Source organism: Siphateles boraxobius, unplaced genomic scaffold (genome assembly GCF_051911475.1).
Source record: "Siphateles boraxobius isolate OS27281-9 unplaced genomic scaffold, OSU_SipBor_1 204, whole genome shotgun sequence".
Classification (NCBI taxonomy): domain Eukaryota; kingdom Metazoa; phylum Chordata; class Actinopteri; order Cypriniformes; family Leuciscidae; genus Siphateles; species Siphateles boraxobius.
Window position 1 is genome coordinate 3,822,795 of NW_027508816.1, and position 121,075 is coordinate 3,943,869.

General features: G+C 43.0%; 1 protein-coding gene across 1 annotated transcript; it reads left to right on the plus strand.

Moving 5' to 3' along the window:
* Positions 1-5,935: 5,935 nt before the first annotated feature.
* Positions 5,936-116,637, plus strand: pcsk2 (proprotein convertase subtilisin/kexin type 2). Its single transcript, XM_077237639.1, has 12 exons — positions 5,936-6,453; positions 8,690-8,794; positions 18,321-18,434; positions 18,815-18,923; positions 20,672-20,709; positions 32,137-32,213; positions 54,005-54,093; positions 59,464-59,639; positions 72,045-72,260; positions 100,917-101,017; positions 107,719-107,946; positions 115,155-116,637. Exons 1-12 carry the CDS (start codon positions 6,280-6,282, stop codon positions 115,642-115,644), a joined length of 1,917 nt encoding a protein of 638 aa, XP_077093754.1. The 5' UTR covers positions 5,936-6,279; the 3' UTR covers positions 115,645-116,637.
* The last annotated feature ends 4,438 nt before the right edge of the window (positions 116,638-121,075 follow it).

Consider the following 121,075-nt stretch of genomic DNA (forward strand, 5'->3'; position numbering starts at 1 on the left):
TCCTTCAGCTGTGCACTTCAGATGCGACTGTTCAACATGATGTTTTTAAAACGCTTGAAATATGATTGGAATCACTTTCAAAAAAGTAAAATACAGTAAAGTGTAACGTGCAGCACAAGTCTGTTATATAAGCTACATAACATTATAATGAGAACATAGTAATTGTGTTTTTTTGAGACATGACTTTTAATAATGAGAATTTTGTTTTTGTAATCGGGCATACATTTTTTTTTTTTGGGGGGGGATTTAGATTTATCGGCCAATATAACGGTTATCGGCTTTCAAATATAAATAATTATCAGTTATCGTATCGGCCAAAATGTTCATATCGGTGCATGCCTAGTTAAAACTGATATGTGTGAATAAGGAAGAGTGTATTTTTACGTTTTTACACCACTTTTAGTCACTTAAAAAAAAAACATTCCATAGTGTTTCAATTAACATGAGTTAATGAAAACCTCTAAATAAGCATTGGAAATGAAATCAATAGCAGGAGGTAAAACTCTCACCATTCCTAAAGCTTGAGAATGTCTTGTTTTCTTTTGTTTTCCTGATTAGCAACAGTTTCATGGATCCCGAGAGAGTCCCTTCAGAAAGAGGTTTGTGAGTCACTCCTTCAAAATCAGTAATTGGTGAGAAAATTGCCCAATTTTGTCACTAATTGCCAAGCATTGTTTTTACATTTTAAGGTAAAATGCAAAATCATGACCATTTTTATACGTTGCTTTCTGTAACAACTCGGAAATGATATATCATACGCACGACAAGATGAAAGTTCAAAGCAGTCTTTAATCATAATCCACAAGTACAACCGACACATAGACAAATGAAGTGATTAAGGATAACATCGCTGACAGTGATGATGATTCAAGTTAGAAACATGACAACAAACTAATGGCGGGAAATAGTGCATAACACAAAACAGGGGGATTTTGTGACACTTTCATAGTTTTTAGTCAAGTCAAGTCACCTTTATTTATACAGCGCTTTTTACAATACTGATCGTTTCAAAGCAGCTTTACAGAGAAAACAGGAAAATAATGCAACAAAGTTTAGTTAATTTATATATATAGCCGCTCTGGAGAAAACAGTGATGTCATCATCCAGCTCAGTTCAGTTCTCATATAATGGTTTTTGGATTTTATTTCACATTGCTAAATATATAAAACAGATCTGAATAGGTACTTTTTAACCTGTATTTTTTGCTGTCCAATTAACTAAAATATAAAGAAGAAATAAAAAATAATGTCTTTTTTCCCCCCTTTGAAGACAGTAAAATGACATCAACTAGCCTAGCTAAACATAGACCTGATTGAATTTCTAACATGCTAGACAGTTGTCGTTCCAGCACGAGGACACACACTGATGTTCACACACACCGAGAGTCTATTCAGAGACTCAGACTGAAAAGGTCACTTCAATAGAAACCCCGATAACCAATGACTGTACAACATCACATCTCGGTTCAGTCACAGAACACAGACGACGAGACGCTTTCAACAACACGTATGATGAGAACGTTCTCCCTGGGTGTGTGTAGCGTACACACACTCTACAGTATGAACAACATCTGTTTGTACACACACGTCCCTCCCTGACCTCGTGTTTGGGCTTTTATTGGTGTCAGTAATGGCGTCCTGTGAAAGAAGCCGTCAGCGCTGAATGAGTCGCAGTGAAGATGATGGACGTTTAGTTCCTCGTCTCCTTCATCTCGTGCTCTCTGTGGAAACTCAGATGAGAGATTCAGTCTGAATGAAGAAGTCTTCCTCATTTGCATAGAAAAAAGAAGCCAAACCAGCATGGGCTACTGGCATAAAATCTTTACTGTCATCTCGGAAAATCAAAACCCTTGTAACACGTTCCTGATCATATTATTCACAACTCAACTTAGGATCAGGAGGATCACACTTTCAGAGCATAGCAATGGGCTCTAATTATAGGGACACTGTTTCTTAAAATGAGAAAATAGTTTTAGCTGATGCAATAAGTCACTGGTGGGTGTGGCCACACCTCAAACCAGTCAAAGAATGGACATTGAAATGTAAACAAATATTACTGTGGCAGTCCCTGTGTTGTTTGTTATTACATTTGAATCAAATGCAAAGAATGAAATGTTTACAAATGTGTTTAAATATTGCTGGCCCACTTTGGCTGAATGTATTAGATAAAGTGGACCAGTGGGATTCAGGAAAAGTGGGTGAACTTTAACCTTCAGTAATTATACTCCAATTCAAATAACTAAGTTGACATTCACTGGTTATTTTAGTTGACATCAATGTTCCCTCTAAGCTGCGCGCGTACGCGGCCGCGCACTTCTGAAGCTGAGGCCGCGCACTTCTGATGCTGAGGCCGCGCACTTCTGATGCTGAGGAGGCCGCGCACTTCTGATGCTGAGGCCGCGCACTTCTGATGCTGAGGAGGCCGCGCACTTCTGATGCTGAGGCCGCGCACTTCTGATGCTGAGGCCGCGCACTTCTGATGCTGAGGAGGCCGCGCACTTCTGATGCTGAGGCCGCGCACTTCTGATGCTGAGGAGGCCGCGCACTTCTGATGCTGAGGCCGCGCACTTCTGATGCCGAGGCCGCGCACTTCTGATGCTGAGGAGGCCGCGCACTTCTGATGCTGAGGCCGCGCACTTCTGATGCCGAGGCCGCGCACTTCTGAAGCCGCGGCCGCGCACTTCTGATGCTGAGGCCGCGCACTTCTGATGCTGAGGCCGCGCCCTTCTGATGCTGAGGCCGCGCACTTCTGAAGCTGAGGCCGCGCACTTCTGATGCTGAGGCCGCGCACTTCTGATGCTGAGGCCGCGCACTTCTGATGCTGAGGCCGCGCACTTCTGATGCTGAGGCCGCGCACTTCTGAAGCCGCGGCCGCGCACTTCTGAAGCCGAGGCCGCGCACTTCTGAAGCTGAGGCCGCGCACTTCTGATGCTGAGGCCGCGCACTTCTGATGCTGAGGCCGCGCACTTCTGATGCTGAGGCCGCGCACTTCTGATGCTGAGGCCGCGCACTTCTGATGCCGAGGCCGCGCACTTCTGAAGCCGAGGCCGCGCACTTCTGAAGCCGCGGCCGCGCACTTCTGAAGCTGAGGCCGCACACTTCTGAAGCTGAGGCCGCGCACTTCTGATGCTGAGGAGGCCGCGCACTTCTGATGTTGAGGCCGCGCACTTCTGATGCTGAGGCCGCGCACTTCTGATGCTGAGGCCGCGCACTTCTGATGCTGAGGCCGCGCACTTCTGAAGTTGAGGCCGCGCACTTCTGAAGCCGCGGCCGCGCACTTCTGAAGCCGAGGCCGCGCACTTCTGAAGCTGAGGCCGCGCACTTCTGATGCTGAGGCCGCGCACTTCTGAAGCTGAGGCCGCGCACTTCTGATGCTGAGGCCGCGCACTTCTGATGCTGAGGCCGCGCACTTCTGATGCTGAGGCCGCGCACTTCTGATGCTGAGGCTGCGCACTTCTGATGCTGAGGCCGCGCACTTCTGAAGCCGCGGCCGCGCAGAAAAGATTAAAATGCCACGCAGAGGACTGACGCGAAATGTGTGTGGAAATCCATTTGATTGTAGTTTAAGTGAGAAATAATTTCAGTGCTCTGGTCAACCGCTATAATGTTTTAAAGAAGAGTGGTTTGATTAAAGTGGTAGAAATACCTGTTGATGGACACAGAACGGTAACAATTACACACCAGCCCGCGTGCAAATTCAAAATAGGCTATCATTAGTTTAAATCTATGTTTTTTTGTGTGTGTGTGTGTGTCAGTGTGTGTGTGTGTGTGTGTGTGTGTGTGTGTGTGTGTGGGGGGGGGGGGGTTCAGGCATGGTTAGATTACTATAAAAGAGTTCACATATTCACTTTTCTTGAAAATATTTAGCTATTCGATCTATTTAAATGCTTCAGTTTGTTTTCATATAATAATAATAGAATATGTAAACAAATTGAAGCATTTAAACTGATATATTATATCACTTCAAATACTTCAATTCGTTTTTTAATATTATATTAGGCCTATATTTTATTATATTATAAGCCTAAATAAAGAATCTCACGGGCTCATTGCCATTAAAAACTTTGAAACCCCCTGCTAAAGAAAATATTGGAAATTCATAAGAAATAAACAATCATTTAACTTTGATGGTTTAATGCTTCCTGTACACAATTAATTGACTGTACAAAAACACTTTATGTTTTTACCAAACCATCTCAGTGTTAAAGCTTACTTTTCTTTCATACTATATTCTATTATTGTAAAGAATTGAACTGTCCTGCAGAAGATTTTGTAAATTATTTTTCATAGGATTTCTTGGTAAAGACTGTACAGTTAAAAGCACTGTGAAAAATATCAGGTAACCTAAAATGTGCTTCATTTAGTGACTTCTTAATTAACTACTTGTTTTTCAAAAATATGATTTAATACCAATAAGTTACATCAAGGGTCAAATAAAATAGAAATGCCACATTCAAGTTAAAAGTTACAACTGAATGTTGAAACCATTGTGTTTCTACGTATGCTGTACAGGTACAAAGAATATTTTTGCTCAGGTGGCGAAATATGTCCGCCCAATAGAAAAAAGATTTGCTCAGCAAGAAAAAAAATCAGAGGGAACATTGGTTGACATGTATAATTGACTTTTTTAGAAACAGAAATGCGTGTCCATCAGAAAATTTAAGTCAGCAATGGAAGAAAGGAAGACTATAAAGGAAGAGTATAAAAAGAGAAAAAGTGGACACAATTAACATTCATTTAAAGTGATTGAAAAAAAATAGATAGAAAAATTATTTACAGTTTGCATTCTAAATGTTCATATGTATGCCCACGTTACCTGAAAAGATATTTGCCTGGAGAGCATGATCTCAAAATGTTTATTGGTTTATAACTGAATTCAATTGAAAATATTATAGACCTTAAAGGTTTCGTTCACGAAAAAAAAGAAGAAACAAATTAATAAAACCCTAGATTCAATCTGTTCGTCGTATAAAGCGATCGTGTCTCTTCAGAAAATTTGGACTAAACTACTCAATTCACATGGATTAGTTTTACGATCACTTTATGAACTTATTGAAGTTTAAGCTGTAGTTGTGTAGCTGTCAATGGAGGGACAGAAAGCTCTCAGATTTCATTAAAACTATCTTCATTTATGTTTCAAAGATGTACCAATACATCTTTACTGGTCATACTGGTTTGGAACAACATGGTAAGTAAATTAATTCTTTGAAAAAAATGTCTTCATGCCTTAAAATATCTTGAATGAAACTGGACACCCTTGCCTCATTTAGTATTCGCGATTCTATGAATATGCAAATGAGCCCCGACTCCACTCACTCACTCACTCACTCAGAGATCCACTCGTTGACGATCACACGTTGATCTGATTGGTTACAAGGTAGTTTGTGACGTCAGAAACACCAGCGATTTCAAAGCGAGACTGTCTTTGGTTCACTGCAGTTTTAAGGAGAAAATACTCAGCAATGCTGTCTTTTATTTTTAATATTAAAAGCTGGATTTTCACCACAGGGGGACTTTAAATCAAACAGGCTGCAATATAAAATGTACCTTTATAGTTCAAATAAACAGCTAATTTGCTTTAACAAAAAAACTATATAGCACGCATTGCATGTATCGTGCAATATGATAAAATGTGTTTTTACGTGCACACGCAGTTTTCGCCTGCATATGATACGCACTTTATTGCGTGTATACACGTACCCCACACTACTAATCTGTGTAAACTCATGGTTTACAGTGCATATGCACGCAAAAAACTAATTTTCAGGTATAAATTGCACAACAAACACAATGCGTGCTATAGAGACGCATCTAACGAGAACGGGTTGATTTTGAAGTCTCGTTTATCAACTGAGGAACGCGTCTTAATTATTTTGTTATTCTCCATGAATATCCGAGCCTGGTAAACTAACCCGAGTCAGATGGAGGAATTCTCCAGGGTGCTGAAAGTACAGCATCACTTCATCCACACTAGTGAGGGAGTGAGAGAGAAATCAGCCACACCCGCTTCTGCTTATTGGGCATCTTTCCGAGGAACGTCACATGCAAAACAGCCACACGTTTATGCCGATGAATTATAGATTAAAGGGAGGCTGAACATGCAGATTGGGTCCCACACACACACACACACACACATACACATGTGACACACACACACACACACACACACACTCATGCACCGATGACTGAGGAGAGAGATGCGTCCTGACGAGCTTTGCTGAAGCGATCTCCGTTTGACAGCGTTCACTCACACACAGCACGGAGAACAGAAACACACACGATGCGTTTATTCTTCAGAGATGTGGTTCTCTTACTGCTCAATGCACTGGTGCTGATATCTGCAGCAGGAGAGGAGCTCGTCTTCACCAATCATGTCCTGGTCCAGTTGCACGAGGGCTCGGATGAAGATGCTCACACTCTTGCCCTGGAGAACGGCTTCGGGAGCGCGAGGAAGGTATGCGCACCAGAACGCCTTCAAAACTGTCATGTCGATGCATGGTTACTGAAATAACGCTCAAATGCAGGTTTTTAATAATCATGCAATAATATAGAAGCATGCACCACTCGTGCAAATGTGAGTACACGGTGTTCTTGTTTAGGCTACATATCAGAAATAAATCAACTGGAATTAAGTGCTACATTCATTCTGCAAAATATAGACTCAGAAGTTGAGAGCTACATCAATTTACAAAGTCATAGTTTATTGTTTTTTAATGGTCATATGGTCGGATTTCATTTTCCTGATATTCCTACTGGAAGTGCCAAGGGATAAAAGAAGAATACTTAAAATAAATATGTGGAAATAATATAACTTGAAAATAGGAATTTCAATTTATCTTGGAGGGCATAATTTGATCTTGTTATGATTTTTGACTAGTGGAGATATACAATTAAGCAGGTGATTATGAAAACATTACACAACTGAATCACATAATTTCTTATTTGCTGTGCATGCGAAATATTCACATAAAAACAAAATATGAATCCCTCAAATTGAATGAAATAGCACGGCTTGTCATTTTGATTATGCTAATGTTATTCTTTTTGCTTGTGTAATGTTAACAGGAGCCGTAAGAAAATGACTGAGATTTACTCTAGTGTAAATAGTAAACAAATCTTTCATCTGACATCCAGATGTTTATTTATTCCATCTCCATAAAGAGCAATTTATCACAGAACAGAGACTTGATGAGCTTGACAAATCAGCCTTGTCAAATGTCAAAACATCACTGGTGTGGAACAGAGTTTCACGTGTGGCCATGCACTGGAATAACATCTTTCAACTTATTATTGAGAGAGAGAGAGAGAGAGAGAGAGAGAGAGAGAGAGAGAGAGAGAAAGAGAGAGAGAGAGAGAGAGAGATTTATTCTTCTAATTCATGCACTCTTTGTCTGAAGCAATTTACGGTCCCTCTGAATGATGCATTCGCTGCTTTCTTTGCTCCTTGATAAACAGTGTTTGGATGGAAACTCTATTTGTGTGACTGGAGCATCTGGAGATTTTATTTTACTTCAGTTCCTTGGTCAGAATTTCACAATCACAACTTGCCTTGAACTTAAGAACAAGATTCAAATGAACAATGATATTGTGGGAAGGTGAACAATTAAGAATACATACAATATAAATTATAATGTAATATACAACAAGATAGCTGAATTAAAATAAAAAAATACAATACAGTTGCCAAAATATAGATTGGATGTAACGGATTCAGAGCCATAGGATGAAGCTGGATCTGATTTGTAGCAGATTGACATTTTAACATTTTCTGCAATCAAACTGTTCTTAATATTGCAAGTTAAGAACACGAACATGCTTTTGTAACACAACTAGGATTTACCGTGAATATTAGTTGGTGTCACTCAGACCAGGTTTTGTACAACAATGGAAGCCAATAAAGTTCTTGCCTAATGTTCAAAAAGTGTCAGTTTATAATATACAGATATAATATAATACAGTTTATAATAATACAGATCATATCAACATTTCTGTGGGGAGCATTAGTGGCATAAACATCTTACTTTCATTTTTTGTTATCTACACTGCAAAAAATGCTTTTCTTACTTATTATTTTTTTCTTGTTTTCAGTACAAATATCTACAAATTCTTAAATCAAGAAGCATGTACTAGATAAGTAAATGACATAATAAAATATAGCTTGTTTTCTGAAAGAAAACAACATCTAAATTAATTAGTTTTTGTTTAAAACAAGCACAATAATCTGCCAATGAGGTCAGAAAAATAATCTCAATTCAAATGGAAAACAAGCAAAACTTCACTCACTTAATTTAGATTTTTTCCACCCAGAAAACAAGATATCATTTCTTATGTCATTTTACTTATCTAGTATATGCATCTTGATTTAAGAAATTTTAGATATTTGGACTTGAAACAAGTCAAAAATAAGAAAGAAAAGCATTTTTTGCAGTTTAATATTTGCATTCACAAACAATCTCAGCATCTTTTTTGTTTAACAGTGTTTAACACATTTCCATGCTGATGAGTGTACGAGTGTCAGTTTATTAGTTCACATTAGCGGTGATGAAATATTAATGTATAACCATGCAGACATTAAGTATTTTGGCCTTTGAAAACATGACATTAAATCCGTCGTACTCAGTGCATCTGCTGGGTTATTCCACACTTCTGAAGAGGTCGAACTCTTCTAACTGACGTCTGTTTCATTTCAGCTTGTCTTTGGTGAAGGGTTATTTCACTTCTACCCACGGGAAAACCCTAAAACTCGTAGGAAACGCAGCGTTCACCGCCTCCACCGCCTGGCGAACGATCATCGGGTAAGACCAGCATCTCAGTGTGTGTGTGTGTGTGTAAGTGTGTGTTCCCATAGAAACTAACCCAGTCATCACTAATCTGATGCCAGATCCATTGCACGTATGAGTTAAAGACTAACATGTCAATCAAGCTTTTGGCTTGATGTTTGAATGCTATGTTATTAGCTATCATGACATTATGCAGTTTGAATTAGGTTATACTTTTTTTTATTTATGAAAATGCTTTGTTCTGATTCTGGATGCTGATTGGGCAATGCAGTGCTAAAATGCACAATATAGTCACAGCCCTGATGCGAAATCATTTAAATGATGCTTAATGGGAAATTTGTGTCAAGGTCATTTTGTTCTGTGTGCCATGACAATATCAGTATATATGTATCAAATGTAGCGCAACCTCTCAATGTACAGCATAAGAAATACATAATGCATGTTTTAATATCAGCATAAGATGAATTGCACTTTAAAAAGTAACAAAGAGCAAAGTTGATTGATTTGGGACATAAAGGCCCAACAACTGGCAGCTCAGACTATGGAGGACCAGCTCTACCATATTTAAAAATAAATAAATAAATGCTCAATAAATAAATAAGCATGCAATTAATTGCCCCAAAAAATACAATAAACAAATAAATGTAGGTAGAAATTAAATTATACAGTGAGACATAAATGTATATATCTCTTTTAATTAGCTTCTTTATTTATTCATCTTTGTAATAATTACCTTATTTATTTATTGTTCGTTATAATCTTCAACTTTATTTATTAATTACTTATTTTTTTAAAGTATTTATTTATGTGCATGTTATAATATTTTTGTCTGTTTTATTTTTCCTTTGTATTTTTTTACCCTATTTATTTCTTCTATGCTATTTATTTCTGCCTGTCGTTTTTACATTTCTGTATGCATTTCTGCCTCATTATGCAAATGAGGAGGGGGTGTGTCTTAGGGGGTCAACTTCTGCCCATTGGTTGGTTAGCATTTTACTGCATCGGTCGAATCTACATGCCACCGGCCACAGTCACAACAACGATGGCTACCTACGATGAAGTTGTCAGTGAGCTGAGGCATTTAGCAACTGTTTTTGAAAACAATGCTAACGTTATAAGTATTGACTTTATTATTTTTCGTTTGGACGCTCTGACAGAACGTGTGTTTCAGTTAGCGGCACACATGGACACAGATGTCGACAATGTAGTTTTTCAGAATCTACAAGGAAGAATAAAACAGACAAAAATATTATAACATGCACATAAATAAATAAGGTAATTATTACAAAGGTCAATAAATAAAGAAGCTAATTAAGAGATATATACATTTATGTCTCACTGTATAATTTAATTTCTACCTACATTTATTTGTTTATTGTATTTTTTGGGGCAATTAATTGCATGCTTATTTATTTATTGAGCATTTATTTATTTCTGTATTTATTCTTAAATATGGTAGAGCTGGTCCTCCATAAGACAGCAGGAGACATGTGTGTTATGTTTTTATGCTATAGTGTGAACATCCAATAAACACCAGTTTCAATCAGAAGATTTCAATCTGTAAGATTTAAGCCTATAATGATCCTCCATAATCCTGTGAGGCGGGACAGCACCAAATGGCACTCGCATTTCTGCACTTTTAATAACTAAACAGCTATTAATGTTCAATTGTGGGTTGAGGAGTTGAATTATTTATTAGTCTGTTCATCAGGGCTGAACCTCTCAAAAGCATTGCTCCGGCTCAAGTGTGTTAACTCCTCCGCCAAACCCTCAGCATCAACATATTGAGCTGCAGTCATCGTTAGCAAAGATCTTCAAAGCATGAAGATACATTATATTAAGTCATTGCTGGTGAAAGCTTCTCTAGACATCAGGCAAACAAACCGATTTCAACTTGATTCATGTAAACTTAGTCATTTTTCCTGCTCAATCTGACATATTGCATGCCTTCAACTCTTCATCATTCAATCACTTCCCGATTAATGAAACCAAGCATTTTTTTCTCATTGATTATCATGTTCCGAAATACATCACATTATGGAAGTTAAATTTATTAAAGGGGTGGTATAATACCCTTTTCACAAGATGTAAAATAAGTCTCTGATGTCACCAGAGTCTGTACGTGAAGTTTCAGCTCAAAATACCTCACAGATATTTTTATAGCATGTTAAAATTGTCACTTTTTGAGGGTGAGCAAAAACGCACCATGTCCCTTTAAATGCAAATGAGCTGCTGATCCCGGCACAGAGGGCGGAGCTTCAAGAGCTTGTGTGTGTGTGTGTGTGTGTGTGTGTGTGTGTGTGTGTGGGTAGCTCCAATTACCTCACACAGACATGCACTGAACATTTAAAAAACGTTTAGCTGTTTATGTTTAAACCGGAGTCTGACAAAGATGGAGAGACTCTAGAAGTGACAACATGTAGAAGCAACAGGACATTTCTGAATGATTAGTTGATGAATGTATGCAGCTGATGTGGAGTTAACTATCTTCTAGTCATTGATTAGGATATTCTGTCTTGATAATCTATAAATCACATTCCCAGGGGCGGAGTTTATGTAAATTTTAGGGTTTGTGATGTCACTAACCCGTGACGAAGCTCATTGTAGTTCCTACCAGCCGTTTGTTGTAGTCCTTAAAAAGTGATTTCTGTAAAAGAAAATCTCCCTTTGCTTTGAACTTTGTGCGTTGTAACTTTGCAGATGTTGTTTATGCTCAAACAGCAACATTACACACTAACTAAAGTTAGAAAAGTGTAAATCATAATCAACCACCTCTTTAAGAACAGTGGTTGCGTCCAAAATCTCACGACTAGGTACTTATTTTCAATAATAAATGACTTCACGACCGCTAAAATGTGTGTAGTATGAATGTAATCCGGGCTTACTAAATTCGCCATGATGTCAGTATCATGTGACCTTCGAGCGTCACTGTCATTCATAAATCCTCTCCTGTGGCCTCATGGGATAGTAAAGTATCCGTCATATGCACACTTCAAATCTCATCGGGAAAAAGTGGAGCTTTTCCCTACTCTTTTAATGGTTACTGTGAATTCAGACATCTTTTGTCACATACTGTTTTTTTGCCTACTATATAATAGGGAAGTATGTGATTTCAGACGCAGCCAGTGTTTTATGTTTAATTCAGTTCACTTTCAACTAGAAAGAAAAAGCTCACCGATCACTAATGCCTCTATTTTTCTATGTCTGTTTCCATCTATTACATCACATGGATAATATCACTGAAAACTTCCCCATTTACAGTTTTGATTTAATTACAGTCTGTTGCATTGACCAGGGTAATCAATTCAGAAATGACAGTCCCATCATATTTCATCCATTCATCATCTTGACAAATGACACACGTCTCATTAACAGACTGATGTGCTTTACTCAGCCGGTCTTTACTGATGGACACAAGCTAAAAATGGGCATCTGGTCATGGACAGCAGGGGAAAAATAAATGCAAATGCTAATAATAAAAATATAACCGACTATAAAATCATGCTTTTACAAAAAGGAAAAAGCTTTTGCAAAGGAGAAGAATAAAATACGCTTGCAACATCTTTTGTTGTTAGCATCAAAGGTTTTGTGTCCAATCATACTCTACTGTATTTTGGTGAAAATGATCTGTCGCTTGATTGAATTTAGTACAAATACATGTAAAAAACAATAACTTGCAATTTTTATCTTAATTAGCTATTACATGCAATGCATAAAAAAATTTGTTGTTGGTAAATCAATGTATTTAGGTGTATTCACTGATTTAAACACTATTGTGAAAATATGACCCAGCCTACATTAAATACAGGTTTATTGCAATGGGAATAATCATTGTGTTGGTTTGAGTGTGTTCCGGGATGCGAAATGCATGACACATTTGAAATTCAAGAGACATTTAGAAACCCAAATGTACAACTTTGTTGCATTGATTTCGTGTATTGTTGGGCCTATGCAGTTTGTTCTGAAATAATTAAATATCAATGTTTGATTTTAAGGACATGACCTAACATTGTTCAAAACTAATGTCCAGGAAGTAAATGCAAACCCTGGAGCAGAAGCATCCCAGTTTGAGATGGATTTACCTGTTCAGGCACGAGTCTTGGAGTGACCCTGACCGGATCTCAGAGCGGATGCTGGAGAATGATGGAGAGGTTTCTCCATCGACATCATTTCCAGCTCAAGTGTTGTGTGTATTCTCAGAGCGCTGTGTATTGATCTGGCCTGTTTTTGTGCTCTGCTCATTCACACACTCCTCTCATCTTGGGTTTGCTCTCCATTTGGACAGTCTCTCTCTGTTGTGTAACAGCGTTCTTCATCACGATGCGGCAACACAACTGTCCTTGTCGGATCGTTTTACTTCCGTAATCGGACATATTTACAAAGCAAGTTACATTTAAATAAAGTATTGCATAGATGAGCTACACTCTTAAAAATAAAGCTTCTTTATTGGCATTTATGGTTCTATGAAGAGCCTTTAACACAGGGGTCTCCAACCTTTTTTCATTTGAGAGATACTTTTTAAAAAAGATAGTGGCCTAGAGCTACTCATGTAATACAATGCTTAAATCTCTTAAATAATGTCTCATAACTCTCATATTAACAACTTTCTAAACTGTTTTAGACCTAAAAGATGTTACCCTTAAATGTCAGAGAAAAGAACAGAATCAGATTAAAAAAAATTATAGAAAAGTGTACTTTGCATATTATACTATAAACACACAATTATAGTTGATTTTATAGTGCATCTTAACTAGAGATGAAATGGCATGAAAATTTCATTTCATGATTATAGTGAACAAAATGATCACGGTTTTCACAGAATCCTGTTCAAAAAGTACTAATACTACTCAATAAAATCAATTCAACAAGTTTATGTCGAAAACCAGCAAATAACAAATATAATTAGCATTAATATGCACTTTTTGTTTACATAAACATTAAAATAACAACATTAAAAATGATGGCCAGATTACGGAAAATGTAAAGTTTCGATTTTCTAGGCTGATATGGCTAGGAACTATTCTCTCACTCCTGCGTAATAATCAAGAAACTTTACTCTGCGCTCCGTCATATCATTACGCCTGCACTCATGGTACGGCAGTAAAGTTTCTTGATTATTACGCAGGAATGAGAGAATAGTTCCTAGTCATATCAGCCTAGAAAATCGAAACTTTACATTTTCTGTCGGTCTTAGTGCACGATGTAACTACAGAAGAGTCAAGTTTTAAATAGGAAAAATATCGAAACACCTTGGTCATTTTTTTTTGAGAAATGCTAATGGTCTTGTCCACTTCAATGATGTATGCTAAGCTATGCTAAAAGTGGTACCGCCAGAACCGGAGATCGGCTGAATGGATTCAAAAACGGTAAAACTCAACAGTTTAACTCTAGGGGAGTTGTAAAATGAGCCTGTTTCCCAAAAAAGTGGAGTATCCCTTTAAAGGAGTGTCTTGCGACATGTTATCTACTAACATGTAGCCTACAAGTTCAAATAAAGTTTTGACAAAAAAAGATTTATAAAAAGAAACGTCGCATATTTCAGCCTTTAAATCATTTTTATAAAAAAGAATGAGTCAAAAAAGATAAATTACTGATGTTTACAATGCACATTAGCTTCTCTTTTATTATTAATAGTAAAATTCGGGTCAGATTTCCCCGTGGCGTCTGTCGTTGCTATGCAACCATGCACTGCGCTCTCCACAATGACAAAGTTTTAAGAGTTGGAGACCCTTGCTTTAACATCTATGGAACTTTTCAGTGCACAAAAAGTAGAAAAAAGTTCTTGGTTTTTGGGTTCACTTTCTGGAACACGAAATGGTTCTTCTATGGCATTGCTGCAAAAACCCTCTTTTGGAAGCTTTATTTTTTTTAAATTTAAAACAAGGAACAAGGGGTCATCAAAGGTGTTGTCCAGACAATGCAATTTCCATACACTCTTTGAATTACAATAACACAGTTATCCATTCACCATCCATTTATCCCAATACATTTTTCCAAATTAAGTCTAACAGTGAATGTAAGTCTCTCCATATACATTTCCTTTACAATTTACATCCACTGGTCTCTTGCTGGCTTTCCGACAACTTACTAAGTGTATTTTTAATAAGTATTTTGCACTGTTTAGAACTATTTTAGGTATTTTTCCTAAGTACAATGTCAAAGCTTTATTTTTAAGAGTGTGCTGAACTGTGTACAATAAAAGCAGGAACTTGTGCAAACAAAATCGGGTCAATTTTGTTGCACATTTTCTTCAATCTCATCTAAAAGATGTGGCTTCTGTGGCTCTCCGTATCACTCTGGGTTTTGGGTTTTAATTCAACAATTTGAATAGAGCAATTATTACACACTTCACCTTTAAAGACACGTTTAAATAAGCATGTGTTCTGAACTTTAGGGACAAAATTAAGAAGGATATTTACGCAAAGACCCACTTACATTTGCTACCTCAGAAACACTTGTATTTTCTTTAGGGAACTCAACTCTGCATTGCTTGTTTTCTCTCCTGGATAAATCATTTCAACTAGTATTTTGTCTAATTTGAAAGTCACTTCGAATAAAGCAGTCTTCTAAATTAATATATGCATTAAAATATGATTGCGTATGAAGATCTGTCTGTAAAGGGAAAGGACAGTGTTCATGCGATGCACGTATGAAGCGTACGGTGCCATTTTGAGAAGCAGCAACATCTGAGTCACGAGTGTGTCAGATGTGAGGAGATAAGACAAGCTGTTCTGAGCGCAGTCCCACCGGAAACACACAGCAGAGACGCACCACAGAAACACACAGCAGAGACGCACCACAGAAACACACAGCAGAGACGCACCACAGAAACACACAGCAGAGACGCACCACAGAAACACACAGCAGAGACGCACCACAGAAACACACAGGGTTAAGAACATATGCCTCAATGTCCCTTAATCAGGAAACATCAGGAGTTTAAGGGTCACTGGTGGTAAAACAATGCAGCTGATTGCGAAATTGGTAAATGAAAGGTAATGCGTCCTTCAAAACCCATATACTGTAGTGAATTTTTACAATAGACCGAACCGACCCATAAACCCCTGAAGCCAATTTATTCCTTGTACCCGTCACTTTCCCACCTTTCAGCTCAGATTCGTTCGACTCAATTATCATGTCCTTGAATGTAGTTCCTGGTAGAGAGAATTTCTCCTCATCTTTTGCAGAAAGAAGCACATTTATAGAATACGGTGTTGTACTTTGACTAAAATCACTGTATCAGTAATTTCTTTTTAATAAAAGTAATATCATGATATACATTTCTCCTGGAAATTTGAGGAAAAAGTTTTATACTGTGGTTCTGCCAATCTGTGGACAAATCAGAGAAAAGGTTAATTTTTTTTATTATATTAACATTTTATCTGGAACTCGATGGGTGCATATTTAATTAATAAGATTATTGATAAACTGAGCTAAGAGACTAATTATTACCGTTGACTTCTGACAGCTGTCACAGTCGGCTGACGCAGAGATGAAATAAAGCTGGATCTTATTGCAGGAGCCTCTTTATTTTTCAAACTCTCAGAAAACTCAGATATCAAAACCATGAACATGACAACTAACTTAAAGTAATGAAGACCAAACAAAAGCTCACAGAAAACAGGCTCAATATAAAGAGCACAAACCAATGTTGAAACGAGTGACAGGTGCAATGCATTAAACAATCAATGGAGCTCAAACTCTGACAAAATGTGACAACAGGACATCAGTTTAATTCTTTATAAAAATGAACAAGTTACTTGATAAGGCCACTAAATTAAAATTCTACATTTCTACTTTAACTTGTCATATCGATCAGACTAAGTCTGTATTGTTTTTTGTAGTCTGCATTATTACTTTTAATCATCTCTATTAAGCTATTACAGAGATTAAGCACAATCTCAAGTCATATTTATCTATAATGCATTTTAAATAAGTTTATATTGTTCATAATTGTCATACTTGGTTCAGTATCTGTGAAGGTCTTTCCAACTGGGAAAATTCACAATTAAATTAAATGCTGGACTCTTTTGCCCAATATGTCCTGTGCATCTTAGCATGGCCCTTATATGCAGCAAAGCACCAAATACGGGTCATATGTTGTCTGATTTCATTTATTTGAATGACTCTGAATGGGAAGTGTGTGTGTTGATTTACTGCCACAGTGGATGAATGGGGTCAAAGAGCTGTGACCTCTCATGGGTCTCCAGCAATAGAGTGATGCTGGAATATATTTGCACGACTGAGAGATATTCATACCCTTGCAGACAGCTTTGTGTTTTTGAATTAGTGATGCACGATATATCGGCCACCATATCGGTATCGGACGATATATATATGATGATTCATAATGTTATCGTTATCGGCCTTATAAGAAAATTTGGCCGAAATATTAAAGCCGATAAATAATGGATTATTTCCTTCAGCTGAAACACTTCAGATGCGCACTGTTGGAATTGCTTGAAATATGATTGGAATCACTTCAAAAAAAGGAAAATACAGTTCAGTGCAACATGTGCAGTGCAAATCTGTCATATCAGCTACATAAAAATATAATGAGAACATTCAAATTGTGTGTTTGGGACATGTCTTTTACTGGTGATATTTTTGTTTTTGTAATCAGGCTCTCAAAATGTAGCCTATATACAGATTTTGATTTAGATTTATCGGGCAATATATCGGTTATCGGCTTTTAAGTATAAAGAGTTATCAGTTATCGGCCAACATTTTCATGTCGTTGCATCCCTATTTTAAATGTTAGCGTTTTATTCTTGGTATAAAAATTGTATGGATGTAAAGGTGCAAAGTTACAATTTTCCCGAACTATACGTTTCATAATAGACTCTTATACTGTATAAGGCTGGGAATGTCAGCTGCTCATGAAAATAATGAATATGTCATCAGCTTGCAGTGTTTTAAGCATTAAAATGTTCTCGAATCTGTGTGATCTGACTTTGATCTGTGTAGTCTTTACTTCACATGCAGATTTGAGAGTGTAATGGGGGGTTTCTATGGCTGACGTCATGCTCTGGTAGAGATGGTCTTGGGGGGGGGGGGGGGGGTTCTGCTGTGTGGAGGTCAAGGCTCTCGCTGTGAAGTTTCTTTAGTGTGATGCTTTAAAGGAAAGCGATCCAGCCATGAGTAATCCTGCACTTTGAAACTCTACGAGCTGTGAATATTGCGCTCTGCTGTTTGTGTCTCCTGATCAGACTTCATGGATGATCTCAAGCAGATGTTGTGTTTCGGATGTTTGTGTCCGCAAAAGGCTTTTTAGCGCGATTAGAGACTTTAAATACAAATTAAACACAAACATTAATGAATTTGCTTAACGTTTCCCTGTAGTCACTAATTTTATCCCTTAAAACTTATCTTTGATCACGTAAATGACATTTTTAAATATCTTTTCCTGTGAATTTTTTTTAAATAGCTTGAATGTAACTCTACAGTATTTGTTGGATGTAACAAGGTATTCAAGCATAGAAGTGTGAGTCTGAAGCTTGAAATCCAATGAAATCCAAAGTAAGTTGCCTTTGTTTTTCAGGTGAAGAATGTGTTTCCTCAGGAGGGTTTTGGCCGTCAAAAGAGGGGCTACAGAGAAATCAGTAACTCTGACGTCAACATGACTGACCCGCTATTCAGCAAGCAGTGGTATCTTGTAAGTAATTATTGTTCATAATGTCTTCATTTTATTTGACCTTCAGCATTGGAACTGATTGTATTGCATTAGTGGGGAAACTCTTCATTTAAACGCTTTTCCTCATTAACCGTCACCGTAAACATTAGTGCATCATCAAAACACGTTGATATCTTCTTTATTTCTCCAGGGCTTATCGTGACAGGCATCCCTGTCTATTTCGCCAGGAGAACGTTCTTTAATTTAGTTTTTCAGTTATAAACACTCCACAGCAGGGTCTCAGGGAAGTGTAATATCTGTGTGACATTTATTTTCCCTTCTACGCCTCCTCTCTCATGACATCTAATTTTCAGTGCCTCGGATGCTCAGCTTGTGTGACGCTTTCGCTATTGTTTGATTAGATAAACACAGGCCAGGCGGACGGGACCCCGGGGCTGGACCTGAACGTGGCAGTAGCCTGGAACATGGGCTTCACCGGGAAAGGAGTGACCATCGCCATCATGGATGACGGTGAGCGAAGCCTGTCCACCAAACACTGGTGTCCTGCTAATGAACGGCCAGAACGCTTTAAAACTTTTCTGTTTTCAGTTGAAACGGTGTCGTGTAAGCGGCCCCTAAGTTAATAACTAATCAAGTCAATCTATCAAAACTAACTTTAGCTGGACAATAACTTTATTCTAGAGCTGCTGTAAAGCCTAAACAATCTCTGTTACTTTAATGTCCTATTATCACTGTAAAGCTGATTTGAAACAATCTATATTGTTAAAAGCGCTATATAAATGAAGGTGACTTGACTGGATTTGACATAGAACAGTTATATATGAATTAAAGTGCCACTATTATGCTTTATTGGATATTTCCTTTCATGTAGTGTGTAATATAGCTGTTTATAAGTGTAAAATGTCTGATAAGTTAAGATCAAATTGCAGATAAATGGAGTTATTGACTCCTAAAATAAATAAGTAGTTCTGAACTGAAACGAGTCGTCAGTAATTCAGTCTGCAGACGTAGGTTTGTGACTAATTTGCATAATGCCAGCCTCTGGTGTTGATTGGCTGATCAGTGTCTCTTAGCTCCGCCCTCAAACACTAGTTTATCTGAGATGGAAGAGTTTGGTTTGTGTTGTTCGTGTCGAGAAGACGCTGTTTTCTGCTGACAAAACAAATCCACTTTGATGAGATTGATACGGTAAAACCCACGCCATCGTATCTGTTCGTATCACTGTGATCAAGAGAACATATGATAATGAGCGTTTGCTTTCTGACCAATCACAGCAGACTGAGTCATCTGACCAATTACAGCAGAGCAGCTCTCAGAGAGGCGGGGCTTAGAGAGACTGAATCTTTGATCGAAGTGTTTCAGACACTGACTACGTTTACATGCAGCCAATATTCGGGTTATGGTCGGGTTAAGGTCACTATTCGGGTTTCTAAAACATTAGGAATAACCCCTTTACATGCGTGAGCAGAGAGAGTTACTCCTGTATACATGGAATTGCAATATCCCGATGTAAACCGCGACTCACGGTTAGCGTCTGGACGTACGGACAACCTTAAGACGCAATATGCGTCATTTCCGATTATTCTTCCTTTATCCAAAGACAGCAACAGCAGCAGCAGCACGCGGATAATGAATAGTTCGGGGCAGATAGCGATCGCCTTTGTTTGCACTTTGGTGCTGGTACTGACCTCGCTCCAAAAGTATGCTGTGCTGCGTCTCGCCATGTTTACTTCCGGTATACTGCACGCGGGTTTTTGTATGCGCCGAGAAGTTCCTCTACTCAAAAGACCAAGATTCCTTGCGAATAGAACATGCGCAGAACACAAATCACTACAGGGATATGCCGATACGCGTTTACATGACCAAAAATTCGGGTTAGAAAAGGGGTACCCCAGGGATCATATCCCGGTTTTTAAAATCCGGGATATGAGCATATTCGGGTTTTTGGCGGTGTTTACATGGCCGTGCGCGACCGGGTTATTGCTGATATTCCGGTTTTGAACGGGTTATTGGCTGCATGTAAACGTATTTACTGAGAGAAAAGAGCTGACGCTGCAGTGGAGATTATGAGTTAAATAAAGTGTTTTTTACCTTAGATGGATGTCAACCTGTTATAGGAGACTGAAACAACATTATGAACCTTTAAAATAGCACAATAGAGGCACTTTAAAGGCTTGATAATGTTTAGTATTGTTAGCGAATTTCATCATGTAAAGATTGAATCGGCAATAAAATACTATTTTGACATCACCTTGCAGGTATTGATTATCTACATCCAGATCTTGCCTCAAATTATGTAAGTACTTTTTTTTATTTAATCCTCATATTTAATATTTATATACTATTTGAAGTAAATTGTAAATATTGTAAAGACGTTGCAATAAGGTCCCATTTGTAATGCATAAACTATATACAGTATGGATTGATTTGAATTAAAATTAGTTAATAAAAATACAACTGTACATTGTTAGTTCATGTCAGCTTGACATGTCCATGACATAATAATAAAAGATACAATTTAGGATTTCAATGTAGTAGTTAATGTTGAAATTAACATTAGCTAAGATTAAAAAATGCTTTTGAAATATTTTTCATTGTTAGTTCATGTTAACTAATGCAGTTAACGACTTTTAACTAATGGAACCTTGTTGTAATGTGTGACCGTTGTGACCGTTTTAATCTGTGAAGTATTTATTTAGCTGATAAACCATTTTAATTGAATGCCCAGCAAACATTATTTTATTATTGGATATACAGTTACAATGATGTTTAATAACTCACATTGTGATCTGCAGCTTTGGTCATGCCACACACACTGAGCTCATCTCACACGTCTAGAACTCAGTTTACTGGTTAATGTGGAGCGCTAAACAAGCAAACTCCTCTGTGGCATAATATTGCGTTGTTTTCTGTTTCTCAACCTAATTAATGTTTAATGTTCATGCGGCTTATGAAGCTTTACAGCATGTAGACAGTTGACTAAATCCAACGTATGGCAATGATCCCTGTTGTAAAGGTTTGCAAAGAAAGGCTTTCTTTTCTTTAAACAGATGACACATTTGCATCCTGTGCACATTTAAATATGCATCTGGTCGAGTCCTCTTCCCCGCTGAGACGGGATTTGCTGCACCTTGGCAATTAAGAAATGCTGCCACACATCATACATCAGTGCCTTACTTGCATACATACAGTCGATCTCTATCCATCTTTACTTCACTCTGTGTCTCTCAGAAAAGAGGGACTTTTTTCTGTCTTCCAGCCCTTCACGACTTTCGATGAAAAAGGCTGGGGGAAGTCATGCTAAAATCCTCTTACAGTGTTTCCTGCACTTATAGTGAAGGCAGTGTGAAGGCAAAGGCAATGATGTTTTAGTTATGATGTTTAGAGTTTGGAGCTTGTCAGTATGAATTGAATGTGATGAAAGGATGATTTGGTGCCATGAAACAAAACAATGTCTATAAATAGTTAATGCATTTTCCATTTGTGTTGTCTTTACTAGCTGCACGCATATTAACCCTGTAAAAGCCTATTATATCATAATTGATAAGCAAATTTTGAAGGGCTCTAAATGATCAAAACATTACTGAAAAACCTTTGCACTGAATCTATTACAGCCTTTCTGTCATCTGATTGATAGTTTACTTCAGATCTTTTTAGCAAATAAAAATCTTTTTGTATAATTGTGCAAACGTTCACCTTCAGCTCGCGATTCACATGTCTTTTTGCTTGAAATCTATACTGACAGTAAACCTGAGAATAAATTTAATGTTCTTAGTAATATTTCAAGATGAACAATTACTGGACTGCCGCAACATAAATGTACTTGATTATCCATAAATCATTTGTTTGAAAAACCAAATGTATCAAATATGATCATCAGGCATTTGAGGAAGGTTTATTTTTTCATCTCTCAATCATCATTGTATTGCATTACATTACTACTGAGCTTTGATCATAAAACAGCATTTAAATGTCATCTTACTAAGACATTATTAACAGATATAGAGTGACAACTGATATTTATATGCATTTTATGTAAGTAGTGTTATACTGTTAGATAGATTTCATTAATTCACATAGCAAGCATCAGATTTTCATCTTTTATACATATTTTGGACAAAGCTGGGCACCATTTTAGGTGTGCAGTGCATTCTGCGTCGAGGACGTCAAATGGTTGCACTCTGTGATCTACTGGCGCTGCCTATTGCTATTTTTAACGCAACACAACTCGGAAAATAAAATACTTATACTATGCCACATTGTGCGGCTTGTTGGTTGGTACATTGGTGGTAAAGGGTAACAAGAGAAGCGATGGAAGTCTTCATTGCTTTCAAGCTTATTTGTGGAGGAACCTGACGATTGTCTGCGTTGCTGCATCAATCACAACTGGAGAATTCTTTCTGCAGTGAACCTGACAAATCGCCAGGTTCCTCCACGAATAAGCTTGAACTTTCTCCTTTAGTGGCTGCAGCGTAATGACAAGCGGCAGCATTTTTACATCCTGCCAGGATGGCATCTAGTGTTTCTTGTCTCTGCCATTTCCCAGCGTGGATTTTACTCGATATACGGGGGCGTTAAGACTCCTTGTGGGGAAAAATCGATGGTACGGCATTTGGTTTATTTCTACACGTAAATCCAACGCCACCTGTAAGCTCTTTCAGAAGCTTTAATCGGTCTACTAAAAGCATCAAAGGCATCAGGGCTAAAGTGGAGAGAACAAAGACAAGGGTCTTTAGGAATTTTTATTCATCCACAGGCATCTTTCCATTATTTTCTCCTCTTCTTATCAATAGGAAAGCAGTAAAGACTTACATTGCTTCTCTTGTTGCCCTTCAACTGAAAATTACAAGTCAAGTCATCTTTATTTATAGAGCACTTTTTACAATACTGATTGTTTCAAAGCAGCTTTACAGTAATAACAGGAAAATAATGCAACAAAGTTTGTTTTGAACATCAAGATCTAGAAGAAAACATGTCTGCTCCCGAATTCAAGTGTCCAGGAATGTACACTGCCCTCAGGTAGAGCAGATATCCGATGCATCTTGAGGAGCAGAAAATAAGAGTCTCTTATTGGGAGGGGAGCATGTTCTATGGCCCCTTTGTCCAAGAGAGACTGTAGCTCCTGCGTTAGCAATGGAATATGCTCTGGATGAGGATGAGATTTAAACTGAATTCTGTAGTCTTATTCTATAGTCCACAGAACCTTGGGAGAGAAGTTCGGCAGAAGAGGTCTTTGTGAGTTGAGACGAGACAAAAACCCGTAGTTCCACCAAATACACCGGAGGTGGCAGGGTTGAGACAGAGCTGGGGCTTATAGGTCGGTACCACTCTCTCTCCCTCGAAGGGGTTCGCCAGTAACGACTTGGCATCAGGATTTCTTTTTCTTTGCTGCCTGGGAAGCAAAAACTACCTGAGATCTCCTTAAAGATGGCAGGCTGCTGGACCCGGTGAGGGACGAACTGCTGGAATGCATCAGATTGCTTTGTTGCCTCTTGAAACCTATTAACAGCGTTGTTGACCGTGTTGTCAAATTGGCCAGATGGCGAGATAGGGTCATCCAGCAGAAAAGCTTTCTCTTTTTCCTTGATCCCTTAAAGGTTTGGCCACAGGTGCCTCTCCGTAGCTACCATGGCTGCCGTTGAATGGGCGATAGCGTGAGCCATATGTTTGGTATCCCGAAGAGACTGATCTATGGCTTGGCAGATCTCTTTAACCTTGTTAGGTCCAAGGCCCTTGCTGATATCCAGTTCCTTTAGCAGGTCAGCCTGGTAGGACTGTAATACAGCCATGGTGTGCAGGGAACCAAAAGCCTGACCTGACACTTCATAGGCCTTTCCAATCAGTGCTGATGTTTTACGGCATGGCCTAGAAGGCAAGGTTGGCTTTTTCAAAGATGATGCCAAAGCAGGAGAGAGTTAAACGCAAGTGTTTCCTAAACCAGTGGCACTGATTTATACCCCACAATAGCCTAATAGTCTGATGTCACGAGTTGTGAACACGGACAGAGTAAGGGGGTTTCCACAACCTTGTGATCTCATTGTGGAGGCCGGGAAAGAACGTGAGGTTCGACCACTCATAAGGAAACACTCATCCATTTTAATATGAGGAGCTTCTCTCTTCTGATCGGGCCACTTGATGCTTAACTCAAATCACAACCATGATCAGCTGTTTATATGTTTTAAAATACGAAGGCTTCCCGACAGCTAAATGCAATTTGAAACCTCCCTCTATATCTAACTCCCTGAAGCTGGACTCAGTGGAAGGGAAGTACTAGTCCAGACCGGAAAAATACGCAAAGCGAGCTTCCAAATCCAGAACAGAAAATGTTCCCTTAGTGTTAACGCAATGAAATGGAACCTGTCACAGCAACATTGGCTCAGCCAATAAGATTAGGAAAGGGCTATCTGTTTGACTGATCGGTTTAAAACATTATTTTTTGCAATTTGTGACTAATGTGACTTATGTGACTTAAAAAGTTTTGTAGTAGTACAGATTTTTGTGTAGTATATACTAGGGGTGTAACGATACCCTCATGTTACGATTCAATACATATCGCGAAACTGAACTCACAATACGATATTATTGCGATACTCCAATATATATGATAAAAGGTTAACAAAGATCAGCTGTTGATTAAAATGCTAAATTTGATATGACATTGTAGGTGTAAATTAATAGGTTTGAACTTGGTGCTGAAAATATCTGGGATACATATGGTAACCATCATTCCCTGAAGGAGGGAATGGATATGTACGTTGTGACCGACGAATAGGAATCTCGCTAGAGAGGCCAATCTACTTCGAGTTAAACTACACAAGCCAATGCACGTTGGCATGCAAACATTAGGATCAGCTGCTCAGCCTCGCAGCACGGGTATATAACGAGCAGCAGGTGCGATTGCACTTCACTTTTTTGCTGAGGAGCCAAGCCTGATAAGCTGGCCTGATAATCTGCTTTTGTACAGCCGAGAACTGCTGGGCGAAGTTCTCGACCACGTCGCCGAAGAGGCCGGTCTGGGACACGGGGGTTGTTAAGGAACCAGAGCTTGTCGGTCTCCCTCATGTCAGCCACACACAGCCAGAGATGGCGTTCCTGGACCACCAAGGTGGACATCGCACGACCCACTGACCGTGTGGTGACCTTCGTCGCACGAAGCGCGAGGTCCGTTGCAGTACGAAGTTCTTGGAGAAGTTGTGGATCATGACCACCCTCGTGCAGGTCCTTCAGTGCCTTGCAATGGCCCGCTCCACTGGCGGGATACGCGTGTATCCCTTAGCTACCCCGTGGGTGGTGAGGAAGGAGGAAACACCGAGGCGGTTTCTGGCTGTAAAAGGTTTGGTCCACGTCCCCGTGAGCTCCTCGTGCTCTTCCGGGAAGAAAGGCACTGGGGTGGGTTGCTGAGAACAAGCGCACCACCCCGAGATACCAATCATCCAGCCTCGAGGGCTTGTAACACGGTGGAGGGTTCCACTCGAGCCCGATCCTCTTGGCGGCCCGGGAAAGCATGCCATCATCTCTGGGTCTGACTCGGGCACCGCTTGCACACCCGAAGGAGGCAGCGACTCCGAGCCGTCGTCCACAGAGACTTCTGACCCACCCTTTGATGCAGCGATCGACATCTGGTCGTCGCGGGGAGTACCAAAGGAAACGACTGGTACACACCTTGAGGATGGTCCAGCACGTTCGGTTTGTAACTCTACTGGATGCGGAGCGTGAGAGGGATGAGGGTTCCTTGGGGGTTGGTTTCCTGAAGGAAGCACGCTCACCGTGATCCTCAGGTCTCCCGTGTCGCTGCCCGAAGCAACCCTCTGGGGAGGATTGGAACGAGGCAGAGGCACGGGGACTCCGCCCATTTGCAGGAACAAGAGTCTCGACCGTAGCTCTGAGATAGTCATCTTCCCACTGCCTCAGCGTGTTCGAAGCCCAGACACACGAGGCAGCGATCGTGACCATCCCATGACCCCAGGTAATGACCACATCCAGAAACACACAGATAGAACGTCATCTTGAAAAAGACGCAATCTATCTGTGCAAGCTCTTTTAGGGACTGCTCTCAGGCATGCAGGGGAACGGTCACCGCAAACACAGAGTAGGAATGTGCACCTGTCTGTGTGCTTTCTCTCTCTCGCTGGCAGGTTTTAAGGCGCTCTGAATGCCGCACCTTACCAGCTGTTATAACAGCATTTTTGTTTGTTCAAAAGACAGAGAAGAGAGAGAGAGAAAGACTGCTCGCGCTGCTGTGCTTTAACACCCGCACCAGGAAGGAGAGGTCCAGAAAGGCTGGTTGAATTCACACTCTGTTGTAGAAAGCATCGAAGTGCTTGGCTCCGAAGCAAAAAACTGAAGTGCAATCGCACCTGCTGCTCGTTATATACGGACGTGCGAGGCTGAGCAGCTGAAGCAAACGATTGCTCGCCAATGTGCATTGGCTTGTTTAGTTTCACTCGAAGTAGATTGGCCTCTCTAGCGAGATTCCTTTTCGTCTGTCCCGATGTGACAGACTGATAGGGAACCCAAAGCACAGGACAATAGAGACACCAGAATAAAAATATTATAAATATAAGCTGAACATACAGAATTATTGTAGACAAATATGCTTTCACTCTGTCACTGACATTTGAAATAATGTAGGCCACTTTTTACTGGTAACATCAGACATTTGGCATTATCAGGACCCATAAATAATCCCCATTGCAATATTATACATTATATTCAACATTATACATAGCAGTTTAATGTAGTATTGACAATAAAACTCTGAAAACTTGGAATTTATTCTCACACAGTAATTTACATTTTGGGTGAACTATACACAATACACATTGTCACTATACCACAATACATTTTGTTGCATTTTTATATTGCAATATATAAGTTGACACGATATATTGTTACACACTTAGTATATACAGTATTTACTGCGGAAGTTCTTCTTCTAAACCACTAAAAGAACTATCAATGAAATCTTAATGGAATCGAAATGGGAGTGGGAACCAGAATATTTCACAAATGCTTCTCTGCCAGTGAAATAGAGCCGTTAATGTTTTGAGCCCTGCTGAGCTCTGTGAGCCGCAGGAGCTGTAGATGTGCACCGCAGATGAGTTTTAACCCAAAAATAACCTGGGTTTGACTGCGGAGGAGGAGGATGTCTCCAACCGGGCCCAGCTGAAGCATAATTCACCATGTCCTCCCCTGCTACTGTTTTATTTAGCATCAATTCCTCCCAGACCTCCCCGTTACTCACCATTAGCAGTAGAACTATTCTCGCTGAAAGAGAATGTAAACGTTTGTTTGTGTTTGTGTGTGTGTGTGTGCCTGAAGGATTCGAGGTTAAAAATAGAATCACAATAATTTTTCTAATAAGGACTAATGTGGGATGAGGAGTGAATTAGCATAATCGTTTGAAGGATTTTTTCCAACAGGGGACTGGATTTAATTCATCGCTTGCTAACTGCGATCTCCAGGCGGTAGCCAAATGGAGACTTGCCAACGAACAGAGCGAATCAAGCTCAGCTGCTGCTGAATTCAGTGTGTTTATGTGTATCTTTCACAAGCTTTCCTCTATGGTATTCGGTTTCCATGGTGATTAAAATTATGTCATACACAAACAGGGGTTTTAGAACATTTTTTTCAACTTTGACCTCAAAGATATAGCATGATTGGAAATATTTAGTGAACATTAATCTAATTTTGTGCAATGCTAAAAATAATTTTCCCTTTGAATTAAGTTTATTTTTCCAACCCCATTGGCAGATATTTTGAAAACAAAACATAATATCTTAAGTCATTTTGCTTCTCAAGTAAATTAATCTTGATTTATGGATGTTTAGATATTTGTACTGGAAAGCAAGTAAGAAAAAAACCCCCCTGCTTTTTTTTGTGGTGTAAAAGCAATAAGCCACTTGAGGCTGGGTGATAGACCCTCAATTTTCCTTAATTCTCTTAATTGTAGTAAAATCATATACCCCTGGTTTCACAGACATAGTCTGAGACTAAACTGCATGTTTGAGCTGTTTTAACTAAAAGCAACTTATCTTAAAATATGTCAGTGCCATTGTTTTGTCTCGAGATTCACACCAGTAATGTTTTTTTCGAAGGCAAGTTTATAAAAGCTAGTTAAATGTCCTAATTGAACTAAGGCCTAATCCTGGCTTAATCTAAACCGGGGCTATAGTCTTTCATGGTTTATAGCTTTTATAAAGTGATGCAAGACTCAAGTGATGCAGTAATGATCGACTGAGTGGTCATTATCCCGTATTTATTTTTCAATCAGATAATTGATGAAGCTGCATGTGTGTGTGTGTGTGTGTGTGTATCAGTGGCGGCTGCTGGTCTCTCAAAGAGGGGAAGCTCATTTTCGGCCTACATCATAGAATTGTCCATTTATTTAAAAGTAAATTCTGCCCTGCGTTCCTTTTCAAGAAAATGCTCTGTGACCCTGTCGTACCAACTAGGCGTCTTTTCCAGTGACTATTTATATTTTCATATTTAGCTAATGTTTCTGTGAACTCCCTGTAATTCCCCTTGTTGGATGATTCACTACTCTCATCATGTCCCCTAAATGACAGCACCTGCCGGCCAAGCAAGGATGTCACATCAATAAGGCAGTTTAGGAAGGCCCTGTTTTTTTTTTTACTGTTTCATTATGTTTAGACACTTGAATGCCAGCACCTTTATTGATTGCATGCTCAACCCTGATCCTGCCTATGTAACTTAATCTTGCACATGCACTCACATTGTCATGGCTCTTTTCATGTCTTTTATATGCCCTGTCAAAGTTAGACAGATCTTCAAACCCCACCTTTGACCAAACAACACATCCGTGAGATGGTTTCATTAAGAGGCATGGCCAGCCGTACATTTTATTTGTCACAGCACGTCCAGTCAGCCAGCTAATTTTGTCATACCAGGAGAGCTGAAAGGACCTGTTATTTTTCCCTATTTTTTGCACTAAATCAATCTTAGGTGTTGATCTGCCCTTCTGTTTAATTTTAAGCTTTTCCTCGTAAGGAAGACTTTCAAATGACTTCGCCAAAATCAGGTCGACAATATTAGCACTGTCTGACATCGTGTGAAGTTTAACCCACGCTAGCCTTGCCTACTATATGAATGAATGAATGACGATCAAAAAAAAAATATGAAACTCGCTAAAACTCAAACAAGGGATATGGTGTGTAACTGTGAAATATATAAATGAAAATTGGCAATTTCGCACGCAAATATCAAGAAATAGGTTTCAGCAGTTTGTCTTTTGACTACACTTGAGAAATCCGCGATGGGACTGAGCGCGAATAGCTTCAGCGACTTCTTATAGTACAAAATAGCTGTCAGTCAAAAGGAGATGCAGTCTTTCGACAGATCCTCCAATCATCACGCAGACGCCTGGACTCCAGGCCAGTCCACTTCTCTATTCACCCCAGAGACGCTGAGCGTCTGTGGGCGGGACATAATCGCAGCATTTATCCAATGACCGTCTAGTTTCGAAGCACTGAAAAAAACTGTTCTAAGCAGCCCCATTGAAGTCAATGGACGCTCAGCTTTATGGGGAAATGCCATAGGGAAATGCACTGTGATGCTACGAGACTGTATGAGAAGGAAATCGAGTCAGCCGACCTGCTATACGTTGCTGATTCTGAACGAACTCGTCTTCGAGATTAACTTGTTGTAATGCAATAGCACAATAACACAATAGTACATATTTGACCATTATTTTTTTGACATTATACAGGGGAAGCTGAGCTTCCCTTGCAGTCTTAAAGAAATCGCCTCTGGTGTGTATGTATATATATATATATATAAGGGATGCACGATATATCCGCCACCATATCGGTATCGGCCGATATATTATTTAATGTTATCTTAATCGGCCCGATAACAAAATTTGGTCGATATATTAAAACCATAAATAATGGATTATTTCCTTCAGACACTTCAGATCCGCACTGTTCAACATGATGGTTTTTAATTGCTTGAAATATGATTGAAACCACTTCAAAAAAGGAAAACACAGTAAAGTGCAACATGTGCAGTAATAAGTCTTTCATATCGGCTACAAAACATTATAATGAGAACATTAAAACTATGTGCTTGGGACATGGCTTTTAATGTTGAGTCTTTTGTTTTTGTAATCAGGCTCTCAAAAATTCTTAAAATACATTTGGATTTAGATTTATCGGCCAATATATCGGTTATCGTCTTTAAAATATAAAGAATTATCGGTTATCGGTATCAGGCAATTTTTTTTTAAATTGCCATTTGAATGGTGCTTCCCTAATATATTGTATATTTTTTATAGAAATACATTGCAATTCAGAATATCACTTTTACTGATGATGTTTTGAAGCACTGATGCAATTTCATGTTTTCGTCTTGCTCTCCATTAATGAAGTCTCTGGGGTAGAGAAGAATATTTCCTCTCCTCTGAGAGAGCTGAAGTGAAGGTTGACATGAACGGCAGAATCTCCATGATTGCACTGATGGATGGATCACATGTTTTATACATCAGGACTGTTTTACACTATTTATAATATCGATCAAAAGTTTAGAATAATTAAGATTTCTTGTTTTTGAAAACGGCTCTTATGATCACCAAGGCTCTATTAACACATTCATATAGTAAAATATTCGGTTACACTTTATTTCGATGGTCCACTTTAGACATTCTACAAACTATAAGTAACTTTTCAACTACATTTATTCCTGTGATCAAAGCTGAATTTTCAGCATCATTACTCCAGTCTTCAGTGTCACATGATCCTTCAGAAATCAGTATAATATGATGATTTAATGCTCAGAAAGATTTATGATTATTATCACTGTTGAAAACAATTGTGTATTTTCAGATTTGTCTGGAAACTGTCATATACCGTACTTTCAAAAAGTTTGGAGTAAAAAAAAGCACAAATAGGCCAATTTTATTCAGCAATTATGTATTAAATTTATCCAAAGTGACTTTATTGTCAACATTTCAAATAAATCCCTTCTATTCTTCAAAGAATACTACATTTTTAGTAAGTAGCAAAAACTGTTTTCAGCATTGTTATAATAAGAACCATTATGAATAATTTAGCACCAATATTAATACTGTATGATTTCTGAAGGATCATGTGACACTGAAGACTGGAGTAATGATGCTGAAAATTCAGCTTTGAAAAACAGATGATTTACATTGTAATAATATTTCACAATATTACTGTTTGTACTGTATTTTGATCAAATACTTACGTAAGCGGAGAGACTTCTTTCAAAAATGTAAAAATCTTTTTTTTAAAAAGCAAGTAGCATTACACATTATGCGTTCATTGAATTTCCTGTATATATATATACTATTATATGACCATGCGACAAAAGGACTCATATTAGATTTTGTTCATACCACACACACACACGGCCCTTTCTTCCTCATGTCTCTGCAAGTTTCTGTCAGCCCAGAAAGAAGTTCCTCACATGATGTAGGTGTCTGTGTCGTGTTTCCCGCAGTGTTTGAACACATTACCTCTGAGATTGGGTGGAGAGTTAATTAAGGAATAGCTAGAGGAACGTTTAATGAGGAGCAGCTCGACACACAGAGGGATGAGCACAAGAGGAATTCCAGAGATGCTTTCTAAATAATGAATGACAAATTACTGAAAGGAAGCTCATTGTTAGTTTTGACATAATTGGTACTAATTCATAAGTCTGTAAAGCTTGATGACGGATACTCTATTTCTTGTTGATGTTTCAGAATGCAGAAGCCAGCTTTGACTTCAGTAGCAACGACCCGTTCCCTTACCCTCGCTACACGGACGACTGGTTTAACAGGTAATGAGCTTCGCTTCTAGCAGCTGGTTTCCAGTATGACAGTATGGGCCTGTCCCAATACCTCCCCTTACCCTAGATTTCTGCCCTAACCCTTGTTTTTGCGCGTTCTCGTATAGGGGTAGGGTGTCCCAATACTCCAAAGAGCAAGGGGGAGTGCTATTCTCCCCTTAAAATCAACCCTCAAAACATAGTGCGGTCCGATGCAGGCTTACAACGAAGTGGAAGATGAAATTACCCAGGATACCTTGCGGACTTGCAAGCCAAATGTTTTTAAACAAGATGGCGGACACCGTTGGAAAGGAAGAATTGAAGTATATTTTCACAAATAAGCATGTTAAAATTTCTAAATATGTTGGAATATGTTAGTTTGATGCACATCCAATGGACTGTTAAGTTTTGAACACTAATGTTAGAAAATATTTCACAAAGCTATCTATCCGACGATGTTCATGATATCTGCCGAGTGCTTCGAGAGAGTCTGCCCATCAAATATACATCTGATCTGGTTCATCTAATTTTATTTTCGATTTTGGCTTCCAAGGATTATAAAAAGAAGATGTGAGGTAAAACTATTAAAAACTAGCCACGTTCGTCTAACGTTAGTGCTTCATCTTTTTCTTCACAGCGAGAAATGACAGCGCGCTGTGAAGAAAAAGATGAAGCTCTCCCTAACGTTAAACCCAAACTGCACTGAGCACATTCAGTGATTGTTGTAAAATTGCTGATTCTAAATTGCGGGAGGTGTTTGACTGTAAAAAGTGCTATTATAAGCACAATGATCTGCGCAAGAGACGTTGACCCTGTTCCCATGGCGGCGAGCGCTCGGAAACGGACTGCAACTAGACAAGCGAACTATATTTTGGGTTTCATGTGCGCGTCTAAACGATTAAATACAGACAAAAATATGGCGAATGCGTCTTCTATGTTCCACATGTCTCTGTTGATTCATCAGACGTAGATAAACGAACACAGGCCACACAACAGCTGGAACCGGCATTTTCTGAATGAAAATAGTAGTAGACACGTTAACGCTGCACGTGACGTAGTGAGGTTTGCCGCGCTAATTTGCATATAGTGGTGTCCCATTTCATAGGGAAAGATCTTCAACTCCACTTCCCTTGTTGAGGGGACTTTAATTTCGAGGGCACTCAAAACCAAGTTGAAGTTTTAAGGGGGGAGAAATGGGACAGGGCCTATGTGTGACCATATTCTGATGTGTACATCCGTAGTTGTTTGAGTGTATATCAGCGGACAGCACAGATCCCGGACAGACACAGATCCGGCCCATATCTTGTGCGCGTTGAATCCACATGTACCGGATGTGGCCCGGATCTGGGCCGACACTGTGTTGCTCTCTGGGATTTGATATTTTCATGTGAAAGTAGAGAAAAAAACATGTAGAAATGTGAAAATACTGAGTGGACACAATGCAAAAGCTTATGGACGCAATGTCGTGTTAATTAATATCTATTTGTTATGTCTATATTTTAATGTCTCTATTAATATTTTTCAGCTTCAATTGGTGCTCATCCAGTCAGTCCAATCTGTTTGATAACATTATCTTTAAAGTTTTTTGTCTTTTTTTTTTTTACTCGTGTCACAAATGAAGCCTTTTTGCACTGATGCAAGATTTTTTTTATTTTTTTATTTCTATATTCATATTTCTACATCATTTATTACAGTACTGTTCAAAGGATAGGTCAACATTTTCAGCATCATTACTCTAGTCTTCAGTGTCACATGATCCGGTGATTTGTTGCTCAAGAAACATTTATGATTATTGTCAGTGTTGAAAACAATTTTATATTTCTGTGGAGACATTGATCATTTTTAGGGTTCTTTGATGAATAGAAAGTTCAAAAGATCAGCATTTATTTAAAATATAAATCTTTAGTAACATTATAAATGCCTTTACTGTCAATTTTGCTTTAGAGAAAATAAGTGTACACTACATACCATATAAGATATAAAACTGCTCATAGAAGAGTTGCTGATGCCGCAGTGCATTGACCTGCAACTGTGTTTCTTAGCAGTGTTTGGATGAAGGACTCCTTGCCTCTCTGTATTGATTTTCCTTACACGTAACCCCATTAAGTCATCTCTCACTGGCTCTCAGCCCAGCTGCATTAACACACGCAGTGAGCCTTTCCTACCAGAGCAATGATAGCATGAGCAGAACCAGCCAGAGGTGAAGTTTACGAGGAAAACTGCCTCTTTTAGTGTCATGTTTCATTGCTACCTCCAGTGGGACTGATCAATGACTCAGCACTCAATAGATTTTACATTACAATAAACATTCATTAATGCTATGCAAGGGATGCAAGTAGTTTTAATACTCGAATCAATGTATTTTTCTCCATTCTCTCTGAATAAATAATTGGATCCTCTTCTCTGCTGTGCATTATGAAACAGAACAAATAAGAGATGTTTATGTGAGGAAAGGTGTTGTGTGGACAAGAAAAGAAACAAAAATCTCACCATTCAATACGGTCCAGTGTATCATAATCGTGTGCATTTCGTAACGCAACGACACAAGTGAGCTTGCAGCTAAAAGCATTTGCATTCACAAACGTTAAGAAAGCACTTAAACTTCCAAGCATGTATATTTTAAAAAAAACAATTTATGACACTACATTACATTAGCAGTAAAAATGCGTGTCTACTATTCACTGATGATTTTTTCTTTGTTCATTTGTTTCTTAATTGATTCAATTTCTCAAATGATTGAGGCTCATATTTATTGTGTACAAAAGCATGTAATTTCTGCAGCACTAGCGAAAGACATGAAACTAGAACTGTTATGAAACAGGTTTCTGGAACTATGGAAGCTTGTTTCCACCAGGGAATAAAACAATGAATTGCGACTTTTTAATCTCACAATTCATACTTTAGAATGAGCAGTTGCTGAAATGTGAGATAAAAATGCATAATTGCAATTAATAAAGTCCAAATTAGGAGACATAAACTAGCAATTCTGACTTTTTTTTCTTGCGAGTTTATAATTAACAATTCCTGCTTTTTTCCCTCAGAATTGTGAGATAAAAACTTGCAGTTCTGAGGAAAAAAATGCTTGAGAGTGTTTTGGCAGCGCTGCGTTTTTTCAGTTGAGACGATTCGTTGCTAGGATACAGAATATCCGCAGCACAGTTTACCTGTAACTGATTTCGCAGATAATTTGTTTCATACTACAAATTTATTTTTCTTCCATTTTGTTCGGTTAGCTCTGCTGGTTTATGTTGCTGTACAAAAAGAATGTTGTGACAGTTGATCGGTGTTGTATTAGTCCCGCCCCTCCTCCACTGTGATTGCACGGTTGGGTAAAAAGTGACAGTGATGAGCGCAGCGTTTTACCCAAAGTTGAACATTCTTCAACTCTTGGCGACCAGTAAAAAACGCAGAGCGCTCAGCGCATCGTTACGCTCATGGCGTTTAGAAAACGCGACCTGCCATTGAAAACAATTGGAAAAATACACCAGCCGCGTAAAAAAAATGCTTTGGTGGACACATGACCTAAGGATGATTTAGAGTTATGACATGACATTGAACGGATTTGAATTCACCCGAGCACAAGCTCTTCTGCTCTTGTAGGGACACATGTGCTTTTTTCAACACACTTATTAAACCTTATTATAAAAGGTGACGGCCCAAAGCAATATAATCTCATAAGATCCTGAATTCTTAGCTAGGAACCTGTTAAAAACTGAAATATATCAAATACAAGAGTACATTAGATGTTTTCTTAGCTTGGATGTGGAGCTGTTTATTGTGCAGATTTGTGCATCAGACAGCGAATGCTTTCATGAGCGTAGAGAGATATTTCTCCTGCGTATGTACAGTATGTGGACAGAAGGTGCCCTACGGGAGGGAGGGCAGAGACGATTGGCAAACCTTCAGTCGTGTGTTGCTCCGCTCAAAGACCCCCATCACTATCACACCATCAAACTATATTACTGTACCAGACATGAAGTTAAAAAATGTTAGTGAAAATTTGCAGCATGATTCTGGCTACTAGTTGAGGTGCTTTTATGGAAGGTTCTTACATTGACAACTGTCAATTCAATCACAGTATATACCATGTTTTGTGTTGAAGCCCCCCTGAAATCAAAATGTTTTTTAGCTTTTAGTAATATGTTAGCCTTGTTCCAAGATGTGTTCCAAGACAAAGACAAAATTGGCATTTAGGAGATATAAGCATTTAAAAAGTACAGTCTCTCACTTCCGCTAAAATGGATCAGGGATTTTTATGACATCATCGTGGACTTCAGCTTCTCATCACATCTTCTGTCCAATCAAATGCTCTCTAGAATCTGAGGCTCCGCCCACTGTGCTATAAACACCACCTGGCCAAAGCGAGCGTTGACAGACACGTCACAGAGCAATAAGTGTTGGAGTGTGTGTTCGGTTGCTCAAACGCTCAAGTTTTATTCTGTTTTCCAACTGTACGTTGGTTAAGAATGAAATGCCTAGAATTTATTTACACCTCTACTGTTGAATCCAACGTATCATCAGCGCTCGGATTCACTTCCATGTGCTGTCAGTCTGTGAGGGAAACTAAATGCTATTGGCTATTTGAAAAGGGGGAGGAGCCATTCAATATGTCCCGCCTTAGCTTCCTGTTTCAGTGGAAATTACGTCAACGCATCAAACAAAACTGCACGTTCCAAGGCACTTCAGTGGGACTTAAATATATATGTGGCTTTCTGGTTGAGAATCCATAATAATATAATCATTGATTATAAAACATAATTCATTTTCTGTGTTGAAACCCAAAACATTGCCAAAATTATAATCAGACTTTAGATGCAAGACTTGATAAACACCCCTGTAAAAACTATGCCAGATAAATGTCAGGTGACCGTCACCAGCCTTATACGAGGCTTTCTTAGAACCGATCAGTCTTTCAGGCAGTCCACAGACTAGTCGATTTTGAAACTATTTAGTTGTGCATTCCATAGTTAACAGAAAATGACATAACCTGCATTGAGGACAAATCTGAATACAGTATTTTGTAGAAAGATATTAGTTAAACCTTGGCATAATTGATGTTTTTTTACAGTGCGCATCAAGGACAGACACAATCTAATAGAAAGGCGAGAAGGTCCTCTTGTGTTTTTCCAGCGTGTGAAGCATGCTGGGGCGTGTGGTGAGAGCAGAGAATATCCTCTGAGCTGCAGACTCACAGCATAATCAGACGCTCATATATAAATAGAAGCACTGACTGTCTGAGTGGAGGAGAGGAGGGAACCATTGCTTCATGCCGGGGCTCTTCCTGAGGATTCTCCGGTCTAGAGACCATTTTAGAAGCTTGTCTTGTACATTTACGGGTTGTTTTTGAAGTAGAGCAGGGTTCAACATCAATGACTTCATTTACTTAAGGGGACCAATTATGCAAAATTGAACATAAATGTGTGTCACAGTGTGTGTACACAACCACCCTATAATGATAAAAATCCACAAACTCCTCATTTTTAATCCTCATTAATCCAATCAGTGTCTCAGAATAAGTCGTTTGCAGATTCTAGCAGTGACATCACATATACGTAGGCCCCGCCCAAGACTACTGACAGACTCCGCCCTATTAGCATAGACTCCACCCCTAGTGAGCAGTACACAGTCCATGTTTATCTCATCACCAGAGCATTTAACAGCAGCATCCAAGAAAGCTATTCTTATTAAAGCTACTAAAGTTATTCAGTTAAGAGCAGTGAGTGATTTTACGTTTTTTTTTCTTTTCTTGTGTGATTTATATTTACAGCATTTATAGCAGTAGGTACTGTATATCATGCTGCTTTCACTTTAATACACAGATCTAATATACAGATGTGATTTCTTTCCCTGCTGTTTAGATTCACAGACATAACCTTGTGTGTATTTGACAGTTTAAGTGTAATAAGATGTAAAAGAGAAAGATACTTGGTTACTAACGTAACCTCGGTTCTCTCTAGAAGAGGGAACGAGTATTGTGTAAGCTAGCTTACGCTACGGGTAAAGTCATCTTTGCTCGAGATATTGAAGCCAAAAATTATCCTTAATTTTGTATTTATTGTCAACACAGTGCAGCAGCTAGCAGACCTAGAGCAGGCCATATTGTAAATCTGTAGATCTGACGCCGCCCTGACGGTTTATGTAGGACACCACCGACATGTTTTCCGAGCGGACCAGTACATGGTGGTCCTGTATGAACGGGAGGAAGCGTTTGAGCGCGTTCTCGACCGCTATCATTTCCAGACAGTTTATGTGGAAGTGTTTCTCTAGGTCCGACCACAGGCCAAAGGCTGGTCTGCCCTCGAAGATGGCGCCCCAACCCAGGTTGGAGGCGTCCTTCGAGATGACCAATCGGTGTGAAACAGCCCCCATCGTCACTCCCCGCTGGTACCAGTCGGCCGCTAACCAGGGCTGCAGAGCCAAAACGCAGCTCTGAGTCACTCTGATTTGCCTGTAGCCTGAAACCCAAGCCCGGCGAGGCACTTGGGAGTTCAGCCAGCGTTGTAGCGGGCGCATGCGCAGCAGGCCCAGCTGAAGCACAGCCGCAGCTGATGCCATACAGCCTAGCATCCTCTGGAATGTCTTCAGAGGTATAATGCTGCCTTTCTGGAAAGAAGCGGCTAGCTGTCGAACACGGCGCGCGCGCTGTGTCGATAAGCGAGCCGTCATAGCCACTGAGTCCAGTTCTATTCCTAGGAAGGAAACTGACTGACTGGGCAGTAATGAGCTCTTGGTCCAGTTGACAGTGAGACCCAAGCTTTCCAGATGGCTGAGAAGCGCAGCTCTGTGAGATATCAGTTCCATCTCTGACTGGGCTAAAATCAGCCAATCGTCGAAATAGTTCAGAATTCGCAACCCTTTCACTCTTAAGGGGGCGAGAGCCGTATCCATGCATTTCGTAAATGTATGGGGTGCTAAGGATAGGCCGAACGGGAGGACGGTGTATTGATATGCCCGACCGTCGAAGGCAAATCTCAAGAATGGCCTGTGACGCGGGGCTATCGGAATCTGAAAGTATGCATCTTTCAGATCGAGAGAAACAAACCAGTCTCCTGGGCGAATGTGCGCGAGGATTTGTCTGGTCGTAATCATTTTGAACGGCCGACTCATGAGAGCTTTGTTCAAATGTCTCAGATCTAAGATAGGTCTTAGAGCTCCGTCCTTCTTGGGTACGAGAAAATAACGGCTGTAGAAGCCTGACTCGCTCTGAGAAGGAGGTACTGGTTCTATGGCCCCTTTGCACAGCAGTTTGGCTATTTCTGCGCCGATTAGATGTGCTACATCCGCTTTCACTTTCGTCTCGGTCCGAGCTCGAAAGCGAGGGGGACGGCGAGCGAACTGAAGGGAATAGCCCTGACTTATCGTGCTTAGCACCCAATCTGTCACACCTAGAATAGCCTTCCATGCTTCTACATGTATAGCTAGGGGCAGAATGGACTCCGGGTTCCGTTGGCCGCGCAGCGCGGGCTCGGGAAACTGTACCGGAGGCGTGAGCGGGGTGCGCGCGCTCTCTGATCTCAGTAACGGCGGCTCGCCCGACAGCTGTAACTGCCTGAACCACTTGATATGACCCGATAACTGGGAATGGGGAACATTTCGTGGCGATATTTATTGCGAGCGGAGCCTGGGTCGAAGTGTTTGTTCGTAAGCGTGAGTGCTCGTGGGCGGTCACATGACTTAAATTCATAACATGGCCGCTGTGAGACTGTTGCCGTGTAACAGAGCGTGCAGCGAGTAGGTGAGAGCACAGATTTTTGGGCACATTGTCTACATCTAGCACTCGAGCGGCGTTTGCCAGCTTTATGAGAGTGGGCTCTGTGAGCATGTGAGATACATGGGGCATAGTGTTTACATATAGGGGTCAGCACTGACTTGTGGGCACGTTTTCTACAAATAAAACACACTCGGTGTGAGCCGGATAACCAGACATTATACTCTTTTAATGCATTATTAAGCAGCGCCGGGCGTTTATTAGTAAGCGTGAGCGCTCGTAAGCAGGCACATAACTTACATTCATATCCACGGGCAGAATAGCCTCCGGGTTCCGATAGCTACACTTCGTGGGCTCGGAAAACTGAACCGGAAGTATGGGCGTGGCGCGCGGGTCCTCCGTGCTTGAATACGGCGGCTCGCTGACAGCCATGGCTGGCTGTTTCACATGTGACGTCCCGTCTGCTTGAGCAGGGAACGTTTGAGATAACTTTGTGATGCGCGAGCAACGCCGTTTATTAGTAAGTGTGAGCGCTCGTAAGCAGGCACGTAACTTACATTCATAGCCATGCGCGTGCCCTCAGATCTCGAATACGGTGGCTCGCTGACAGCAATGGCTGGCTGTATCACTTGTGCGGTCCCGATTGCTTTGAATGGGGAACGTTTTGTGATAATATTGTGCGCGAGCGGAGCCTGGGTCGAAGCTTTTGTCAATAAGCGTGAGCACTCGTAAGCGGTCACGGTACTTACATTCATAGCCATGCGCGCGCGACCTCTGATCTCAGTAACGGCGGCTCGCTGACAGCTGTAACTGCCTGTATCATTTGAGATGACCCGAGTACTGGGAATGGGAAACATTTCTTGGCGATATTTATCGCGAGCGGAGCCTGGGGCGAAGTGTTTGTCAGTAAGCTTGAGCGCTCGTGGGCGGGAGTTACATTCATAACATGGCCGCTGTGAGGCTGTTGCCGTGTAGGTGTGAGCACAGATTTGTGGGCACATTCTCTACATCTAACATTCGAGCGGCATTTGCCAGCTTTATGAGAGTGGGCCCTGTGAGTGTGAGAGACACGGGGGTAACGTGCTTGCGTGTAGGGGTGAACAATGAGATGTGGGCACATTACTACATTTATAGAGCACCACGGCATGAGCCGGATAACCAGACGTTATACGCATGAGATTTTGCAGGCGAGCAGGTAGCATTACCGGCTCGTTGGCTGCCGAATACATCGCTTCAGTAGCCTTTTCTTAGGGGACTGACAGGGCGAGATGTTTCAATGGTGGTCCGGCCGCGGCGGGCCTCAACCATCTTTTGAGAGATTCGTCTGGGTTGCCGTAGCAACGGCGGTGTGTGCAGACGAGCGGGTTGTTTTACCCGCTCGTTGGCTGCCCAATACGCTGCTGCAGTAGCTTTTGTAGCCTTCCTGGATCGAGGAGGAGGCGGAGTGATGAGAACGTCCCGGGTTACGTATGTAACCCTAGTTCCCCGAAGGGACGGACGCTGCGTGAAATCGCAGTGGGAACGCCCTCAGCGTGACGCGTCTGAAGCATCAATGAAATCAGTCAATGGAGAGAATGAGCGTACGGCGAGTGACGTCATCGACCAGGAAGCTATAAATATCCCCTGAGTACACAACCCTCCAGCTTAAAAGTTACTGAAGCAGCGACCCAAGGGGATGCCGAGAGTATGGCAGGACACGCAGCGTCCGTCCCTTCGGGGAACTAGGGTTACATACGTAACCCGGGACGTTCCCCTTCAGGGACTACCGCTGCGTGAAATCGCAGTGGGAACGCAATACCCACATCCCCATACGACCAAATCCCCGTTGTGTGTCATTAGGAGACACAAACCGACGAGAGAACCTGAGCCCCGGGAGTGGAGCTAAGATCGAGGGAATAAAATCTAACGAAAGTGTGCGGTGAGGACCAGCCTGCCGCATCACAAACGTCCTGAAGAGAAGCTCCTGAAAGAAGAGCTGTAGAAGCAGCCATACTCCGGGTGGAATGAGCCCTTACAGCCAAAGTGAAGGCTGATGGGCCGAACCATAAGCAAGTGGGATGGCCTCGACCACCCACTTGCTCATCCTTTTTCTAGATGCAGGACACCCTTTCTTAGGTGACCCAAACAGACGAACATTTGTTCCGATCTCCTCCACAGGGCAGCTCTGTGGACGTAAGCATCAAAACCCAAACTGGGCACAGCAAATTAATTTTCTCCTGGTCTGACGTCAGAAAAGGCGGAGGACAGAAAACCTGCAGAACTATAGGTCTAACTGAAACAGTTGGAACCTTAGGAACATAACCTGGTCTCGGAAAGAGAAAGGCCTTAACCAACCAGGAGCAAATTCCAGGCACGAGGGAGCCACCGAAAGTGCTTGAATATCTCCAATTCTTTTTAGAGATGAGATAGCGAGAAGAAGGATAGTCTTTAGAGTAAGAAACTTTTCCGAAACTTCCTCGATGGGCTCGAAAGGAGCAAGGGAGAGACCTTCTAAGATGACGGCCAGATCCCAAGCTGGTACCCTTGTGCGAACTGCAGGCCTCAGCCTCAAGGTGACACGAAGGAAGCGAGACATAAGCGGGTGTTTCCCGAGGGAACCTCCACTTGAAGGGGTGTGGTAAGCAGCTAAGGCCACCACATACACCTTCAGTGTGGAGTGGGATAACCCTGTGGAGAGACGGTCCTGCAGGAAATCCAGGACTGTACCAACCGGGCAGTTAACTGGGTCCTGCTGGCGCTCTCCACACCAAGAGGTGAAAAGTTTCCACCTCGCGGCATATAACTTCCTCGTGGAGGGAGCTCTGGATCGGAGGATGGTCTCAACGACCTCAGCCGAGAGACCAGAATCTATGAGCTGGGCCCCCTCAGAGGCCAAGCCCACAGCCTCCATAGCTCTAGACGGGGGTGAAGGATCGACCCACTCGCCTGAGAGAGCAGATCTCTCCTGATCGGTATCTCTAGGGGAGAGCCGTTGAGGAGAGACACTAGGTCCGCAAACCATACCCGGGCCGACCAGAACGGGGCTATTAGCAGGAGACTGAGCCCGTCCCGGCGAACCCTCTCCAGAACTCCTGGGAGCAGAGCGATCGGGGGAAAAGCGTACAAGCGTGACCTCGGCCACGGATGTACCATCGCATCCAACCCCAGCGGGGCTGGATGGCTGAGAGAGAACCACAGCGGGCAGTGTGATGTTTCTCGAGAAGCAAATAGGTCTACCTCGGCAAGACCGAAATGTTTCCATAGGAGTTCCACCACCTCGGGGTGAAGACTCCATTCCCCGGGCCTCGGCCCCTGTCTTAACAGGATGTCTGCCCCCTGATTTAAATACCCCGGGAGATAAAAGCTCTCAGAGAAAGAATTTTCCCCTGGGACCATAGAAGGATCTGACGTGCCAGTTTGTAAAGCGGGCGAGAACGCAAACCCCCCTGATGGTTGATATAAGAAACCACCGATGTGTTGTCTGTCTGGACAAGAACATGGTGGCCCCTTAGGTCTGGGAGGAAGTGTTTCAGAGCCTGAAACACCGCCAACATCTCTAGGCAGTTTAAGTGCCACAGACGATGATGGTCCTCCCACAGACCCTGAGCCCACCCGTGAGAGAGGCATCTGTCATTAGCATAACGCGACGACAAGGAGCTCCTAACACAGGGCCTTGGGACAGAAACCAAGGATCTTTCCACATGATCAGGGCGTGATGACACCGTCGCAAACTCACGATCATGCGAAGCGGATTTCCCCTCGGGGAGAATCCCTTGGTCCTGAGCCACCACTGTAACAGTCTCATGTGCAAGAGGCCAAGAGGTATCACGTTGGACGCAGCTGCCATGAGACCTAGCAGTCTCTGGAACTGTTTTACAGTGGATGACTGGCCTAGCTTGACCTGATCTACTGCAGCGAGAATCAAAGCAATAGGAGCAGGTGACAATCGTGCCTGCATCGTCGTTGAATCCCACACTACACCTAGAAAAGTGGTTCTCTGTAATGGAGAAAGAACACTCTTTTTGGCGTTGAGCCTCAGCCCCAGTCACTTGATATGAGCAAGAACGACATCTCGGTGCCGAACCGCCTGTTGTTCCGATTGAGCTAGAATCAAGCAATCGTCTATATAGTACCGAAAGCGGATGCCCTGTAACCTCAGCGGGGCTATAGCAGCATCCGTACACTTCGTGAATGTTCGGGGTGACAGTGCTAGGCCGAACGGAAGAACCCGATATTGGTACGCTTCGCCCCCGAAAGCGAACCTCAGGAACTTCCTGTGTTGAGGGAGGATAGATACATGGAAGTAAACGTCCTTTAGATCTATCATGACAAACCAGTCCTCGGATCTGATTTGAACATCCCCAGTGACAGACACAGCGCCCTGTAACGTACTGGCAGGGAACAGCTGGTCTGGGCACTCCACAACCCTCCTCGGAGGGGGCGAGCGTCCCTCGGTAAATCGCTCGCCGAGTCTCTCTACGCCCTGTGAAGGCAGGGTTAGTAGAGCAGACCACTGAGGGCATCGGAAAAGACAGGGCACCGTGTTCTTGTGCAGTGAACTCAGGTCTTTCACGATAGGGACCACCCTCAGAACCCTGACGTTCAGCACGTCAGGATTTTTTTTTTTTTTTTTCGATGAAGTAGTATCCTAACTCCCTGCTGGGTGGGGGACCCATTCCGCCAGGAACTCTACTAAGGGAACCAGCCTCTCGAGGCTGGCCTCCGGATGAACATCCCGAGTGACAGACACAGCGCCCTGTAACATACTGGCAGGAAACAGCTGGTCTGAGCACTCCACAACCCTCCTTGGAGGGGGCGAGCGTCCCTCGGGAAATCGCTCGCCGAGTCTCTCTACGCCCTGTATAGGCAGGGTTAGTAGAACAGACCCCTGAGGGCATCGAGAAAGACAGGGCACCGTGTTTTTGTGCGGTGAACTCAAGTTTTTCCCGATGGGGACCACCCTCAGAGTCCTGACGTTCAGCCCGTTAGGACTTTTTCGACGCGGCCTTTCTGGCGACAATGACTGTCCTCAGATCAGTCCTGCCCCGAGAAGGCCGCGCCGGAGAGCACCCCGCCTCGTCCCTCCAGTTTCTCTGCAGGGGGGCACGAGACGTGACACTCCGCTTCTGCTGTGCTCTTTTTGAAGACGAACTCGACGAAAGACTTTGCTCTGGTTGAACATTCTGCGTGACAGACACAGTGCCCTGTAACGGTGCACCGGCAGGGAACGACTGGTCTGAACACACTAGAACCCTCCTTAGAGGCGGCGAGCGTCCCTCGGGAAAGCACTCGCCAGACCCTTCTACGCCCTGTTTCGGCAGGGTTAGTAGGACGGGCCCCTGAGGGCGCCGGGAGAGACAGGGCACCCTTAAGGGAGGTGAACGCAAGTCTCTCTCGGCGGGGACCCCCCTCAGATTTCCTTTGAGCAGGTCGGCCTGAAAAGCCTGCATAAAAGTCATCGTATGCAAACATGCAGCCGCCTGCAGAGCCACTGAGTAAGCCTTCCCCACCAGCACAGAGGTATATATATTTATTTATTTTTTTTTTGGTGGAAGAGCCGGTGCTTTAAGTGAAGACGATGAAGCAGGAGAAAGATAGCTCGCAAGCGTCTCCTCCGCCTACAGTATCGTCACATAACCAGCAGATTTAGCACCAACAATGTTACCATAAGCATTGGACTGATTTGTGTAAATTCTGCTTGAAACCGGTCTAACCCAGGTCTTTGAAACCTCAGCATGAAGATCTGGGAAGAACGGTAAGCACCGGCTAGAAGGTTGAGGTCGTGCAGACAGAAATCTATCATCTAGATTGCTTTTAATTCTAGAAACCTGTCTATCAGCTGGCCACTCGATACTGTTATTTTTTTTATTTTTTTTTTTAGCTTTTCAACAGCCCGAGATAATACATCCATCAAACCTTCTTCATTTGCAGTATAATGTGATAAACTAGTTTTCTCTGATAATAAACTTTCGACATCCAGCTCCTCAGAACTGGAAAATCTCAATTCAACATCATCATGTGCCTCCACCCGGGCAGAAGTAACCGCCGCAGCGCGTGCTTCCAGAGCCGGGTGAGAGGCACTAGATCTCGTCGGAGATAGCTGAGATAGGGCGGAGCCCGTCTCAACGTCACCAGCGAGATCCATCTGCGAGCCCCAAGACAAGCGCCGCCGCTCTGCCTCAACAGAAGCGGGACCCGAGCCTCGGGGAGCTCGCAGCAAATCACTCTCCTCGAAGAGCGATCGCCGCGAGCGCAGAGTTCTCAAGGGAAAACGCTCGCAATGCTGACAATCGACTCCCTCGAGAGCCGACTGGGCATTGCTGCACTCCCAAACAAGCCACACTTAGCTCGTGTGAATCCCCACCCGTGATGTGCCGAGTACAGGGGGGAACACACTTCTTATACTGCTCGCTCATATTGGTTTTTTTATATAAAATATATATAGTGAAAACTCCTGACAAAACAGACAAACACAATCGACAGATTCAGACACACACAGAGCTGCTGAAGTAACTAAAAGCTGGAGTGTTGTGTACTCAGGGGATATTTATAGCTTCCTGGTCGATGACGTCACTCGCCGTACGCTCATTCTCTCCATTGACTGATTTCATTCATGCTTCAGACGCGTCACGCTGAGGGCGTTCCCACTGCGATTTCACGCAGCGTCCGTCCCTGAAGGGGAACTCGACCACCCCTCGCTGTCAGGGTGGAACAGCTGTCACCTAGATCCGTTCCTTCAGCTTCGTCCCCTGAGGCAGCGGCAGTGCGGGCCGAAGCCGGCAGCTGCATGTCCGGGAGGGGCGGAGAAGGAGAGAGAGAAGCTGGCGGAATGTAACGTAATCCGGCGAGCTCCGGGGTGACATTATTCGCAGCGAAGGCTTCGAGTCGAGCACGCAGGGTCGACTGCGGAAGCGCTTCCCATGTTCCGTGCCCAGGCATAGAGCGGCGAGCACATGGCAGTCTCCGGCGCTGGGCGGGGCTCTGTACGAGCCACAGGAAATGCGAGGCATTTTTAGAAAAACGCCTCGTGCTCTTTTAGAAAGAACACAGAAAGCAATAGCATTAAAGGATATTCGTCGCCGGATGGCGTAGCAGGCACGGAAGGCTGAAGGCAGCGAAGACAGCCGGCTTCCTCAGGCTCTTTCCTCTGCTTGCTGGTCGCTTGTTTCAACGGCGGCGGCTTCTCTCAGTGTCCAGCGATGCGAAATCAGTGCCCACAAAGATGATGAAATCAGTGAGCCAACCTACGAGCCTGGCTTTTATAAGCTAAGCCACCCCCATTTTGACGGGCTATGACGCGTGAGGGCGCTTCGGGCGTGACGTCACGCGCGAGGCTCAGTGGTAGGTTGCAGCAGTTGCCGCAGGGCAGCCAATGAGCACGCAATATGGCCTGCTCTAGGTCTGCTAGCTGCTGCACTGCGTTTACAATAAATACAAAATTAAGGATAATATTTGGCTTCAATATCTCGAGCAAAGATGACTTTACCCGTAGCGTAAGCTAGCTTACGCAATACGAGAGAACCTCTCGTAAGAGAACTTAGTTTAATATTCACTGGACACACTGTCTGACATCCAGCTTTCTGTGCGCGTGCTTCGGATGTGTGCGCTCAGAAAACTATATATCAGAAGTTTAGACTGATATGGCTTTAAAATGCATTCAGATAATAACTTTCATGATGATGAAGAACGTCTCGGTTACGTATGTAACCCTAGTTCCCTGATAGGGAACGAGACGCTGCGTCAAACGCTGCGGGAACGCCCCTGCGTTGTGCGTCATGAAGCACGTATGGAATCAGCCCAATGGAGAGATGAAACGTCATAGGCGGGTGACGTCATCGACCAGGAAACTATAAAGCACCCCAAAAACACAAGCGCATTAGCTTCTGATAGGCTTGAAGGAAGCGCTAACGGGAGTGCCGGGAGTATGGCGGAGCGACGCAGCGTCTCGTTCCCTATCAGGGAACTAGGGTTACATACGTAACCGAGACGTTCCCTTTCAAGGGAACTTCGAGCTGCGTCAAACGCTGCGGGAACGCGAATACCCACGTCGCCATAGGACCAAATGACCGTCATGTGAGACTAGCGCACAGAGGACGAGAGCACCTGTGCCCCAGGGGTAGAGCTTAAGTCTAGGTCATAGAACTTAATAAAAGTATGCGGTGAAGACCATCCAGCCGCATCACAAACATCACTCAGGGAAACCCCCGACAAAAGAGCTTTAGAAGCAGCCATACTCCTGGTAGAGTGAGCTCGGACAACCAAAGGTGAAGGCTGGCCAGCCGACTCATAAGCAAGTGAGATAGCCTCAACCACCCACTTGCTCATTCTCTGTTTAGACGCCGGACACCCTTTCCTGGGTGGCCCGAAACATACAAAAAGTTGTTCTGATTTCCTCCACAGGGCAGCTCTGTGGACATAAGCGTCTAATGCCCTAACAGGGCAGAGTGAATTAAGTTTCTCCTGGTCCGATGACATAAATGGAGGAGGACAGAAAGCCTGCAGAACCGTAGGTCTAACAATATTAGTAGGAACCTTAGGAACGTAACCTGGTCTAGGATGCAGAAAAGCTTTAACCATGCCAGGTGCAAATTCCAGGCACGAGGGTGAAACCGACAGAGCCTGCAAATCTCCGATTCTTTTTAGTGAAGAGATAGCAAGCAAAAAGATAGTCTTAAAAGTGAGAAACTTCTCGGGAACTTCTTCGATAGGTTCAAAAGGAGCTAGGGAAAGACCTTCTAATACAATGGCCAGATCCCAAGTCGGCACCCTCGTACGAACTGCTGGCCTCAGCCTCAAAGTGCCACGGAGGAAACGAGTTATAAGCGGGTGTCTCCCAAGAGAAACTCCACTGAAAGGGACGTGGTAAGCAGCTAGTGCCGCCACATACACCTTTAGTGTGGAGGGGGATAACCCTGTGGAGAAGCGCTCCTGCAGGAATTCCAGCACTGCACCCACTGGGCAGTTAACTGGGTCCTGCAGGTGTTCTCCACACCAAGAAGTGAAAAGTTTCCACTTCAAGGCATAAAGCTTCCTCGTGGATGGAGCTCTGGAGTTAAGAATGGTCTCAACAACCTCGGTTGAGAGACCGGAGTCTATGAGCTGGGCCCCCTCAGAGGCCAAGCCCACAGTTTCCACAATTCTGGGCGGGGGTGAAGTATCGTGCCCCCCGCCTGGGAGAGTAGATCCCTCCTGACCGGGAGCTCCAAAGGAGAACCGTCCAGGAGAGAAATCAGGTCCGCAAACCATACTCGGGCCGGCCAGAACGGGGCTACTAGTAGTAGACTGACCCCGTCCCGGCGGACCCTCTCCAGAACTCCTGGTAACAGAGCAATCGGGGGAAAGGCGTACAGACGTGACCTCGGCCACGGCTGCACCATAGCATCCAACCCCAGGGGGGCTGGAAGAGTGATGGAGAACCACCGATGACAATGAGTGGTCTCCTTGGAAGCGAATAGGTCCACCTCGGCGCGACCGAAACTCAACCAAAGGAGCTCCACCACCTCGGGGTGGAGTCTCCATTCCCCTGGCCTCGGCCCCTGCCTCGACAGGGAGTCTGCTACCACATTCAAATACCCAGGGAGATACATTGCTCTCAGAGATAGTAGCTTCCCTTGGGACCACAGGAGGATCTGACGGGCCAACTTGTAAAGCCGGCGAGACCGCAGGCCCCCCTGATGATTTATATAAGAGACCACCGACGTGTTGTCTGATTGAACTAACACATGATGGCCTCTCAGGTCTGTTAGGAAGTGTTTCAGAGCCTGAAACACAGCCAACATCTCTAGACAATTTATGTGCCACGAAAGATGATGATCCTGCCACAGACCTTGGGCTGGGCGACCACTCATGACCGCCCCCCACCCTGTGAGGGAAGCATCCGTCGTTAGCGTTATGCGACGACAAAGAGCCCCCAGCACAGGACCTTTGGATAGGAACCAAGTTTCTCTCCACATGACCAGAGCACGAAGGCAGCGCCGCGTGACTTTGAACGTGCGGAGCGGATTTCCCCTCGGGGAGAATCCCTTGGTCCTGAGCCACCACTGTAGCGGTCTCATGTACAACAGGCCGCAAGGTATAACGTTGGACGCTGCTGCCATCAGACCCAACAGTCTCTGAAACTGCTTGACAGTGAGTAGCTGGCCTAGCTTCACTTGTTTCACAGCTGAGAGAATCGAAGCGATGCGGGTCGGAGAGAGTCGCGCCCGCATCGATACCGAATCCCAAACGACACCCAGAAAAGTGGTCTTCTGGGAAGGAGATAATACACTTTTCTTTGCGTTCAGCCTCAACCCCAACTTTCTGATATGAGCGAGGACGACATCTCGATGCCGAACCGCCATCTGCTCGGTCTGAGCTAAAATCAACCAATCGTCGATGTAATTGAGAATACGAATGCCCTGAAGCCTCAGAGGCACTAGTGCTGCATCCATGCATTTCGTGAAAGTGCGGGGAGATAAAGCTAGGCCAAACGGAAGAACCCTGTACTGGTACGCCTCGCCCCCGAAGGCGAACCTCAGGAACTTCCTGTGTTGTGGAAGGATGGACACATGGAAGTATGCGTCCTTCAGATCTATCGTGACAAACCAGTCCTCGGACCTGATTTGAGACACGATCTGCTTGATAGTGAGCATCTTGAATTTTAGCTTCCCTACCGAGCGATTCAATATGCGCAGGTCTAAAATTGGACGCAACCCCCCATCCTTCTTTGGAACGATGAAATATCGGCTGTAATAACCTGACTCCAAACTGGGAGGAGGAACCCGTTCTATAGCCTCTTTTTGAAGGAGCGTTTTCACCTCTTGTTCCAATACCAGAGCCTGCTCGGGGCCCACCACTGTGTGCAGAACCCCTCTGAATTTTGGTGGACGACACCTGAACTGGATAGCATAACCCTTTTCTACTGTCTGCAGGACCCAATGAGATATTTTTGGAAGGCTTTTCCACTCTGCCAGAAATTCTACTAAGGGTACCAGCCTCTCGAGACTGGCCTCTGGTGTAACTTGAGCAGCAGACGCAGCGCCCTGTAACGGCGCACCGGCAGGGAACAACTGGTCTGACCGCTCTGAGACCCTCCTCAGAGGGAGCGAGCGTCCCTCGGGAAAGCGCTCGCTGGGATCGTCTGTGCCCCGGCATAAAGGCGGGGTTGGCAGAACGAGCCCCTGAGGGCACCGAGGAGGAATGGGCACCGTAAAAAGAGGTGAACACCTTTCCGCCTCGGTGGGGACCACCCTCAGCATCCTGAACGGCTTGGCGTCAGGACTTCTTCTTAGCCGAAGCCTTCTTAGCCAATATAACTGTCCTCAGATCAGTTCTACTGGGAGAAGGCTTCGGCTGAGAGTGTCGCGGCTGAGCCCACTGTCCAGCAGGGGGAGCACGAGACGCGACACTCTGCCTCTGCTGCGCTCTATGTGATGAGCTCGAAGACGGCCGGGGCTGCTCCCGCCCAGCAGCCCCAGGGACATGAACTTTAAGGGGAAGAAACTTTTTAAAAGCTGCAGTTTGTTTCTTTTCTTCTTGGAATTTATCGATAACTGAATTCACAGCATCACCAAACAACCCCATGGGAGAAAGAGGAGCATCTAAAAGAAAAGCTTTTTCTCTCTCTTTAATATTAGTCTGATTTAACCACAAATGTCTTTCTGCGGCCACCAGAGCTGCCATAGAACGACCCATTAATTTGGCCGATTCTCTGGTGGCACGCAGGGATAAATCAGCAGCCTGACGCAGTTCGCGAACTACGTCAGTACTGACCTCCTCACTCTCACTCATGTCCCTTAGCAGATCAGCCTGGTATGCCTGCAAGATTGACATAGTATGCAGACATGACGCAGCCTGACCTGCTGCCGAATATGCTTTACCCACCAAAGCCGAAGTGTTTCTTAAAGGCTTGGTGGGTAATGCCGGTGCCTTAAAAGATGATGCTGCTTCGGGGGAGAGATGGCTCGCAAGCGTCTCTTCCACACGAGGCAACGCACCATAACCATGAGCCTTGGCTCCCATAATATTAGCGTATGTTGAAGTCTGGGGACTAAACACTCTATATGACACCGGTTTTCTCCATGATTTCGACACCTCGGTGTGGAGATCATGGAAAAACGGCAGGCACCGGCGTGGAGGCTGCACACGTGACGGCAAAAATCTCTCATCCAACTTTGATTTAGAAACAGACTCCTGTCTAGTCACTGGCCATTCAATATTAAGTTTTTCAACAGCTCTTGTTAACACCTCCATAAGCTCATCACTCTCAGGAGTGTGGGGTGGCGAATCCTCCACATCTCCCTCAACACTAACAACATCAAGTTCCTCAGAACTGGATAGCATTGGTGCCTCAGCCCGAGCGGAAGAAACCGCAGCGCGTGCTTCCGAACCCGGGACTGAGGCACTGGATCTCACAGGTGAAGGGAGAGATAAGGCAGAGCCCGTCTCAAACCCCGCTGTGAGATCCATCTGCGATCCCCACGATAAGCGCCGCCGCTCTGCCTCGGCAGAAGCGGGACCCGAACCGCGGGGAGCGCGCACCGAACCGCTCTCCTCAAAGAGCGACCGGCGGGAGCGGAGCGTCCTTAACGGCAAACGCTCGCAATGCTCACAGTCTGCTCCCTCGAGAGCAAACTGGGCATGCTGAACTCCCAAACAAACAACACAAAGATCATGTGTATCCCCGCTCGTTAAATAACGCGAGCAGGGAGGAACACACTTTCTAAACTGCTGTTCGTCCGCCATAATCTCTCAATATATATATATATAGGGATAAATTGTTTGTGTGGTGCAGGGTATGTAAGACAGACAATATCACACAGGGACAGATTCACATGTAGCGCGACTGAAAGCACAGAAGCTAATGCGCTTGTGTTTTTGGGGTGCTTTATAGTTTCCTGGTCGATGACGTCACCCGCCTATGACGTTTCATCTCTCCATTGGGCTGATTCCATACGTGCTTCATGACGCACAACGCAGGGGCGTTCCCGCAGCGTTTGACGCAGCTCGAAGTTCCCTTGAAAGGGAACTGCAATGTCACATGAGTGTGAGTGCGATAGAGAAGGCTACGCCCTCTTCTGGAAAGGGGGCGGGGCAGCAGCTCATTTACATTTAAAGATACATGCACGAAAACAGCATGTTTTTCCTTTCTATGCAAAAATTGGCTTTAACAACATGGTATAATAAATGATCTGTGGGCTATTTGAGCTGAAACGTCACAGACACATTCTGACGACACCTGAGACTTATGTTACATGTAGTTAAAAGGGGCATAATAGGTTCCCTTTAATATTCTTCATTTATATAGAATATTGGAATATAGTCATATTCTTATCATCCAAGTTTAAAGGGTCCTACTCAACGAGCGAGATTTGAACTATCCGGCATGGAAGGCAGGTGTGCTAACACGGAGGCTGAATACCGCAGTCTCTTGCGTGGGAGTGAGGCCAAGGGAGTGAGGTTTATATTCACAGCTCTTACTAGCTTGCCTCCGTCACACTCTCATCCCCCTAAACTTCACTCCAATCCGAGTCATGGCAATATTCAATTATATCTATATGACCATACTAAAGTAATTGTACATGCTACATGATACAGAAGGTTTCTGATAGACAGATTCTGATAATGCTGAATACACAGCAGTATATGTTGCGATGGAGCATAGCCTAGTCAGGTTTATATTAAGTTTCATTGTGTTTTGGTTTCTAGTTCTTGTTAGTTAGTCTCTGTGGTTTCTGATTAAGCTGCATCTGTTCCTTGTTCTGTTAATTATCCCTGAGTTTATTTAAGCCCTCAGTTCTTTGTGTATTGTTCAGTGTTCAGTGCTTATGTGCTTGTGTTTACTTTTACAATCTCCTGCGTGTTCTGAGTATTATTGCTAATAAATTGTTTTTGTTTAATTCTCCATCGCTGTGCGCTGACTACAGCCACAGATCCTGCCAATAATGTCTTTAATTTACCTTAATATACAGTTTATTTGGGTGATGAACAGAATTAAATTATGATTATTTGTCGGAAATCTTGACTCGAGAGATTTTTTAGCAAATAACTTAATAATTGTTGTATTCATTGTTATATTACATAAATCATTGTAAAACATCTCTAGACTCTAGACAGCTCTGAATGTTGTGTTTTTCAGTCATGGAACCAGGTGTGCTGGTGAGGTGTCTGCAGTTTCAAACAACAACATCTGTGGGGTGGGCGTGGCCTACAACTCCAAGGTAGCAGGTACGTTTCTGATAGGCTTTTTACAGTGATGACCTCATAATACATTCAAAGTTCTGGTTACTTTAGTCAGTTCCACTTTAGACATTCGACTAACTAGAAGTAACTTTGCAGCTTCATGTCAACTAACTCTTATTAATATGCAACTACATGTCAGCTAACTCTCATTAGAGTATTAGAAGACTGTTAGGTTGGGTTTAGTAGAATAGTCTGACGTACTTGCAAAGTTTCTTATAGTCAGTAAAATGTCTGTTGGGGAGCATCAAAATAAAGTGTTAGCAGATATTAATCAGACAGACTAATAATACTTTAATGACTGCTAGTTGACGTAGTTGCGAAATTACTTATGGTTGGTAGAATGACTAAAGGGGGCAATCGAAATAAAGTGTTATCGTTCCTAACAACGTCTCATTTGAGATGTCAAGCAAATTGCCTTGGAAGTAGTTGAGAGTAGTTGAGTGTAGGGAAGAACCAGAGCTGTCAAGTCAGACAATAGGCTTTTGGTGTGCACTATCTGCGTTGAATATTGTATCCGTGCTCTATGTGATACATTGTCACAAAAGTCCACTGAGGCGAGTTGCAGCTGAACCCATGTGCAGTTTATTTTAGAGCTTAGATCGGGCCCAAAAAATCAAGCCCGACCCGAGCCCGTGCACGTTGCGTCCGAGCCCGGCCCGGCCCGACACATTAACTGTAATTATGAGCCCGATTTAAACCCGATCATTTTTAATACGTGGGCCGTTTTAACCAGAGGCGACGCCAGATCATTTTTTAACGCAGGTGCTGAATGGGTGCTAGACCATTGACAGGGGGGAGCTGAGCCATTTTATATATATATATATATATATATATATATATATATATATATATATATATATATTGTATAAATACTATTAATAAATGTGCAAAAATTGGCCACTTAATTTTTAATATTCAATTATTTTAATTATCACAATGAAAGTTTTAATTTTATTAAATTGAACAAGCACAACACTCAGCATTCAATCAAATTTTCTTAAAGAGTCATTATTATTAATAATGTTATTTCGACATATGTGTGCGTGCAACAAGCAAGATGTGAATTTGTAAATTCGGTGACAAGCGTGCAGAATTGATTTAATTTATGATGAGATGGCTTTAGTTCACGTGCTGTGGTGACCGCGGCTCGCCGGCGCCTCCATATCATGATTATTGTCTGCTATATTTGCTGCTTATTTATTAAATCCAGGCAATTGGTTGATGAAAAATGTATTAAAATTAAGATACAATTTATACAAAATGAAATTCACTTTAAAGAAAGGCTTTCTACAAAACAAAACATAATGAAGTGTTCAAAATCATGCCTGAACCATGTCTCCTGATATTGCGCATCCTCCTATCTACTCTGTTCACTTTCGTAATCAACATAGATGGAAAAAAATAACATTATAAGATTTTAATAAATATGAAACTAAATGCGCTTATTTAATGGCTACAACATGTACAGACTCTCTAGCAGCGCGCCGCACTTGCACTCAACAAAGCCAAAACATGTCACTGCCCACGAGTTTAAAATATTTCCATACCTCCGACTTTCCTTCATACTTGCTCAAAGTTAATTCTCCTGTTTTAATTTTTTTCTTTACTTCTGCACTTAAGCTACACAATAGGCCTAACGTTACAGCACAGCGTGCGAGTGGAGGAGACGCTGCGCGTGACACGTGACGTGCTTGATCATGGGCCCGACCCGACCCGACCCGAGCATTGTGGCGGGAAATATCGGCCCGGCCAGGCCCGCGGGTCGGGCTCGGGCTCGGGCTCGGGCTCGGGCTCGGGCTCGGGCTCGGGCTCGGGCTCGGGCTCGGGCAGAGAATCTAAGCTCTAGTTTATTTACAATAATCCAAAGTGAACAAAACAAAGACTGGTCAAAAACATAAACATGAAAACAACTCACCAATAGAGGTTACACAGACAATACTAGACAAGAGCTCTTTATACACACAAGACTAATGACCAAACAAGAAACACCAATGAAACAATCAAAACGTGACACATAAGAAAAGGGAAGCACAAGACATGATGAAATGAGGGCAAGGAAATCACATGACACAGGAACCATGACTGTGAGAGACTATGTTGAAGGTCTGCTCTGCTCATCCAGCACGAGCTGCAGAATCACAGTTCACTGATCACATGACGAGAGTAAAGCGACTGACAAGACCATGGCGGGGAATACGTTGCGCAACAGAGCCCAAGCGTCTGATAAATGTCTTATCTTGAAGAATGAGCACTCAGCACCGCTGCTCCCTCTATACATAGGTTACGTGCGATTGCGAAATCGAAAGTGAAAGTAAAACGCGAGCTCCCTGATGCCCGTCTCCCAATATCAAGCCTATCGTAGGCTAGGCTGTGTAGTTGTAACTACCTCTTAACTCTGGTCTCTGTTTGCACTTTAAATATTGAGAGAGTACTTTGATTATGGTTGCACTTATAGTTTACACTTAATAACACTAATAAAAAACTTGTTCAGTTTGTGGAAAGGAGTTCAATAAGGACGTCACACGCAGCCTCAATAAGAAATTCTGGAAGCTCATAATTCATCTACAGTAAGATCTGAAGAGACACAAATCATACAGGAGAGAAGTCGGTCAGTGACTTTGTGGCAAAACCTTTTACAGTGCTTGTATATTGTTGTCTTTTCAATGCACATGATAATTCATACCCATAAAGTAGAATGGAAATTACATTAATTACAAGATGATTGTTGAAACAAAATGGACCTGCAGAATATTTTTCCAGTCATAAATTTAGTCATTTTTGTCGTCTCGTCTTGCTTTCGTGAACCCAATCTCGTCTCGTGAGCTAAGTGTCTCGTCAAACCCCTACTAATGTACCAAGAACATTCATTCCATAGCACATGGTGTATACAAATACACAAATTCAATATGTAATTCAATTCAATTCACATTTATTTGTATAGAGCTTTTCATAATTAGTAAAAAAAAGTTTCAAAACAGCTTTACAGAAAATGTATGTTTCAAATTACAATCAAGAAGCCTATTAAATTCAGAAACAATATTCATATTAATGGGTTTGGATACTATCAAATTTCATCACAATGTTTTAATTAAAATCATTTCCGTGCATTTTTTCCTTATCAGGTTTGTTCTGTGTAGTCGATAAATATAATGAATGACTTTGAATGACTATGATGAATATTGCCTTTGTTTCGGGAAATCATCTTTATCATATTGATCATTTCTACCCTTCCCCTCTTTCACAATATCCAGCATCCAGCACAAACATCAGCATCAATAAAAACACAATTTAAAATAAAAACATAATTTACAATAAAAACATAATTTACGCACTGCAGCACATTGATTTTTTTTCTTCCAAAAGGCCACAAAAGTAAAGGAGAGTAACTAATTGCCAGTGAATATCTTGTGTAGCTTTTGTCCCTTAGAAAAGGACACACACATTGAGTGGCTCTAGTCTCACCACTTCAGCTCGCACATGTTTGATGTCTTATGATTCACAGCAGTGGTATTTTTAGAGTGTATTCATACAGAGCTTCAGGCTTAAACCTGTGCAGATATATATGAAAAGACAGATATTGTTGCAAAAATACTGTAAAGCTGCTGCTGTAAATCTATCTATTGTATAAAGTGCTGTATGAATAAACGTGACGTGACTGTAGATCTGAATCTCAGAGCTGGAGCAAACATCTCCACAACACTATGATCAGATGCTTTCTGAACTGCTGTTTTCTTATTGTTATTGTGTGTTTATTCTGTTATTGAGAGGAAAGAGCAGCACGTTTACATATTCATCTCAACATCGCTCTCAGAAGCGTGAATGTTTCGGGATGTTCGCAAACAGCTTTCAAACTTCTTATTAACTCTATGTAAAGAATGAAAATAACTTTGTTGTGAGTATAGCATTGCATGCTATTTCACCAGCTAGACCAGCAGGGACGTTTATTTTATTCTTTTCTGCAAGTTTGTCAGAAGAGAGAGAGAGAGAGAGAGAGAGAGAGAGAGAGAGAGAGAAGCAAAGTTAAGGTTAAAACTTGTGAGTGCTTGATGCAGTACCAAAGCTATTATCTTCTGCTTCTTCTTCCATATGTCACCAGTGAATCTCACTCCCTCTCACTCCTCCCGTTATCACTGCAGATCATGATGAATAGAGCGGCATCAAAGAGTATAGAAGAACAAGAGGCGAAACTCAATAGAACGTTCCATTGCAACACCAGCGCCAGCAGCAGCGTTACGCTTCCGCCATTTTGGGGTGAAAGCGCCTCGGCAGTCCACTAGTGTTGATGTGTCGTTCGCGAACGAGCCGCTCTAAAAGCCGATTCTTTGAAAAAAGCCAATATTTAAATATAACAGCAATAGAATAGCTTTACAGTCAACTGTTTTTTGTTTGTTTGTTTTTTTGCAGTATACTATCTTATATTAATAACCGTTAAAGCAAGACTATGTAAACAAAAAAACACAGCCACTGTCTATCATGTTCTATAAGATCATCATGTTTGTAGCATGATCCAGGGGATTACCCATACAGAAATGTAATGTCAATATAAGTAAATTACATATATAGCCTAATGTCAGTGCCCATGTATGTCTGCTGCCTATATGAGAATATATGCAAAATTCATATAAAAAACATAGACATATATGAAACAATATATCAAAAATGGCCGTTTTCATGTAAGTGCCATATATTTTCCCGTATATGAACATAAATGTTAAATATATGTAGCCTAAGACGCATATGTATGCATATATGTACTTTTTTCAATGCATCAGTATCACATGCATGTATTACATATTATTAAATATGTGGGAAACAAATATGTATGTCACATATTTATACTTAATGTTGTCCATATATGCGAGAAATACTATAGCCTACTCTGTAATATATGCAGATATATGGTATCATATATACAGTAGATAAACTCAACTATTTTCTTCACATGTTTGGACACATAAATGTTCATATGTGTTGCAGGCATAGGCTATATTGTCTGCTCAGATAAGTCAAATATATGTATATATATATATATATGTCATGCTATTTAAAATATAACATATATTACATTACATTTTTGTATGGGTAAAAAGTACAAAATATATTTCAGGCCTAGTGGAGTTGGTAAGTAATAAATGTGTAAAGTTGCATTAAATGGAAATACTCAATAAACCAAGAAAAAACTACCTCAAATGTGTATTTAATGATTGGATTAACTGTTATCTGTGCTGTTGTCCAGTGACTCCAGTTGGAATTTTCACCCCAAAATGGCGGCCGCGCTACCGAAGTGCCACCTAGTGGCTGTTTCCAAAAAAGCATCAGAGTTTCCCATGTTCTCAGTCTTGCCATTTTTTGCAGGCATTCGTATGCTGGACCAGCCCTTCATGACGGACATCATTGAGGCGTCTTCCATCAGCCACATGCCACAGGTCATTGACATCTACAGTGCCAGCTGGGGTCCCACCGATGATGGCAAAACCGTGGACGGCCCTCGCGAGCTCACCCTGCAGGCCATGGCAGACGGAGTCAATAAGGTACCGGAGCAAACGCAGGCCTGTTTAAAAGCAAGAGTTTTCAGTAACACTTTATTTTACAGTGTCCTTGTTACATATGTTACATGTACTTACCAACAGTAAATTATGCATAATTACATGCAACTAACCCTCAACCAAACCCTAATCCTACCCTAACCCTATAGTAAGTACATGTTGGTAATTAATATTACTCAGTAATTAAATTTATAATTACATTGTAACAATGACACCTTAAAATAAAGCGTAACCGAGATTTCTTGCAGCATAACAAGCAGAATTCCCTCATGAATCTCCTGTGGAGAGAAAGGAGTGAAGAAAAACTAGACAGGCACAGAATTGTAACATCTGGTCCAATCAGATAAAAACCTGGAGTTCAGAGTCCTCCTGGTCGCTCTGCCAGTTTAGATCAGCTGCAACACCAATTATTGCACAGTTCTGAAAATTCAGTGCATTTAGAGATTCTGCTTCAATATAAAACCAGATTAACTATTCCAGAGGTAGGCAAGTTCAGTCCTATACCCCTTTTCCACCAGGGCAGTGCTGGTGCTGGTTCGAAACCAGAGCCTAGTTTCAAATCGGTTCTTTGCTTTTCCACACAAATAAACCTGGCTCTGGGCCAAGAAAACCGGTTACGTCAGGTGCTGGGTTATACGTAACGTTCGAAAACAAAAACTTTGGGACGCCATTTTTAAAACACCGGTCAGCTGTTTACGTTAGCTTTGGGCATGGACGGAAAACAAAAACAACCGTGGTCTGTGGAGGAAATGAACTGGACGTGGACGCTTTATTAGTATTTCTACATGGGTTTAATTAGTGATCGGGCTACAATTAGACCACGTCGGCTATGTAATTGCTGACAATCGGGACAATTTCATAGTGGTTGGTGTAAACCGGGACATTTTAGCGTCCTGACACGACAGTTTTTTCTCTGGACTCTGGACACGCAACTCAAAATCGGGTGTGTCCCGGTCAAACTGGGACGTCTGGTCACCCTATGTTAAACACACTACATTAATTTCATAACTTGATATGTAGTTTCCATTGCTGTTATGGTTGTCATGACGTGTTGCTAGGACAACGGAGGTAGCCCTACTCTGGCTCTGCACTCTGTGGAAAATCGAGCTGGTTCTTAGATAATTGGCGAATAGAACCAGCACCGAACTGGCATAAGCACCAGCCCAGAACCAGCACCTGGTTAGCATTGGTGGATAAGAGATACTAGTCCTGCAGAGTTTGGCTCCAACACTAAAAAAAAAACGAACCTGTCTTTAGTCTTATTAATCCTGAAGACATTGATTAGCTTGTTCAGGTGTGTTTGATTAGGGTTGGAACTAAATTCTGCAGGACAGCGGCTCTCTAGGACCGAACTTTCCTACCCCCGAACTAATCGAACTAAAAATGTGCATTTCCAGAAGGAAATCACTATTTAATATGCAAATATTATGGAAATGTTATCAAAGTGAGAAACAAATGGCAAATTATTACACAGTTCTGAAAATATCAGTGTATTTACAGATTCAGCTTCAATATAAAACCAGATTAACCAATAGAACTAGAATTTGGATTTCCAGATGGAAATATTCCTATATCCCCAATATACTTGAAATCAATTAAACGAAAATTCAATATGCAAATGTTATCAAAGTAAAAATGGCAGCTGTGATTACCACAACTTAACTGCAAAAAAATACGGTAGCAACATTTTAAGTTTGACAGATTTATCTTGAATTTACAATAAAGTATGTGGCTTTTCCCCAAGCTGAGGGAAATACTGATATATAGAAGATGCACACAGTGTTATACACCAAAACACAAAACACCATCACGGTAACACACACAACACTAAAATAATACAATAAACATTCATCTAACAACATAAGATGTAACATAACTGATGATAAAAAACTGAGAAGAAACTGAGATATTTCAATGAAGACCCATCTAACGTGAAATTACTTTCCGAGAGTTTTTGGAATGCCAATTTACGTTTTTTCACTGTAAATTATACAGTGACTTGTACGATTATATGGTGACTTGTTGTTTGTCACTTCCAAAAACGTTACATTTACTTAGCATTAACCAATTAGATTTTTCAGTCTTTACCATTAAAATTACAATCCCCTCCAGCTGTTCACTAACATACAAGGCCCTATCAGGCGCGACGCAAGTGTGTTTTGCTAGTTTCAGCCCGACGCAGTTTTCATTTTCATCTCCAACACCACATTGTTTAAATAGCAAATGCATTTGAGCGCCCATGGGCTGCTGGTCTGAAAACCAGGTGTGTGTTCAGGAGCATTGTTGGAGCGTTGCTATTTTGAGGAACTGAAATATACTGAGCCATTGACCAACTGAAACCTTGGTCTAGATTCAATGGTGCAGTATTTTTTTGTTGTTATTTAAAGAGCATGTTAGTAATGTGCGCTTATAGGCAGGTCCACAACGCGCTTACACTCTGCTTATTAGTTTTAGACTTGCAAATTCTGCTGTGTAAATAGCGAATCCGCCATGGCGCGAGCGGCTTTGAAAGGGAATGGGAGATGAGACTCTGATTGGTTTATTGCACGTTATGCCCAAAACACACCCATTACTCATTAAGATAATAGAGACAAAACACACCCATTACTCATTAAGAGAATAGAGACAACCCTTTTAGATCATGCACCGGGAGCGCCGACCATTTTCCGCATTGTCAAACTAGCAAAAGTGGATTTGGACCAGCCTAAGTGCATTTGCGCCGTGCTCTTTAGAACATGAGCTTAGATGCTTAAAATAGGGCCCACAGTATGTCAGTTGTCAACCTTGCAGAGTCTCATTGCTTCACACTATACATGTCATTTAGTTGTGTGTCCTGTGTCCGTGACTAGAGCCTTCACAAATTGCCTCGGCTAATGGGTATAAATGTAGCTGAGCGTTCCTCTGCTGAGCAAGATTTATGAGGCTGACCCATCTGTCAAGACGAGCCATCGCACAGAGTAATCTCCCTGTGTTTTCAACAGCCCTTTGCAATTGAAATCAGATTGGACAAGAATAGCAGTGATGGGTGAAGACTCGGCCTGTCCCTCAGGCGTCCTCAATGCAGTTAGAGAGGATAGAGGTTGAGCCTGGGAGTAATATTAAATGCTGTTTAATCATTTTAAGGGTCAGATAGCAAACACTTCATTTATTTATATGTAGGATGGCACAGAGAGTGCTAATGAAATGCCAGAGACAGTTCAGCATTGTGATTTTGATGCTGGTGTCGTAGCTTAAAGAAATGCTCTGGTTTAATATCAGTAACAGCATGTTTAGCATAATGTTGATCACCACAAAATCCTTTTGGATTGTCGGTCAAAAATTGTGGTTACGATACAGCAAGTACAATGGGGTATTTCAATAAACAAGGAATATTTGAATATGTTTTCAAGAAAATTCTCTTTCAGTCTTTCTTCCTCAAAACTCTGTTTAATTCAATGTTTTACTTGCCATTTCTACGTAATTAATTGTGAAATTTACTAGCAATGTCAGAGCGAAAACTGTTTCTACAATATTCTTGCAGTGCTATATCCAGTCTTTCATCCTCTGTGTCACGACACGTTTATGCTCAAAATACAGAGAAAACTGAGAATCCATGTCTGCATGGATGATGGACAGTCTTCTTGTTCTTCTTTTAAACTTTCTGGAATGAAAGTCCAAATGATTTCCATAACCAATATTACACATAGAATGCAACTAAATTTAAAGGATTAGTTCCCACAAAAATGTATATTTTTTTGGCATTGAAGGAAGGACCCAGAGTCACATCTAGAGCATCAGAACATCATAGGGACTTTGAACAATATAACAATAGTCCATTTTGAAGTCAATGACATTACACTGAATCTGCACAGACCCTCTTTGACCAAATGTTCCTTCATTTGTCCGGAAGGAATTTTCTTCCTCCCACACTAAACAGAGCCTGTTACAAAACCAGCAGTGCTTAAACCACAATCGCTTGTTTTAGCTAATCGTTCCAGGGTTCAGCTGATGAGTCTTCATTCATAAAGAGTGTGAGAGGAAGAAAAACAAGAAAGAAACAAAGAGATGGAGAAATTCTGTTCACTAAAAAGAGTACCAGAGTATTAATAGTATCAGTCAAGGGATGTGTAAAAAGGCTGGATCGTGGTCCAGACCAGTGGGGCCAGTGCACTTATACCCCTTTTCCACCAAAAAAGAACGGGTTCGGAACTGGTGCTGGTTCAAAGTTGGTTCGGAGTTGGTTCAACTTGCGAACCTCCTCAGAACCTGTTTGTTTTTCCACTTCTAGAGCGCTGTCTTGTCTTTTTTTTCTCTCCGTTTATTTGTTCTATTTTGTGACTGTTTTCTTCTTTGCTTACATAATGTTTTCAATAAAAAAAATTAAAAAAAAGCTAGAAACGCTTGCGCCAACTTCAAGCATAACAATTACAATGGCGGACTACATCGTGTTTCTGCAAATGTTTCTCCTGGCTTTGCGGTCAGAAAAGATGTTTAGGACACATCTAAACCCGCCCCCAGCCCCCGACGTAAGCATGACGTGGTAAAAGAACGGTTCTCTGGTTCTAGTCCAGCAAAGAGTTGGTGCCGCTTTGGAACCAGTTTTCCTGGCCGAGAACCGGTTCTTTGGCTGTCGAAAAACAAAGAACTGGTTCGCGCGCAGGCACCGGCTCCGAACCGGCTCTCAAAACGCTTTGGTGGAAAAGGGGTATGAGACGTCTGACACCCTGTGATAGACGCATTGTTCTCGAATAGGTGCCTTTGAATGTTGGCAGAATGTACAACCTATACATACAGTTGACTGCAGTTTACAGCTGAAATAAACACTAGTGGCAGTAAAACACCAACAACCTTTATTCCTTTTCACACGAATTATGATATCTGGAGCAGATTGTTATCTCATAAATATTTATTTTTGCATGCTTACTTGCACAATACGATGTTATGACTAGGGCTGCCCCCTAATTTTTGACTAATCGGTAGTTGACTAGAAGAGGGTGAAGTCACTATCATTAACAGCGAGTCCTTGTGGGAATTACAGTATGTCTGGCAGGAAATCCAAACGTTCACCAAACGTTCACCTTTCCATCGACCTCAAATATGGCTTACCCTTTGAAACATGCAAGTATCAACTTTACATGGCTGCTCACTCTCATGTTAACCAAAATAAATGTTAAAGTATAGCACACTCTCTGCATGACATGGAGGCGCCGGCGTGATCACTTGCCGTTTTTTCCTGACAACAGCAGAGTCAACTTAAAATACTCCATCATTTTTGGCCTGAGTAATACCTCATTACTCTAGAGTAATACCTCATTCGAAACTGAAAGGGTCTACTTTTATTTGTGTAAAACCACACTAACAAGAAAACTTTGTGCCTTTGTGAAATAAAGAAAACAAAGAGGATTTTCTGCCGTCTCAGTCTCTGTGAACTTGAGCATGTCAACCCCCCCCCCCCCCCCCACCCTCCAGAAAAACTCAGTGAATACTTGCCTGACAGAGACATGAGAAATATATCTATAGAAACCTTGTAATGTCAAGCGATTATTAACTAATTCAAGTGGAAAACGTCCCGGGTTACGTATGTAACCCTAGTTCCCCGAAGGGACGGACGCTGCGTGAAATCGCAGTGGGAACGCCCTCAGCGTGACGCGTCTGAAGCATGAATGAAATCAGTCAATGGAGAGAATGAGCGTACGGCGAGTGACGTCATCGACCAGGAAGCTATAAACATCCCCTGAGTACACAATACGCCAGCTTAAAAGTTACTGAAGCAGCGACCCAAGGGGATGCCGAGAGTATGGCAGGACACGCAGCGTCCGTCCCTTCGGGGAACTAGGGTTACATACGTAACCCGGGACGTTCCCCTTCAGGGACTACCGCTGCGTGAAATCGCAGTGGGAACGCAATACCCACATCCCCATACGACCAAATCCCCGTCGTGTGTCATTAGGAGACACAAACCGACGAGAGAACCTGAGCCCCGGGAGTGGAGCTAAGATCGAGGGAATAAAATTTAACGAAAGTGTGTGGTGAGGACCAGCCTGCCGCATCACAAACGTCCTGAAGAGAAGCTCCTGAAAGAAGAGCTGTAGAAGCAGCCATACTCCGGGTGGAATGAGCCCTTACAGCCAAAGGTGAAGGCTGATGGGCCGAACCATAAGCAAGTGGGATGGCCTCGACCACCCACTTGCTCATCCTTTTTCTAGATGCAGGACACCCTTTCTTAGGTGACCCAAACAGACGAACATTTGTTCCGATCTCCTCCACAGGGCAGCTCTGTGGACGTAAGCATCAAAACCCAAACTGGGCACAGCAAATTAATTTTCTCCTGGTCTGACGTCAGAAAAGGCGGAGAACAGAAAACCTGCAGAACTATAGGTCTAACTGAAACAGTTGGAACCTTATGAACATAACCTGGTCTCGGAAAGAGAAAGGCCTTAACCAACCAGGAGCAAATTCCAGGCACGAGGGAGCCACCGAAAGTGCTTGAATATCTCCAATTCTTTTTAGAGATGAGATAGCGAGAAGAAGGATAGTCTTTAGAGTAAGAAACTTTTCCGAAACTTCCTTGATGGGCTCGAAAGGAGCAAGGGAGAGACCTTCTAAGATGACGGCCAGATCCCAAGCTGGTACCCTTGTGCGAACTGCAGGCCTCAGCCTCAAGGTGACACGAAGGAAGCGAGACATAAGCGGGTGTTTCCCGAGGGAACCTCCACTTGAAGGGGTGTGGTAAGCAGCTAAGGCCGCCACATACACCTTCAGTGTGGAGTGGGATAACCCTGTGGAGAGACGGTCCTGCAGGAAATCCAGGACTGTACCAACCGGGCAGTTAACTGGGTCCTGCTGGCGCTCTCCACACCAAGAGGTGAAAAGTTTCCACCTCGCGGCATATAACTTCCTCGTGGAGGGAGCTCTGGATCGGAGGATGGTCTCAACGACCTCAGCCGAGAGACCAGAATCTATGAGCTGGGCCCCCTCAGAGGCCAAGCCCACAGCCTCCATAGCTCTAGACGGGGGTGAAGGATCGACCCACTCGCCTGAGAGAGCAGATCTCTCCTGATCGGTATCTCTAGGGGAGAGCCGTCGAGGAGAGACACTAGGTCCGCAAACCATACCCGGGCCGACCAGAACGGGGCTATTAGCAGGAGACTGAGCCCGTCCCGGCGAACCCTCTCCAGAACTCCTGGGAGCAGAGCGATCGGGGGAAAAGCGTACAAGCGTGACCTCGGCCAGGGATGTACCATCGCATCCAACCCCAGCGGGGCTGGATGGCTGAGAGAGAACCACAGCGGGCAGTGTGATGTTTCTCGAGAAGCAAATAGGTCTACCTCGGCAAGACCGAAATGTTTCCATAGGAGTTCCACCACCTCGGGGTGAAGACTCCATTCCCCGGGCCTCGGCCCCTGTCTTAACAGGATGTCTGCCCCCTGATTTAAATACCCCGGGAGATAAAAGCTCTCAGAGAAAGAATTTTCCCCTGGGACCATAGAAGGATCTGACGTGCCAGTTTGTAAAGCGGGCGAGAACGCAAACCCCCCTGATGGTTGATATAAGAAACCACCGATGTGTTGTCTGTCTGGACAAGAACATGGTGGCCCCTTAGGTCTGGGAGGAAGTGTTTCAGAGCCTGAAACACCGCCAACATCTCTAGGCAGTTTAAGTGCCACAGACGATGATGGTCCTCCCACAGACCCTGAGCCCACCCGTGAGAGAGGCATCTGTCATTAGCATAACGCGACGACAAGGAGCTCCTAACACAGGGCCTTGGGACAGAAACCAAGGATCTTTCCACATGATCAGGGCGTGATGACACCGTCGCAAACTCACGATCATGCGAAGCGGATTTCCCCTCGGGGAGAATCCCTTGGTCCTGAGCCACCACTGTAACAGTCTCATGTGCAAGAGGCCAAGAAGTATCACGTTGGACGCAGCTGCCATGAGACCTAGCAGTCTCTGGAACTGTTTTACAGTGGATGACTGGCCTAGCTTGACCTGATCTACTGCAGCGAGAATCAAAGCAATACGAGCAGGTGACAATCGTGCCTGCATCGTCGTTGAATCCCACACTACACCTAGAAAAGTGGTTCTCTGTAATGGAGAAAGAACACTCTTTTTGGCGTTGAGCCTCAGCCCCAGTCACTTGATATGAGCAAGAACGACATCTCGGTGCCGAACCGCCTGTTGTTCCGATTGAGCTAGAATCAAGCAATCGTCTATATAGTACAGAAAGCGGATGCCCTGTAACCTCAGCGGGGCTATAGCAGCATCCGTACACTTCGTGAATGTTCGGGGTGACAGTGCTAGGCCGAACGGAAGAACCCGATATTGGTACGCTTCGCCCCCGAAAGCGAACCTCAGGAACTTCCTGTGTTGAGGGAGGATAGATACATGGAAGTAAACGTCCTTTAGATCTATCATGACAAACCAGTGGTCTGGGCACTCCACAACCCTCCTCGGAGGGGGCGAGCGTCCCTCGGGAAATCGCTCGCCGAGTCTCTCTACGCCCTGTGAAGGCAGGGTTTATAGAGCAGACCACTGAGGGCATCGGAAAAGACAGGGCACCGTGTTCTTGTGCAGTGAACTCAGGTCTTTCACGATAGGGACCCCCCTCAGGACCCTGACGTTCAGCACGTCAGGATTTTTTTTTTCGATGAAGTAGTATCCTAACTCCCTGCTGGGTGGGGGACCCATTCCGCCAGGAACTCTACTAAGGGAACCAGCCTCTCGAGGCTGGCCTCCGGATGAACATCCCGAGTGACAGACACAGCGCCCTGTAACATACTGGCAGGAAACAGCTGGTCTGAGCACTCCACAACCCTCCTTGGAGGGGGCGAGCGTCCCTCGGGAAATCGCTCGCCGAGTCTCTCTACGCCCTGTATAGGCAGGGTTAGTAGAACAGACCCCTGAGGGCATCGAGAAAGACAGGGCACCGTGTTTTTGTGCGGTGAACTCAAGTTTTTCCCGATGGGGACCACCCTCAGAGTCCTGACGTTCAGCCCGTCAGGACTTTTTCGACGCGGCCTTTCTGGCGACAATGACTGTCCTCAGATCAGTCCTGCCCCGAGAAGGCCGCGCCGGAGAGCACCCCGCCTCATCCCTCCAGTTTCTCTGCAGGGGGGCACGAGACGTGACACTCCGCTTCTGCTGTGCTCTTTTTGAAGACGAACTCGACGAAAGACTTTGCTCTGGTTGAACATTCTGCGTGACAGACACAGTGCCCTGTAACGGCGCACCGGCAGGGAACGACTGGTCTGAACACACTAGAACCCTCCTTAGAGGCGGCGAGCGTCCCTCGGGAAAGCACTCGCCAGACCCTTCTACGCCCTGTTTCGGCAGGGTTAGTAGGACGGGCCCCTGAGGGCGCCGGGAGAGACAGGGCACCCTTAAGGGAGGTGAACGCAAGTCTCTCTCGGCGGGGACCCCCCTCAGATTTCCTTTGAGCAGGTCGGCCTGAAAAGCCAGCATAAAAGTCATCGTATGCAAACATGCAGCCGCCTGCCGAGCCACCGAGTAAGCCTTCCCCACCAGCACAGAGGTATATATATATATTTATTTATTTATTTTTTTTGGTGGAAGAGCCGGTGCTTTAAGTGAAGACGATGAAGCAGGAGAGAGATAGCTCGCAAGCGTCTCCTCCGCCTACAGTATCGTCACATAACCAGCAGATTTAGCACCAACAATGTTACCATAAGCATTGGACTGATTTGTGTAAATTCTGCTTGAAACCGGTCTAACCCAGGTCTTTGAAACCTCAGCATGAAGATCTGGGAAGAACGGTAAGCACCGGCTAGAAGGTTGAGGTCGTGCAGACAGAAATCTATCATCTAGATTGCTTTTAATTCTAGAAACCTGTCTATCAGCTGGCCACTCGATACTGTTATTTTTTTTTTTTTTTTTTTTTTGCTTTTCAACAGCCCGAGATAATACATCCATCAAACCTTCTTCATTTGCAGTATAATGTGATAAACTAGTTTTCTCTGATAATAAACTTTCGACATCCAGCTCCTCAGAACTGGAAAATCTCAATTCAACATCATCATGTGCCTCCACCCGGGCAGAAGTAACCGCCGCAGCGCGTGCTTCCAGAGCCGGGTGAGAGGCACTAGATCTCGTCGGAGATAGCTGAGATAGGGCGGAGCCCGTCTCAACGTCGCCAGCGAGATCCATCTGCGAGCCCCAAGACAAGCGCCGCCGCTCTGCCTCAACAGAAGCGGGACCCGAGCCTCGGGGAGCTCGCAGCAAATCACTCTCCTCGAAGAGCGATCGCCGCGAGCGCAGAGTTCTCAAGGGAAAACGCTCGCAATGCTGACAATCGACTCCCTCGAGAGCCGACTGGGCATTGCTGCACTCCCAAACAAGCCAAACTTAGCTCGTGTGAATCCCCACCCGTGATGTACCGAGTACAGGGGGGAACACACTTCTTATACTGCTCGCTCATATTGGTTTTTTAATATAAAATATATATAGTGAAAACTCCTGACAAAACAGACAAACACAATCGACAGATTCAGACACACACAGAGCTGCTGAAGTAACTAAAAGCTGGCGTATTGTGTACTCAGGGGATGTTTATAGCTTCCTGGTCGATGACGTCACTCGCCGTACGCTCATTCTCTCCATTGACTGATTTCATTCATGCTTCAGACGCGTCACGCTGAGGGCGTTCCCACTGCGATTTCACGCAGCGGTAGTCCCTGAAGGGGAACAAATATTCTCAGATTATGTAATCTTTATGAAACGTGCATATAGGTAGTCCACTACTGCGGAGATGACGAGTCAGCATCGTCGACTTGATCTCTTCAGCCGAAAACCTTACCAATAAATTATAAAAATGTTTAGAGAGTCTCCTTGCTGTTTTTTCATAATCATTACTTTGCAGGTGCACTGTGGCAAGTTTTATCCGTGTGTATGGGCACTGATTAGGATGTGTATTAAATATAAGGTTCATTATTAAGATTTATACGACTACTATTTGACTAGAAAATCTTTAGTCAAGGGCAGCCCTAACTCAAAATACTTTTACCATAGTCTTTGATTTGTAAACTAATACTTTCTGATGTTTGCATCACATCACCAGCCCTAGGTTTGGCTATTCTGTCACAGTAATCTTGCCCAGTAGTTCACCTGGTACAGAACAGCACGAGTGGGGACGAGTCCCGTGAAACACGAGTCAGAGCAAAACAGCTTAAAGACTTGTAGAATCAAGCTAAAATGTTATGGTTGCTTCAGAAAATGCTTTTTTAAATCTCATGTTTGCTTTTGTTAACACTATCGGTTGAGTTTAGGGCAGGGTTTAATGTAGGTGCTATTTTATTTCCAAACTGCAGCAATATGTACAATAACCAACATAGTAAAACATGTTAGATTCATTTAGATGTTCATCTGTTTTGGGGAAACTGAACTCACTTCTAGCGCCACCCACTGAACATTTCGCTTTCAAAGAGTCACAAAACTTGCTAGAAGCAACTAAACATAATTTTGCAAAAATGTCATTACAGGGAGGTTTTTGAAGAAATCTGATGTGTTATTGGTCTTATGCAGTTCCTCAGCTGTAACAACGGCTTCTGAACACCACACAACTACACACCACGTTTCTAATACATTGCAAGGGTGAAAACAAATTAGACTTCATCAACGTCTAATAAGTATATTAAATCTCTAAATTGTTTTCACCCTTGCAATGTATTAAATGTGCTGTGTAATTGTGTCTTTATTGTATTACACTGTTGAGACTTTATTTCTCATATTAGTAGATACTGCAAACCACATCAATTCATCTTTATTTATCAAATTTAATGTTGGGCTTATCAGAAGCTAAATAATCATTTTCAAAAGTCTCAATTATCATAAAATAAAGTCATAATTCAGAGATTTTCTGTAGTGATTGCAGAATGTAAAGACACAATCTTATTTTCTTATTTGTTTACTCCAAAGAGGCTGGTGCCCAGAGGTCTCGAAGGACCATAATCGGTCATCAGTCTGTTAGCATGGTAAAATAACCACCTACTGTTCAAATAACAATAATCAAGCAACCTTTTAAGATCACAATTGCACTGTACAAATTTCCTCCTGTCAGATGCCTGCCACTATAAAACTCAAACCCTAAGGAAAAGAACGCTCTTGCGTTAAGCTAAAAGCATCAAAATTATATGTTCAGACAAGAAGTGTAAACACAATGCCTCTGCTTGAATCATCAACACTCAGAGGAGAGCTTGTAGTCTTTAAAAGGTCCTGAAACGCCTCTCTAATGTCTCTGTTGAATTACTTTTGGTTATATGAGTATAATTTGTATGATAAATGTAAATCTCAAAGGCCCTTAAAGAAAGATATCAAAGAGCGTTGACTGCTCCTCATTGAGCTGTAGCAGGTGTGAGTACGGATCTTAATTGTGTCGCTTTGTGTGTCCAACAGGGCCGAGGTGGGAAAGGCAGCATCTATGTGTGGGCCTCCGGAGACGGTGGTAGCTATGACGACTGTAACTGTGATGGATACGCCTCCAGCATGTGGACCATCTCCATTAACTCGGCCATCAACGATGGACGCACTGCACTCTATGATGAAAGCTGCTCCTCCACCCTAGCCTCCACCTTCAGCAATGGCCGTAAACGAAACCCTGAAGCTGGCGTGGTGAGTTTGTGTGTGTGTGTGTGTGTTTGTGTGTGTGTGTGTGTGTCTCTGTTAGTCTGTTAGTGGGTGATAGAGTGTGTGTGTGTATCTGTGTGTGTGTGTGTGTGTGTGTGGTCCTGGTAAACCCTACATTATGATGACAAAATGTCCCCACAAAGATGGCAATTTTCAAAATCCTTGACCTCGTGGGGACATTTTTTAGTGAGAAAAATAGCTTATAAATCATACAAAGTGTTTTTTGAAAATGTAAAAATGCAAAAAGATGCAAATGTTAGTTTTCTATGATGGGTAGGTGGAAAGTAGTATGGTAGGGGAGAGAATATACAGTTTGAACAGCATCAAATTCATTATGTCAATGGAAAGTCCCCATAAAACATGGAAACCGTCTCAGGTTAATACTGTAACCATAATTGCATCGATGACGCTTTGGGAATGCCTCTGTTGTGGCAAAAATTCATCTTAAACAAACATCACTGCGTAAGAGACACTCAGAGTCAAATTATATAAAATAGAAGTATTTATTCTTGCAAGAATAGGAGCAGTCTAATACACAGTTGTTACCCTGTGCAGAAGAGTGACACACAACAGGAAGACATGAGACAGCCTTTATACTGTTTTCAAGGTTCCTCCTCACCCGCTGTACCTTTCACCCACTCAGATAAGGTCCTTACTGCTGTTCAGTTTCTACTTAAAGACACAAACTAAACTGGCCAAAACTGACCATCCCTAAGGTCAGAGGTCCTGTCCCATATGTTCCTGAAAAGTCACGCACAAGCACGTACACACATATACTTTTATACATTGAATAGGTTCTTTCTCTTATGATACCTGTTTGGGATCAATGACTATTAAAATTTCCACAACAATTCCCCCCTTTTTATCATTCAGATTACCCAATCACAATAATAAAAATAATAGAACAAATTTTAAGTCGTTTCATCACACTTATGCTCTTCATCTCTGGTTTTCACATAACTGACCACTCTCTTAAACATTTGTGAAATAACATTTGGAAAAGTAAAAAGCTTAGGCTGTTTTTGTGGGGATAGTCCCTTAAGTATTAGCAAGCAAGTAAAGACTTTATCTGCGGCCGGGCTGAATGAATAAGCACTGTTATTGCACTCCCGACCTAGGTCGGACCCTCAGTCACCTCAGTATAAACAAGAAATAGTGTATAGTTTAAGTAGGAAACACATCAATTTAACACCCTGGTTATCATTGCACATCTTGAAACCCACATGGCATTTCAACAGGCTAAGAAATACGAAGAAATAAAAGTAGAATAAAATCCCTCATTTCGACCCCTCTCCTTGTACGTCATCACATAGCGGATAACCACAGCTTTTAACCTTCTGTTCATATCAAAAACATTCATAGAAAGAAAAAAAAAAGAAAAGGAAACCATACAATTTAACACATGTCACAGTAGCTCCCACTACTTGCATCATCATATTTTGTTCATCCAATTGAACAGACTCCCAGCTTTAACCAGTCTCTGTACTGAGCTGGAAACACATTATAATGCATGGTAAACATAACAATATTGATAATCCTATCGCTGAAATTGGTAGTACAGTACCCCCAACCCCCCAAAGATTAACCAATCTTATCCATTTACCATCAGTCCACGCCCATTTCCATATATCACCTCCATTTTCCTAACCATATTTTCTTAACTTTTAACTCGATTCAGCCAATGGTTTTACTTAGTAAGCTCTATTTAACACCATATTTAATAAAATCTATCCAGAAAAGGTTTTATATTTTTTTATCCATTCTTTTAACCAATGTAGTTGTTCAAAATTAACTCTAATATTTCAAATACGGACCATCTTTTAGCTTATTACCATACATATTCTCCCATGATCGGCCTTTCTTACCCTTAATGGAAAGCCTAATCAAGTTTCTTCAATAATAATCCCTATAATTTACCTGAAATATTTTCTAATGAATCCTTAACCAATCAAATCATTTGATCTAAGCCCTATTTTGATTCAATCAAATAAAATCATCAAAATCATCACAAAAACACATTATTTTGCTAAACTCAAACCATTAGTTGGTGCATCTTCCTCCAGGTGTGTTGGTCATCTCGTTTGCCCCATGGACATTCCGTCTTCACCAGGGTGACTCTTTGCGAGTCGTTGCCGTAGTCTTCCCTCGCCAGTGAGGGAGGCTGTTACTAGCACGAGCCTTTGACCCCTCACGTTGTCCTCATATTTGATTGTTGAGGCCTGTCGGTGTAGTCTAAGGTGAGAGGCTTCGACCCCGGTGTCCCACTCTCCAACCATTTTCTGATCATTACCAGATTTGCCCCTTAGATCACGATGCACCCCTACTGGAGTGAACCATCTCTTGCCTGCTTTCACCTGTGAATGGAGACCTTAAGTATTTTGTTAGTGACCGCTTGTCTTGCCGCTCGTCCCCTTTGGTGTGACCTGTGTAATCAACAACCCGAAACATTATCTCCGGATAATTTCTTGCTCACTTAATACCACTCGGGGTCCTTTTACCATGAAAAACACTCAATCCACTTTGCTCATGTCCACAACACAATATTTATACATTTGGAACAGAATTAGTTCTGTTTTCTGCAATCCTTCCTGACATTCTGCAAAAGGAAAATCTTAAGTTATGCGCTGCGCAGGTGTGGCCTTGTTTCTTTCTTCAACACTAATAACCCAGGCCAGGATAGTTAGTCAAATTCATCCATAACCATTATTTTATTAGGCACATTCTGCCCTGCATCAAAGTCTGCATGCTCTGTAAAGAAAAACAAATGTCGAGGTTATTTTCAGATAGTAAAGTACACGTAGTTTCCTTTGTCTGCTGTGCTGCCACGGCCTTCGCTGCTGCATCTGCCCTGGCGTCTCCTGTTGAAACAGTCCTGCAATTTTGTTATCAGCGTGTGCGGCACACTTACAGACAGCAATTTTGTTAGGGAGAAGAATGGCTTCTTGCCAGGCTTTTACCCTATTAAGCCCCTTGTCCTCCCAACATATACCGTCCCTTATTAAACCAAATTTTGTCAATTGTTATCCAAATTGTTACCATCCCCCCTTTTGATGCATGAATCATCTCGTGCATCAATCTAACATAATGGTGTTTGGATAAAGTTTGCCATCAACACTAACCCAAACGTTGTCCCAAAGCCAAAATTCCTCCAGACATCTTTCTCTGCCTCTGAAACAAAAATATTACTTAAAGCCACAAACACATCTTCTTATCAGAGTATTTGAAAGGCAACGGCCCTCAGTTTCACAGCGTATTCTGCTTTTCAGGCCTGTTGTTTGGTCTCTCAAGTCAGTCATCTACAAACATTTCCAAAGTCATCAATTTTCCCTATCAGGTCAGGTCGTGCTGTGCAGACTTCGTCAATGTCAGTCAAACAACATTTTCCCCCTTTGTTCACAATATTCATAAATGTGAAGGACTCTCTGGATAATTTGATATTGACTTAGCCAATATGTCACTTTGTTATTGCCTGCAAATCTATAACATTTTAGTTTATCTCAACCCATGATGGACATCTCTCTACAACTTCACAAATCCAATTTACATAAATGCTTTTAATCCATAGATTGATTCATAATTACCAGTAGCAGACAGAGCTGGATAACTAATCCATTTAAAGCTCGTCCCATTTTCTGCATCATCTTGTCATCAGATTGACTCAAAACTATTAGCTTCCTTAAAACTTGTCATTAGCCTTAACCCATCTGTAATGATAAAACCCTCATTCCAGAGGTTAATGACACAATATACACACTATTCAGACACAGTATTCGTACCCCAAACTTACACATACAAGACATAGAGTGCAGTCACCATCACACACACTCATATTAGACACATATTTTAACTGTTCATCTTCAATGTTCGCTTTTCATTATATCATCTCTAAAAAGATTTAAATTTTAAGTAAGATTTTAAACTTCACATTTTACTGTAGCTTTTACCTAATTTTACATGGTCTCTTAACCAGTTTCAAAGCATGTCTGTTAATTATTCATTTCATCTTAGCAAAGTCAGCTGGGTTGTTTTGGTTCATTATCACTATTTTGTTCTTTAGCTTGCTCTAGCAGGCCGATAACAGAAAGACAGACACAGTTACCATCCCTTCCTCCACTCAAGCAGTCTCTCTCACTATAAACAAATAATCTTTTTCAACAGCCTCCTAAGACTGTAATTTAGACAAATTCTAATATTAAATTTATTACATTAACCTTTTACCATTCACCTTTGTTATCCAGACTCTTCTCAAATCTACAAAAGCCTGTCTTCATCTTTAGCCACCACCATGCCTAATGACCTTCAAGAGTTAAAACTATGTCATAGACCTATTAGTTCAAAATCAACACTATGATTTTTCCTTGCCCATAAGGCAAACCAGTACATAAAAAGTTTTGCTACTGTCTCCACAACAACTAATGGGAATCACTTCATGGCCTCAGCTGGCTCTTGAAAGCCCACTCCTGTTAGCCCTTTATCTATAATCTCCATCAGGGTGTTTTCCCCTGGCATATTTGCAGACGCTTGTCACAATAAAAAAACAAGCCATACAACTAATGCGGTTTCTTCCGGTGAGTGGTATATATAGAGGAGCTTTGCTTTATTGAGGAGACATGCCGTGACTCGTCACCGCGTCATCTCCCCTTAACGGCATAAGTACGCTGCTGGCCTCACAGCTCCTGCTCAACCCTCAAACCTGTCTCACATAACACACCTCCATTCAGGAGATGCCCAATGACTTTACGTGATCCACTCTGGCTTAGGTTGCCCCCTGTCTGGCCAAAGAAAGTCTTACCCGTCATCGAGATGGTCACTCGTGCCCACTGGTGACCGCTCTTTCCAATCACACAATCAGTTCTCTTCAACAGACCTCAGCTGTTTTCTGGAGCTTAGGTAAGGCACGTTCAAGAGTCACCAGGGCCATTCGGATTGCCTAATAGTGTTCACACAGGGAGACAGGTCAATAACAACAGTATTTAATCACTTAAATCCATTAACTATCTTAAAAGCAGAAACCTAGCTGCTTAGATTATACTCAGTGAATTTAGATCACAACCGTACATTCAGCGTACTTCATCTGTAGCCGGAGCCATCGGTCCTGAATGGTGGAGACTAAATGAGACAAAGTTGTTACTGGTCCTAAAATACGCTAATCAAAATGTCACCTCTATCGTTTAAGGTCTGCATTATTTTAAAGACTTCTTTAAAGTCATTCAGTTTTACTTAAATCCATTTACAAATACAAATTGCCCTCTGAACGGCAATGATTTCTTTTAACCTCTCCATGTCTATGATTTTCAAATTAAACACTGTGCTTTACTTATGACACAGGCTCAGATAACAGCTTTTAGCTGACATTGAATCAGAGAGAGACTCTGAGGCATTCAGGACTGGTACACTGCATTTTCATAAAACTTTTAACATCAGACTTTATCTACCATATTTTAACTCTAGCCCAGCTTAAGGCATCTTTGCCAGAAATTACATGTGTTTTCAAATAAACATAGTTTTACAGTTGTCTTTTGCCCACGTCAGGGAATTTAGACATTACAAATTTCCATTCAGATTGAGTCTCTGTCGCCCTGGCACTTTCAGCCACAGCACACACCAGATTCAGATAAGCGAACTGTTTTAGCCAAATCACAAGCATATCTTTTGAAAGCAAAACATCAGCTTCTAGCTCTTTCATGGTCAACTTTTCAAGCTGTTTGTTTAATCAGATGCCTTTCAACACATTTTACATTTAGCAACTGTTAATTCGGTAGCCTACTACTTCTGCTTATTTGTTCTTACATAAAAATAATTATTCTAGTTCTCAATAACGTTTCACATTTCTCAATCTCCAATTAGGATTTACTTTTTGACGAGGCAAGCACTCTCTGCTTGTGATACTTTTGCTGTTATTGTAAATCATCTGTGAGATTAGTCTCTCTATATACTCTAAAATCCTTTTTTAAATGTTTAATTACAACACAATCATCCTGTTAGTTACTTTGATATATTTTGCTACTCACATTTGTTGGAGTCATTAATTTTACATCAACCTGTATTCATCAATTCACTTTTAAAAATTACTATTATAGATCTTTTCTTTAAAAGGATTCACTTTAATACTTCAATCTCTTGACCTTGTTTTTATCTCTTGTTCCTTCTCAGACGAAAATGTTAATATCATCATATTAAACACTGATCTACTTTCAAGCCCACATTAACACCAGAAATTTATATCACTTAATTACCCTTTGTTTATTACACCTTCTCGGTGGGCATTTACAGTTACATGTTAGATGGTCCTGCTGACCACAATTAAAACACTCTCTGTCATCTAGTGGGTTCATGTGTCAGCCTCAACTACAGCATCAGACACCTGTCCTTTACTATAGTTTGATCACTGTGAGCTTGCAAACGGCTCCAACTTACTGCACACCCTTGAAGCAGTGTGTGTCCCATTCAGGAATGTAAACAGAGCCACTGATTAAGCAGTTCTCTGTATTCTTTTACAGTCCACCAGTGGCGGATTTAATCACAATAGCCAAATCATAATCTTCATCATTATCATTGGCCGCACATTAATTTTAATAAGCTGCATCGAAATGCTCAAAATATTCTAAGTTGTTTTCACAAAGTTTTCATTTAACTTTAGTCATACTTGTCCAGGGAAATTATCCCCGACCCATAATTTCATTTATAAAACAGACAATATCTTTTGCTTCAATTACTTAATATCAACAAATATCCAACATTATACATTATTGATTTTCAGAATTTTTGGTCAAAGTTGTCTTTACATTTTACTAATTTGGTATTATCATCAACAACCCTAATTACAGAACAAGTACTTTTATCTAACATCCTGAAACCGAGGTGAATAAGCAAACCCTGTTTCTGTACCCCCAGCATAGCTGGACCCTAGGTTCAAAACACAATGGTTATCAAACTAAAACTAAACCTAATTTCAATCATTATTTTACCATTAAAATATAGAATTTTTCCCCATTTTGCTTAATGAAGCATTCCTTATCTTTATATCACATTAATCCCCGTTAATCATACTCAATGCCTTATTTTTATTCTGAAACTCATTTTTCATACAGTTAATTTGACTTCCATAAATTCTGTCAGACATTTTATTTTCATCACATATAGTTTTCTACTATATTCCTTCTCAATCTTTCCCTACATGTCCAGTTCCTTCTGCATCCTCTGTTCTACATTATAATTCTTTCTTTTCTCTACATGCCAGTTCCTTCATTATCTAACCAGTACATGATTGTTTGCTAAAAATCCCCACACACATATCTCACACACCAACCTTTTTGTTTTTCACTTCCCTCTTCCATCAAGTCTCTCACTTACAGTTCCCTCTATTTCACACAGGCAGCCTTATTGCTGCTTGCTACTTCAATCCTTATCATGTAAATTTAAGTTCTCAGACATCTAATGTCATGCATCCATTTACTGGATGAAGAAGTAAAAACTTTATTACTCCTGGCAGTTCGACTTTTTTATCTGCCTATTCACACATGTTGAATGCAGCCATAACATCCTTTTTGTTTCTCACTGCCCTGTTCAACTGATTCTCGCACTACTTTCAGTCTAGTTGTGCTCAGTGTTCCCTCCCTGGGGAAATCATGGTATTTTCTCAGTTTTTTCAATATCTAAAACATACATTTTCCCCCATAATTTTCTCATTTGATAGAAAAACCGGTGTATCAAATTTTGCATGCTTACCTTGAGACTTCCCCATATTGGCTGCTTCTCTGTTCTCTGTGGATTTCTCTTCAACGCGCGTTTTCCTGATCTGTTAGGCGTCCCCAACAGACCCGATTTTTTCTTTTAACCCAAATCGGTCGGGTTGCACTATTAGTGCCCTCCTAATTAAGGTTTACCAAAAACTGTTCTGGTTCCCCCTAATTAGCCTCAGTACCTAAAAACAATTTGCTCCGTCGTGGAACAAATAATTTTCAGGGTACCTATCTGTTTGAAATCTCTTGATCTGTTACAGTTCTCACTTAATCCCAGATTATTTATCTGCTTGAAATTTCTTGTTCTGTTACAGACCTCAATTAATCTCAGATCATTTTCCCTCGTATCTGTTTGAAATTTCTTGATCTATATAGATCTCAATTAATCTCAGATTACGTACCACAGAAACAGCCTTCAGCCAATATGGTTCAATTTCACTCTTCTCCCCAATTAAACTGAATTTAATTAACTTACCCAAAAGAAAATAAATTTAACTGTCTCTTACCAGAGATGCTTCTGTTGCCACCGGGTTCTTTCAATTGATTCCAGTGGAGTTTCTCCTGGCCCTGATAGCGGTCGGCCCCTCTCTCTGAAATTTACGAGGTAGAGCTGGAACTGCTCAGTCCAGGTGGCCAAACACCGTCCGCTCTCAGGTCCAGAAGGCACTTCCAAGGAATCCCACTATTCTGACACCAATCTGTTGTGGCAAAAATTCATCTTAAACAAACATCACTGCGTAAGAGACACTCAGAGTCAAATTATATAAAATAGAAGTATTTATTCTTGCAAGAATAGGAGCAGTCTAATACACAGTTGTTACCCTGTGCAGAAGAGTGACACACAACAGGAAGACATGAGACAGCCTTTATACTGTTTTCAAGGTTCCTCCTCACCCGCTGTACCTTTCACCCACTCAGATAAGGTCCTTACTGCTGTTCAGTTTCTACTTAAAGACACAAACTAAACTGGCCAAAACTGACCATCCCTAAGGTCAGAGGTCCTGTCCCATATGTTCCTGAAAAGTCACGCACAAGCACGTACACACATATACTTTTATACATTGAATAGGTTCTTTCTCTTATGATACCTGTTTGGGATCAATGACTATTAAAATTTCCACAACACCTCTGCGTGATTGTGTCTGAAGCACGTGTGTTAACTAGTCCAATGGTGAGACAGAACGTCACGGGCTGTTGACGTCGCGACCAGGAAAGTATAAAATCACATGCAGAAAGACCAGCGTTAGCTTCAATAAGCCGAAGCAAGACGATCACAGGGATCAAGGAAGTATGGCAGGGCTACGCAGCGTCTCGTTCCCTTCTCTGGGAAACAGTTGTAACATGAGACGATCCCTTTCAAAGAAACTTGCGCTGCGTCAATGATTCTTTGGGAACAATAATGCCCAAAAGCCGTACTTACAATTGCCTGTCCATGTGAAACTTAAGTCAAAACTTAAACTTAAGTCATAAGCACCTAAGACCCTGGAGCAGCATCCAGGTTCAGGCTGTAGAACATTTTGAATGTGAGTGGAGACGACCAGCCCGCTGCATCACAAACTTCTTAAAGGAATAAACCCAAACTTCTAGTAGAGTGAGCTCTGACAGCCAAATGTGACGACTGACCACAGACTTCATAGGCAAGATAGACCCCGACTATCCACTTGCTGATTGTCTGCTTTTTTAGGAAATCCAAAACAGACAAACAGCAGATCTGTTATCCTCCAGAGGCCAGCTCTGTGGACAAATGTATTCAGTATTGTAACTGGTCCAACAATGTTCAGGTTTTCCTGGTCCTGATCTCTGAAAGGAGGGGGGCAGAAGGGTAGAGGAATGCCTTGACCATCCTCTGTGCGAACTCCAGGCATGTGGAGGATACCGATACGGCCTGAAGATCTCCTACTCTTTTAAGAGAAGATATGGCTAGAAGGAATACTATTCAAGGTCAGAAATGTTTCTGGAACCATATCAAGGGGCTCAAAGGGAGCTGTCGATAAGCCTTATAAAACAATAGCCAGGTCCCAAGTTATTAGAGGGTCCCTCCCCATGTATACAACACCCAAAGGGACATGGTAAGCTGCCATGGCTGCCACGTAAACCCTTAATGTAGAAGATATTTTAACCGGGCAGTTAACTGGATCCCACTGACTCTCCACTTCAGGGCGTAAAGTTTCCTCGTGGACGGAGCTCTGGAGTGAAGTATAGTATCTACAACCTTGGTGGACAGACTCTTTAAGCCATACTCTTTATACATTCACTTGGGGGCTGAAAAGATGGGACTAGTACGGCTTATTCCACAATCTCAATAAATGGGAAAAAAGGGAAGGCACCGCCAGTCAAGGTTCAGTTTAGACACAGCGCGGGTAACCACCTCCACCAGCTCCTCATTATTACACCTTTAGAAAGTATAATGCATTAAAACGCATGACAAACAACCAATTTCAGATGGAATCTGCAATTATTGAAGTACATTTTAACTTTGGTAACAATTATTTATGAAAAGATATAATGCATTAAAATACATTATGAATACCATAGTGTCAGGATTCCACCAGCTTCATCCACTCCTCCCACTCATTCACTCACTCCGCCCACTTGTTCATTATCGCCTGAGTTCTAATCACCGTCACCTGCGTCCATCATCACATCTCCCTTTATATTCAGCTCCCCTGCACTCACTCTTTGTCTGGTCTCGTCTACACATGACCCACAGACTCTCCCTCGATACCTACATGCTATTTACCTGCTGTCCATTTGGACTTTATGAAAACCTTGCCTTCCCTACTCGTCTTCAGTCTTCAGCCATCCGTCTGCATCCGTCCCTGGTATCCTTCACCTGCACCTGCAAAAGAGACTCTAGTTAATCTTCAGTTAAGTTACTATTCAAGTAACATCTGTCTTCATACTCACCATATCTCTGAATGCTTCTGCAAAAACCTGGTAGATAAACTACTTCACTTACCACCAGTCTGACTCCGGTATCATTCGTGACACATAGCGCATTATACATAAATATGTCAAATAAAGTGTTTCCATTGTTTATCATTTTATAATGTTTTATGATAATGTATGCTTTTTATTATAAAGGCAGAATAGTTCCAACATATCTTTATGATTTTTATTAAAATTACATTAATTTCAACATTAATACCATTAATTATTTCTTTTTTATTCTTTCGTTGCCATTTCATCATAATCTCTATTTATGTACATAATCTATTTTTTCCCTTATTTTTTATCACAAAAACGAATGAAAAATGTGTTGCTGTGAAGGCAATGAAGTGTGGGATATATCCGTCCTCGTTGTGTGATGTTGAGTCTGTTCCTGTCTGGACATTTTTACAACAAGATTGAATTTGGTTCTCAAGAGTGTGCTGTTCATAGGTCCTTTAAAGTATATTTTTGAAATGCAATCCCTTTGCCCAGCGTGATAATACAGAGTGTGACAGTGATAAAATGATGGGAAGTTAATTGTTACATGCGTTTTGTGTCTGAACAATGACTCGAAAATGGAATTGGATTGCATGCATTCAGCTAGGAACCTAATCAGCATATCTGCAGACTCAAAGAAAGGATCTGAGATGAAGACTGTGGTTAGTCTGTCAGAGGGGATCCTGTCAGTGGAAAGGAGGGAATTGGCTGGTGCCAGTCTGAATTGAGTCAGGGTGATCAGGGTTGCAGTGGTTTGGTGTTGTGAGCCACCAGTTTATCACTTCACTCTTTTTCAACACAGAGCGGCAGAAATGAAACCAAAATAAATGGCAAATTCTAAGAAGGGCAGTATTAACACTGAATAACTTAAATTTTGATCTGTTCCTTACATAAGTGATTATGTAAGTGTGATTTTAAAAGAAATTTAGCACACAGTTTGTATGAATTATTTTTATGTTACTGCCATCTTTTATTAGCCTGGCTCCGCCCTCCTACGTACTTCCACTCATTTTTCATTTTCATTCAGTACTAGTCTTTGGTTCCCTTTCAGTCGATAACGTCAGACGTAGTCGACGTCGACTGAATTGGGATCTCGCTAGAGAGCCTGTCTTCTTCGAGTACTATTGAACGAGCCAATGTAATTGGCGTGCGTGATTCGCATCACACACTCCGCCCCCGCGGCGCGGGTATAAATACGGAAGTGGATGCACGCACCAGTTGCCTTTCGCTTCGGAGCCGATCGTTTGATGTCTCTGAGAGTGCTGTTGTCTACAACGAGCGAGTGTGTCGGTGTTCTTTAGGAAGACTCTCCCAGTGCTGGTGTTCTACAGCGCGAGTGCAGCCGTGATCGCGAGCTTTGAGCTCTCAACTGCTGTTTTAACAGCAACAAATTTCTAAATGTTTGTGTGTGTTGATGGCTGGTTAGAGTGCGGAAAAGTGAGTGCTTCACTGTTTCAGTTCTCTGTTCAGTGTTGCCGCGGTCATTCCCCTGTGTGCTCCGGCACTGGTGACGGTCCTATTTTCTGAAAGAGCAACATGGGTGCGTTTGCGTCTTTTTCAAGATGTCATTCCGCCCGTGCGTTTCTGGGTGCGGTCGTTCCCTGTCTCTCTCTGATGGTCACAACTGTTGTGTCACGTGTTTGGGCTTACAGCACGCTGAGACAGCTTTTGTGGACAGCTCATGTTTTCACTGTGGGAACATGACTGTCGCAGTGTTGAGGGCGAGACTCGCCTTCGTTCGCGGAGAGCAAGTCCCCATTACCATGCCCCACCCTCGGTTGCTGTGTGGGATGGGTGACCGGAGGATAGTGTTGGATGTCCCGCCCGGTAACCATTCCCTGTGGGCTCCTCACTCCTCCCTTCCACTGCAACCACTGGAGCCTCCTGTGTTGTCTGCTGGTCCATCTGTAATGGGTGGGCCAGCGGTTTCACTCGGGGCTCCCCTGGAGGACAGGACGCCGATTGCAGCATCGGAGGGTGAGCTGACTTCTAGAGATGGTGACTCGGCTGCATTGTCTCCCTCCGGGAGTTCAATGTTGCCCGAGCCGGATCCAGAATTATCAGCTATGCTGAAACGGGCCGCCGAGGCTGCCGGGCTCGAGTGGAACCTCCACCGTGTCCCGTTCAGTCTCGGTTGGAATCTGGAGTTTGGTATCTTGGGGCGGGCCGCGCTGGTTCTCAGCTCGCCGCCCCAGTGCCTTTCTTTCCCGAAATGCATGGAGAGCTTATCAGGCGGTGAACAGCATCTTTCTCTGCCAGAAACTGCCTGAATAGCTTTTCCCCCTCATTACCTTTGATGGAGGAACGGTGAAGGGTTGCGAGGTGTCCCTCCATTGGAGCGGTCTGTCGACACAGGTGCACCTGTGTCCGGAGGCCGCTGCCTTTTGGGGGGATCCTCGTCTCCCCCCTAAGGCCTGTGAGTTTTCGTCCGTTCGGACGGGCAGAGCTTACAAAACCTGTGGGCAAGCTGCTTCCTCTTGCGTGCCATGGCGTTGCTGCAGGCTAGGGCAGCAGTTGTAAACTCGTTCTTCGTGCTACTAGGTGGTGGGTCGTGACCATCTTGGCCCAAGATTGGTCTGCAGCTCCGACCTGAAAGACATGTGCTTCAGATCTCTACCTTCCGCACCGCAGGCCATCCTGTGTTTTGCGTGTAAGGGTGGAGTATCAGTACAGTATCCTTCCCTTCGAGTGCTCCAGAGCCCGTTGGGTCCTCAGGTCAACTGGAAGATAGTAATCTCGCCCACGGGCTGAGTATCTCTTTTTCAGTTTTGAAAAACTGAAGACAGTTATAGCCAGGGCAAGTGGAGACTCCATCCCCTGGGTCCAGCTGGGTCATGGCCATTCCGGGGCCGCTCAGTTGCCCCCCCGGTTTCATCTTTCCGCCAGTGTTTGTGTAAACCGAGCGGACTACCCTTGGACAAACACTGGGTCTAAAATTGAAAAAAAGCGTTTAAAATTGATGACTATATTGTATGACGGAATACCATAACAAGTGCTTTTGAGCACTTCGACTTGGCGCAATAATATCTTCACTCGTGAAAAGTCCTCTTACCGGCTCCTGCTTCCTCTCCCTCTGACATTTCCGTCAATACAACGAGAGGAAGCGGGAGCCGGTAAGAGGACTTTTCACGAGTGAAGATATTATTGCGCCAAGTCGAAGTGCTCAAAAGCACTTGTTATGGTATTCCACCATACAATATAGTCATCAATTTTAAACGCTTAGAAAAGCGCAACGGTTTATTTTGTGTCACCAGCCCAGGTCAAGTTACACTACTCGAGTAACTGTGTTTACATAGGGAAAACGTGGAAGTGTTTGGTCGCTTCTCTGCTTGGCAAATATTTAATGCATGGGCTAAGCTAAGTGCTAACATAGTTTTGCGGCAATACAGAGCGATATAGTGCACGCACTGAGACGAGAGAGGTATGTATCAACTCGTCTTAGTTAAGGGAATAACATAGTTTAATAAGAAAAACTGGTGGAGTATCCCTTTAACCCCAGTGAGCCTTCTAAAAAGTGACTGCGACTCATGGTCGCCTTGCGCCTGCTCAAGTCAGTGAAATCATCTCACTTCATGTTGAGCAGAATTGCTCCTGAAACTCAGTGAAGTTCATCGCACTCAGGTGTTGAGCAGCAATGCTCCTGTAGCTCAGTGAGTTCATCACACTCAGGTGATGAGCAGAAATGCTCCTGTAGCTCAGTGAATTCGTCACACGCAGTGCTGAGCAGAAATGCTCCTGGTGCTCAGTGAAGTTCTTCGCACTCAAGTGTTGAGCAGAAATGCTCCTGAAGCTCAGTGAGTTTATCACACTCAGGTGTTGAGCAGCAATGCTCCTGAAGCTCAGTGAACTTGTCACACTCAAGTGCTGAGCAGAAATGCTCCTGGTGCTCAGTGAAGTTCTTCGCACTCAGTGTTGAGCAGAAATGCTCCTGAAGCTCAGTGAGTTTATCACACTCAGGTGTTGAGCAGGAATGCTCCTGAAGCTCAGTGAACTTGTCACACTCAAGTGCTGAGCAGAAAATGCTCCTGAAGCCCAGTGATCTTCACATGTTGTATTGACCGCTCCTGTCTTTTTGCGCCCGTCGCTTGCACCTAGGTGCTAAGTCAGGAGAGGAACAGGTCTTCATAGTTGCCCCTTATTGGCCCAACTAGACCTGCTTCCCATCGACAGCCTTTCGACTTCCCCTGAAAACTCTTTCAGGGACGGGGCACGATGGCACCCGTGTTCTTCCCCCGGAGATTCCGGGCGGTCTTACATCTGAACGCGGAGGTTCAGGTGGCTATCACAGGGACATGTGATAGTTACCATCACTTCTGCGAGCACCCCCTAGAAATGGGTAGCGTGCTTACGCCTTTAGAAGTGGAACCTAGTCGTTGAGTGCGTCTTCTCTCCAGAGGAGATCCTGAAAGCTTTCGATCACTTCAGTGCTCTCTTTCCTGCAAAATGGGTTGGAGTATGCGGTTTTCCTTCACCCTCAAAATGATGTTGCCTCGGTGTTTAAACGACGCTCATCGTGTTGCAGAAGTGTGCAGAAGCATGTTCTGATCGTCAGGTTCCTGAGGAGTAAGGTCTTGTAAATCCTTGCGTCCCTCTTTATCCTCTTGGGCCTTGTCCCTGGTGCGACTGCACTGCAGAGACCGCCCCTGAGCCACTGCAGGCAGTGAGTTAAAAATTCTGTTATATCAGTTCGTCTGCTCGCGTGGTCTCTACTAGAGGGTAGGGACTTGCTTGCTTTCGGTCAACGTATTGTGCCTGGAGTCTGGGCCGGCTAACTCTCACAAGCTGAGACCCCGGCTCGGATTGTGCCCAAGGTTCCTACCTCTCCCGTAATAGGAGCAGGTGGTGAGCCTGCAAGCGCTGCCCTGGAGGAGGCAGATCCAGCCCTGGCTTCTCTGTCCGTTCGCTTGGACGTGTACAGAACACAAGCCATAGACCTCAGACCAGCTCTACAAATATCTGTTGGAATTCAGCAGAGAGGGAAGGCTGTTTCCATGCAAAGTTGCACTTAGTGCTTGCCTTCATTTCGGTAAAAATCCGAGATGCAACATGTCCACTTAGGTGTTGAGCTCCTCTGTGATGAGTGTAAAGTGCTCCGCCTGGGCGTTGACGATATGCTTTGCTAAACAGATTCTAGAGTTGGGGGCTGGACGACACCTAGTTGAACCGCTGCTTCTCGTGGGCTCCCTTCTCATGAAGCCAGTTTCACCGTGAGCCCGGTTCAAGTGTCGGCTTGCTGCGCCATTCCCCTCCTATGGACTGGATACGTGCGCCTTTCTACTCCAGTTGAGTTCCCTTAAAATTGAACCCTGTTGAGTTCCTCCACACCCCTCCGACGTCGGACGTGCGGAACGTCTGGTGTTAGGCCTACCACTCGTAAGCAGTGTGGAACCTGTGTTAGGCTGGGTCCATATGTTGCGGTCCCTACAGCGACCCCATATGTGTATTCTTCCACGATACGGCTCCCTGCGGCGAGCCCGTGTCTTCCCTCGGCAGAGTCTCTCTGCCGTCACTGTCCAGTGTGTCTCCCCCGTCTTCGGCTGGAGCCACCCCAGTGACATTCCATATGTTAGACTGCCCGGTTTCCGCCCAGTTCATATGTGTATTCTCCAAGTTACCTCCCTCTGGGTTGGATGTGGCTTCCGCAGCGTCCCTTCCTTCCAATGTACAGGGAACGCTTTCCCAGTGGTCCTGTAGGAACAGCAGTGACTTCCCTGGCCTAAGCCCTGTCCTTCCCCACCTAAAATTTGCGGGGGCATCAGGAGGCTTTGGTTTAGGCACTGGAAGGTGGCAGCGTTAGTGGCGTGTTCAAAGGGTGATCCCAATTCAGTCGACGTCGACTACGTCTGACGTTATCGACTGAAAGGGAACGTCCTGGTTGCGTATGCAACCCACCGTTCCCTGAAGGAGGGAACGGAGGACGTAGTCCCCTTGCCACTACCGCTGGACCACTGCTGACCCCGGGTTACTCTCGGCTCCTCAGCGAAAAAGTAACTGGTGCGTGCATCCACTTCCGTATTTATACCCGCGCCGCGGGGGCGGAGTGTGTGATGCGAATCACGCACGCCAATTACATTGGCTCATTCAATAGTACTCGAAGAAGACAGGCTCTCTCACGAGATCCCAATTCAATTGACGTCGACTACGTCCTCCGTTCCCTCCTTCAGGGAACGGTGGGTTGCATACACAACCAGGACGTTCCCTTTCAAGGGAACTCGAGCTGCGTCGAGACACGGTGGGAATGCCTTGCATCGATTGCGTCGTGAAGCAAGTGTATAATCAGTCCAATGGAGAGAAGAGACGTCATAGGCGGGTGACGTCATAGACCAGGGAACTATACAGCACACCTGAAAACAGACCGCGACAGCTTCTGCGCCTTCAGCAAGCGATCTGTGTATTCTGTCCTTGTCATATTTATTGTTGTCTGTCAAGTTGCAATATATATATATTTATTATGGCAAAAGAGAGCAAGCAGCTTTGTGTTGTTCCCTGCCCACGTTATATCACTGGTGGGGACACACACATCAGCTTTTCGTTGCTGTTTGGGAGTTGAGCATGCCACAGTCAGTTCTCAAGGGAGCTGACTGTGAGCATTGCGAGAAGCTGTCCGTGAGGACGCTCCTCTCCCGCCGGGCGTTCTTTGAGGAGGACAGCTCGGTTCGCGCTCCCCGCGCGGGACCGGCCGTTGCCGAGGCACGTCGGCGACTCGCATTTTGGGGTTGGCAAACGGATCTGACAGCAGGTTGTGGGACGGGCCCCGCCCTATCTCAGCTTTCACCTGCCAGATCCAATGTGCTGCGATTTCCAGTTCAGAGGAATTGGTATCGTTAGTGTTTTGTTAGGAAAAAGAGAACAAAACAAATAAAAATATACAAAAAGGCAGATGTTTGAGTTTTCAATAAATAAATAAATAAGTCAGCTCATAACTCTGTTGAATAAAGAGGAGCTTTTAAAAGGAGGTTTTATCTAGTGCTGTTGCTAGTTAAATATTTACTGGACAGCTGAACAGTATGAGAGTGAAAATAAAAAGAGTTTATTAGATGAAATATATCTAAAAAAACATGAAAACTCTGTATCTCAGCCTCCTCGTCGGGGACTGTCGTTTTTTCCCTATATCCACACTTAGGTATCGAGATCGTGAAATAAACCGGTTTCTATGTTATGTGTTTAATGCCCAAACGTCTAGTTAGTTGGGCCAATAAGGGGCAACTCTGAAGACCTGTTCCTCTCCTGACTTGGCACGTAGGTGCAAGCGACGGGCGCAAAAAGACAGGAGCATTGCTCAACACAACATGTGAAGATCACTGGGCTTCAGGAGCATTTTCTGCTCAGCACTTGAGTGTGATAAGTTCCCTGAGCTTCAGGAGCATTCCTGCTCAACACCTGAGTGTGATAAACTCACTGAGCTTCAGGAGCATTTCTGCTCAACACTTGAGTGCAAAGAACTTCACTGAGCACCAGGAGCATTTCTGCTCTGCACTGCGTGTGAAGAACTCACTGAGCTACAGGAGCATTGCTGCTCAACACCTGAGTGCGATGAACTTCACTGAGTTTCAGGAGCATTTCTGACTTGGCAGGCGCAAGGCGACCATGAGTCGCAGTCGCTTTTAGAAGGCTCACTGGGGTTAAACGCATTTCTGCGGGCCCCTGGGGCAGCTGAGACCCAGTGTTTGTCCAAGGTTAGTCCGTTCGGTTTACACAAACACTGGCAGGAAGACGAAACCGGAGGGGCAACTGAGCGGCCCCGGAATGGTCATGACCCAGCTGGACCCAGGGGATGGAATCTCCAGTTGCCCTGGCTATAACTGTCGTGAGGCTCGACGGCGGCACGATTGAGTAAAGCGGGAAGAGTGGAACAAAGCGTCCTCAGAAGCTTCTGACTCCAAGGAGGAGGTGACGGGTGAGTTGTGACATGCAAGGGAAGCTTGCGCAACGGTCGCAATGTCTAACAACTCGAGGCACGAACGCCCGTGTAGTGAAGGGTCGCCCAGGCCCCGTTAAAACACGCCCTTTGTACATGGCCCCTCTGTTGAAGAGGGTTTGGCAGCAGACCGGGATGAACTATAGTCACACAGGGTGAGCTGCTCTGCAACGGTCACCTCGGGACTCGATCGTGAAGCTAGCGCTGAAGCGGTCACATATGGAGGAAGCCAAAGGCTGCAACTACCATATACCCCAGGAGCCTCTGAAAGTTCTTTCAGTGGGACCCTTTCTCACTTCAACACCAGCTGAACACATTCTCATTGGAGAGACGTGTTAGACCGAGTCCATCTCCAAAACTGAAAAAGAGATACTCAGCCCTTGGGCGAGATTACTCTCTTCCAGTTGACCTGAAGACCCAACGGGCTCTGGAGCACTCGAGGGGAAGGACACTGTACTGATACTCCACCCTTACACGCAACACACAGGATGGCCTGCGGTGCGGAAGGTAGAGATCTGAAGCACATGTCTTTCAGGTCGGAGCTGCGGACCAATCTTGGGCCAAGATGGTCACGACCCACCACCTAGTAGCACGAAGAACGAGTTTACAACTGGCCTTCGTACCGGCTGGAGGAGCGGCTATATCAAATCCTTCGCCAGCAGGATAAGATAAGCACTCACAAGTCAGGAGCACTGCTCCACACTCAGTGTGATGAATATCACTGAATTTTCAGGAGCACGTCTGCTCAACACCTAATGTGATGATAATCACTGACTTGAGCGGGGTAGCCGAGCCTGAGGTGGGGCAGCAAAGTAGAGATAGTGGTGTTAGTGTGCAGTGCAACACTTACCTGTCTCCACTAGCGGCAGGGGGACGTGAGAAGGCGGATGACCGGATCCTCGAACGCTCCAAGCTGCCTTCTGGCGACCAAGGGAAGCTGGGGGATGTAAGGCTATTACAGGGTCACACCCGCCAGACTGGTCCACTTGGGACTCAGTAATAGAAAATTTGCTCTTTTTCTGAATATGTGGGTACCGCTGACCCCGTTTTTATAGGGGCCAGCGGTGGAACAGACACACACATAACAAAAAACTCCAGCCGGCCCTCCAACCAGCCAGAGGGAGTGGATCAGCGACCACTCCACGAGCAACTCCTCCATCCCTGAGAGCCCGTCCAGGTTCAGCGTTTTCTTTTGCGCTGATGCTTACCACCTGGCTTGGCAGCGCCTGGAGCAGGCTGGGCGCCCCTTCCGCGGCCGGCTCCACGCCGGAACCTGGGTGAAGGCTGCTGCGGTGGTCCGGCGGGAGCTGAGGCGGCTGCGGGCGGACGCCCTCGGCGACGAACAGGCGGAGGATCTGACCTCGGCGGGCGGGTGAAGGTAGCAGCGTCCCTCCGTCTGTTTCTGAGCTGTAGAGAACTGTTGGGCAAAGTTCTCCACAGCGTCGCCGAATAACCCAACCTGGGAAATGGGAGAATCCAGGAACTAGAGATAGAGATATTCTTAATGTTACTCAGAAAACAGGTCACAGGTTTAATTCGTTTGAAGTACTTGTGCTAAATGTTACGCTCTTAGATGCAAGAAACAAATCCATATTATCTCTAGCCTTGGCTACCCTATATAGACCTCCAGGGCCCTATGCTGATTTCCTAAAAGAGTTTGCATACTTTCTCTCAGATCTATTGGTCAATGTCGATAAAGCAATAATTGTTGGAGACTTTAACATACACGTAGATAATACAAATGATGCGTTAGGGACTGCGTTTACAGATTTATTAAACTCCTTTGGGGTCACGCAAAACGTCAGCGGTCCCACTCATCGTCTAAATCATACACTAGATTTAATTATATCATATGGAACCAATCCAACTGATATAAATATTATACCGCAAAGTGATGATCTCACTGATCATTACATGGTAACTTGTATAATACGTACTGCTGAAATTTGTCACGTTGCGCAACGTTATCGACCAGGCAGAACAATCCTTCCAACCACTATAGATAGATTCTCAAATAGCTTACCTGATCTATCTCAGCTGCGCAGTGCACCCAAACAAACAGATGAACTAGAGGAAATGACTAGCAGTTTGAGCACCATGTTCTCTAGTACACTAGATATTGTTGCACCAATTAGATTAAAAAAGGTAAGAGAGAAAACTAAAGCACCATGGTACAACAGTGCTACGCATGCAATCAAGAGAGAAACTCGTAACTTAGAGCGTAAATGGAAACAAACTAATTTAGAGGTCTTTAGAATCGCGTGGAAAGACAGTATGTCACGTTATAAAAAGGCTCTAAAAGCAGCAAGGGCTGAGCATCTCCGCAAACTAATAGAAAATAACCAAAATAATCCAAGGTTTTTATTCAACACCGTGGCTAGACTAACAAATAAACAAACATCACCAGAGCAAAATATTCCATTACAATATAGTAGTAATGATTTTATGAATTACTTCAATGAGAAAATAGAAAGCATCCGAAACACAATTGTAAATATACAATCCTCTATGATGTCTTATGATTCAGCCTCAATTATGGCCCCTCTAGAACAACTACACCGATTTACAACTATAGGACAGGAAGAGCTAAATAAACTTATCATTGCATCGAAACCAACAACATGTTTATTAGATCCAATACCCACTAAACTACTGAAAGAAGTGTTACCTGTAGTCGAAGAGCCTCTTCTTAATATTATTAACTCGTCTTTATTTTTAGGTCATGTTCCAAAAATATTCAAGCTGGCAGTAATAAAACCTCTCATTAAGAAACCGCAATTAGATCCAAATAACTTAGCAAATTACAGACCCATCTCAAATCTTCCATTTATGTCTAAAATACTAGAAAAAATTGTGTCCGCTCAATTGTGCTCTTTCTTACAAGAAAATGATATCTATGAAAAATTCCAGTCGGGATTCAGACCGCATCATAGCACAGAAACTGCGCTAGTTAAAATTACAAATGATTTACTTTTAGCTTCTGACCAAGGCTGTATCTCAATACTAGTTCTACTCGATCTAAGCGCTGCGTTCGACACTATCGATCATAAAATACTCCTGGATCGACTACAAAACTACACTGGTGTTCAGGGACAGGCATTAAGCTGGTTTAGATCTTACTTATCAGACCGTTACCATTTTGTCTGTCTAAATGGGGAAAAATCAAAGATAACGTCAGTAGACTATGGAGTGCCGCAAGGATCGGTGTTAGGCCCTCTGCTATTCTCAATATATATGCTGCCACTTGGTAATATTATAAGAAAACATGGAATTAATTTCCACTGTTATGCTGATGACACTCAATTATATATCTCATCACGACCAGATGAAAACACTAACTTATCTAAATTGACAGAGTGTCTAAATGATATAAAATGCTGGATGACGTGTAATTTCCTGCTATTAAATTCAGATAAAACGGAGGTACTACTTATTGGTCCAAAAAACTACCCACAAAATCCCTTACAATACAACTTTAATTTAGAAGGATGTCCTGTTACTTTATCCACTACAGTAAAAGACCTGGGTGTTATACTAGACCGCAACTTGACTTTCGAAAATCATATTTCATATATTACAAGAACAGCCTTTTTCCACCTTAGAAACATTGCTAAGCTACGCAACATGCTATCTGTTTCTGATGCAGAAAAGTTAGTTCATGCTTTCATGACCTCGAGACTAGATTACTGTAATGCTTTATTAGCTGGCTGTCCTACATCCTCAATTAACAAGCTACAGTTAGTGCAAAATGCAGCTGCTAGAGTTCTTACTAGATCAAGAAAATATGATCATATAACACCTATTTTATCATCTCTACACTGGTTACCTATTAAGTTACGTATCAATTACAAAGTATTCCTACTGACCTATAAAGCCCTAAATGGTTTAGCTCCTGTGTATTTAACAGACCTTCTATCGCCATACAATCCATCGCGCTCTTTAAGATCACTAAATTCGAGGCTTCTGGTCATTCCTAGGATATCTAAGTCCACTAAAGGAGGGAGGGCGTTCTCGCATTTAGCTCCTAAACTCTGGAATAGCCTTCCTGATATTGTACGAGCCTCAGACTCGCTGTCCCAGTTTAAAACTAGATTAAAGACGCATCTCTTTAACCAAGCATTCACTTAATGCTTAACCTTTGATACTGCTGAATCGGTTCGAATGCATTAACATTATGAACATCAGCTATGCTAATTATTTCCCATCTGCCTTTCTGCTGTTATCTCGGGACGCTAGTCCCGAGGTAAATAGCGTTCGTCAGCTCCAGTTTGTATCCAGCCTCTCACGGAGACTTCAGATGCCCCAACGCCTGTGAAGAGACGACTCGACGCCTGTGAAGAGACGACTCAAAGCCGGCGATATGTTATGCCATAAATTAATACTTGATTAACTAACTGTATTTTTCTATGTACATTTCCGAAATGCAATTTCTGTAAAGCTGCTTTGAGACAATGTGTATTGTGAAAAGCGCTATACAAATAAATTTGAATTGAATTGAATTGAATTGAACCGAACCTTGTCCGCTTCTCTCATATCGGCCAGGTTGAGCCAGAGATGGCGCTCCTGGACCACAAGTGTGGACACTGCCGAACCGACCGTGCGAGCTGCAACCTTCGTCGCCCAGAGGGCGAGGTCAGTTGCAGTGCGGAGCTCACCCATGAGCTCATGGTCCGGACTACCCTCGTGCATGTTCATGAGTGCCTGGGCCTGGTGGACCTGGAGCAACGCCATGGCATGCAGAGAGGAAGCGGCTTGCCCACAAGCTTTGTAAGCCTTGCCCGTAAGACCGGACGAGAACTTACAGGCTTTAGAGGGGTGACGAGGATCACCTCTCCAGGAAGCGGCCGCCGTTGGGCATAACTGCATCGCAATAGCCCGCTCCACCAGAGTGATAGCCTCGTAACCCTTCACCGCTCCCCCATCAAGGGTAGTGAGGGGGGAGGAGCCACTCAGGCGGTTTCTGGCAGAGAAAGGTGCCATCCATGCCCTCGTAAGCTCCTCATGCACTTTAGGAAAGAAAGGAACCGGGGCGGCGGACTGAGAACCAGTACGGCCCGCCCCGATATACCCATCATCCAACCGAGACGGCTCGGGACACGGTGGAGGGTTCCACACGAGCCCTACCACCTCGGCGGCCTTTTTCAGCATAGATGACATTTTTTGGATCTGGCTCGGGCAACACTGGTCTCCCGGAGGGAGGCAGTGCAGCCGAGTCGTCATCTCCAGAGTTCAGCTCCCCCTCCGATGCTGCAATTGACATGGTATCCCCTGGAGTGGCCCCAAATGACACGGCTGGCCTGTGCACTACAGAGGGACCAGCGGGCTCAATGGGGAGCTTCACCGGTTGCGGTGCGAAAGAGGAGTGAGGGACCCACGGGGCCTGGCCGGGCGGATTACCCCTCACTGTGATCCTCAGATCACCCAGCTTGGACGGCACCCCAGTCTTTCTCTGGGAAGGTAACCCAGAGGAAGATCAAGGGCGGGGCCCAGAGGTGGGGACTGCACCAACGCTTTTGACGAAGGGGAGTCTAGATCTCAACAACGAGATGGCCATGTTCCCACAGTGAGAACATGACTCATCCACGAAAGCTGCCTCGGCATGCTGTAAGCCCAAACATGCGACACAACTTTCGTGACCGTCAGAGGGGGATAGCGCCAGACGGCACCCAGAAACGCACGGATGGAATGGCATCTTGAAAAAGACGCACTCACACCCGTGTTGCTCTTTTAGGAAATGGGACCGTCACCAGTGCCGGAGCACACAGGGAATGACCGCAGCAAACACTGAATAGTCTTTCAACCAACAGTGAAGCACTCACTTCTCGCCCTCTAACCAACTGTCAACACACAAACAAACAATAGAAATTTGATGCTGTTAAAACAGCAGTTGAGAGCTGAGAAGCTCGCGATCACCGCTGCACCACGCTGTAGAACACCAACACTGGAGAGGTCTTCCCGCAAGAACACCGACACACTCGCTCGTTGAATACAACAGCACTCTTCAGAGACATCAAAGACGAACGGCTCCGAAGCGAAAGGCAACTAGTGCGTGCATCCACTTCCGTATTTATACCCGCGCCACGGGGGCGGAGTGTGTGATGCAAATCAAGCACGCCAAATTCCATTGGCTCGTTCAATAGTAATCGAAGATGATAGGCTCTCTAGCGCGATCCCCATTCAGTCGACCGTCGACTACGTCTGCCGTTATCGACTGAAAGGGAACAAATGATTTATTGGGCTTTTGTACCTTGTACGCTTGCTTCATGTTGTTTTGACTCCTTTATGTTCCCTATCAGGGAACTCGAGCTGCGTGACAACGCTTTGGGAACGCCCCTAGGTGAGTGCGTCATGAAGCACGTATTAAATCAGTCCCATGGCGAGACGGAACGTCATAGGCGGGTGACGTCATCGACCAGGAAACTATATAAGCACCCCAAAACACAAGCGCGTCAGCTTCTGACGCTATATCACGGGTGGGGACACTCACAAACTTTGTGTTATTTGTATGGGAGTGCAGCATGCCCAGTCAGCTCTCGAGGGAGCTGATTGTGTGCATTGCGAGCGTATGTCAATGAAAACGCTCCGCTTCCGCCGAGCCCTCTTCGAGAAGAGTGGTTCGGTGCGCGCTCCCCGCGGTTCGGGTCCCATTGCTGCCGAGGCACAGCGGAGGCTTCTGTTGTGGGGTTCGCAGATGGATCTATCAGCGGGGATTGAGACGGGCCCTGCCCTATCTCAGCCCTTACCTGGTAGATCCAGCGCCTCAGATCCGGGTTTGGAAGCACGTGCTGCGGTTTCTTCCGCCCGGGATGAGGCACCATCACTTCAGCTATCCTGTTCTGAGGAACTGGATGTTGAAAGTGTGGATACTGCAGAGACTGGGGACTCGTCACTTCAGTCTCCTACTAGTGAGGAGCTAATAGAGATGTTGACTCGTGCAGTTGAAAAATTAAGCATTGAGTGGACGTCTGATAGACAGGAGTCTAGATCTAAGAGCAAGTTGGAATTGAGATTTTTGCCATCTCGCGCTGCACCTCCACGCCGGTGTCTGCCTTTCTTTCCTGATCTCCATACCGAGGTGTCGAGATCATGGAATAGACCAGTTTCGTTCAGAATATTTACACAACAAACATCTATTTATTCAAATATTTCTGAGGCTAAGATTTATGGCTAGGGGACGGAAAGGGACGCTCCCGCCCAGCAGCCCCGGGGACACGCACCCTGAGGGGGAGGAACTTCTGGAGCGCCGCCGCCTGCTTTTTTTCTTCCTGAAACCTCTCAATGACATTATTTACGGAGTCACCAAAGACCATCCTCCACTCCAGAGCTCCGGCCACTAGGAAATTATATGCCTTGAGGTGGAAAATGTTCTCCTCTTGGTGTGGGGAACACCAGCTGGACCCAGTTAACTGCCCGGTGGGTGCAGTGCTGGAATTCCTTCAGGAGCGTTTCTCCACAGGGTTATCCCACTCCACACTGAAGGTGTATGTGGCGGCCTTATCTGCTTACCACGTCCCTATGAGTGGAGCTTCTCTCGGGAGACACCCACTTGTAACCGGTTTCCTTCGTGGCACTTTGAGGCTGAGGCCAGTAGTTCGCACGAGGGTGCCGACCTGGGACCTGGCGGTTGTTCTAGAAGGTCTCTCTCTAGCACCGTTCGAGCCTATTGCAGAAGTTTCTGAGAAATTCCTCACTCTAAAGACTGTATTTCTTCTTTCTATATCTTCATTAAAAATATTGGAGTTATTCAAGTTCTGTCGGTCTCTCCCTCGTGCTTGGAATTTTCACCCGGCATGGTTAAGACTTTCCTCCTCCCTAGACCGGGGTATGTTCCCAAGGTTCCAACTAATGTGGTCAGGCCTATTGTACTGCAGGCATTCTGTCCTCCTCCTTTTTTGACTTCGGACCAAGAGAAACTAAATCTGCTCTGCCCTGTTAGGGCTCTAGATGCGTATGTCCACAGAGCTGCCCTGTGGAGGAAGAGTGAACAACTATTTGTTTGCTTTGGACCCCCTAAGAAGGGCTGTCCAGTATCTAAGCAGAGGTTGAGCAAGTGGGTGGTCGAGGCCATCTCACTTGCCTACGAGTGTGCCGGTCAGCCTTCCCCTTTGGCTGTCCGGGCTCATTCAACCAGGAGTATGGCTGCCTCCAAGGCTATCTTGTCAGGAATATCTATTCAAGATGTTTGCGATGCGGCAGGATGATCCTCACCGCATACATTCGTTAAGTTTTATCATCTTGACTTCAGCTCCACTCCAGGGGCGCAGGTGCTTTCGTCCAAATGTGCGCTCTGACTTCACACGACGGGCACTTGCTCGTATGGCGACGTTGGTATTAGCGTTCCCAAAACGTTGTCACGCAGCTCGAGTTCCCTGATAGGGAACGTCTCTGGTTACGTATGTAACCCTAGTGGCGTGTGCTGCGTCTGAATTTGCATACTGTAGTAAGAAATACATTTGGTTTGAAACTTACTTCGCGAAGAATTTTGAATATACTACATCCGCCATGTTGTCATTATCATGTGTCCTTCCAGTGTCAGTTGCGTCGCTTCACTGCCATTCATAAATCCTCTCCCGTGGCCTCATGGGACAGTAAAGTGTCTATCGTATCGTATGCACACTTAAGGCGAGACACGGCAGGCAAAAACATCGTTTTTTTTTTCACTGGTCAATTTTGAGATTTTGGGATATTTGTCTTCAATAATATGTCTTCTGTCAGACTTGTGGAGAAAAAAAGTCCAAAATACACATTTAGGTCTTTATTTTACTACACTTTGTCTGTTTGCGTCTGTAGATTTATCATAAATTCATCAAAAGTTGTCGTTATAAATCATTCCTCTGCTCCGCGATCGTGATCTGCACCCTGTCATCACACACACCGTTAGAAAGCTCTCTCTCTCCTGAACAAGGCTGTCGGATCCAAATATGGTCATTTCCTTTTTATCACCAACCAATCGTGAAAGTAAAAGGGGTGATTTTACTCTAAATGCGCAATCTCATTGGCTGATGCTAAATCTTTAAAGCCCGTTTTCTCAAAATGACTGTTCTCTCATACTCCAAGTCCGAAATCTCCACTTCAGTAGCACCTATATACACCAAACTTTCCAGTCTTGTACCTAGTTATATTATGAAAACATTTACAGAGGTATTTGTAAATATATTATTCCTAGCCTGATTTATATAACATTTTATTCCAAAAAACATGGCGAAAATCATTTTTTTAAGGCTATTGACAGTATATTCTGATTTACAGGAGAACAAAAGTAGATATCCATAAATCCCTCTGTAATTTTTTCCCCATCTAATATGTGAACACAATGAAAAAATAATTTTGAACCTGGCTTTGTCAAATACCCAGATTTCGTTTTTTAAAATATATGCAAAATAGCGCATATTTAATTAGACCATGCCTCATTTGCATATTTAAACATTAAATTACAGAAAACTTGTAATACATTTTTTTTCTCATCTTAATGTAGGTAATCAACTGGCAAAGTATCATGGTGATATCTGCTAGTTAACAAAAATACCCTATTCACCTGTAGTGTCTCGCCTTAAGTTACTTTTAGTGCTGGACAACGATTAATTAAAGTTTCACATCCAAATTAAAGTTTGTGTTTACATAATGTGTGTGAGTGTGTGTACTGTGTATTATTATTTTCTATAGATAAATACACACATATCCATTTATATATTTAAAACAAAATATTTGCATGTGTATATATATATATATATATATATATATATATATATATAATTATATAAAATAATTATACACAGTACACACACATTTATTATGTAAACATAAACTTTTATTTTGGATCTGATTAATCGTGATTTACATGAGTAATTTAGCCTTAATGGAAATTTAAATTTTTATATGGTATAATAAAAAAAAAAATATTGTTATATATAACATTAGAACAGCTAGACATTTGCATCCTGTTTGCTAGCACAAATTCAACTCAATTAGAATATCAAAGGCATTTTTTAAAGTGTAATCAGCATATCTTTGGCACTAATGTTTAATTAAGCTGTTCTTTGTCTGTGTCTCCAGGCCACCACGGATCTGTATGGAAACTGCACACTGCGTCACTCGGGCACGTCTGCCGCTGCCCCTGAGGCTGCGGGAGTGTTTGCCTTGGCGTTGGAGGCCAAGTATGTACACTTCTGTTTTCCAGAGCACAGCTCTGATGAGTAGTGAGCTCCTATGAAAGATTAATGAAACAATAAGGCAGCTTGCGTACACACAGTGCTGGCAGACTCGCTGAGATCGTAGATTACTGCTGACAGGGTTTGTGTCAGAGCAGCGACACAAGCACAACTCTGGCTTTAAAAAGTCTTGCCTCATGCATGATTGATATCCTTTTAACACCAAAATGGTGCTGATGCCATAGCTAAACCTGCATTCCCAATAAATAGAGAGTTGAATGATGATGTTATTGCATAACCTGCCAACAAATAATCATTCTGCATCGTGTTCAAAACAATTCTTGCTACTCGTTTTGAAAGATTATATTGCATCTAAAGTAATTGGATTTTGCATCTTCATGCCTTAACTCTTTCCACGCCAGCACTCTTTTAAAAAGTTGACAGACATTTTTGATCATTTTCCCAAAACTTTCATGGGCCCCAGAATATTTTGTTGTGTGAATATCTGAATATACAATATATATCAAAATAAAGAACAGAGCCTCTGCTTTTAAACAAAAAACAAAAAGATGTTTTCTAGCTTCAACACTTGAATGTGGGTGAGTTTTATTAATAATTGATAAATTAATAAAAACGATTTTTGAACTATTGAGAATTTTTGAGCTGATTCGGAATGATGATTAAAACACAGATGGAGTGGATCGAGTCCATCAACACCCCAAAGATTCACAATCGTTTCCTCTTCATGGGTTCAACACTTCATTCAGTACTGTTAGTGAGTTATGATTTATATGTTAGCTAACATGAGCGTATGCAATGCTTCTATTGCTTGTTTTTGAATCCGAACATTGTGTAGTATTTCAGAAGATGTGTAATAGCGCCCCCTACCATAAAACAGTGAAAACATGGTTTGCCAGAATAAACTGTTATAAGTTAATTGTACTTGAAATAAACAGAAAAAAATAAAGTAGCCGAAGCAGCTGTGCAACATGACAGAGATACACAATGCTTTTCATCAGCATAATGTGAGGTACAGTGTGAGATTGGGCTCTGGCACCAGCACTGTTACTCTGTTGGTGGAAAACGGGTATCACTGTTCATTTCTGAACCAGGCACTTTAAATCCACACACTTTCAGCTGTTGATGAAGAACTGGCATGAATATTGCTGATAGCTTCATGAAAAAGAAATTAAAAGTCACTTTTGGTTTAAGCCAATAATTACTCTATGTTTCAATGAATGCCAGGAAACAAATCACATTTGGACTGTATCTGGTACTTCAGGCTCATTAGAAGTGTGTGGGACTCAGGTTTTGTATCACTGGGTTGGCTGTCTTCTCTCAGTCTTGTCAGGTATTAACTCTTTCCCTGCCATTGACTGAATTTTCCAAGAAGTCCTCGCTCTAGCCTGTAGCACGATAACGTCATTGATATCAAATACGTAGTTGACGTTTTAACACGCATGCGCTGTAGTAGGTTTCGATTACGTCGTGAAAGTTTAACCCACACGAGTGCGATTACCTATTACATTATTCACAAATTATATTATTTTATAAAATCTGTAAGACATATGCCATAATGGCTATAGTGGAGGAATTTAAATATTAAAGCTTTTACATTATGGCCCATAACATGTTTTTATGGTTTCAGATGCAGTATTGATTTGCAATACTGGATATGCATGTTATAGCCTAATGACACTGCCCAAATTAGTGCTATTATCATCCATTATATTATTGTAATCCATAGGTTTACACGACGCCCTGTTACATGATGGATATGCAGAAGTTGCGATAACTATTGGGATATCCACTCTGACGGAGTTAGTTGAGTTTAAAAACGTCTCTCTTTTTGTCTGTTTTTATCCGTCATGTAATTTCCCACAGACGTAATGACATTCTATTTTGTGTAGGCCTATTTCAATTTTTATATCATTCTAATAGCTAAGATAAACATTTTTTATCAATAAAAATTACAATTAAAATGAAATAAAAGACGAGTTTGTATGACTAATAACGCATCAGTCAAGTCAAATAAATGTTTATACATTATAGTTGCTTTTCATAATTGTCTAAAGCACTCAAAACAACATCGGAGATCGTAAGTTTAACTGTAGGCTATACACTCAATTTCAAAATATTTAGAAGGAAAGAGTGCCTAGATCGAGATTGAGCGCTCTCTGGATAACGGCATAGCGCTAATTTCCATGCATCGTTTGTAATCAACTTATAATAATTATTTGTAGAGAATTCAACGCTATATGAATATATATAAAATGTCTTTATTCATTAGAACTTTGATCTATCTCTAGGGATTTCATTAGCATAAAAAATAGAATTGTTTTCATTGTATTAATTAATAATATATATAATAATAATTAATTAATAATATTAATATTGTTATCTGACATTGTCCTCAACAGTTTGTGAAGTTGTTGGACATTGGGATGTTTTAACTGATCGGACATAAGATTTTTTCTTCTTGTCATCTTCATTTATTAAATCTCTTATAAAAAATATAAAAGTAATATAAAATAATATAGAAATGATCTCGTATAAAAAAGATGTCCTACATATCTCTTATAATATGTCATGTAGGCTATAGCACAGCGAGTGAAGGAGAACAATAATATATTCGATTCATTCATGAACGAATAAATGCTACATTACAGAAATATGAAACGAATAACACAGAAGACTATAAGACAGACTATGAGTGGAAAAAAAATAAAGACAATAGTTATAGATTTTTTATTTTCTATTTGTATTCATAAATGACCAAATTAAACGAATTAAACAAATAAAACTAATAATACATAGGTTATAGGCTATTTAAATATTATGCCCTTGTTGCTTAAAATATTTTTTAATAATCTATAGCTAGTATAGTAAGTAGTGTCTACTGAAAGAACCATTTGGATCTATTTTTAGTCTATCTTTAACTCTGCATTAAAGTACATTAAATTACATTAAAAGTAGGATATGGGATTTGCAAAACGGCCGGCAGATTTTTAAAATACACAACTCAAAAGGTCCTACCTTCTTTCCTCCAACACTGGCCCTGACTCCACCCATTCGAAGAACATGGACGCGCAACTTGCACTTACTCTCTCTCTCTCTTTACCGGGGCGACTTGCACTTCCTGTGACTGGGTCACGAGCTTTGAGTATGCGCACGAAGGGCACACGCGCGTGAGGGGGATGGGGGAGGGGGGTATGGTACGACCGTTTGATTGACGCAATAACTGTCCAATGATTCTAGGTGGTCTTGGAAATGATTGGCTGGAGATTTTCGAGTCCTGCCCATTCCACAGATGATTAAATTGCTTAATTTGCATTTCAGTGCTTCTAACTCAGAGTTAGTCATCTTCTTGCTTCTAATCTAGTACGTCATCGCGCTACAGGCTCGAATTTTCCAGTAAACCATTTATTCACTGTTATACAGTAGGGGTAGCTGTTACACATCTTCTTTACTGAATCTTTGGACACAAAACGAGTGAAGAAGCAGAAACAAGCAACAGAAGCATTGCTTACGCACATGTAAACTAATGTGATCATCAAACATTCAACAGCATATAAATCAAAACCGATGCCTAATGTTACTGAATGAAATGTTGAACACGTGAAGGGGAAACGACTGTGAAGCTTTAAGTCACAATCTACTCCATCTGTGTTTTGATTATCATTCTGAATCCCAAGATTATTATATAATAATAATTATTATTATTATAATATTGCATGACTTACCTGGACTTGTTTCACTCTTCGTTATCTCAGTTGTTGTTTTCACTGAATGCTCACCTTGTGTCTTATCTATCTGTCTGTCGTAATTTAGATATATTTTTAAGATGGAAGAATGTGGTTTTACAGATGCTAGAAATGTAACTTTCAAATGAAAGATTGGTATCAAAGAGCACACACACACACTCACACACCCAGGTGCCTAACCGCCGACGAGGACTTATAAGAGCAGCCATCAAGTGTTAAACAGTATTCTAGGGTATTACATGCAGAGGTTTTTGGTCCAATGATTAGAATCTCTGTTTTTTCATAATTAAGTAGTAGGAAATTACTAGTCATCCAGTTTTTTATATCAGCTATGCATTCTGTTAATTTTGTGGATTGGTAAATTTCGTCAGGGCGTGAGGAAATATATAGCTGAGTATCATCAGCATAACAGTGAAAACTAATGCCATGCTTCCTAATGATATCTCCTAAGGGTAGCATGTACAGAGTGAACAGCAACGGTCCTAGTACTGAGCCTTGTGGTACGCCATACTGAACTTTTGATCGATAAGACATCGATCAAAAAGCAAAGAAAAGAAAATACAGGTTAATCCTAATAAGAAACAAGCACATAATAGAAAGCAGGATCTGGGGCAGAAACAGGACGAGCTCTTCTCTTTGAGAACGGCAGGAATAACAGATAAAGCAATTGGTGTAAGTGAGTAGAAATGAGGAACAAACAGAATGCAAAAAGAGTAGCCAGAACTAATACTTTACTGGAGATGAGGAGCAAGTTAAAAATACAAATGATGAACGTGGAAGTTACTCTTCGTTCCCTGATGGAGGGAACAGAGACTTTAGATCAAGTGATGACATTAAGTATGACCTCTGATGTCGTCACTTGACATAATGTCGAACGTGACTGACAGAAAGAGAACTGCAGTTTAAGTGCAGTTACAAATCAGGAGGAACAGATAGAGCTGCGAGAATGAATATACTGCAACAATTAAAGAGATAAATTGCCTTGCTTGGTAATACAATAATACAATACTGCGAAGGGTCAATTGGTAGGAAAGAGTCAGTTTTGCCACATCATTTCTGTTTCCATTCACACAAGTCAGTAGGACTGGTGTTAATAACTGTTGACACGGCCTTTCCTGTGTAAAGTCTTTGTGTTTGCTCAGTACTAAATAATGATGTAGGTGGCAAAAGAGCGGGCCTCTTTGTTCAGCCAAAAGCAAATACGCATTGTAAACTGCAGGTTCATTTGCATGTGTTTGTATACCTGAGCAGAACCAGAAGAAGAACGGCTGAAGGGTTTTGTACAGTAGGACTTCGAGGTTTCAAAATACACTTTTCAAGTAGGCTAAACTTGTAAGTACACCGTTACTTGCTAAGGGAATAAATACCCTAGTAAATAAAAGACTAAAATGTATTTGAAATGCATTTATTTTGTGCTAAGAAAACTACAAATACATTTACATATTTATGTGCTTAATAAAAATTCCCTGCAATTGTACTTTTGGTATACTAAACTGGTATTCTTAAAGTCTGCTTAATTGGAACAACTAATTTTGTACTTAATACACTTTAATTGTGCAGCAGTTCTGCTGAAGTCCAACTAAAGATATACTTACCTAAACCTGACGTATACTTGCTAAAGTGTGACTATTGCAAATAAACTTACGGTACACTATAACTATCTTGCATTTAAAGACAGAGATCACACAATCCTTATTAATTCTGATATTAAAACACCTTTTAGGCATAATGTTAGGATATGTGCATTGTGCAATAAAGAAATACTCCAAATAAAGTTTAATTATAATTTTATATCAGTAAGTCTTAAGTGATATGTCAATAAATATCTTAATGGATTTAAAGTATACCTAGTCATCATTAAAACGAAAATTCACCCTAATAATTGTATAGATCTTATGCTGACCCACTCATCGATGCATGTGTTTCATGTTTTTTTTTTATTATTATTTTTTTTTACTTAGTAATGTTCAATCAAAATGTAATACTTGGCTCTGGTGAAGCATCAGTCTTCTCTCTGGTGGCGTATGCAGGATTCTCCAATCATTTACTGCACTTAAACTCTGCCCCTGCAAGCTCACGCTCATCTGCATAAACTTATGAGTGCCACGCCCACATCTCATAATCCAATCAGCAACCAATGCACAGAATCAAGTCCCGCCCTACATTTTTTTCTTTTATCTTTTACACTCAGCCAATGCAACATAACCATAAGACCTCCAAGCCCATTTTTACTACAACCAGAGATGGTTGTTAGATTATACAGCAGGGATGAGCGATGGTTACTCAGAAATGTTTTGCTGCTGAATGCTGTGATTGATCAGGGTGAAGTATTCATGAGAGCTGGGTAGTAATAAAATATAAACCATCACTAGTATGTGATTTAATCTTCCTGCCAATCTCTAGGATTGATAGTCGGAGAGTAGTCAGTAAATCAGGGAAATCAACATCCGCTCTGTGCTCATTGCTCTTCATCTTGAGGAGAGGACTCATGAGAAACCATACGTGACTGTAAGGGTTTTGTTGATTCGTTGCTATGTGGTCTTTACAGGAAGTCATTGACTCAATAGAGCACATTTATTTTAGATTGATATGATATCTATTAGGATTGGGAGCATAAATGAGGCTTGAATGTTTCATATTTATGACAAACACCCATTATCATTGCAGTTTTTATCCCTTGGCTTGACTTTACTTCCTTTATTTTTAGTGTCAATGCTCCTAAATTATCATGGTTACCTTCAAGACACAACTGAAAACATATCTATTTAACATGTACTTTGGACAATGTGGCTATATACTGTATGTCCTTTCGTGTTTGCAATGTGGGTTTGGGTGTGTTGTAATGTACAATGTAAAGCGACCTTGAGCTATGGAAAGGCGCTATATAAATAAAACGTCTTCTTCTTCTTCTTTTTCTTTTTATGTGTGTGTGTTTTCCTGTAGTCCGAACTTGACCTGGCGGGACTTGCAGCATCTGACAGTCCTCACATCTAAGAGGAATAAACTGCACGATGAGGTGCACCACTGGAGGAGGAACGGTGTGGGCCTGGAGTTCAACCATCTGTTCGGATACGGTGTGTTAGATGCCGGAGGGATGGTCAAACTCGCCCGCGAGTGGAAGACCGTTCCCGAACGATTTCACTGTGTGGCTGGATCCGTGCAGGAGATACAGTGAGTACAGAAAACAGACCAGAACATGCAACATGCACTGCTGTTTGCAAACATTTTACTTCAGCAATCGAACAGCGATATTTCCAAGTGAACAGGATGATGAAGGGAGAATGTAGGCTGGGGATTGGCTGGATTGTGAGCAGTATGCGTTTATTACCAGAACTGAACCAAATGGCTGAAAAATAAAAGGAACTTGTGATGCCATCTGAAAATGAAAGGCCACAAAGTTGGCTCAAGTTATTACATTTTGATAAAAGATTATAAGGACAAGGGTTTGAAATTAACTTTTTCACTCACCGGCCAATTTGGCTACTAAATTTGTATGTTACCGGCCATTCAGAACTTTTAATAGCCAAATAAAAAAAAGAGAAAAAAAAGAAGAAATAAATCAGATTAACCAGTTGATTTTTACCTGCATTTGTCGGGTGTCCATTTCAAACATTTCATAATAATATAAGAACACACTTTAGCCAGTTTAGTGAACTCTGACCTGTAAATTCATATCTCATATCTGATAGTTTTGTAGGGAAAGTTATGGACTAAAAAAATAAGAGTGAGCCTGTGACATCATATCCTGTTGCTCATATTCATGTGTGTGTGTGTGTGTGTGTGTGTGTGTGTGTGTGTGTGTGTGTGTGTGTGTGTGCTATAGTTACTACTCTCACACTCACTGCTGGGCGTCGCATGCTATGGCAACAGACACAATTACCCTGAGCTCCACTGGCATGAGGGATTTGTGTGTGTGCTCCTATTTAGGTGTCCTTGTCAAAACCCCATCGACAAAGTGTCAACCCTCGTATTACACCCACAACACAGGGCTGCTGGGAGTTCTGGCCGAGGCACAATTAAAAAATAGCAATTAAAGGGATAGTTCACCCAAAACTGAAAATTAGCCCATGATTTACTCATCCTCAATTCATCATATGACATTCTTCTTTCAGACGAATACAATCGGAGTTATAATAAAAATGTCCTGGCTCTTCCAAGCTTTATAATGGCAGTAAATTGCTGTCTCTGTTTAGAAGTCAAAAACAGTGCATCTATCCATCATAAAAGTGCATCTATCCTTCATAAAAGTACATCTATCCATCATAAAAATACTCCACACGACTCCGGCGGGTTAATAAAGGCCTTCTGAAGCGAAGCCATGCGTTCGTGTAAGAAAAATATTAATATTTAAAACTTTATAAAGTAAAATAACTAGCTTCCGGCCAAACGAACATACGGATTCCACTTAAGTGTAAAGCGCAACTTTAGAGAGAAAGATGAGTAGAAGCTTGCGGAAAATATCAGGTTTTATAGTTTTTCCTCAATATAGTTTTAGCTTAATTCTCAAATGAGACTTTTTTTTCTCTCAAACTATTAAGTTCAGATATCTGAACAATTAGTTTCTTTTTCACATCAGATTTGAATTCCGTATTGATAAAAGAAAACATCTTGGTCTTGTGTTAATGAGATCCGTTCAATTTGTTACACAGAGATGCATTTCAAAATGCTCCGTCCCCAAGATTGGTCTGCAGCGTTCGACCTGAGAGACATGGACTTCAGATCTCTATCCTTCCGCACCACAGGCCATCCTGTGTTCATGCGAAAGTGTGAAGTATCGGTACAAAGTCCTACCCTTTAAGTGCTCATACCCAGTTGGGTCCTCAGGTCAACTGGGAAAGAGTAAACTCGTCCACGGGCTAAGGAGTAATTTTCTAGTTTGGAGATGGATTCGTCCACCGCATCTCTGAAAAAAAGTGTGTGGATGGTTAGTGCTGTTTAGAAGTGAGAAAGGGTCCCACTGAAACTCTTCAGAGGCTCCTGGGGCATATGGCAGATGCAGCCGTTCGGCTTCCTCCATATAAAGACCGCTTCAGCAATGACTTCACGGCCGAGTCCCGACGTGGCCGTGGCAGAGCAGAACGCTCCGTGTAAAAGCACCTTGGCCTGCCGCCAAACCCTCAGTCCGTAACAGACCTTTTGTTTCTCCGACGGTCAACGGTCCCTAGAACGAGTGTTCCATCAATACTGGCTGAGGGGCCATGTACAAAGGGCATGCAGTAACGGAGGTCTGGGCGGTCCTCCGACTGCATTGAGTGTCATCCGCCCAGTTCATATGTGTATTCTCCACATGTTACCTCCCTTCGGGCAGGATGTGGCTTCCACAGCGTCCCTTCCTTCCATTGATAGGACACGCTTCCCAGTGGTCTTGTGGAACAGCAGTGACTTTCCTGGCCTAAGCCCTGTCTCATCTCCACCTCAAATAATGCGGGGGATCAGAAGGCTTTTGTCTAGGCACTGAAAGGTGGCAGCACTAGTGGCTTTTTAATTGGGATCCCAATCAAACTACGTCGAACGTGAGCAAACGAAAAGGGACGTCTCGGGTTATGCATGTAACCCTCGTTCCCTGAAGGAGGGAACGGAGACGTAGTCCCGTCGCCACTATTGCTGGACCACTGCTGACTCCGAGTTACGCTCGGCTCCTCAGCGAAAAACAACTAGTGCGTGCATCCACTTCTGTATTTATACCCGCGCCGCGGGGGCGGAGTATGTGATACATTTCACACACGTCAGTGTGCATTGGCTCCTTTTTTAACAGTATTTGAAGATGACAGGCTCCCTGGTGTGATCCCAACCAGTCGAAACATCCACGACGTCTCCGTTCCCTCCTTCAGGGAAAGAGGCTTACATACGTAACGAGACGTTACATTTACATTTTATGAATGATGCCCATTATTATAAATGCAATAGTGGTAACACTTTACAATAAGGTTCATTCGTTACAATAAATTAACTACTTTAGTTAACATGAACAAATAATTAACTGCACATATACAACATTTATTAATCTTTGTTAATGTTAATTTCAACATTTATTAATACTTTATTAAAATCTTGTTAACATTAGTTAATGCCCTATGAAATAACATCAACAAACAATGAACAGCTGTATTTTTAATAACTAACGCTGACAAAGATAAACAAATACAATAACAAATGTATTGCTCATGGTTAGTTTACTGTATGTTAGTTAATACAATAACTAATGTTAATTAATGAACCTTATTGTAAAGTGTTACCAAAATAGTTGGTGCTTTCGATGCTAGCTGTGTAACATTTATGTGCTAAAAAGGTCTTCGCAAAACACACGGACCTTACATCTCCTTAAATGTTTCCTTTTAATAACCGTTGTCTCTTCTTTATGCACCGAACACATCCACACCCTGGTGTCCTCTTGTGTGGCCTTTGGATATTTCTATCAACTAGTTTCCCGGGAAACACTAGCCTCTCAAAGACTGACGCGCACACAAACACACCCACTAATCTGAGCGCTGTAATGGCCAGACTGGGAGACCTGCCTCTGATAATGCCATTACATCCACTTTACAGCCACTCACTCGAGTCCTCCGCTGTTATCATCAAAACAGCCAGTCAGCAGCGCCGGGCCTTTGTGCTCGCGCCTCAACAAAGAGGCCTTACAGAGGGAAAACACATCATCTGGCCAAACCAATTGTTGGCACCACGATGCTGTGCCATTGAAAATAGAGCAACATATAATCATTGTTTTCCATGGCCCAGTTTTGCTGCTTGTTTTGAAATAGCAGAAGATCAGAATGGTAGAACTGTAAATGTATTAAATGAAATGAAAACTGAAGCTACGCATTAAAGCTCTAGCTCTTACACAGATACTAGGGTGTAACAATATATCGTGTCAAAATATATCGCAGTACAAAAATGCATCAATATGTATCGTGGATAGTGGCAATATTGTATGTATTGTGTATAATTCACCCAAAATAAAATTACGGTGTGTGGCAAAAATTCTAGTTTTCAGAGATTTAGTATCAGTACTTCATTAAACTACTATATATAATGTTGAATATAATGTAGAATAATGCAATAGGGGGAATATTTGTGGGTCCTGATAATGCCAAATGTCTGATGTTACCAGTAAAAAGTGCATTATATATATCGCCAGCGACAGAGTGTAAGCATATTTTTCTAATAAATTCTGTATTTTCAGTTTCAGAATCATAAATATTTGTATTCTGGTGTCTCCATGGTCATGTGCTTTGGGTTTCCAGCACCAAGTCCAAGCCTTGATTCACTTACACCCACAATGTAATACCAAATGTAACATTTTAATCAACAGTACATTTTTTTGTTAACCTTTTATCATGTCTTGGAGTACCACAATAATATCGTATCGCCAGTTCAGTATCATGGAATGTAATGAACCGTGACATGAGGGAATCGTTACACCCCTAACAGATACTAATGTTGGTGATTATTTATTTGAGATTTCTGTAGTTGAAGTGAAACACATTTGTCTGAGCCTGATGCCTATCCATTATGGCCAAAGAGGTCTTTACATTCATACTTGTTTATTAGGCAATGTTGCTGAATTAATATTAACTCTGTAAATGTCACTGGGAACATTAATGTGATCTAATAGCCAATCTACTGACTTTTTCTTCTGCACTGATTTATTGGGAAAGTCTGGAGAAGGGTTTAAAATCAATGTGAAATAATTACTGACCCAGTTTTCTTTCTTAACCCTTTTAACAAAGAAGTACACTTGAAAATAGTAATTACTACAGAAATAATACACTTTTAAAGAATATACTTCGGAGCGAACTGAATGTAATGTTTTTGGACACTTAATTAAATTAAAAATTAAAATGTATTAGTTTAAATGTATATAAAACACAATCAGTTGAACTTGAGTGCTTTCTAATCCCACTTAAATAGCACATATGTAATTTCATAATTAGTTCTAGTGTCTCTTTGAAATATGGTTATAGTGTACTGACAAGTATTTATGCCAAACTAAAATGTACTTTAATTTAAATTCTATTCTATGCATTTAAGATGTGTAAACTGAACATGTAATATTGAAAAACATACTACAGTTAAAAATTATAAGTACTTTATACATGTTGTTTTATGTTAGTCAACTCAAACCGATCCCCGGTTCCAGCTGACCAAGTGTTGAGGTGTCCATGAGCAAGACACCTAACCCCAGCTGCATCCAACGAGCTGGATGGCGCCTTGCATGGCTGACACCGCCGGTGTATGAATGAGTGAGTGAATGGGTGAATGTGAGGCAAAATGTAAAGCGCTTTGATGGCCATTGGGTCTGTGAAAGCGCTATATAAATGCAGTCCATTTACCATTCACCATTCATCCTCCCTGAAGGGGGTGAAGGGGGATCCACAAAACTCCAGGACAAAGTCAATATACTGTGCCAGGGTCCAGCTGGGGTTTCCCTCTGGTAAATTTATTCTAATGTCTAGTCTAGTCTGGTCTAGTCCACTCCAGAAACAGTCCTTAATCATTGAATCCTCGCCAGGAGCAAGATGACTATAAAAAATAAACTCCTCCACATACTCCTCAATGATGCATTTAAACTGATAAATAGCATACCGTTTTTTCAGCGGGTCCCAAATGGTACCTGTTAGATTCATGTTGGTCAATGGCGCTGCTGGATCACGGTGTGGCGAAGTCTTCTGTTACAAAGCAAAGGAGTCATTCAGATCCAAATGCAGCTTTATTATAGAAGGGTCGACAGGCAGGGTAAATCAACTGCAGGCAGTACAACGGAGAGAATCACAGAGGAGAATCGAGTTACAGGCAAGGGTCGAGGCAGGCAGCAGAAAGCAAGGTCCAATAAACAAGCCGAGTCGAGGCAGGCAGCAGAACAATCTGGAAACGATGTAACAATCCAAGATCAGAAAAACCAGAAATCAAACACGGGAAAATAACGCTCAGAGATGCAGTAACAATACAACAAGACTTCGCACCGAGTGAATGTGAAAACCAGGTATTTATGGTGTGAGTGAAACAAGGTGATAAGACACAGGTGACTGAGATGAATGCTGATGAGTCCGGGCAGTGAATTATGGGAAATGTAGTTTGTGAGGAAGTGATAATAGTCTATTGTTGAGAGCCCTCTGTTGGCTCTCGAGGGGACTCCAGTTGGTGATCGTTACAGGTACATTCAACACAATTAGGCACACTTGTTTCTCACAAGGGGATACATGTTCTTAGTGTCACTGTAAACAATTTAAAAATGTTTGTCTTTGCAATGTTTTATCTAAAAATGAACATCTTTCCTCATCACAAAGCCTGTTTAGTTTCAAACCCTCCTTATTCCAGTATGCAACACCTACCTTTCAGCAATCAATTCCCTACCGTATCCTACATTTTTTCTCATTGAATTTAGACTGAAATATTTCAGATTGGGGAAATAAATGGGATTTTAAATTTTCAAAACTCAGAGAGCTGAGAGAACTACAGTCTTATTTATAACCAGAGGTGGACAGTGAAATATTTTTTACTCTGCTTAAGTACATTTTTCAAGTGTTTTTCAAGTGTTTTTCTTTGGAAAACTTTTACTTCACAACATTCCAAAGCATAATGTTGTACTTTTTACTGCACTACATTTCATACTGAATTTCATTTAATACTTAATTACATTGGAAATCTAGTACTTTCTTACTTTTACTCAAGTAAACGTAATTCAAAGTTTTACTTGAGAACAAGTAAGAAAGTACTAAATTTCTAATGTACTTAAGTATCAAAGGTAAAAACAATTGGACCATTTACTTTCATTCATGAAACATAGTGCAGTAAAAAGTACAACATTATACTTTGGAATGAAGTAAAAGTTTTCCAAAGAAAAACACCCTAATAAAGTACAGATAGTTGAAACATTTCCTTGAGTAAAGTAAAAATGCTTCACTGTCCACCTCTGGAAATAATCAAATCAAAACCAGAATTGTTTATAAAACGCATGGGTTGAGATATAGACCTTTGTGACATTTGGCTGTTTGAATCCTACAGAAATCTGCAGAACTTCTCCACATGGCCTTTTCCCCCAAAACATATTTATCAGTAAGGATGTTGTGTACTGTATTTCTCCATTGTTCCAGAGAAGGGATTATGGAAGAACATAACATTTGTCTCGGTTGAAATGCTTATAGCTCGCCTAAAGGTCCTGTGGAGTTTGAGCATGTATATCAACCGCTGTTAGCGTGGTTCTGGGAAAACAGCAGTGTTTAACGTATAGTGTACCTGATAAAATGCCCTCTGTTGTCTGTAAACAAGCCAGTATCTCCCATCTGTCGGTCATAGCTTACAATTTTTAAATCTTTTGCCTCTGGCTTGCTAGCAGTATTAAATGCCATCTTTATAATATCTCGCTCTCTTTCTTTGTGCAGTAAAATCCAGTCGGGAAACAAACTGGTGCTGAGCATATCAACCGATGCCTGCCAGGGAAAGGACAATTTCGTCCGGTATCTGGAGCATGTTCAGGCCGTCATCACCGTCAACGCCAGCCGCCGCGGAGATCTCAACATCAACATGACTTCACCCATGGGCACCAAGTCCATCCTGCTGAGCCGCCGACCCCGGGACGACGACGCCAAGGTGGGCTTCGACAAATGGCCCTTCATGACCACACACACGTGGGGCGAGGACCCTCGGGGAGCCTGGCTGCTGGAGGTGGGTTTCCAGGGAGAAACCCCGCAGAACGGCCTCCTGAAAGAGTGGACCGTCATGCTGCACGGCACACAAAGTGCTCCTTACATAGACCAAGTGGTGAGGGACTACCAGTCCAAACTGGCCATGTCCAAAAAAGAAGAGCTTGAGGAGGAATTAGACGAAGCTGTGGAGAGAAGCTTGAAAAGCCTTTTGAGTAAAAATAACTAGCCATGTGCATGATGTCTTCTCTGTGTTAGCATATACTCCTAGCCCATTCTCTCTCGGCTTTCTCTTTTTTCTTGTGATTATTCAATGAATGTCTCTCATATGTGAGTCTCTCATATTAAAAGTGTATTCTCTGAATGATACAGTGGCCCTGAAAACTATTCGGACACTTAAGACACACTTAGAAAAGTCAAAATGTGCAAGTGTCAGTTTTTGTAAAGAAAGACAGCACAAGCACATTTTAAAAGCAAAACACTTTACAAAAAGAAGTTTTTCAGGCTTCAAATGATAATGGTAAAATTCATATTAGTAATTGGTCTTGTCAGCAGTTGGTTAAGGCTGTGTTCTCACTTGGCATGTTAGGTTGGATTAAACCGAACTCTGGAGCGATTGCTCTGTTAGTGCGGTTCATTTGAATAATAGTGAACTCTGTCATCTGAACCGTTTTTTTTTTTTTGGTCCAGACCAAGTGAACCCAACACCCTAAAAGTAATAAAAAAAAGATCTCAGAAAACCTCCAGCATAATTTTGTCTTGGTTTGATTTTTTTTTTTTTCAATCTAGTGACATTCAAACTCAAAGACATTCAAAAAGTGTGACTCGAGTGTCCAAATGTATGTTTTGCCACCACTGTATGTCCCACCGAAAAAAATATTACATTCCATTTACTTTTTTTAAAAACTCTTTACAGAAATGTATATAAACCAAATATATCTACACTTTATTATGTTCTTGCTTACCCTGCTGTCCACACTTCTGCTGTACAGTTTGTGACTGTAAATCATTTTGTGTGGTTCTCCTTAAAGTTTAGTATCTTGCAAACAGAGCAGTGATATTTCTTTCAGTAATATACTGTATAAATATATTTTGTGAGGAGAAGATTAGTTTTTATTCTGAAGAGATGGAATGTGAGTCATTATACTGCTTATAGCCAAACAAAGCATATTTCATAGTATTGTCTATATATAATAAATCTATTTAGCTGTTTGTTAAAGCACCTGAGTGATTAAGACAATAATTTTCCCATTGGGTTGGTTGATCTGGGGTGCAATGGTTTAGAGTTGGAGTCTTACTCCCAAACTATGGTTTGTGGTTCCCAAGAAGCTGACAACAAATCTTTGAACATGGCGTATCCAATAAGAATTTTAAAGCAACACCAAGGAACTTTTCCTCTGCGGTCGCCCTACAGGTTGAAAGCGGAATTGTCCATTACCGCTGTCGTAAATAATTCAGCCTACCGCAGCCTACTGTCGCACGCACACGCTCGCTGTTTATCCAGCACCGGCTTTGGAATCAACAATGGCCACAGACAAGGTAGAGTATGATGCCTGATTTTATGAAAGACATCACAAACGAAGAAAAACTATGTATGCCGTAAAGCAGTCGAATTATGTAGTTCTTTTTGTGCTCCGGTTACTACCCGAAACCCGAAGTTACATAGTGCCAGTAAAAGCGATACAGACCACGTCAGGCTAAGGGAGACGTGTCACTTAACCTATTGTAAGTCGATGTACCATCACAAGGGTCTTGAAAATATATTACGTAACCAAGACGTTCCCTTTCATTGTCACTCCGAGTTACCTCGGATGATGACGAAATGGGGTTACCAGTCTAATCACGCCACCTTCTCAGCTGTCTTCCAGTGCCCTGCGTAAATCGAGATCCCCGTCGTAGACTGGACAAAGGACTCCATTTATCACAGGAATACCAAGGTACACTGGGAAGCATATCCCAAGCTAGGGGCAGTATGCAATTAATGCCAACCTAGAGGAGGGGGGGCGACTTAGAAAATACACATATGACCCGAAGGAAACATATGGAGACACTGGGGTGTCCAGCCGCAGGTGGAATATTTCAACCCCAGGGGCGGCAAGGTGGCTTGCCAAGGGAAAGACACACGTCAGAGAGGCTTACAGTGGAAATACACATGTGGGGGTCGCTCAGGGGAGGGACCACGCACACGGGAGGCACCTAGCCGATGCGCAGGCAATAGACACTGCTGCCGACGTCAGGAGTGCTGGAGGAACTCAGGGCTTTCGGGGAAGCTCACCCAAGGAGAATATCCAGTCCGTGAGTTGAATGGCGAGCAAGCGAAGACACCTGAGCGGGTCCGGTACTAGCTGGTTGAAGCGAGTACCCGAGAGGACACTGGCTCGACTCGGAGATTGTAGAATCTGGCGAATGTGTTAGGTGTCGCCCAGCCTGCAACTCTGCAGATGTCTGTTAGCGAGGCACCATGCGCTAGAGCCCAAGAGGACGCCACGCTCCGGGTGGAGTGGGCAGGCACACCAAGGGGGCACGGTCGACCCTGCTGCTGGTATGCCAAAGCAATGGCGTCCACTATTCAACCTTTGCTTGGAGAGAGCCTTTCCCTTCAGCTTCCCACCATGACAGACAAAGAGCTGGTCTGAGGTCCTGAAACACTGCGTTCTGTCTACATAGGCGCGGAGAGCGCGTACTGGACAGAGCAGTGCCAAGGCTGGTCCTGCCTCCTCCGGGGGCAGCGCTTGCAGGTTCACCACCTTGTCCCGGAAGGGAGTGGTTGGAACTTTGGGCACGTATCCAGGCCGGGGTCTCAGGATCACAAGAGAGTAACCCGGCCCGAATTCCAGGCACGCTTCGTCAACAGAGAATGCGTGCAGGTCCCCTACCCTCTTGATTGACAGGAATTTAAGCTCGACTGATTGCAGGGGCTCAAAGGGAGCACTCTTTAGGGCAGTTAGAACCACTGAGAGTTCCCAAGAGGGAACGAGAGGAGGGCGAGGAGGATTTAGTCTCCTCGCTCCTCTCAGGACCCTGATGACCAGGTCGTGCTTCCCCACCGACTTACCTTCGATGAGGTCATGGTGTGCAGCAATAGCGGCAACATAGACCTTAAGGGTGGAGGGAGACAGCCTTCGCTCCAACCCCTGTTGAAGGAAGGAAAGCACAATGCTGATCGAGCATCTCCGGGGGTCTTCTCGGTGAGAAGAGCACCAGTTGATGAAGAGGTTCCACTTCAACGCATAGACGTGTCACGTGGACAACGCTCTAGCGGAAGTAATGGTAGCCACTACCGCTGGTGGTAGGGTACTCAAACCTGTCTCGAGCCGTCCAGGAGCCAGACGTGGAGGCTCCAGAGATCGGGACGAGGGTGCCACAGGGTGCCCCGTCCCTGAGAAAGAAGGTCCTTCCTCAGAGGAATGAGCCAAGGAGGAGCTGTCGCGAGGAGTACAAGTTCGGAGAACCAGGTCCGGGTGGGCCAGTACGGCGCGACCAGAGTGACCTGCTCCTCGTCCTCCCTGACCTTGCGCAGGGTCTGTGCAAGAAGGCTCACTGGGGGAAATGCATATTTGCGGCCCAGCGGCCAGCTGTGCGCCAGTGCATCCGTGCCGAGCGTGCCCTCGGTCAGGGAATAATACAGGGCGCAATGGGTCGAGTCGTGAGAGGCAAACAGATCTATCTGTGCGTCCCCGAACTGGTCCCAAATCAGCTGATCGACTGGGGATGGAGTCGCCATTCTCCAGGGAGGGGCTGAAGCCGTGAGAGCTCGTCGGCTGCACAGTTCAGAGCTTCGGGAATGAAAATGGCTCGAAGCGACCTTAGATGCTTCTGACTCCATAGGAGGAGGTGGCGAGCGAGTTGTGACATACGGCGGGAAAGTAGACCACCTTGACGGTTGATGTACGCTACAGTAGCGGTATTGTCTGAGCGGACTAGTACGTGTTGACCCCTGAGCAACGCCCGGAAGCGGTGCAGGGCAAGGCGTACTGCCAACAACTCGAGGCAATTGACATGCCATAGCCGCTGGGGTCCTGTCCAGGAGCCCACAGCAGCATGACCATTGCACATGGCACCCCAGCCCGTGGTGGAGGCATCTGTTGAGACAACAACATGCCGGGAAGCTCATTCCAGGGGGACACCCGCCCTGAGAAAACTGAGGTTCGACCACGGGGTGAAGAACTGACGGCAGGTCGGAGTAACTGGTATTCGGAGCGTGCCTTGTTGCCATGCCCACCTCGGGACTCGGTCGCGAAGCCAAAGCTGAAGCGGTCTCATATGAAGCAATCCGAGCGGCGTGACACCAGCTGCAGATGCTATATGCCCCAGGAGCCTCTGAAAAAGTTTCAGTGGAACCGCACTCTTGCCCTCGAATTGACTCAGGCAAGTTAGAAGTGACTGCGTGCGCTCGCTCGTAAGCTGCGCTGACATGGCGACCGAGTCGATGTCCATTCCGAGAAAAGAGATCCTCTGCACGGGGCAAAGTTTGCTCTTCTCCCAGTTGACCCGAAGGCCCAGACGAGCTAGGTGCCGGAGCACTAGGTCCCTGTGTTCGCAAACCCGATCTCGAGAGTGAGCTAGAATCAGCCAGTCATTGATATAACTCAGGATGCGAACCCCATGTTCCCGAAGGGGAACAAGGGCAGCCTCAACGATCTTCGTGAAGATGCGAGGAGACAGGTTTAGCCCGAAAGGGAGAACCGCGTACTGGTATGCCTGCCCCTCGAAAGCAAACCATAGGAACGGTCTGTGTCGAGGAAGAATGGAGACATGAAAGTAGGCGTCCTTCAGGTCGATCGCTGCAAACCAATCCTGGGGCCGTATGCATTCGAAAACGTGTTTGGCAGTGAGCATCTTGAACGGCATCCTTTGAAGGGAGCAGTTCAGCACGCGCAAGTCCAGGATTGGCCGTAACCCACCGGTTTTCTTGGGGACAATGAAGTAGGGGCTGTAGAAGCCAGACCTCATCTCTGCTGGACGGACAGTCTCGATTGCACCCTTCGCCAGCAGGGTGGCAATCTCTGCTCTCATGATGGGGGCATTGCCACCGACCAAAGTGCAGCGGACTCCCCTGAAGCAGGGAGGAGACCGTGCGAACTGAATCGCATAGCCGAGCCTGATGGTCCGCGCCATCCAGCGGGACAGACGGGGAAGCTCTAACCAGGCTCCCAGGAACTGAACCAGCGGGGGTCATGCGAACCACAGGCGTCCCCCCGGAGGGGCAGCGAAGCGGAGTAACTTGCCCAGACGTGGACGGCATAGCGGCCCGATGTGGGGGCACAGTTAGCAACCGCGCCCTGGCAGAGGGGGCCAGGGGAGGACCAGGCTGGTCGTTCCGCGGGGGCCTGCTCTGCCAGGCGTCTGGCGACAGAGGGGGACAAGGGCGAAGCGGTCCGTGGATGGCACGCCGTGTCAACCGCCTCTTGGACAGAGGGGGGCGAGTAGAGAACGGCTTGTGGGCGGCGCTCTGTGTCGCCCGAGAACTCTGTGAGCTCAGGGAAGAGGGGGTCGTTTCTGTTTTTAACCACTTTAGGGTGCTGCCCACCCGTGGGTGAGCAGCAGGGAGTGGAGAACAAAAGATTCTCCCCCGGCCCTCCACCGGGGGAAGGAGTGGCCCTGCTACCATCTCCTGAGAAACGACCATCATCCCTGAGCAGCCCGTCTCAGGAGCGCCC

What these genes read in the sequence shown, in the direction of transcription:
- pcsk2 (XM_077237639.1), top strand. Translation starts at nt 6,280, where the DNA reads ATGCGTTTATTCTTCAGAGATGTGGTTCTCTTACTGCTCAATGCACTG. An exon ending in TGGCAGACGGAGTCAATAAG is followed by an intron (nt 59,640 to 72,044) that starts GTACCGGAGCAA and finishes TGTGTCCAACAG; the next exon opens with GGCCGAGGTGGGAAAGGCAG. An exon ending in GAAACCCTGAAGCTGGCGTG is followed by an intron (nt 72,261 to 100,916) that starts GTGAGTTTGTGT and finishes CTGTGTCTCCAG; the next exon opens with GCCACCACGGATCTGTATGG.